Source organism: Vigna unguiculata, chromosome 1 (genome assembly GCF_037176805.1).
Source record: "Vigna unguiculata cultivar grain cowpea cultivar isolate G323 ecotype 2 chromosome 1, ASM3717680v1, whole genome shotgun sequence".
In the NCBI taxonomy this organism is placed as follows: Eukaryota; Viridiplantae; Streptophyta; class Magnoliopsida; order Fabales; family Fabaceae; genus Vigna; species Vigna unguiculata.
Window position 1 is genome coordinate 46,652,079 of NC_140792.1, and position 141,231 is coordinate 46,793,309.

The 141,231-nt window shown below is 31.2% G+C and overlaps 17 protein-coding genes and 2 non-coding genes across 30 annotated transcripts; 8 read left to right on the forward strand and 11 right to left on the reverse strand.

Moving 5' to 3' along the window:
* Window positions 1-2,995: 2,995 nt before the first annotated feature.
* BPM3 (BTB/POZ/MATH-domains containing protein) lies at window positions 2,996-9,854 on the forward strand. Its single transcript, XM_028067594.2, has 4 exons — window positions 2,996-3,676; window positions 4,558-4,903; window positions 5,755-6,031; window positions 9,362-9,854. The coding sequence occupies exons 1-4, from the start codon at window positions 3,270-3,272 to the stop codon at window positions 9,574-9,576; spliced, it is 1,245 nt and encodes a 414-aa protein (XP_027923395.1). The 5' UTR covers window positions 2,996-3,269; the 3' UTR covers window positions 9,577-9,854.
* Window positions 9,855-15,671: 5,817 nt separating this feature from the next.
* LOC114179281 (ultraviolet-B receptor UVR8-like) lies at window positions 15,672-21,622 on the forward strand. 7 transcript variants are annotated; one of them, XM_028065588.2, is made up of 12 exons: window positions 15,694-16,072; window positions 17,716-17,789; window positions 17,876-17,960; window positions 18,197-18,328; window positions 18,445-18,633; window positions 18,797-18,841; window positions 18,926-19,042; window positions 19,226-19,278; window positions 19,461-19,643; window positions 19,817-19,907; window positions 20,867-20,910; window positions 21,067-21,622. In XM_028065588.2, the coding sequence occupies exons 1-12, from the start codon at window positions 15,883-15,885 to the stop codon at window positions 21,187-21,189; spliced, it is 1,326 nt and encodes a 441-aa protein (XP_027921389.1). In that variant the 5' UTR covers window positions 15,694-15,882; the 3' UTR covers window positions 21,190-21,622. The 7 variants fall into 7 exon arrangements, with proteins under 7 accessions (XP_085531305.1, XP_027921389.1, XP_027921396.1 ...); XM_028065595.2 differs by having other exon boundaries at window positions 15,696-16,072; window positions 18,803-18,841; XM_085675179.1 differs by having other exon boundaries at window positions 15,672-16,072; window positions 18,797-19,042; window positions 20,867-20,900.
* A 2,629-nt stretch (window positions 21,623-24,251) lies between these two features.
* LOC114193588 (wall-associated receptor kinase-like 20) lies at window positions 24,252-27,674 on the forward strand. Its single transcript, XM_028083457.2, has 3 exons — window positions 24,252-25,096; window positions 25,186-25,248; window positions 26,419-27,674. The coding sequence occupies exons 1-3, from the start codon at window positions 24,316-24,318 to the stop codon at window positions 27,477-27,479; spliced, it is 1,905 nt and encodes a 634-aa protein (XP_027939258.1). The 5' UTR covers window positions 24,252-24,315; the 3' UTR covers window positions 27,480-27,674.
* Window positions 27,675-28,025: 351 nt separating this feature from the next.
* Window positions 28,026-28,839, reverse strand: LOC114193595 (blue copper protein 1a-like). Its single transcript, XM_028083469.2, has 2 exons — window positions 28,674-28,839; window positions 28,026-28,589 (listed from the first exon to the last, which is right to left on the reverse strand). The coding sequence occupies exons 1-2, from the start codon at window positions 28,837-28,839 to the stop codon at window positions 28,279-28,281; spliced, it is 477 nt and encodes a 158-aa protein (XP_027939270.1). The 3' UTR covers window positions 28,026-28,278.
* A 5,282-nt stretch (window positions 28,840-34,121) lies between these two features.
* LOC114191767 (mannose-1-phosphate guanylyltransferase 1-like) lies at window positions 34,122-38,217 on the forward strand. 2 transcript variants are annotated; one of them, XM_028081152.2, is made up of 5 exons: window positions 34,122-34,348; window positions 35,814-36,148; window positions 36,807-36,869; window positions 36,968-37,207; window positions 37,289-38,217. In XM_028081152.2, exons 2-5 carry the CDS (start codon window positions 36,038-36,040, stop codon window positions 37,958-37,960), a joined length of 1,086 nt encoding a protein of 361 aa, XP_027936953.1. In that variant the 5' UTR covers window positions 34,122-34,348; window positions 35,814-36,037; the 3' UTR covers window positions 37,961-38,217. The 2 variants fall into 2 exon arrangements, with proteins under 2 accessions (XP_027936953.1, XP_027936962.1); XM_028081161.2 differs by having other exon boundaries at window positions 34,143-34,348; window positions 35,786-36,148.
* A 900-nt stretch (window positions 38,218-39,117) lies between these two features.
* LOC114173365 (delta-1-pyrroline-5-carboxylate synthase-like) lies at window positions 39,118-45,120 on the reverse strand. The gene is made up of 20 exons (XM_028057706.2): window positions 44,956-45,120; window positions 44,745-44,816; window positions 44,534-44,637; window positions 44,310-44,412; window positions 43,964-44,125; window positions 43,197-43,474; window positions 42,563-42,713; window positions 42,294-42,458; window positions 42,133-42,210; window positions 41,770-41,859; window positions 41,340-41,426; window positions 41,135-41,221; window positions 40,936-41,032; window positions 40,728-40,831; window positions 40,562-40,637; window positions 40,258-40,408; window positions 40,058-40,126; window positions 39,778-39,844; window positions 39,617-39,687; window positions 39,118-39,390 (listed from the first exon to the last, which is right to left on the reverse strand). The coding sequence occupies exons 1-20, from the start codon at window positions 45,013-45,015 to the stop codon at window positions 39,315-39,317; spliced, it is 2,148 nt and encodes a 715-aa protein (XP_027913507.1). The 5' UTR covers window positions 45,016-45,120; the 3' UTR covers window positions 39,118-39,314.
* Window positions 45,121-48,262: 3,142 nt separating this feature from the next.
* LOC114175265 (uncharacterized) lies at window positions 48,263-52,462 on the reverse strand. The gene is made up of 6 exons (XM_028060049.1): window positions 52,212-52,462; window positions 51,059-51,098; window positions 50,866-50,949; window positions 50,005-50,170; window positions 49,025-49,298; window positions 48,263-48,862 (listed from the first exon to the last, which is right to left on the reverse strand). The coding sequence occupies exons 1-6, from the start codon at window positions 52,266-52,268 to the stop codon at window positions 48,671-48,673; spliced, it is 813 nt and encodes a 270-aa protein (XP_027915850.1). The 5' UTR covers window positions 52,269-52,462; the 3' UTR covers window positions 48,263-48,670.
* A 92-nt stretch (window positions 52,463-52,554) lies between these two features.
* TRNAV-CAC (transfer RNA valine (anticodon CAC)) lies at window positions 52,555-52,628 on the reverse strand. Its single transcript has one exon. It is a non-coding gene; the product is annotated as a tRNA-Val (tRNA).
* A 7,534-nt stretch (window positions 52,629-60,162) lies between these two features.
* Window positions 60,163-65,403, forward strand: LOC114180870 (protein DA1-related 2-like). The gene is made up of 12 exons (XM_028067190.2): window positions 60,163-60,418; window positions 60,812-60,969; window positions 62,329-62,416; window positions 62,495-62,615; window positions 62,842-62,977; window positions 63,166-63,249; window positions 63,771-63,890; window positions 64,006-64,218; window positions 64,298-64,360; window positions 64,469-64,584; window positions 64,738-64,796; window positions 64,889-65,403. Exons 1-12 carry the CDS (start codon window positions 60,370-60,372, stop codon window positions 65,215-65,217), a joined length of 1,536 nt encoding a protein of 511 aa, XP_027922991.1. The 5' UTR covers window positions 60,163-60,369; the 3' UTR covers window positions 65,218-65,403.
* Window positions 65,404-65,882: 479 nt separating this feature from the next.
* On the reverse strand, window positions 65,883-68,175 carry LOC114191162 (protein NRT1/ PTR FAMILY 5.6-like). Of its 2 annotated transcripts, XM_085665555.1 has the most exons (5): window positions 68,019-68,157; window positions 67,530-67,747; window positions 66,908-67,452; window positions 66,315-66,756; window positions 65,883-66,284 (listed from the first exon to the last, which is right to left on the reverse strand). In XM_085665555.1, the coding sequence occupies exons 1-5, from the start codon at window positions 68,155-68,157 to the stop codon at window positions 65,883-65,885; spliced, it is 1,746 nt and encodes a 581-aa protein (XP_085521681.1). The 2 variants fall into 2 exon arrangements, with proteins under 2 accessions (XP_085521681.1, XP_027936147.2); XM_028080346.2 differs by having other exon boundaries at window positions 65,883-66,756; window positions 68,019-68,175.
* Window positions 68,176-70,048: 1,873 nt separating this feature from the next.
* On the reverse strand, window positions 70,049-72,669 carry LOC146889017 (protein NRT1/ PTR FAMILY 5.6-like). The gene is made up of 4 exons (XM_085669689.1): window positions 72,442-72,669; window positions 71,959-72,176; window positions 71,244-71,791; window positions 70,049-70,992 (listed from the first exon to the last, which is right to left on the reverse strand). Exons 1-4 carry the CDS (start codon window positions 72,587-72,589, stop codon window positions 70,119-70,121), a joined length of 1,788 nt encoding a protein of 595 aa, XP_085525815.1. The 5' UTR covers window positions 72,590-72,669; the 3' UTR covers window positions 70,049-70,118.
* Window positions 72,670-77,316: 4,647 nt separating this feature from the next.
* Window positions 77,317-80,057, reverse strand: LOC146889018 (protein NRT1/ PTR FAMILY 5.6-like). Of its 2 annotated transcripts, none has more exons than XM_085675203.1 (4): window positions 79,886-80,057; window positions 79,311-79,567; window positions 78,446-78,990; window positions 77,317-78,316 (listed from the first exon to the last, which is right to left on the reverse strand). In XM_085675203.1, exons 1-4 carry the CDS (start codon window positions 80,013-80,015, stop codon window positions 77,470-77,472), a joined length of 1,779 nt encoding a protein of 592 aa, XP_085531329.1. In that variant the 5' UTR covers window positions 80,016-80,057; the 3' UTR covers window positions 77,317-77,469. The 2 variants fall into 2 exon arrangements, with proteins under 2 accessions (XP_085531329.1, XP_085531331.1); XM_085675205.1 differs by having other exon boundaries at window positions 79,311-79,528; window positions 79,886-80,052.
* A 2,027-nt stretch (window positions 80,058-82,084) lies between these two features.
* Window positions 82,085-88,216, reverse strand: LOC114164279 (protein NRT1/ PTR FAMILY 5.6-like). 2 transcript variants are annotated; one of them, XM_085675219.1, is made up of 5 exons: window positions 88,110-88,216; window positions 84,464-84,593; window positions 84,068-84,285; window positions 83,205-83,749; window positions 82,085-83,070 (listed from the first exon to the last, which is right to left on the reverse strand). In XM_085675219.1, exons 2-5 carry the CDS (start codon window positions 84,591-84,593, stop codon window positions 82,224-82,226), a joined length of 1,740 nt encoding a protein of 579 aa, XP_085531345.1. In that variant the 5' UTR covers window positions 88,110-88,216; the 3' UTR covers window positions 82,085-82,223. The 2 variants fall into 2 exon arrangements, with proteins under 2 accessions (XP_085531345.1, XP_027904690.2); XM_028048889.2 differs by lacking the exon at window positions 88,110-88,216 and having other exon boundaries at window positions 84,464-84,762.
* A 2,316-nt stretch (window positions 88,217-90,532) lies between these two features.
* On the reverse strand, window positions 90,533-91,791 carry LOC114180511 (ras-related protein Rab2BV-like). Its single transcript, XM_028066825.2, has 3 exons — window positions 91,631-91,791; window positions 91,350-91,542; window positions 90,533-91,261 (listed from the first exon to the last, which is right to left on the reverse strand). Exons 2-3 carry the CDS (start codon window positions 91,512-91,514, stop codon window positions 90,776-90,778), a joined length of 651 nt encoding a protein of 216 aa, XP_027922626.1. The 5' UTR covers window positions 91,515-91,542; window positions 91,631-91,791; the 3' UTR covers window positions 90,533-90,775.
* Window positions 91,792-104,521: 12,730 nt separating this feature from the next.
* On the forward strand, window positions 104,522-108,609 carry LOC114195241 (cucumisin-like). Its single transcript, XM_028085644.2, has 10 exons — window positions 104,522-104,711; window positions 104,801-104,889; window positions 105,707-105,801; window positions 105,901-106,144; window positions 106,233-106,749; window positions 106,873-106,970; window positions 107,112-107,330; window positions 107,402-107,513; window positions 107,606-107,819; window positions 107,913-108,609. The coding sequence occupies exons 1-10, from the start codon at window positions 104,631-104,633 to the stop codon at window positions 108,437-108,439; spliced, it is 2,196 nt and encodes a 731-aa protein (XP_027941445.1). The 5' UTR covers window positions 104,522-104,630; the 3' UTR covers window positions 108,440-108,609.
* A 19,052-nt stretch (window positions 108,610-127,661) lies between these two features.
* LOC114177837 (uncharacterized) lies at window positions 127,662-130,314 on the forward strand. Of its 2 annotated transcripts, none has more exons than XM_085675222.1 (6): window positions 127,662-128,079; window positions 128,755-128,812; window positions 128,956-129,137; window positions 129,516-129,591; window positions 129,702-129,759; window positions 129,939-130,314. In XM_085675222.1, exons 1-5 carry the CDS (start codon window positions 127,933-127,935, stop codon window positions 129,716-129,718), a joined length of 480 nt encoding a protein of 159 aa, XP_085531348.1. In that variant the 5' UTR covers window positions 127,662-127,932; the 3' UTR covers window positions 129,719-129,759; window positions 129,939-130,314. The 2 variants fall into 2 exon arrangements, with proteins under 2 accessions (XP_085531348.1, XP_027919216.1); XM_028063415.2 differs by having other exon boundaries at window positions 127,664-128,079; window positions 128,971-129,137.
* Window positions 130,315-134,542: 4,228 nt separating this feature from the next.
* Window positions 134,543-135,697, reverse strand: MEE60 (maternal effect embryo arrest 60). The gene has a single exon (XM_028082963.2). It carries the CDS (start codon window positions 135,578-135,580, stop codon window positions 135,050-135,052), a length of 531 nt encoding a protein of 176 aa, XP_027938764.2. The 5' UTR covers window positions 135,581-135,697; the 3' UTR covers window positions 134,543-135,049.
* A 453-nt stretch (window positions 135,698-136,150) lies between these two features.
* On the forward strand, window positions 136,151-136,222 carry TRNAP-AGG (transfer RNA proline (anticodon AGG)). The gene has a single exon. It is a non-coding gene; the product is annotated as a tRNA-Pro (tRNA).
* A 272-nt stretch (window positions 136,223-136,494) lies between these two features.
* ROPGEF5 (ROP guanine nucleotide exchange factor 5) lies at window positions 136,495-139,862 on the reverse strand. The gene is made up of 7 exons (XM_028082953.2): window positions 139,291-139,862; window positions 138,932-139,048; window positions 138,616-138,770; window positions 138,443-138,517; window positions 138,056-138,346; window positions 137,419-137,781; window positions 136,495-137,150 (listed from the first exon to the last, which is right to left on the reverse strand). Exons 1-7 carry the CDS (start codon window positions 139,577-139,579, stop codon window positions 136,644-136,646), a joined length of 1,797 nt encoding a protein of 598 aa, XP_027938754.2. The 5' UTR covers window positions 139,580-139,862; the 3' UTR covers window positions 136,495-136,643.
* Window positions 139,863-141,231: the final 1,369 nt, after the last annotated feature.

Sequence of the window (141,231 nt, forward strand, 5' to 3'; positions counted from 1 at the left end):
TTATTTGATATTTTTAAATAATTATCTTATTTAATTATATCATAAAATATTAAAAGATATTAACTACCAAATCTTTTTAAATATGACAAGATCTTCTAGAATCTTTTTAGATCCACAACAAACAAATATATCTTGAAGATATTGGATTATTTAGAAGATAATTTGAGGAGATTGCAAAGGGTTGATTCGGAAAATTAATACAAATATTAATTGGTGATAATTTATCATATATCTTTAAGTAATTAATTTATTTAATTATATTAGATATTGATATTATCAACCAACTATATTTGTCAAATACTCTATATCTCTCCAAATATTTTTAAATATTTATATTTATTTTATTTTAAAAGATATTTGAGAGATTTTAGCAACAGAAAAGCCCAGTCCAATTCCTATATAAAGAGACCAAGGGAGAAGTAGAAGACAAGCTGGGGACTTCGGAGTTTTGGAACCCTTAGGGGTGCCTAATTTCGTTTCCTTTCTCTCTCTTTTCTTCTCTCTATTCTTCTTTTGTATTCTATGGATTGCTAAACTTCTTGGGTTGATTCCATTGTAATTTCATTATGGATTTTGAGGTTAGAATGAATTAATTTCTTTGTTCTTTTTATTATTGTTGAGGTTTTAATTCATCTATGTCTTTTATCTTTGAATCTCATAAAAAATAATGATTTTAGATCTATATGCATATTGATCATATGAGTCAAGGGTTTTTAAATTTAATTGAGACTTTACTTTGATTTTATTTAGAAACTTTCATATGATTAAATGAGTTTTTACCAATAATTGAGACTTTACTTTGATTAAAGGTATTTACTGTAACGAAAAATAATTGAGACTTTACTTTGATTAATTAAGCTTTTTATTTGGTAAGGAGATAAAAGAATAGACATGATTAGGCATAGTAAATTTGATTGAGACTGTACTTTGGTTGAATTTACTGTGGATAATCTAAAAGTTCTCACTTTTAATTGAGACTGTACTTTGGTTAAAAGTGAGAACGCCAACAAATTAATTGAGACTTTACATTGATTAATTACTAAATCTACAACAATAGTTAATTGAGCAATAATCTTTAGATAACCGATGATGAATCTATTTTGAAAAAGCAATGGAATCAATCTATTTTCTTTACTATTGTTTTTATTTCTTTTTATCTTTTAAATTTTATTTCTATCTTTGTTTATCTTAATCCCCATATTTTTATTATTTTATTTGACTAACTCTTTTGTATAGAATTTATAAGAACTAATTTGTTAAAAATCAATTCCGTGTTCGTTGGAAGACGACTTTGGGTTACTTTACCCTTACTATTTTGTTGACTACTTTCTTAACAATACTGAAGTTGTTATAGATAAGTAGTATTAATTTGATCGCTTGACGACAGCGTTATCAGTTATATTAAAATGTAACTTGTTATTTAAAATAAAAAAATCAAAATAAAAAAATTGTATTGAAGTAAGATGAAATGAATAAAAATTAAGTTCAAATAAATTGTGAAAAAAATATTAATTTAAATCAATTATTATTATTATGGAATGTGAATTATTATTTAAAATGAAAAAATGTAATTTAAAAAATTCTATTAACTTTTAAAGTATAAATACATAGTTTGGACAGTGAAAAAACAAAACAAAGGATTGTTTTTGTAATTAAATATAGGGTAACATGATTTACTTGTTTAATCTCTTTACTTATGAGAGATTCAAGAAAATTCACTAAACTAAAATATATCTATAAAAATTATTTTAAAAGAGTTAATCCAAACAAGTTCCAGACAAAAATGATCGATATATTAGATACAGTGCAAAAATATGTTGAGATATCTCAATTTCTTAACAATAACAATAGAAATCATGTATATTTTGCCATACAATTTATTCTGTAAACTTTATTAAGTGAAAAGAAGATGCCACACAAGTGAGACAATGTCACACTCGATGCATATTTTTCCAATTAATATTTATTTAAATAAACTATGCCTATTCAACTTAGTTTTATACAATTATTAATTTTTTTATTACATATACAATAGGCTGAATAGAATTTGAATTTGGATTTAATATTTTTTGTATTTATATATATATATATATATATATATATATATATATATATCAGATGTGTAATATTCTTAACATTTTTTAAATATTTAATTTTGAATTTAAAATTATTTTTGATAAAAGATTGATATCAATTCGATTTATAATTATCAAAACACTCTTTTGAAAGTTACAATGATATCTAATTATTTATATTTAAGTCGAAGATATATAGTAAATTAAACATGCGTTATGATCTGGAATGTAAAAACAAATTATAAGCACAATATCTTTGGATAAAATTTGCAGATAAAAAATATAAAAAATGAATATCATAAATAAATATTAGTATATTTTATATTAATGAAATAGATATGAGTATCATAATATCTATATTCGTAAATATTCGTATATGTAACACTTTAATTTAAATAAATAAAAATTAAAAAATGACTAAAACATCATCACATTGATCTTAAATTGTTTATATTTTATCAATTAATCTTAAAAAATATTTATTTATTTATAAATTATCATTCAACACAGTTTAAATGTGTTATTTGTCATTTATTTAAAATTTATAAATATTATACATTATATTTTTATTTAAATTTCTTATTAAAATATATAATTAAATATTAAATTTTTTTTATAAATATTCGTAAATAATAAAAAATGCTAGTACATGCGTAATAAATTCCAGTACATAAATACGGATACATATATTTAACAGATAAGGTACAAGAAAAATACTACTATGGATATCTACCCGCTCGTTAAAATTCTTTATTTATTTATGATGGAACAAAATGATTCTGACGATATTTTTCCCTCCCAATATATTTAGTAATTTTCAAAGAAATGGGTGTGTGGCAAGGGGTAGGGGTGTGAAAAGGAAAGTGGGATAGCGTGTTATAAAGAGTTAGCGGTGGCTGGCAGTAGTAGAATCATATAAAGACGATATCGGGGCTTCCTTTGGTTATGTTCTGGATTTTTGTTACCTTACATCTCTCTTACCTCATTTAATTATTTTCTCTTTCTTCTCTAAAACCTCAAACCGCAACACAGCACATAGCTTTCGTATTTGTAACGTAACTCTTCGCTCCTCTCCATCTCTCTCGTTCCCTAATTCCGCCATCACTGTGCCCAATTCCATTTTTCCTCGCCCCAATTCGGGGAATTAGGGTTTCGCCCCACTCATCGATGCGCCACCGTCGCTAGGGTTTTGCGATGGCGGAATTGGAGGAGGACCGGATGGGGGATTTCAAGCCCTTCTCGGAGGGCTCTTCGTGCTCGCGTTCGATCAGCGAAACTGTGAATGGCTCGCACCAATTCACGATAAAGGGGTACTCTCTCGCAAAGGGGATGGGTGCTGGGAAGTACATCATGAGCGACACATTTAGCGTCGGTGGTTACGATTGGGCAATTTACTTCTATCCTGATGGGAAGAACCCCGAGGACAATTCCATGTACGTATCGGTGTTCATAGCTCTCGCAAGCGACGGAACTGACGTTAGGGCTCTGTTCAAGTTGACGCTGGTCGATCAGAGTGAGAAGGGGAACGATAAGGTTCATAGCCATTTCGATAGGCCTCTTGATGGTGGACCGTACACCTTGAAGTATAGAGGCAGCATGTGGTTGGTATCATCAATTCACTCCCTCAATTTTGAACTTGGGATAATGGTTGGCTGTGGGGAATGGTGATATATAGAGACTTTGGGGTTTAGGGTTTTGAATCGAGTGACGTTGGCATGTCAAATGATGAGAGTTTAGTAGCATTATAACTTGCTTGTTTTATGTGTGTATACGTTTAATAGTAATTTCGATAGTCATCTATTTAAATTTTAATAAATGGTTATAAATGCACTTAGAGTCTAAAGTGCACTGCTACTTTGTAGATAGGACAAATTTAGTACCTTAATTTGTTTACGTGTTCTCAATTTTTGGAGCTCGAATCATGTGCCTGCATTGTTTTTTTTGTCATTCTAGTTCCTGAAAGGAGTAAATTGAAGCAGAGTAGGAGTGATTTTATATGAACAAAATGCATGACTACATCGATGGTGCATTGTAAATCCAGGGATTGAGTTACTTATTTTTTAGACCTAAATATAGTTTTGTTTGTGATATGATTTTCAAGCTTTTTCACCAGTGGACAGAAGGTTTTTATCTCTAATTTTGTAGGTTCCTGCTGTTAACATTTTGATCACATTCTCAGGAGTGGTCCTTACATGATGAAGCATGATGGCAGTTTATAATACCTTCAATTTGTTCAGCATTGGCCCCTTTTTTTTTGTTATTGTATTCTGTTTAGTTAGGGTTTTGGAGTTTAAATTTTGTGCTATCATACCAGATGTTTTTGAGAATATTGTCTGAAAGGAGAAATGCATTTAAAATCAGTTAACGTAATTTTAGTTACCTATATTTGACTTTCTTAATTTTTTTGGGATGGTGGATAGAATGTTATTGTGTATGGTTTTTGGAGTTTCCTGCAATTAAAACGTTTCTGTGCTCATTTCAGGGGTTACAAGCGTTTCTTCAGAAGAACTCTACTGGAAACTTCAGAGTATCTAAAAGATGATTGCCTCGTCATGCATTGCACTGTTGGTGTTGTCAAAACTCGTTTTGAGGGATCTAAACAGGGTGTTATTGTGCCACATTCAGACATGGGCCAAAACTTTAAGGACTTGCTAGACTCAGAGGTTGGTTGCGACATTGTTTTCAAGGTTAAAAGCGAAAGCTTCAAAGCTCATAAGTTAGTACTTGCGGCACGATCTCCTGTGTTTAGAGCACAGTTTTTTGGACTTGTTGGGGATCCTAGCTTAGAGGAAGTAGTGGTAGAGGATATTGAGCCTTTTATCTTCAAGGTAGTTTTCAATTTCAATTAATTACTATTTGTAATATCTGTAGAGTGAAATACATTTGTGAATATGACCAGCAAACTTGAATTAATTTGTTTGTCGATATTTTCATAGTTTGTTGGTTATTTGTGTTTGTTTTGTTTGTAAAGTAGTTTGATGGAACTTGTTGTATCTTTGTGGTGGAACAAAATAAATTGTTGAATAGATAACTTTGATTTTGTCTTTTACATTGCAATCTCTTAGAGCACTTTTGAGATCAATGAAATCGTGTTAATTGTTTGCAAAATAAGCTGTGTCCAAGATAATAAGTACGATTTGTTAAGTTTTGGTTTTTTTGTAAATAATTTGTTTTCTTGCATCTGAAATTTTGTAGTTTAATATTATTTTCGAACTGTTTTTTTCCTCCTTAGCTTTATGGTTCTCTTTTTCTTGTGTTAAAGGATTTTTTGTCGTTTCTAAACAAAGTTAATTATCTTTAAATCACTTTTCAACGAACTTAGACATACATGAATTTTGACTAGAATGAATTATAACAATAACTGACTATTTTAATAATCAAACTTTTGTAGTTGTCCTAAACACATCCCAAGTTGGGAGAATGTTGTATGTGAAAATATGTCCAGTTTGCATGTGTAGTTTGTTCAGTAATGATAGCTAATTATGTCAATTACGATCTCATTTTTTTTAGTAGTTACAGAGTTGTGGTTCTTTTTTGAGATATGTTATTTCCTTCTGGCAGCCTGTCTTCTTCATGTTATATGCTACCTGTCATTTTCTAACTGAAGTTATTATTCTTTCACATTAGTTTGTTGAGCAAATTGATTAAATGGTAATTCTTAACTTGTTTTTTTCTTCAGGCAATGCTTCTCTTCATTTATTCTGACAAACTTCCTGACATCTATGAAGTAATGGACTCGATGAATGTCTGCTCATATGCTGTCATGGTGCAGCATCTCCTGGCTGCTGCTGATCTCTATAATCTTGATCGGCTCAAACTGCTTTGTGAATCAAAATTGTGTGAAGAAATCAATACTGACAATGTAGCCACAACACTTGCCCTGGCAGAGCAACACCACTGTCCTCAGCTGAAGGCAATCTGTTTAAAATTTATTGCAAATCCAGCAAATTTGGGAGGTATGTATCATTTTGGAATATGAATGTTAAAATACATGGTTTCTTTTCAACTTAATATTCTTTTGGCAATTAGTGTATTATGTATTAAATTCTGGATGTTTACTGACACTTAAATACATGTTACTGCATCTTTGTGTCTTGAAGTAGATAAGGATAGGTGTTTGAATATGCTATGAGGTCAAATTTTGTTATTAGCAATGTGAATCTGTTAGAATTTTATTCGATACCGGTTTGTCTATGTTCTGTTTGGGTTTCTTGGTTTCAAGATACTACCTTGTGGAAACAATCATTGTGCTATTTTTCTTTTTAAATTTTTTTCTATACATTTCTTCTAATTGGATACCATCAATAGTTAAATGAACATTAAACACATACACTTAATTATATGGAACTTGCATTGAACTTAGAAGTGCTTGACATCATGGACATCTTTCTGAGGCTTCTGGTTTGTCCATGTTAATCTCAAGAGTAAGCACAACAAAGTATGTGTTTCTTACTGGAAACAGTCAGGGGTTGAGAATAACTTACACGATAGTGTGGCTTTGCAATTTAGCAGAGTGACCCCTGTGGGGGACAATTCAGTGTTGCCGCTGTAGTGGCCCGAATAGATGTTATGGCGGCAGGATTAATGCTACTTTTTTGTTTTTTCTTTCTTAAAGTGTGTCGCCTGTTCCCTCACTTGGTACTTCTCTCTCTCTCTCATCTCCTAAAGACATTTCTTCTGGGCATCTCTGGTGGTGTGTTTGTCTTCTGTGGCTGCTGTGATAAATGAACTAGGGTTTTTTCTTTCTAAAGACAGAGGATTGTCAGGCCTGATTCTAAACTGGGCCCTTTTATCCAAACATTCCTATAATTGGGGAAAGGGTTCTTTTACAGTTTTTTAATTATATGCGTTTGTTAACATTACTCTTGTTAACATTACTCCGTAATGTTTAAGAATATTTAAATCATATAAAAAACCATTAATACTCAATTGAGGATTATAGAATAGAGATAAATATGCAACTTATAATACATAAATATGTAGAAAAAATGTAATTAATTAATATAATGATGATAACTTATACATACATACAGGTCTGATCCTCTATTTAGATCGTATGTACACTTAACCCTTAATGATGTCATCAACCTGGTCCCCAAAAAGGGGTTGAACCAGGATTCCAGGTCTTCTACTACGGATGTGTGTGTTCTTGATCACTTGTTGTGGATTAAATGTGGTTTTGCACTGCATTTTTTCTGAAAGAGAAAAAGTCGAATATTTGAGTGCAAATGACACTAGGGGATTTAGATTTAATAACAACTTTGTACCATGACATCTCATTTTGTAGCTGGTTTATAATTTTTTAATCATATGTTAATGTAGAATATATATCTAATAATTTATACTGGTTCATGCTGTTCAACCACTGATCCACTGGATCAGCCAAGTCCCATCAATGGAGTGCCTTGTCCAGGTCAATTACCGGACGACTTTTGATAATATTGAGTGTTGTGGTGGAGCATAGTGGCCCCTGGCCGGATATGGGCATCCACAGAAACAGTGGCACACATACTGCACACACACTTATGATTCAGGCCCACTGAGTCTTCTCTGCTTGTTGTACTTTCTCATGTTTCCAAGGCCTATTTAGTCAGGAAAAAGTAAAATAGAAAAATATAGGGGTTTTGATGGATATTTTTTATCTGGTATATTATTAAAGTGGTAATTTTTTGTAATCTCGTTGTAGTAGTTTTATTATCTTGCACATACTTGTGATTCCAGAAACTATTGCAAATGAGCTTCTTGGGATAATATCGAAGGGAAATAAGGATGTTTGTTAGTTATAGGGGAATCACTGAAGCATTGAGAAGCCACGATTTGTTAAGGAATATCATATTTTATCTGTATGAAAACGGCTTCTGTGCATGTGCAAGGGTAAGGCTGCATGTAGTGACCCTCATTAGTTTTTATTTTTAGAACTGCATTTGTTTTGGATAGCAGATATCATTAACACTTTGATGTGGCTTGTGTTATAGGGGGGATGTTTTTTAGTGGGTTATGGTTTATGTTGTGTCCTTCTAATACTCTGTTTGGTAATTGTGAATTCCTTCTTTCCCGATTCGTAATATAGACAGTAAAAGCTATCTATAACTTATCTTATTCCTTCTTTTCTGTAAGCTTCGTTTTAAATTTTATTTTTATTTCTGTTAATATTTTAGTAGATTTCTTTCCACTGCTCCATTGTCATGTTATATCTGTTTAAGATAGAGGAAAAGAAAGATATGAATGTAAGGGAACAGTAGAAGTAAACCTGGGTAGTTACGTTAAAAAGGGATATGATCTTCTGTGTATGCCCTCACCCATGTGTGCAGCATGGACATGAAATACAACATTTTTAGCTGTACCGTTCATGAAACGTTTTATCCCTTTAATATTCTAAAAGAAATTTCCTTAACCTTTGGTGCTCTCTTGTACTCTGTAGTTTGTAAAGTCATTCTGTTTATTTGTTACCCCGTTATTTTTTTTTTTCACATTTGTTTACATTTTACACTTAATTTAAATTTGTAACCCCCCTCCTCTCTCTGTCTACTCACATGGACAATTTTATTTTGACCCTGTCACTTTTTTAAATAATTGTAATTTTGTTTTATAATTTAAATTTGACGTGTTTGATCATTGTTGTTAGCTGTTTCTTTTTTTTTACCTCGTATCTTATGACTAATCGGATGTCCTTACATTTTTCTTCTTTGCTATCTGTTAATTGATGTTAGGATAAATGGAACTGGTAGTGTGTCCATTTTCCAGATTTTGTAATTTTGTTTATTGAATCGATTTCAAGTATTTGGTTTGTGAAATGAATTGCCATAGTGTGATTCAATTCTTTGTACTTATGAAAATAATGCCCCGCTCCTGAGCTTTTCATTTTTCGTTTCCAGATGAATCATTTTCAGAAGGTAATCCCTATTTCTAATGCATGAAATAATCAAGTTTTTGTACAAAATTGGTGGATTTTGAAAATCTGTTTCGATTCAATCTTTGAATTTCCATTACTTAATTATTCATTGATGGGGCAATTTGAGGTTTCTGCCATTCTGTGTTTGCCGATCTTTACAGAGCTCGCAAAAATTTTGAACACCAATCCGCATGTTTTATGTCTCTGGGTTTCTACTCGGAATAAATGTTTATTGGCGTTGTTTTCAAAAACTCAATACTTTCCAGGATTTTGTTACCTATCGCTTAAATTTGGCTCACTTTATATACTTTTTGCGAGTGTTAATGGCTTTTGGAGCCTCTAGAAATTTGAAGCTTTGAACACTGAGTGATGTATATGATTACACCTTGTGCAGCTGTGATGCAGTCGGAAGCTTTTGTGCATTTGAAAGAGAGCTGCCCGGCAATGTTGTTGGAACTGCTGGAGACATTTGCCTCAGTGGACGATAACTCAAGCCTGACATTGAGCAGAAAGAGAAGTGGCAGTAGCATATATGGTCAAGATTTGGCAGACGGGGCAGCTGCTGAATCGGTTAATCCAAGTGGCAGGCGATTAAGGAGGCGAACATAAGCATAGTTTACAATCTGAATCTGCAAACCATTAAAGTGTGATATAGATAACCCTAGTCATGGAACTCCCTGTCAATATAAGTGATTCACCATTTTGAATTCAACTGATCCCTGAGATTTATATGTCAAGTTTTCTGGCCTTCCGTCCTTGTCTCATGGGGCTATTTTGAACGTCATTTTCTGTGGTAGTTTGACATTAGAACAGTTCTAATGTAGGGTATATCGTGCTTGATGACTTTAATAAGAAGTAAATAGCTGATATATTTGTTTGTTTTATCACACGATGCCTTGGAAGAAAACATTTCCTTTTTGAGCGAAAAAATAGATGAATGACAGAAGCTGTTTCTCTTGGAATGCCAGGATGAGTGAAGGTCTTTCCTGTCATATCTAAAATTCAGACTCAGATCTATCTCGTCTGAGAAACAATAAAAATAACTGATATGTTTAAGCAGTATAGAGAAACAAATGTGTACTTGTGGATGATAACGTTAGATATGTAAAGATGATGATTATTAACAACACTTTTTATTACACAATTTATTTTGTTGTTATAAAATGTCAGGGGAGGGATGTTATTTGAATATGAAGAACGAAGAGTCTATTGTAAGGGTTTTCTATATTAATTATTTATGATATTTTAAACTACAAGTATTCCTTGTTCCTGCACCACTAGCGTTGCCTTCAGTAATTGACGGAATGGAGAGGGGAATTAGGCTTCGTCCATTTGATAAATTTTATGTTTCTCGTTTACAATACCCAAGAGGGTGTTACTTTCCGCAACCTATCTATTTTCTTCCTGTACACCCATCAAAGTTTGCTGAAAATTTAAAGAAAATTTCACCCATTTAATTTAAAAAATTAGACATTTATTTCCTTACATTTTTAATAAAACAGTAATTATATTTTTCTTTAATTTAAAAACATTCTACATCCACTTGAGAAATCATGGTTAATAGAGTTGACTTTGGAGCATGCTATTGCATATGGAGTCCTAAGCAGGGGTGGATCATCATGGGTGCAGGGGCTTGGCCCCCCCAAAATTTTGAAACTTTTTTTACAATTAATATTCTGATTTTTTTATTATAAATATTAGGTATTTTGATTTTATTTTGTTATAAATATTAAATTAAATATTTTATTTCTTTTATAAACATAATAATTAATACTAATAAATAATAAAATATAAAATCAAATATAATAAATAATAAAGATTAAAAAGATTTATCAAAGATATTTTTAATTATTTGTTTTCATTATAGATTGTGTTTTTTATAAATTGTTTTCATATTTCATTTTCATTTGTTTTCTTTTATTTCTGAAAAGAAAAAAATCTATTATTTTTTCTCTTATTTCTCCTTTATTCTCTTCCCTTCTCAAGGAAGAAAAGAAGAAAGTAATTCTTTCGTCTTACTTGATAGTGAAATATTAATTCAATAATTTATTTAATGAGCTTATTTTATATGTCTATATCTTAAATTTCTTACAAATTGTTCCCATCTTCCATTCTTACCTATTTTCTTTTCTTTCGGAAGAGAAAAAAATCAATTATTTTTGCTTTTATCTCCCAACTGTTCTCTTCCATTCGAAGAAATAAAGAAGAAGGTAATTCTCTTTTGTCTCACTTGATAGTGAAATATTAGTTTAATAATTTATTTAAGGAGTCTCTTTTATATTAATTTTTTATTTTATCAACATAGAAGAAAAAATGATTGTACTGTGTTTTTTTATAATTGAATTTTAAGTGTGGTTTGATTATCATCGAATTTTCTTTTGGTATTTATGTCTCTCAATTTTTTATTAGATTATGATAAATCATTTTTTAGTATTTTTTTTAAAATAGGTATATTGATGAAGAATAAAGGAATAGATTATTTAAATAGGTATATTGATAAATTATTTTTGGTATCTATGTCTCTCAATTTTCTTCGTATACTTCATTTTTTATTATATTAGTGACAATAATAAAATGTATAAATTTTGGATATATTATTTGGACACTCCAACAATATTGGTCAAGATTCGTCACTGATCCTAAGAATTTGTACTACTGAATCTCAATTAGGTGCAACTTTTAGTGCTTACAGCATTCTTTTTTTCAAACTTCTGATTTGGCGACAAACATTTGTGCTCATATTTTAGCCAGTTAAAACAAATTTGAATGTTAGTACCTAAATAATTTATTACATCCTATTCCAATTGAAAATAATATTTATAAATAAAAAAATATACTTCGTGTTTTAAATCGAATGAGATTCATCACATTTACATTTTTAATGAAAATATTACTTAGCTAAAAATTGTGAAGAATAAAAAAACATTTTTTAAAATATAGAAAAATATTTTTTTAAAAAAATAATTTATTGAAAAATTATATGTATCTCTCTTGAGATTTTTTTAAATGATGTTTATGTATTTTTTTTTTACTTTTAAAACAATAATTGATATATCTTATATTGTTAATAAAATAACTTTCATAGTCTTTTTTTTTATTTTAAAATATATTTATACTCGTATTAGAATCATAAAACACAAAATATAAAATACCAGGAACATAGAACAAATGTTCTGTCAATTCAATTCGTTATTCATAAAACCAAGTTTAAAATACTTCATTCTCACAAAGAGAAAAAAAATAATGTTTAGCAACTTTTCGTCACCACACGATCAAAACACTCACCACATCCAATGATTGTCAATACAAACATCGAACGGCTCTAGGTGCTCCGCATTTCACGCCTTATGTAACATTTGTCTTCGACTCTATCGAACTGAATGGACGATCCAAAATCACTCGCCCATCACGTTATCCTTGGCCCACCCGCACTCAATTATAGCCTTTCTTCCCAACCTCGGAACACAGACCGTACGATGGATTCACAGCCACGCGATCATGGGCCCATCAGCAATTGGGCCCAACTTTAAACCGTTAATGGCACGGTGTTTTCTAGTAGAGGTGGCTTGTTAACACCCACGTGTTGAATTTTTCAAAGGGGGGTGTGAGATGTGTTAGTGCCACAAAATATTGAGTGGCAAAGATGTGTATGTATGATGATTAGGGCCACGTGTCTTGATGTGTTTGAAATGGGCCGGGCCTAAAGGGATCCAATTGTTGCTTTCATTCCACCCATTAAAAGCCCTGTGGCTTTATGTGAGGTTACACATTCAACGTGTTTCTTTTCTTGTCCTATTACCATCACTTTGCACTTTGGAGATGGATCATTCACATTTCTTCTTCATGTAATGCTCAGGTGGGTCTGCCCTATTGGATGTTGACTCAACTACACATTTTCTATCTGGAAAATATTTATTTCAATAAAAAAACAACTGCTTGACAACACAACATAACCGTAAAATGGTTAAAGAAAAGTTATTTTTTAAGGAAAAAAAGTGAAAAGAAGAATAAATAATGGGTTAAATATTTTTTTGTGTTTAAACTTGAATGTGAAATTGAAATTTGTTTATATATTAAACTTTGATATATTTTGATTTCAAACTTTAAACATAAATAGATATAGTCATTTTAATCCAAGTGCATTCAATTCTTTTACGTGTCAATGACGTGTTTTAGGGTGACATATGAGTGGTTTACACCATTTTAACACATTTCAAAGTCATGTTGGAACACCATTTAACAAACTTAAAAATATTAATGTCATTGAGTTAAAAAGACCATATTTATTTATTTTTAAAATTTGATGATCAAAATATATTAAAATTTGCAAGAGAGAATAATTTCAATTTTACAATCCAATTTTGCAGACGAAAAATATATTTCACCAAATAATAAATAATAGTGTCAAATAAGTGTTACAAGATTTTCATATCAAAATATAGTTGTCCTTTATATTTTATTTTCCTTATAACAATGGTAAGATTATTTAGATTTGTATTTTGTTTACATTTTTTTGGTAAAGCAATGTTATTTAACTTTAAACCACTTTTACAAACAATTTAACTTATTTAATTTTAATTTTATGGACTTTTTTAATGCCAAAGTAGATTTAAGTATTACATGCAAATTTTGTTTACAATTTTTTTTAATGTTACTTAACTCCATATAATTTTGCTAAAATGAGTGTCTAACTTAATTTTGCAAGCATTGTAATTAACTCAATATATTAATTTTTGAAATATTCCCTTTCAAAAATACTTTTAAATAATGTTGTGTGTATAAACAATATCACGTAATTTATTTTAGTAATACTTTTTATTCAATAAGATACCATTTTATGAAGTTGGATCTATCATGTTAAAAGCCTTGTTTAGCAGTTGTGATTAGTGATTAATTAAAAATTAATGAAAAAACGTTTGATAGTGACATAAATGGTGACGTGAAGTAAATCTTACTTGTGTTTGGATGATGCATTAAAGGCAACGAATCTCGTGTGTCTTTTTTAATTTTTGTAAAAAATAAAATACAATTTTTGCATTACCTAACCACATGATAAGGTTTCACCTTATTCATGTACATCCGTATTACGTAGTAAACTAAAATGTTTGGCATTCCAAAAATTTCAAAAGAGAGTTTGAAACCCTATCCAACATAGGAAGCTATATAAATATGATCAATATTATTTAAAAAAATGTTTGGAAGAAAAAAATAATTAAAAATATGTTTTATAGGATCATATTATAAATAATTTTATTACTCTTTACTTTATTTTTTTTAAGTAAATTTTAAAATTAATCAAATTTTAGGTCCAACAGAGTGTTTTCACCGTTGGTGTTCTTTCCGATTTCTACGCATTTCACCGCTCTACCGGAAACTTCCTCTGCCCCCTACCATATTTCAGCTTGATAGTTTCCATGGTCTATTCAGGATTGAGTCCTGTGATTTGACAGCAAACTTAAAAAGCCACCTATATATGCTTTACACTCAATCATTATGGATAACGCTTCCATTCTTTGTCTTACTGCAGTTGTTGGTACATAATTAACCAACCCAATTTATAAAATAAAATTTACATTCATTTATATATTATGAAATTATTTAATGAAACGTGAAATTTTCAACAATTTTCTGAAAAATATGGAAATAAAAAAAAAAGTGATCGAACAAAATTTGGATACGTAAAAGCCCAAATTTTCAAAATGAAATTTGTGGGAGAAGTGGTATTCATCTACCAAGAACCCACGTACTAATCAAAGTACGACACTTATTTTATGATTTTCAACTGTCAATTTCGCAACTCAACATAAATGATAAATACAAGAGCGACGAGACTCTTTGGTCAAGAAACACTTGTTCGTGAAGTTGAAACACAGACACATTATCAGTTTTCTTTCTCTATTAATATCTTATTTAAACATATGTTTAGGTTTACGCAATTAAAACAACAAAGACAACAACACCTGCCTCACTGTTCAATCACATGACACTGTCTTTTAAATGAAATAATAATATCAGTTGTGAAGTATTTTTCTTAAGTATGCTTTCATCAAACGATTTAAATATTTCGCATTCAATTGTATATAATCGCTGGAGCTAAATACTTACAACACCTAGTAGAGTTAGGTTGGTGTTCTGTAATTTAAGTTTAATAGTGGCAGAAAAATAATGGCAAGAAAATTTTTAGAATAATGGAAGAATCCATTGAAATGTGAAAGCCGGAAGAGCTACCAAAAGTATGGATAAAGATAATTTAATTCTTATTTTTTATCTACTTTTAATATTTTTTTAATTATTAATAGATTATTTATTTTGATTCTTTTAAATAACGAGTTAAAAGTGAGATAAAAAAAAAGTTAAAATATTATTTTTTAATTTTGTGCCACGTGACCATCACCTCACGTCACATCACAGTTCGCACACTTCTTCAATTCCGTTGAGGGCCCAGCGCTGACGTGTCCCACAGAGAAGTCGAAACGTGGCAGAGCACAATGATTGGTGTTAGAAGGGACGACCACGTGGCGAGAGGAGAGAGCGGCCACGGTAGATGGGAGCGCAGAGGGGCCCGCGGGGGTTAGCAGAGGGCTGAGACCTTCCAGAAAGTTCGGCCAAAAATATTGGCCAGAAACGAAGGGAAAACGTAGCGGCCAGAAACGCGCCACGTGTCAGTGGAACCACACGAGCGTCCGATGTGGCAACCCCGTTACTCCGAAAATGATACGGCCCCTTTTATGCACCAGCAGTGAAAAAGATTGGGGCACTTTCCGCAAACGTTGAGAAAAATATAAACGGAAACGCCTAAAAACAGGGGAGAGGTTTTTTTTTTCTAAATAAACAGATTAAAATAAAGTTTTTTGCTTGGTTAAAATTGTTGCATTGGGTATTCCATTTTGTCCAGTGTTTGTGGTGGGAATCGCCATGAATGGCGAGGGGAGTGAAGCAATGCAAGTGGAGAAGGAGATGTTGGTGTACATGTGGGGTTACCTCCCCGGAGCTCTGCCGCAGAGGACGCCGCTGCTGACGCCGGTCCTCGTTAGGGTTCCGCCGTCAGGTTACTCCTGGAGTGATGTTTGCGGCGGCGGTTGTGGATTTGCCATGGCTATCTCTGGTACCTATCTTTATTTTTTCTTGCTAGTTATTTTTCTTTTTGAATTGGAGATTGAGGAGGCAAGCTTCTCTCTTTTTTTTTGGTACATGTATAAGGAGTTGCTTCACCGTTATATCCGTGTTTTTTCTTTTTATTTTAATGGAGTCAGAATCAAAATTTAGTGGAGTCGGTTCAGTAAGCTGAGCTAACACTCTGATGTTGTTCTCATCGATGTTCTTTGTGTGTGTGCGCTTTTGCTGCCGCAAAATTCTTTCCATTTATTTTAAAGTAAGGCGAAATTGATATTTTGGTAGAGTTAATTTTGCACCATAACAACTTGTGCATAGATTTTACTCTGGAACTTGCGCTGCTGTGGGAAGAATTGATTCCAGTGTTTTTGCCGAATATGGCACTTGGTTTTTTGTTTGATTGAATTTTTGCGTTTGGAACTTTTGCTGTTATTTGCTATTCTTAGTCTTTTATGGCTAATATTTTGCTAGGGTTCATGGGATTTTTCGTCCTGGTAGAATTGACAATCTTTTGTTTTGCCTCTGACTTTTAAGGCGTCTCACCTTTTGCCGATGCACTTTATTAATATCTAAACTTTTATCTCGCAGTCTGTAAGATATGCTAAACTTTCGTCACCCAAAAGATAGACCGACGAGGGAAGTTTGAGTATTTACAGAATGCAGGCATGATTGGGGTTTTAAAATTTAGGAGTACATATTAAAGACTGTTAATTTTACAATACAAAAAACACCATTAAGCCTATTTTGTTATGGAGCTCGAATCATAGAAGAAACCCACCTCTTTCTGTCCAACTTGTATGGTAAAATGTAAAATCTATGATGGTGTATTCAAACTCAAACTTATTTTCAAATTTCTATTACAATTATAGAAATAAGGAACATATCTTTATATAATAAAAAATATTTATGTTATACATGTATTATTAGAAATATTTTTATTTATTCTATTATCATATCTTCCTATAATGTGAATTTTTTGAAATTTTTAATGTCTTTAAATGAATCTGGGTTAAATGTCTTTTTTAATGATGATGATTAAGAAAGGAAAAAAAGGAATTAGATCCTTTTTGCACTTTAGATAAATGGGTTGGATTCATATTTTGTATTAGGTAGCAATATATTCAGATTATATATTTGACTAATCTTGTTTATAGATAATTTTGAATATATAAATTTTAATTGTCAATTTAAATAATTCAAGTGATGTTCAACACAAACACACACACACACATATATATATATATATATATACACACACACACTACACACACACTACATTTTAAAGATTATATTTGCGCTACACAGGGTACCAAGCAGTCTGTCAGGCTTTCAGTACTACTGTCTTGGGCTGGTTTTACTTATTTTCATCAATCACTCCCTTGGAACTTCTTGTTGTCTGTTTTCTAATATGGAGGCATTCATGTTTAATGTTTTCAATACGACTGTATGAGTGTAGTTTTTTTTTTTTTTTTTAAATGGTGTTGCATTGGTACTTAAGGTCAACGTTGTTCTTTCTTGATTTATTCTTTTTTGAAGGAAGTGCTTATGTTTCTGCCTTCTATCACTTCAGGCTCCCCTTTTACATTTTATTAACATAAAGGATTCATAATGTCTGATACTTTGTTCCTTAATCAGAGCCCGGAAAGCTCATAACATGGGGTTCATCAGATGATTTAGGCCAAAGCTATGTTACATCAGGCAAACATGGGGTAATGCGTAACCATATAGAGTGACAATGTTCTCTTTCTCTCGTTTCTTTTTCACTCGACTGACATTTTATAGTTTCTTTATAAAGGAAACACCAGAGCCTTTCCCTCTTCCAACTGAAGTGACTATTGTAAAAGCTGCATCTGGATGGGCGCATTGTGTTGCAGTCACTGGTAAGAATCACTTACTCATCTTCCTTGCCAAGGAAGGAACACTATACAATGTGATTAAAATGAGAAGGGATAAACTAATGTTGAATTGGAAGGTTTGTCCTTTTGGATAAATTATCCAATACTTGCAAATTTCCGCATGTAATTAATCCAAAACGGATCCAAGATATTGTCTGTCCATAAAACTTGTTTTTCTTACTTCTATCATCCTACATACCTGGTTTGCTGGTCCTATGCAGACTGTGGAGAAGTTTATACATGGGGATGGAGGGAATGTGTTCCCTCTGGGAAGGTGTTTGGTGAATCATCAACTGGGGTGAAACCTGAAAAGGATGTACCGGCAAGGCAAAGTTCATTCTTGACGGAGCAAAGTATGTTTGCCCCTTTATGATTATCGAAAAGGTGTACTTAGCCTTTATCTGTCTAAGTGATGTAGAATGTTTTGCTACAGTAAGTCCTCATTCTCAAGGTTCAAAGTCTACTGCAGGAACTGCTTCTAGTACCAGTGGAGAAGAAAGTACAAAAAGAAGAAGAGTTTCTTCATCAAAGCAAACAGCTGAAACCTCTTCTTCCAGTGATGAAAATCTGACAGCGTTGCCATGTCTTGTCACACTAAACCCAGGCATAAGGATAGCAAGTGTTGCTGCTGGTGGTCGCCATACCTTAGCATTGTCAGGTATTGACTTTATTGAAGGACTATTTGTTAACCAAGGCCAAAAGTCTTGTGTATGTCTTTTTGTATATAATGTGATAATCATTTGGTTATAGAATTTTTTTGTGTGCTATGGAAGATCTGTTATGCAGTCTAAAACATTTTATTGATTATAATTCTCTGGAAGTTTCAGATATAGGACAGGTGTGGGGTTGGGGCTATGGAGGTGAAGGTCAGCTTGGTTTGGGTTCTAGAATACGAATGGTGTCCTCTCCTCATCTAGTTCCTTGTATTAATACCTCTTCTTATGGTAAAGATATGTCGTTGTCACTGGCTCGAGGAAGCATGAGTTCAGATGGACAAAATTTCAGAGTACCAGGAAGTTATATAAAGGCAATTGCCTGCGGAGGTCGACACAGTGCAGTAATAACAGGTAAATGTGTACAAGTCTATTTGGTATCTCAAGTGAAAGTAAAGTTATTTACTAATTTTCAAGATAGAAAATAAAACACAACTTCCATAATTGCTTATTATTTCTTAATTCTTTGCTACCAGTTACGTGAATTTTACTAGTCATATATGCTGATGTCCCAATATCTTCCTGTTCAACTTACAGATGCTGGAGCTGTGCTTACATTTGGTTGGGGACTTTATGGACAGGTAATTAAGGTGAACTTGGAACGTCTTTGGTCTTTTTCTCCACCCAAATTTCTTATCCTATTTGCCAGTGTAAATTTTATCAGTGTTAATTGTAAATAAATTCCTCTGGGGTGATCTAATCTGTGCTAGCTTGCTTGGGATTCATGCTAATGCTTGTTATACTAAGTTAATGGAATCTTGTTTTGGAAAAGTGTGGGCAAGGAAGTACAGATGATGAACTGAGTCCGACCTGTGTATCTTCCTTATTGGGTATTCGAACAGAGGGGGTTGCTGCAGGACTGTGGCATACTGTGTGTACATCTGCTGATGGTGATGTATATGCATTTGGTGGAAACCAGTTTGGGCAGCTGGGAACTGGCTCTGACCAAGCTGAGGTATACCCTTGCCATCCCATTGAAACACAATAATGTGATTGTAATACACCAGTGCATAATGGCTATCAATGTCATTATTGCTGTCACCTTAAGCTGCATAATGCATGTCATGCCCTTGGTTTGTTGTATTGAGTCGTTCGGCGATATTAATTTTAATTTTGAATTCCTAACAGACTATACCAAGGCTCCTGGATTGTCCGAGCTTGGAAAATGTCAACGTTAAGAGGATATCTTGTGGGGCGCGCCACTCTGCTCTAGTAACAGGTATACTATAACACAACTGCAAATGGAATTTTCATAACCATGTAAGCAAAGGTATTCTTCTAAGGGTCTTCTTAGATAAAATTTTCCATAGCAATTATAGTAGAGCAAAATAAGAAGGAAAAAGTAAAATGTGCCTTTTCGTAAGTTAAAGTTACTCTATACATAATTTAAAGATAAGAATTTTAAAAAGTGATATGAATTTCTCTAGAATTACTTTATATACAAGTTAATACAGAAAATCATTTATATTTTCTTACTTCATTTTTAGACATACTTGTGAAGACGTTTTCCTTAACAGATCCTAAGACTGAAGTCACATTAATGCATATCTAAACATTGCTAGACTGGACACCCTGTTTCTTTTCTCGTCTTCATCTCTTTTCTTAGATAGAATGTTGAAGGTGCGAATGTTCAAATATGGACGACAGTTAGCCCTTAATATGATCCTTTTTCTTTCATAATTTATTCTTTAGTGTCTCTGACAGAAAGGTTTTGAGATTGGTTATTTATCCTTTAGTTGCATTGCCTTTTGCCAATACAACTGACTGGAATGGAGCGACAGAAAATATTGAAACAGTACTTCTTCTTTTTTCATTAAAAATGTGAGAAGCTGATGCTACTATGAAATGGTGTTAATGAGCGAAATGTTTTTCGGGTTGATTGACTGCAAAGTTGTTAAATGTGGTTTCTGTTATTTAGTAAGCTTACCAGATGAATATATTTCTACAATAATGTAACAATAAAGTTCTAAATTCAGTCCGTGCATTACTGTTTCTGCTTTCATAATAGTCATACACGTTCTTCATTTTGGCTGGACTCTTACGAGGCTACTTACATGTCATGTTGAGCACACTGACGCTGTATCTTGATTATATTCGAAGATAGAAAAATCAGGTGGAAACATGCATGTCTATTATTAAGAGATTCTTATTAGCTCTCTTTTGTTTTGTTTCTTCAAGATACGGGAAAAGTCTTCTGCTGGGGATGGAACAAGTATGGACAGGTGCTTATATTGCACTATCAGTTTCACGCGACTCCTTTCAATTTCACATTTAAACAATCAATATCATTTCTATCAGACCAGACCACATTCGTCCGATGAGTGGTTCTTGTCTAATAAATTATTTACATTCTAAGTTTTAATTTCTGAATGTGGCAGTTGGGCCTTGGGGACGTGATTGACCGTAACATTCCTTCCGAAGTCACCCTCGAAGGTTGCGTAGCTAAAAACGTTGCATGCGGCTGGTGGCATACTCTTCTTCTGGCCGAGTCCCCCATTTGATGTCATGTCATGTCATGTCAATGCTCATGAGTCATGACCCAATTTTGTTAGCTAGCTGTTCTTTGTTTTGTAACATCAAGAAGCCATATGCATATGTGTATGTACATATAGTAGTGGTATACACATATGACATATGTATGCATTCTTTCATGGTGTGATTCATCATATCATGACTGCCTATCCAATACTGATTTCTGGTTTGGGAAGGAAAATATTGGTTCCTTTTCATCTATGTAACAATTAATCTTCATAGTGTATATTTTCTTTTAATTGTATAAATTAACCACTGTAATTACATACCGTAGAAGCTAGCACTCCATGCACTTGTAGGCGCTACGAGGTGGTTCTCTAGATTGTGTTTATATTATATATGTATACACACACACAAACTTTTTATTGGCTAAATGTATGGACAAATATGCTTTTTTATTAAGTTCAGAATAAGTAACATTTTGATTTATCGGGATGTTCACGTATGACGCAATTTCTGTATATACATTTGACCAGTTTGGCTCTATGAACTTTGAAAAACGAGAGATAACTACAGATTTGAATTTTGAAGTAGTTCTTAAAAATTATATAAAAATGTTTCGTGATAGAGTTGAAGATATGAAATACATTTATTGTGTCAACAATAGTAAGAGATGTTATGTGTAGTCACAATCCTTACACTATTCACGGAGTCAAAGTCAAATAACAGAACCTGCTTTCTGCGGATTTTAGGCATGGCTATACCTGTCATCTAAGGAACATAGTCTCTTGTGACGGCATAGGGACAGTCCCGTGAATGAAGAAACACAAATTTTGTTCTTAAGAACTTGTTAGGTACCAAGCACGTAATTCGCTAATGTAGTTGCTGTTGCTGTTAAAGGGTTGACCAAACGAAAATCACTACCATGTGTAATTCATAAAACTTAGATTGCCATCTTTTCTTTAAACAATATTAGAATTTCATATCAATAATATAATATATTACGTTAATATCGCCATATATTTGACATAAACCATTAATACCTAATTACAGAACTGATACATTTAGTATTGCAATTAAATTTTATCCTAATGTAATATCGATTGACATGACATTACTAGATATATAGATAGCAACTTCAACGTTTTTGTTTGAATGAACACGTTTGATAGTAATTCTATAGAGTAACACAACATTAAAGAAGACATTGAAGAACACTTTTTGTTATGGCTATTGTTCACTTGCTATCTAGATATTTTTTATTCATGAATCATTTGTTATACTTAATTTACATTAAAAAATTACTTAAAACAAATTGATATTTATTTAAAATTATGTTAAGCTAAATTTTATTAACAAAATCAATAACTGAAGCATGAAAATAAAAATTATAATTGTATAATAGTTTTGGCAATAATTCTAAATGAAACTAATTTTATTCCAGTTTTGGTTTTTTAAATTAAGAAAAAAGATGGGCTGGTTTAAAATAAAAATATTTTAAATAGTTTATTTGGTAATTTAGTTTAGTTTGAATTTTTTTAGAGTCCCTATTAATGCCGATGGGTGGAAAGGTGTTGACATTATCATTATTATTGTTATTACTATTTATTTATTATTATTATTTTCTTTCTAAATTCATTATTATTTCATTTTATTGGTTAGTCAAGCAATGTTCTAGATGATTGGTGAGCGAGCGGTGAGATGCGAAGCTTCAATGATTCTATGTTGTTATCTTCATCTTCTTCCAGTGGAATGGACATTGTTGTCAACCCTACCTACATCTTTTCTAACTTTTCTCTTCAACTTTCATTATTATACACATCATATGAATACCCCATAATTAGAACACGACTACAAAAAAAAATAGTTTATAACAGTTAACCACAATAGTTGAACCAACAACAACCTTGCATCATATAAACACAAATTATAGGATTATTATTGAGAAAACAATTAAAAATATGTAAAGTAATGTTTTATAAGGAAATCAGATAACTTTTATCATTAATACTATTATCTCCCCCTTTCTTTTCTTTTATAAAATCTTACAATCCTTTTAAATTAAAAATTCTGAGATTATGTATACATATATATTCTCTCACATATTTTATATAGAAAATAATTCCTTTCTAACATGAATTTTTGTAAGGCTTTGTTGAATTCGACGCATTTCTTAAAAAAAAAGAAACAGACCATAATACAATTCAAAATTAAAAATAAAAATGTCTTTGGTCAAGAAAGCAAACATAGAATAACACGTAACACCCAATAAACTATAAACTCTACAGTCTGTGCAAGTAAACTACAATGACAAAAATAGTAGTAAATGATGGATACAGTTGATAGCATTATTGGAAAAAAAAAAATCAATCATAAACACAAAAGTCAACTTCATGAAATATCTTCTCTTTTGTTTTCTCCTACAATCTTCACTAAATTATCAATTTAGATTTTCAAAGTGTACTATGTTGGGGTAGTCTTTAAAATTTTAAAAAAATATTTCAAATTTCAAATTTTGTATTAAAATTCTTAAATTTAACGCTTTATTATTACTTTGGTCCCAAAAACATACGTTAATGTTGTTGTTCAAAATTTGAATTACAAAATTTAAATAATTATACTTTTAAGGACTAATATAAATATACATTTTTAAATATTAGTGCATAAAGCAATCTATATTGCTGTATTGAGAATTGGGTTTGTTTGTTTGGTTCTAACTAAAAGCATGTAATTCTAAAATATCAAAGTATTCCAGTATTGATTTTTTTAAATTTAATCTAAATAATTTTAAAATAAGTAAAAATACATATATTAAAGTACTTCACTTGAAGTGTTCTTATTAATTTTTATAAACATATGTTATGTCATTTATTAATTCATAGTTTTTAAAAGTAATATATTCTTTTATTGCTTAAATTGGTATGTAACGTTCAAAATAGAAATTAATAGTTACCAGTCTGATCAGAATTACTATTAAAACATTCATTAAATACAAATGAGTATACCAAAATTCTTGAAGTATACTTATGACGTTGAATTGAAATATTAAATACAAAACAATATTAAATAAAATATATATTTAAGAAAATTTACGAGTTAACATAACATATTTAAGAAGGAAGAAGAAGAAGCTGCTGAAACAGCTTCTGCCACCAATGGAGTTCATCAACAGAAACTTCCTTTTGGCAATTCTGCTGCTGATGCTATCACGCGCTCCGCACGTGTCCCCCGCAACACCGTGTCCCGCGTGCGGCAACACCACGGTGCCATTTCCCCTCAGCACCACCTCGACATGCGGCGATCCGCTGTACAAAATCCGGTGCAGCTCCGGCACACTCATCTTCGACACGCTGAACAACTCGTACCCGATTGAGTCCATCGACGCGAAAGCGCAGCGCCTTGTGATCCGGCCCGCGGCGCTCGTGCAGAACACGTGCGTCTCCACCGATAAGGTGCATCAGGGGATCCAGCTCAACAGCACCCTCCCCTTCAACATCACCAGTTCCAACACCATCGTCTACCTTAACTGTACCCTCACGCTCCTCCAGTCCCCCCTCAACTGCTCCGCCGCCAGCGCCTGCAACGCCTACATCAAAGCCACCGCCTCCGCCTCCGCCTGCCAGAGCGGGCCCCTCTGCTGCACCTATCGCACCGGCGGCTCCAGCAACTCCTATATGATTCGCGTAAGAGACTCTGGTTGCAGCGCCTACTCCAGCTTCGTTAACCTCAACACGGCTCAACCTGTGAGCCGCTGGCCCGAACCGGGTTTGGAGATTCAGTGGCTCTCGCCCAGAGAAACCGTTTGTGCATCCCAGGAGGATTGCGACTCTGCCACGTCGACTTGTGGGCCCGACGCCTCCTCTACGAGCGGGATCAGGAGGTGCTTCTGTCACGATGGGCTCGTGTGGAACCCCATCAAAGGGGTGTGCGCTAAAAGTGAGTTGTACACGATTATACCCCTTCTCTGCTTTTTTAATCTTCTTAAGTTGACTAAGTTTGGAATTCGGGTTTGACTTTTTATGCAGAAATTACATGCCAGAACCCAGACGGTTGTGGGGACTCAACTAACAAAAAGATCATAATAGCAGGTATAGGTTTCGCCTTTTTTGTTTTTGTTTTTTTAATTTCTCTTTTTTATTTTACAAAAAAGTTAACTTGTTTTTTAGAATATGAACCAGTTTAATAGACATAATGCATGCTTAGGTTAAAGTTTATTGACGTATCATGTATGGTTGGTGAATTACTAGTCGAGTTTGGATTAAAACGATGGTATTATTTCATAATCAAATAATGAGCTTGTAATAAGCGTAATTTGAAGAAAAACTAAAACATATCGCAGTGAGTTTACTGAGAAAATGTCATTTAAAAGAGGCCAAACGGTAAACCTAACAAATCACAACCGGATGTCGTCAGTATAAAAGAAGTTATATTATCAATTGTGTGGAATTCTTCTTCAATATAATTTAAGATAACTTTTTTATGTGAAATCTAATAAATTTACCCTATTGTGATTAGAAGATAATGTATGACCTTTTTAATTAACATCAACACATGTATCATTAATCTAACTTCTGGAATTTTTTCTTTTTTGGAAAAATCTAACATTTTTAACGTCAATAATAATATATATTTGGATGACAATCGAAAACTTAATTGCGAGAGGATTCTAAAAAATTTTGTCTGAGTATGGTATTCTTTAGTAATAAATAAGCCTTCTTGGTTTGCTATTTGTTAGAGGTGATTGTGTTTTTACATCTCTTCTTCATTGTCTAGACTAATTGTAACACGGATTTGTTAAAAAAAGTCAGGGATGTTTCGTGCGTATAATTGGCTGTGCACTACATATAGGTGAACCAATAATTCATATACAACGAAATTGTTGAAAAAGTGCATTAATGACGGCATGTGAATTTAGTCTTTGTCAATAATGAAGGTCGACTAATATAAATTGCATAGATAACAGTTGGAAGTTAAATACAGGTCAAAGAATCTACCTACCCGTGCATTGTGAGTTAATAGAAGAAATAAAATTTTAATTTGCATTGCATGTAAAGAACTAAATAAATGTCTACCGGTACATTTTTGTGTGAATTTAGTGCTGATAAATTGCTGGTATATTGCATCCATCGAGGAAAAGAAAAATATCTTATCAATGTCCTTGATGAGTGAAAATTCGATGGCGATTCTGAACACTGGTTTCTGTGGCCTCTTTCGTATGATGCACTATTTATTAACAATTTGATGGTAACAATGTGCAGGTTCAGTATGCGGTGCTGGGGCTGCAATCATCCTTGCCATAATAATCTTTCTATTCTACAAACGCCACAAGCGCATCAAAGAAGCACAAGCCCGGCTTGCCAAAGAGCGCGAAGGAATTCTGAATGCCAGTAATGGGGGAAGAGCGGCTAAACTTTTCAGTGGCAAAGAGATAAAGAAAGCCACAAACGACTTCTCCAATGACCGGCTTCTTGGTGTTGGGGGCTATGGTGAAGTTTACAAGGGCTTTCTTCAAGATGGTACTGCTGTGGCTGTCAAATGTGCCAAGCTTGGCAACCCCAAAGGCACTGATCAAGTCCTTAATGAGGTTCGCATATTATGCCAAGTTAACCACCGAAACCTTGTTGGTCTACTTGGTTGCTGCGTGGAACTGGAGCAGCCTATTTTGGTTTATGAGTTCATAGAAAATGGTACCGTTCTTGATCACTTGCAAGGTCAAATTCCCAAGGGCCGTGGTTTGCTTAGTTGGCCTCATCGCCTTGAAATTGCACGTCAGACTGCTGTGGGTCTTGCTTACCTTCACTTCATGGCTGTGCCTCCTATCTACCACAGAGATGTCAAGTCTAGCAACATTCTGCTAGATATCAATCTGAATGCCAAGGTTTCAGATTTTGGGTTGTCTAGGTTGGCCCAGACAGATATGAGTCATATCTCCACTTGTGCTCAGGGGACCCTTGGGTACCTCGATCCTGAGTATTATAGAAACTTCCAATTGACTGAGAAGAGTGATGTTTACAGTTTTGGAGTGGTGCTTCTTGAGCTTTTGACAGCTCAGAAAGCAATAGATTTTAACAGGGCACCAGATGATGTGAACTTGGCAATTTATGTTCATAGAATGATGGAGGAGGAACAGCTGATGGATGTCATTGATCCAGTGTTGAAGAATGTAGCCACCACTATAGAGCTAGAGACTATGAAGGCAGTGGCATTTCTGGCATTGGGCTGCTTGGAGGAAAAGAGACAGAATCGACCTTCAATGAAAGAGGTAGCAGAGGAGATTGAGTATATCATCAGTATTGCCTCAGCAAAGGTAGTGGAGTAGTTTATTTTGATGTTAGTGATGTTGTCGAGTTGTCTGATGTTTTTTGATTTGGAAACTCATGCCTGTGTTTGTTGTTGCTATATACTAAATTTTGAGTTCTAGACTTCAGGCTCTTGTTTTGCAGATGTATCATATCATATCTATGTAAATTTATTATTACCTTTGCCGAATGAAAAGTTCCGATGTAAAACACAATTGCAAAAGCTGTTTTAAATCCTCGTCCTGCTAAGCTGAAGCATAAAATATTCAAGGTTTTGAAATTGGATTGATTTTATAGGTTTCAACACAAGCCATTACCAAATGTCTGAGAAATAATCCAAGTTTATTAGCCTAATAGCTTCAGTTAGCTAGTAATCATTGAATTGAAAAGACAAGCACTTGTACGTTATGTCTTGGGGACATATTCGAAGAACCTCGTCGCCTTCCACCTTTCTCTTTTAGGCAAGAATAATGAGAGTTTGCCTCTCTCTAGTTTCCTTTCTTGAACAGAAATTCAATCAGTAAAAGGAAAGTAAGTTGATAAAATCCTAGTGACAGCGAAGATGGATACAACTATAGTAAAAATTACAAGAGTAATGTTAAGAAATAGGAATATTAGAGAAGAATGGAATGGAATGCAAATTTGCAATTTTATTTGAATGGTAGCTGGATTGAGCTAGCGAGCGAGCACATTCACAAACTTCCATTTTGAACATCAAAATAGAAACAATAATTTATTCTGAGGACTAATACCACTCCCTCAAAAGCTTATGAAAAACAATGTCACAGTCTCTAAGCATAGGTTAAGCCAAGAGTGAATTTAATGAAATATGGTTAATATCTTCTTAGACACCCATCCACCAAAACCAAGCCCATCCTCAGAAGGTGAAGGTGCAGGAACAGGTGGTAAGGTTGGAGGCAGTGCTTGGGGTTGAACTGTAATAACAAGCTTTTGGCCAGCATTGCAGTGACCTCCAACACCACATATGTACCATTTTCTCCCAGGAATTGCCAATACAATACGGTCACTTCCAGTAGTCAATGCTTCACTTGGTGGAGGAACCGTGCAGCTCTGGAATGCAGTTCCATTCACTTTGAACACATTGTGTTCTCCAACAGCATACTTGAATACTACAAATTATGAAATGAATACAGCATTAGTATGAAGCACTTGATTGTATTGTAATATAAAATAATTTGATGAGTTGAACATACCAAGTACGTCCCCAACTCGGAAAGTTTTATCAGCAGCCCAAGAAGAGTAATCAAAGCCTAGTGTCCATCCATGATCATCACCAACTACAATCTCCTTGGCCACAGCAATGGATGGGAGGAAGATGGTGGCAATGAGCACAAGTATGCTGAGTGATGAAAGTGCCATACTTGCCAACTCAACTTCTCTTTTATGTATCAGTATTTTGTAAATAAATCTTAAGAAGTGTGCAGGTTAGAAGTGATATATATAGAATTCTTAAGAAGATAGTTCCAATACTGCGATTCTATGTTGGAGACTGCAGACACAGACGGCTCAGGACGGCATGCCGAAAACAGAATAAACTTCATCTGCAAAGTGTCTTGTGTGTTGAAGGAGAATATAGCAAAAGAGTAAGTAAAAAATGTCGTATTCTGTATACGAAATAACTGATAAAAGGGATTCATCTAATCAATGTTTAAAGATTTTGACAGCACTGTGGTGTAAGGTTCATTTCACTTGTTAGTTTGCTTCTAACATAATCCTCATCATCATCAATAAAAATACATGCAACAATCTCTTTTATCATCCTCCCTTTCATATTTTCCAATATAGCTAATAATTATGTTTTCATTCAAACCCATTTTCTTGATTCAAAAATATTAACTATTTATCATATTAAAAAAGTAACAGAGTACTTTTACTGTGGTAGTATTTTTAATTCAAAAAATTATATTTTTGTTTACGATGGGAACAATTTTGTCAAAAAATAGTTAAAAGACAGTTTTGGAAAATATTATTTCCTAAGAATGTTAATTGTTAGAAAATTAAAAAAAAAATTCTCAATTTTCTATATGTAAAAATATTTCTGATACCAAAAGCTTTATTAGTGGATCCTTCAGTCCAGTGACATTTATATCTTATGTATTCGTAAAGGAATTTTTTTTATCTATTTTTTTTTAATTTTATTTTTTAAATAATGTTTTTAAATTAAAATAATTATTTTATCAAAATTACTTTTTAGGCGATTATTTTCTTTTTCATTTTGTTTTTTTTAATTATTTAAATTAAAAAATTACGTATAAAATAAATAAAAATGATTTACAATAGAATTAACATTAATATAAAAAATATTTATATATATATAATTTTATAATAATAATAATAATGATGATTTTATTATTTTTATTATATAAAAAACATTTTTGGCCCAATTACCCCTATTAAATGTTAATAGAGTCCGATTACAATTTAAACCTACAAAAGCTAGCTTACATAGAATCGTGGTATTGAAGCATGATTCTACCCTCTAGATGAGTTGACGTTAGGTAAAGTTGTAAATAAATAGTACATATTTTTATTTTTCTATAAGTACTAAAATAAATGCCTGGAGATGCATTGATTAATTATACGATTATATACGAGAGGATATACATATACGAAATAGAATATTTTTAATATATTTATAATAAATATTGTGTAAAGCTTGATATAAAACATCAAATAATTTAAATTAATAAAAGAAGTTGTAGATATAATTATGAGGTAAATTTTAAGATAAAATTATCGAATGAAAAAGTTATTAATGGTATAACTTTCAGTTCCTTTTGCATGTATATTCAACGATGTGTATTGAAGATTAAATGTGATATGGGAAAGAGAACTACAAAGGGGATGTTTGTACGAAGGAAGGTATTAAATGAAAATTTTTACTGTAAGAGATAAGAAATACATATCTGTAACAAATGAATCTTTTCATTGCTGGAAAGGAAAAATATAAACATTAACTATTAAATTATATTTAAATGGTAAAAAAAAACTTAATATATACAACTTTTTAAATGGTTATGTTATGCCATCGCTAATTAACTTTAATTTAATTATTTACAAATTATTGCGTAGTCTAGAAGCGTGCAAACAAAAGGTTATTTTTTAAATATTACATGCTTATACAATATTATGATAAATCTATACAGAGAGGCTGTAGAACAGTGAAACGGATTTAAAAAATTGATCACTTTTCAACACTAATTAACGTTTAGGTTCGACGAATTTCTCATTTTTTATTGTCATAGAAATTAATGGGTATATAGTATTTTGGTTTTCGTCATTTGTTGCTAATTTTCATAATAGGATGAGTATATACATAGTTGTATTGTTTCCGACTCAATACTTGTTTTATTTTTATCTCAAATTCGTTCTATCTCTTCCTCTTACTTATTTTATCTTTGTTTAGTTACTTACCTTAATACTTATCTCGTCTTCATTCTTGTCCATGTTTAATTTATTAAAGTATTTATTATTTATTAAAAATGAATTTGAGATCATGAAACCCGTCTTATCCCTCGCCATTTTCATCCCTATTACATAATATATATATATATATATATATATATATATAAACTTAATTAAATAACAATTTTTGATGACATCAAAAAATAATAATTAGAGTAAATGATGCAACAAGCATGCTAACTTGTAAAACGGTGAAAGAAAAAAAGACATGTTAAGGTAAACAGGATTGACAAGAGAAATCAAACAGAAAGCAATGAAATATTGAGAGAAACTCGAACAAGACATACACAAGATGTCTGTGATCAAAGCGAAGAAAGACATGAAAAAAATATTTGAAATAGATACCAAGATCAGCTCGAGAAAGAGATTATATACAATAACTGTTATAAAATTTCAAACATGCTAACAAACGCCCTGAAAAAAATACGACATCAATATTGATTGTAGCAATTTGAATCACCATTCTCATTAATTTTCTTTAACAATTTTCGTGTTTCATCCTTGATAATTTAGTTTCTTGAAATTTATATCTCAGAAAAATCTTCAACTTCATTCTCCACGTTGTTTTGACTTTTCAATTCTTCCATCAATCTAATCGAAAAATATCAAATTTACATCCAAATTATGGAGAAACAACAATGTAAATAATAGTTGCCCATAATATTTTTTGGTTATTTGGTAACACTCGTATATTATTATCAAATTAGGAGGGGTTTGATGTTACAATTCCATAATTTCATTTAACAGTTTCCTCCAATCCAAGATTAATCATGAGATATTATGACGTTCCACAGACTTTTTCTTCTGGTACAAACTTCTAATTCTAGTGAGAAGGATACCTATCACTTATAACAAAAGTAAGAAGTAATTGTTCCTTTGAAAACATGCATGTCAAAAAAAGCACATCAGTCATGGAAAATAATATATATACAGGGATTGAATTGTACCATTCCAACCTACTTTCACATTATATACATTTTATATATATATATATATATATATATATATATATATATATATATATATATATATATATATATATATATATATAAAACAATAAAGGAGATTTCTCTTTTTTGTCCACATCTCATAATACCCGTTTTATCCTTAGTTATTTTAAAAATTAATTATTTTATAAATAATTTATTTTTAATCATTTTTTTCGAAATCTCTTTTGTCTTAAATCATTATTTAAATTTTATTTTTATATATTTTTTCTTAACAACTATTTTAAAAATTATATATTTGTTATTAATCTTAAATTTTTTGAAAATTAAAAAATGCGAATACACATACGCGACAGCGCCTGTGTGTTTGCTAGTATAAATAAAGAAAATTTTCTCTTTTGTGTCCGCATCTCATAATTCCAACTTTACCCTTTACAATATAATTATTTGTTAAATTTTTAAAAATTAACGGTTATTTTTACAAATTTTTATAAAAATATTTACTTATCTCCTTCTTATTTTTTCTACTATTCATCAATAATTATTTTCTCATATTTTCTCCATAAGTTTTATTTTATTTTTGATAAATATAATTTTATTTTGTTTATTAACTTAATAACATTACAATATCATTCATTACTGATATAATATCATACATATTAAAAAAATGCGTACACAGGCGTGATATATATATATATATATATATATATATATATATATATATATATATATATATATATATATATTATTTTACAAAACATTGAAAAGTAAACTGGAGAACAATTTATGTCCAAATATTTGTCTTAATTATTACTTAAGTGATATTTTATATTTCTACAAATTCTGTGACTTGCTTGCTATTCTGCAAAAGGAAAAGAAGTCAACGCGTAGTTTGTTCTATTACACTCTGGTGACTTTGACTGCAATTTAAAGAAAACAAAAGAAACTTGCTTAGCTGATCACCATTTTTTTTTTTATTTTCACAAATCATTATTACAATGGAAATAGTCTAAACCCACAAATTCAGCTCCAGTTATTACTATAAAAACTTTTTTTTATATTATCATTATATATATATATATATATATTAATTTCTTTTATAATAGACATTCTAAAAATTACAATAACATTGGTTTTTATTTTTTCAAGCAAGTTTATTTTTTAATGATAAAAATTAATATTTATTAAACTCTGAAAATTTCTAAATGGTTCAGCGAATGTTTAATTATTAAAGCTAGCTTCTGCTTTTAGGGATATCGGGATTTCTGAGGGATGAATGTGCACAAAGAGCCTTACCAAGAATGCTTGCCACCTTTTAGGGATCTTTCAGTTGAAGCAAAATTGAAGGCTTTTATTCAATTTTTCAAAAAAATGTTCAACGTCGTAGCGTTTATTAAAGAGAAGTACTTATCAAACCAGGGTAAAAATAGGCATCTATTTCATTTTAGAAATGTAACTGAAGTTAAAAGTGAAAATAAATAGTGTATTGATTAAAATAGTTGAAAAAAAAATATATAGAAAAAGCAGTCACTAAATGTGATATATTCCCTGAACTATAAATTGTATAGGTATCGACAAATCTATCCTCTGAACAAAGACTTTAAATAACTACATTAATTTGTTCATAGTCGAACACCAAAATGGTTTGGTTTTTGTGTTACTTATAATTGCCATTGCCAAATAAAAGTCGAAAACAATTTGGGATAAAATGGTAACTGGTTTTGCATTTATCTAAACAAGAAAAAGAACGAACAGAGAAAACAAGGTAAACATTCTATTATAGGAAAATGTTAGGATTGACAAATAAACTAACTATTATGGTTAAAAAAGATAAAATATAATTTTTATTTTTCTAAAATTAATGTTTTTCTTTTCTATTCTTTAAAAAATATATTATGTTTTGTTTTATAGGTGTTATCCAACCATTCATGAAAAAAAAAAGGTGTATTTTAGAAAGACAGGAAATTAATATAAAGAAACATATCTTAAATTTAAAAGATATTAAAAAAAAGTTAAATGCATGATAATGACTTCTTAATTTCCTAGTATCTTTCTATATATTGATTAATGTCATCAATCATAATACTATAATTGTGAATAGAATAATAAAGAGTTAAGGAAGAAAATCAAATGCGGAAAACTACGGAAGCCGAAGCCACCGACGCTTTTCCCAAACAAGGCCTAAGGTTCCTTAAGAGACTGAAAAGGAAGTCCAATTAATTATTAATCAATTAATTAATTGTAATAAGGAGAAAAGAAACAGAAAAAGCGTGCGTGGTTATAGCAGTGTAAGGTTGGCGCGTATATAAGTGAGGACGATGACGAGCGGTGACCAACGCCATTGTAACAGCTCACGTAAGGGTTGTTCTTCGAGACCCACTCTGACTCGCCGGGTTGACTCGTTCGAGTTTGAGGGTTTCTGATTCGCCCCCAGACGGATCTCAATTTTCCCTCAGGTCAATTCTGTTCTCTTCGTCTTTTGTTTTTTATTTTATTTATATATTTATTACTGTTTGCTTTCTGCATGAATGGTGGTGAGGTCAATGTTTTATCTGGCAATAATCTGCATTTGTTCTGATTCCGAATTGATGGTTTTTTTTTTTTTTTTTTTTTTAAATTCGTGTTTACTCTGTTTTGTTCTTTAATCACGCGGTGTTTGTGTGGTTGCATTGTACTTTAGTCTCATCATGTGTTGAAATTGATGAAAACAATTGTGTAGTATCAGATCTGGTGCTGTTGTTAAGTATTCGGCAATTGGAATTCTCTTTTCATGGTGCCTTTCCTGCTTTGCTTCAACTACTGAAATTTCTGATACCTTGCATGACATAGGAGTAAATTGTATATGCAATGCATAATCGGGCTAGTCTCATTTGGCTTGGGTTCAATAGATCTAGAACATTCACATGGTGCATGCTTATTTGTAGAAGCTAGCTTCTACAAGATAAAGACCAACAAAAAAGATTCAGCTAGATAAATAACTTCCTTGTATTTTCTCCAAAACATGTTCTTTTTGAGAAATTTATTCCTGAAAATAATATAAAGAAGGGAGCCTTATCTCGTCAGTAATGTCAGTAAACTCAAATCTCTAATGCTATCTATTGCATTTCAGCATTTCAGCTGACTCAATCTCTTGTTTGATTTGTAAATATTGAGAGTGTGTAGGACAAAGAGAAAGTGTGAAAGGAACTAATTTTGACAACACAAGTCAAGTTTGATTCTCCTTAAATCCAATATCAATCATTTATATATAGTGAAGATTAACTCCTCGCATGAAAGTAGTCTCAATATTATACACACCATTTTATGCATTTGTTTTCTCTAGCTCAATTCTTAACAGATCAAGCAATGTAGCAAAAGGTAATTGTTGAGAATTAATAATATATCACTGTTTTACATGTATCTTTCTTCAGTAACCAAACTTGTGTTCCTGTCTGTGGCATATTTGTCTATCTCGTGTGGAATTAGTGCAATGCACTTTACATTGAGGGCTTCCTAAGTGGAGATATTTTTATCATTGAAAGTTATGCAGAAAATCTTCCTATGAAATACGGATACAGTCTCACCCTGAAATTATCAGCAAAATGCAAATGTTTGCCGTGTACTGCAATTCTGAGAGATAGCACAGTTTATAGATAAACCTTGTCTAGATTGAACCTTATTTTTTTCCTTCATTGAAAGCTAGTAACATTGTATAGCTGGGTTTCATTTCATATCGGGCTAAACCTTATGCTTCATTTTACTTTCCTTTCTATATCTATGATGTAATGACACACATAATTTGATATTGTTTTTGCTTCTTTTGGAATTTGGACGAGTGTAAAGTTTTCAGGGTTTTATGTTTAAGCTTTTTCTGACAAGCTGTTCTTTCTTTCATTTTTTTTTTGTCATTTCAGTTACCATCTTTTGCTGCATTTGTCTCAGGTTCCTTTGATCACCTGTCACCTCAAGCACAAATTCTTTGCCAGCTGTTTAAATTTTACAAGCGTCCGTGAAGAGTTCCATGCAAATTCCTTCCTGGCACGAAGATTTATAATAGAGCAGAGTGAAAATTGTTTTACACATCTGGGTTTGTGTTCTCAGTTATTCACTTTTGATCTGCTTCTAAATTTATAATTTGCTGGAAAAACAAAGGACATCATATCACAATGAAGGCACTGATTTTGGTTGGAGGTTTTGGAACGAGGTTGAGGCCATTGACACTCAGTGTTCCCAAGCCTCTTGTTGATTTTGCTAACAAGCCCATGATTCTGCATCAGGTAAAGCATTTTGAAGTCTTTTTCTTGAACAAGTATGGACCCTTCATGAGTAAATTAGGGATAGGCCTTGTCATTTGATCTATTGACTCTTACACTAAAGAATTGTTCATACCATATTATTTTATCCAACAACTCACTATGAATCTAGCTGAATTCTGTCAATACTATGTTTTTTTCTGAGTTCTGTAGTACTCGTTCGATAAGAGAACAAACCCGTTTGTCATTCAAATCTGAATCTTACTATTAAAACTAGAAAAAATAATTGATTTTTTATTTATCAATTTAGTGTATCAACGTACATAGACTAAAATTTAAAAGTTTTGATTGTTCTCAGTAGCTGTTCCCCACATCAATAATCTGTTTTTTGGTACATAGTGTGGCTGTTTACACTTTTTGTTGATTATATCTTCATCCACCTTTACTCAAGAAGTGAATAAAGTTGTTTTTGCCTTCTTGCTAGTGTAGGTATTTTGAATTTCATTAATCTTTATTGTCTTGTCTCCTTGTGTTTGTTCTCCTTACCATCTTATTACTGTGTATGCCCTGGTGCATACCTGACTACGGGTGTGTATGTGTGTCTACCCTTTTCATATATATCTCGTAATATACTTAGTATACTACCCTACTAATTTATCTTCTAATTGTACTTGTTTTGCAGATAGAGGCTCTCAAGGCCATCGGAGTCAATGAAGTGGTACTAGCTATCAATTACCAACCAGAGGTCAGGATTTCATATCTCCTCACCATGCTATGCTGTTTTCTTAATGAGATCAATGTAAATAAAGCTTTAGTTGACGTTGGGAAAACTTCCACTTGCAGGTTATGTTGAATTTCTTGAAGGAATTTGAGGCAAAACTTGGCATCAAAATCACTTGTTCTCAAGAAACTGAACCACTGGGTACTGCAGGTCCCTTGGCTCTTGCGAGGGATAAGCTGGTAGGTGACTCTGGAGAGCCATTTTTTGTTCTCAACAGTGATGTTATCAGTGAGTATCCACTTAAAGATATGATTGCATTCCACAAAGCCCATGGAGGAGAGGCTTCCATAATGGTGACAAAGGTAACTGAGTTGGGACGATTTATATATAGTGCAGATTATATACATGAGATACAGATTTGAGCTTTCAGATTTTATTTTTAGGTTGATGAGCCGTCAAAATACGGTGTGGTTGTAATGAACGAGACTACTGGACAGGTTGAGAAATTTGTAGAGAAACCAAAGTTGTTTGTTGGAAACAAAATCAATGCTGGAATATACCTATTGAACCCCTCAGTTTTGGATCGAATTCAACTGAGACCCACTTCTATCGAGAAAGAGGTGTTTCCAAACATCGCAGCAGCGAAAAAGCTATATGCAATGGTCCTGCCAGGGTTTTGGATGGACATTGGACAACCAAGGGACTATATTTCTGGCCTGACACTTTACCTAGACTCGCTGAGGAAAAACTCTCCTTCTAAACTGGCCAGTGGTCCACATATTGTGGGAAATGTCATTGTGCACGAAACTGCTGATATTGGTGAGGGATGTCTCATTGGACCTGATGTTGCAATCGGTCCTGGCTGTGTCGTTGAGTCAGGTGTCAGGCTTTCACGCTGCACAGTTATGCGAGGAGTTCGGATTAAAAAACACTCTTGCATATCTAGCAGCATCATTGGATGGCATTCCACCGTAGGGCAATGGGCCCGTGTGGAGAATATGACTATCCTTGGAGAAGACGTCCATGTTTGTGATGAAGTTTACAGCAATGGTGGTGTAGTTTTACCTCACAAGGAGATCAAGTCAAACATCCTGAAGCCAGAGATAGTCATGTAAGCTTGCTGTCTTAAATTCATAGCATGTGATTAGGAAGTTTTAAGTTCTTGTTTCCGAAAATGTGTTTTTATTCGTTTTATTTGTTTTTCTTTATCCGCATCCCAATCCATTTTTCTCTTTGCTACATATTGTACAAGTCAGTTTCGTGTTTAGAATGAGTGATGCCATAATTTACAATGTTGTAAGGTGTGTCTTTGTAAAGGTATAAAGTTGGTCGACTGTTCCTAGTTTATGGAATCTGAGGTGTTACACTTTTATCTTTCGTTTCCAAGATTTCCTTTTAATTATTTGAGATAAAGTTGGGTCTATGTCATGAAACGGAAAGACTAGTATACTTTTTCGTAGTCCTAGGTACATTAACACATTACGGGCGCCACTTTGTACATATGTTCGTATATATATTACGAAAATGATTTTTTAACAAAGTTACTTTTTACAAAACGTTAAAGTAGCAGCACTCATATATTTCAAATAATTGAAAAGTGAAGAAAAAAGTTTGGTGAATAGTTTGCCAACAAACTTTTTGTCAAAATATCAAAATCCTATTTATAAAGAAGTCGGACAATAAAAAATTTACAAAAAATATATCATACATATAAATTTATTTTATTTTATGCAAAATTTTAGTTAATTTTTTAATTCTTTTAGATGTGTCAGTGAAGAAGTATTTTTTTTGGTACAGCAATGAATTAAAAGACAAATACCAAAAGCCTAAATATCCGTAAAGGGTATTTCATAGATTTTCTTTGCAGAGATTTGCTTCGAAAGATGGTATTGAATATTTACTGAAAGAAATATTACAATACGCCTACTTAGCCAAAATAATTTCACGTCTTTTTGCATTCTCTGTACTCATAATTGAAATTGTATTGTGATATTTAACATTAATATTATAGATTTATGAATAAAGAGGTATGACGGTTCACCATTGAAAATTTATATATTATAAAATGATTGTGCACATTAGCGATTTTAAGTAGATTATGAAAAGTGGCATTATTTTCATCACTCAGTTTAATTTATTGAAGACCAAGTTGGTTGCATTGTTATTCCCATGTAAGTAACAAGAGGGGAAAACAATCTAAAACTCAGAAAAATGCTTGATTTTAATTTACTTGATAAGAACTCTCAACATAAAAAAGAGCTTAGTTTGATGGAAAAAAAAAAAAAAAAAAAAAAACTCTCTTGTATAACATCATGAACAGAAAAATCAAAATCAGCAACAGATAACGTAAACACCTTTCCCCTCTAATTAATTGTACAATTTTACTCCACATAGAGAAAACAAAGCACATCCTAGTGATCTTCCTTTTCTCCCCTCCCTCCATGAACTTTTATCTATAAAAATCAAGAATCAAATAGCAAGGTCTTTGTGGGTGTAGCTAATTGCTTTGTCACCATCCACTATCTGTCCACTTCCTTTGAGAATCCTGAACATAAGCAAATGAATGGTTGTAGTATCAGGTATTACCCTTATAAGCCTATTGGTATGTTACTTATTTGTATGTGGCAAATCTAAATCTAATCACATAAATCTTTTCCACCTGGAGTTGTTCAATTCAAATTGAACATGTCAACTAAATGAGATGGCTAGTTATACACAAAAAGGTTTGTATTGTTTCAATTATAATGAGTTAATGACCATCAAGCTCATACCATCTGGTTGTTAACAATCCATCAACTCCTACTGGACCCCGAGCATGAATCCTGCTAGTGCTTATTCCAACCTATAAAAATCCATTACATGAGTTAGGAACTAAATCAACAACCTTGGCATTAGATATTGATTTTGAAGAGAATATTTAGAATAACAAAACCTCTGCTCCTAGACCAAATCGTGCTCCATCACTGAATCTTGTACTAGCATTGTGAAAAACAGCAGCACTGCCAATATAGCAAACATGATTTACAAACTGCCATTGAAAATATGCTGAAGACTCAAGAGTTTAATTGCTTACAAGAACAGGGATTCTTGTGTTTATTAATATATAATTTAGTCATAAAAGGAAATTAAATTACACAAGATAATGAAATGCTGTATAGTAGAAAATGCGATGAGTAACTCATAAAAAGACATTATTATATTTTAAAAATTGCCTGTCAACTTGGCGTAGAAACACATCGGCTACTTCATGATCTTCTGTAACAATGGAATCAGTGTGTGCACTGCAATGAAAGAGAAATGTGATAAATTTCAATCCAAGTCCATAGAGATCTAATTTGAAATGAGGCAGAGAGAGATGGATGAAAGGGAAATATGCTTCCAACACATTATCTACAAATAAAGAGAACCGTGCCTTCCATAAAGATTTATATGATCAATAGCTGCATAAACATCATCCACGATTTCAACTGTGCATGTCAACGAATTGTACTCATGATGTAACGTACGAGCCAGAGGAATATTTAACAAAGGACTTGCCTTCGGTCCTCCAAACAATGTAACACCTACATAAATTTTAAACCATTTCAGCATTCCAGAAACCTTACAAGCTACTTTTTACAGTCCATTTAACTTCAAGAAACTGTTCTTCAATTTTGGAAAAGACATCATAGTCAGACATTCACCAATCTGATAGAAATGTTAGCCATAAATCATACCTTCTGTCCGTAGGTCGACAATAATATTATTTAGCCAACCTTTCGCTACCAAGTCCTTGTGAACAAGTAGTGTTTCCTAAAAATTTAAATTTGAACAGTGAGTAGAAAAAGTAACTGGAAAACAAGGCTTGTGCTTTCATCGATTACATAGAATAATAGAAATTACCATGGCATTGCAGCCTGCTGGATAATCTATTTTTGCATCCAGTACAATCCTCTTTGCCATCTCCAAATCAGCAGATTTATCAACATAGACATGACAAATTCCATCTGTTTGGCAAAAATGTGGTTTTATTACAGTAAATTCATTTGACAAAAGGATTTATCATATTATTTCAAGCACTTTGCTTGCATGTTGAGCAGAAGGGTCTTACCAGCATGACCCAGAACAGGAATTTTAGTGGAGCTCTTGATCTGAGAGACAAGTTGGTTGCTGCCTCTTGGAATCACCAGATCAATTACATCATCCAACTGAAAGAAAAGCAGAATGGGGACTCTAGCTTTTGTTTAAGGAACCAATTATCAAAGCGAGCAAGTTTATAAATCAGAAATTAACATCTACTTTGTGCTTACCTTAAGTAACTCTGGAATTTCTGCTCTTGATGTCACAAGTCCAATAAGTTTTGCGCCGACAGAATCTGGAATGGCTTCAGTAATGACCTGAAGTTCCAGCAATGAAAAAATTACACAGAAAATATTTATTAATGAGACTGAAAAAATCAAATATATAAGTTAAAAGAAAACGGTTCAGAAATTGTCATTTATTTTGAAACTAAACTTTGTGCAAAATTGCATTTGATCTCTTAGCCTCCTTGCCTCCTTTCAAGAGAAGCCCATTCCCACTTCGGATTGCCAAAGAAGCTATCTGTTAAGATTACATGAGGCTACTGGCTTAGAATGCAGATAAACAATATAAAATCAAAAGATAGTCAAATTAGGCTTTTCGTTTCTTGAACTGCAATTTAGACATTTTTTAATCCAAAAGAAATTCCATCCTTTCATGTGATACGAAAAGAAAAATTCATATTATTTTAACGGTCTGATCACAGCTTAGTAGGTAATATAAGCTGTCCAAGCATGTCATGTACAGACAGAAAATTGAAAAAGAAATGTAAATAAAGGCAGGGAAAGGTAAAATTTAGGAATTGACACAATATTAGCCAGGTATCAACAGAAGGTTCAAAAGAAAATTGAAAATGTTGGTTTACCTGCACTAGTGCATCAGGGCGAGACTCAAAAACAATTAAAAGAACACCTAAAGGTGATGATGTTTTCTCCAAAATCAGCCCTTCTGCGAGCTAGATAAAATGTAAGCCGTCAGAAATATTATAGATCAGTAACTATTATTAACAATCAAGTGTGCATGAAAACTTTTAATCCGTATACTTTATGACTGAACGGAGATTGCATCCACACACAAGAGTTCAGACAGCTTTCTTATACAAATTTGTATATAACATAAATCATTTCATTCTTCTCTACTGGCATAATGTAAAACTACTATGATCCATACATAAATTAATATATATATATATATATATATATTATAGTTATGACAAACTTTTTGTTACCTCAGTTCGTTTTAGCACTCGACCAATGGGATCTTCCATGTTTGCAATAATTCGAATGTTGTTTGCAAGGGTTGCAAGCTGTGAGTCATAGTCATTTATCATCACAAATTTTATAGTCTGTTAAAATTGAAATAGTATCAACTATACGTTAACTGCCTTGCCTTCTCCTTCTTTAAAACCAGCCTAGCCACCAAGGATTTTTCACGTCCTTCTTCTTGTGCAGCAGCAACATCAGCTTCATTTTCAACCCTGATGTCTTCTTGATGTGCTTCCAAAGCATCAGCTATTTTTAGCAAAATTTGTTTCCTCTCTTCTGAAGACATGGCCTGTAATGTAACATATGGAGATCACAATGCTAAAGTAGGAATGGTATACTGACAGTGACAACTTAGTATCCACAATCCTGTAAGTGCTTAGGTATAAAAGAAACCTGAAGCCTTCTGGAACAGTCCCTAGCTGCAACTGCCATCTCCCGAGCATTAACCTCTTTTATTGGGGCCCATTTATGAGCATCTTTATGGAAGAGGGTTCCAATAAGTTGCCCTTGGAGAACTTTAAGGATATTTTCTGCTGCATAACCACTGAAAAGAGACGTGAATGTAGCAGAAACAAGAAAAAGCCCACGTACACAGATGGGAATCGGATAGAGTTGGTACCATACATAATGGATTTCATAGTGTTCTTGCAATTATATTGTTTGTTTAATAGATCAAAAATTGAAAAGGGTGACAAAATTTAGTGATCTTAGATGACTCTCCCATAGATTTACTGACTAAATATGTGGTCAACATATACTCATCCAATTACAAAAAAGCAGAGAGAACATATGAACAGGTAGCTGTGTACAAAATTAAATCAATGACAGTGTTTGTATTTCCATTTCTCAAAGTTGTCACATGTCATGTCTAAATAAAAAGTTTCTAATTGAAAATGGAGACACTGAAAAATGCTTTAAATAAAATCTAAAGAGGATACACAAATATGCAGTAAATAGAATTGGTATCAAAAATTCAAAAACAAGTTTCAGTTTAAATTATTGTCGGTAGCATGGTATAATAGAGCACCTGGTAATGATAACAGGAATGCCAGCTTCAGCTGCATGAATAGAAGCCTTTACTTTGGCAGTCATACCACCTCTTCCCACTCTAGACTTGTCTCCAAAAGTAATTTCATTTTGATGTTTCTCTTTAATGTATGTGTGAATAAGCTTTGAACGTGGGTCACTTGGAGGACCACTATAAAGACCCTCTACGTCACTCAACAGAATTAGAAGATCAGCTTTTAATTCCAGTGCCAATAGAGCTGATAAACTGTCATTATCCCAAAATATGCCAGAAGAATCCTGCACAAAAATTATTTGGTGACACTTTAGTATTCTCTAATTTATTCTCTTACCTGACCTTTTTTTTTGGAAAAAATCAAACATTAAAACACCCTTTATATAATATAAAGAATAGAAGGGTTTCAACAAATGCTAGGAATACTTCACAGACAGAAAAAGATCATATTCAATGTTAAACAAGCACGAAAGCCTCCTTAAATACGTTGAGTTGGCTGATGGACAAATTACTAAATTAAAATTCACTTAAGAAAACATCTTATACAGATTCAATATTTAAGTTTAACAGATAAAGTTCAGAAAAATCATCTGAAGAAAACAAATATAACTCTCAACTTTACTTCAGGCTAGCATAACCATTTATCATAACATCAAGAAATAAAATAATAATAATGACACCATTTTTTCATAAAGGTACATAGCTTGAACAATCAGCTCCAAGATTAAGAACAGCTGTGATAACAAATCAGACAAGTAGAATAACAAACAAACCTCATATGGAGCTTTCCTAGTACTAACTGCATCATTCTCGTTGAATATGGGAATAACTTTTAATCCTAACAATGATTTCACAGTTTCGCTGAGTTGCTTTCTGAAATCTTTGTCTCGAAAATCATTGTCTGTCACAAGAAGCTGGGCAGATGTCACATCTAGCTGCAGGAGAGGAAGAGAGGAATTTACGCATCAATATCAATGTCAGTTATCCTAAAATAAGATATGAATTGAATATATATATGTCATCAAGGGTAAACAAAACAAAAAATCTAAACAACACATTTGGAATGCAAGTAGGCATAAGACGATAGTTCAGTAATGAACATCAATTAACAACAATTACCTGACTAAACAAAGCATCATAAAGAGCCATAAGGCTGTTCTGTCCAACAGCAGCACAAGCCTTGCCATCAAGTTCAATTTGCGGCTTCTGAAGGTCCGCGAAGCTGTAAAATGTGTCCCACGAAAGACCAAAGTAAATTACAATTTCATCAACTTTCAAGGATACACCATACATGTGCACCCTCTGATAGCAAATAAACAGAACAAATGTTAGAACTTTATTACCTGCTGTTAATTAATTTTCTGTATCTAAGCCTTTGGCGACCAAGGCCAACAGCTCCTGATGACACCAAAATAATCTCATAACCAAGAGAGTTCAGCTCCTTAATCTGCAATGTATTCTCAAAAGGGTCACACATGCCAAACTCAAAATCCAATCTTTATTCCTTGAACAAACAAAAAACTTAACACAAAATATACATATATTCAAAGCAACCTGCTCACAGAGTGCCCCTAATTTTCCAACCGCTAACCTTCCATCTTGGCGAGTAACCACAGCAGTTCCAACCTTCAAAACCATACAAAACAACCTTAGCCATTTTCATCATCCTATGGTCCAAGCAATGCACACAGAACAAACCATTTGATGCACAACACACAAATGAAACAACAAAAGGATAATATAGTTTTTGGAGAGAAAAGAGAACCTTGATGATGATGCGCTTAACATCTTTGAGAAAATGTCTACAAGGATCTGCGTTCTCCATATTCTGACCAGCAAACTATAGTTCTTGTTCAGTGCGGTTGGCGGAGAAGAAAGAGAGTCTGCCCGTGAACAGTATTTAATCTTAAAGTCACGTGTTGATAAAAAGGTTAAAACTTTACACTGCCCTGTCACCACAGATATTCATATTTTCTTTTATTTCTTTTAAATTACATCCTAGATGGTTGGATAAATCATTCCTCAATCGTTGGTCTACATTTATATTTAAAGTTGTCTAAATTTTCTTTTTCTATTATTTTCCCATAAAAAATTACAAGTTTTACCCATTAGAACTTTAAACAGGAGATCAAAAATTTTAAGCAGTTTTAAAAACGAAGCAAGAATTTTTTGACAGAGGAAGTAAAATAAAGAAACAAAAAGAATCTTGACTTTTGAAAGTTTTTTTTTTTTAACTTTATTGTTTCTGTTATAAACATATCTGATTTGTCGTTGTTAAGACATCAATGTTTCTTTCACACGTTTTTAAACTATGAACAGCAAACAACTTCCAAACACAACATAAGCAATCTGAAAGTTTTGGTTGAAAAGAATGTGTACATTTAACAAGAAATTATGAGAGTACAACTTTTCAATAAAAATTAATAAAATATTTATTATTACCTCTAAAAACCGAAGAATAAAACCAAAACCGAAGTAGTATAATTAATGTTCCCAATGCCTCACATTAAGGGCATCTTCATCTTATTGCTATTTATATAATTTTTTTGTAAGGAAAATGTTGAAATTTGCAGAAAATTGGAAGTTACTGTAAATCATCTTAAATTAAAGTCCACGCGGTTGGATGTTCTTGAGCCAACTGTCATATATGTTGCTATTAACATTTTTTATTTTAAATTCCTAAGCACACTCAATATAAAAAGTTGAATGCTAACAATTAATTAAAATCCGTGATAATATATTATGAAGTTACTTATTACATTAAATAGTATATAAACTACTTACCTTAATATATTTGTTTTCCGATTAAAACTAAAGATGCAATGTCAACTCTTTTAATTTTCTGTGTAAAAACTAAAGAAAAAGTACTAGTTGACATTTCGTGACCCAATACAATTCAACAATTTTTAAAGAAGTGTTCATAAATTTTAAACCAAATATTCTCTTCGACCTCTCATCAATTTTGAAATTTTTAGTTTAAAAGTAGGATTAGAAGTTAGTGTTGTTAGTAATTAAAAAAGATATAGTTGTTTTATATTATTTATTCATATACAGTATATAAAGTTTATATAATATACTTGTGATAGAAAAAAAAAATCATCTACACTACCTTACAACAGATAGATAAAGAACTTTAATAACTTTAGATAAAAGTTGAATATATTAAAATTACACATTACTCTGGCTTCAAAATTTTTGTAAGAGATCCATTTCTTTTATTTTATAATAAAATTAACATTGTCAGAGGTAGATTTTTTCCTCTTAACAAAACAAGTTCATTGAATGTGTAACGATATTTAAATATAAAAAAAAAAGCGAAGACAATCGTTTTTTAAAATTTAAAATAAAATATACAGTTTTAAAATTAAGGAATATATATATTAAAATGGAAAAGAAAAATAATCTCATAAGAGGATCTCATGTTTCTGTCAAAAAGTACAGCCAAAATAGACTACTCTTTATTGTGGTCTTCAACATCGCATGCACGTCCATTGTCCAATGCAAAAATGTGAAAATTTCGAATAATTTTATTTTAATGTATTTTAATTCAACTTTTTGTTTACAGCTTTAATAGAAATTTATTCTATTATCATGTTTTTACATAAATAATACATGGATTAGAATTAAATATAGGTTAATATTGTTAATCTAGTAAAGTTTGGAGATAACTCACAATTAAAATCAAACAAAAGAGTTCGTGGTTATAAGGATAGTATTTATAAATGAAAATAATATTTAAATTTCTTTAATCGTTTTCTCTTTCTGTTAAGGATAGTATTTATAAATGAAAAGAATATTTAAATTTCTTAAATCGTTTTCTCTTCTACAAATATACATCTTAAACTTTAATTTTATTTCAATGATTCAAAAACTTTATCCCATTTGCAGATACACCTCTTAAACTTTTTATTTATTTTAACTAGTACTTAAATTTGACTTTTTCAAATGGAAAAAAAAAAAAAATCTTCAAGTAAACTAGTTGGGAGAATATTGGACCCACGACGACATCGTTTGGTTGAAGTAGATTTAAGATCCGTGTTCTGTGTTGTGGTTGGTCCCAGCTCCCAATTCCTAATCCACTTACATTCTTTAATTGGTATTTTAATACACCACAATTATTAATCTACCACATTAATAATCATTATTAATGTACCATTTCCGCAGCACCTACGACTAGGATACCAACCAATTGGACCAACATGGGAAGTAAATACCAATTCATTATTTTTTATTTTTTTTATACTCACTCGTATATTTATGTATATCAATGGATATTTTAAACAAAAATGAAAATTTAAACATAAACTCAAATAAATTATATTCTTAAAAAAAATTCAAATAAAGTTACATCCTAAAATATAAACTGGTTTTTTCTATTGTTATGTATTTAGGAAAACCAATTGTACGATAGATATGTTGCAGAACTTAAGGTTCCAGATTTTATTCTCTTTGGATCAGAAAAGTGACTATCCTTATCTTTGAAATCCACTTGACGAGGGACGAGTTGGGTCACTTCTATGTTTTATTTGAGTACAGTTGAAGAATTGTTTCCGAAATAGTTTTTAAGGAAATAAAAAAAATAAAAGGTAACCTATATTAAAGGTAATTTACAAAAGTTCTCAAATATAACTTATCTACATTATAATTTTAACTTGAATGAATTTATATTAATCAATAAGAAACTTTATTTCATATTATTTTATTTATATTCCACATAGAAAACTTCCCGGCGAAAATTGTGAAAAGAGAATCTATCACAGAAATAAATAAAATGATTAAGATTTAAAAAATTTAAAGAAACTAGTATCTCTAAAAAAATAACTTTAATTTCATGAAATCGAAATAAAAATACAGAAATAAAAGAGTTAAATAAATATTTAATCTCTGGACTTTACGCAAAATTTATTTTCGCAGTACATGATTAACATAAATGTCACGTATTAATTTGTTAAATTTACAAAAATATAACTAAGAACCAAGTTCCCCAGCTAGATTCTTTTCAGCTGGAGTCTCATTTTCACATCCTATTCATATAAAACAATCTGACAACTGAACCTAAAGTGCTTATAAAATTATACAAGCTGCAGATCATATTGAATTGCTTTTTAGTCATAACATCACGAATCTGTACATCCTCGATTCTAATTACGATATGTAACAGTAAGACACATCATTTTCAGTTTCACTAAAGTGTTGAAATGAGATTTGGTAATTACAAAATAAAAAATAAAAAAATGAAAGGAGCTCAAATCCGATAATTACAAAAAACATGAAAGGAGCTCAGATGTTGAGGGCAACCAAATCACAACCTTGTAACTCTACTCGCAATCATCAATAAACCAAAATTACAAAAACCATATCTGTAGCAGATAATTCTACCCAATGTTTTAAACACAGTTAGCCAGTAGTGTGGGTCGGTGTAGAGTGGGTAACAATGACAGTGATTTTGGTTTTATTCTTCATTACTGCAATGCTTAAAGTTATCCAAAGAAACGAACCTTGATGAAGACAGCCAAAGCTATTTGCAAGAAAAATGCAGCAACTACAGCCACTGAAACATCATTTCCTTCTATAAAAGACCTTAGGTTCAAGGCAACAAAGCTAGCTGAAGCAACGCCTGTAAGGATTATTATAATCCAACGAAGAATTCCAACTGGAACAAGCAATAAAAACTGAAAAAAATCACGAGAAGTGTTAGATATGTTGGAGACTGTGTTGCTAGTATTCCTCATCTCATGTTCTATGAATTGTTGCGAAATGAAACTACACAATATTGTAATGAGCATACTAACATTGATAAAATAATATACCATACTTGGAAAATCAAAACTTACAGAGGACATAATAAAAATGGTGAGCGAATACCCCCACATGCACCAGAACCGAATAAGGTTAGCATTTGAACCCATATACTGAAGGAAAAAGTAGTATGCCAACGGGACCACTATAACATAACCATAGATAGACCATGCAGCTGTATTTACGAAGCTGACATCAAAGCTCCAAGAAGTAGTGTTGTCCACATGTTTCTGTGTAAGGTATGTGGCAATATTTCCAAGTAAGGCAAGTACAAAAACCAATGTTGTTGAGATCCATATAAGCCCGTATCTGTAATAAAGTAAAAGTAATTATTAGAAAATCAATACAAACCATCGTATAGGCTTAATTAATAATTTTAAACCAAAAAGGAAAAAAAAGGGCATGCAAATATTGCCTAGCTCCATCATATCTGCCTTCATGTTCTCCCAACATATTTGAAGAACCAAAATTTCATTAATTTTTTCCCCAAAATTGCAGGATCAATATATATATATATATATATATATATATATATATATAATATTGAATAGAAGAATTATTTCAATATCTGCTTCCATTAAGAGGGGGAAAATTTGCAAGAAGCAAGCAATATTAGACAGTTATGCACTTCAACTTTTGAGCTAGGATGCTGAAAAATTATCCGGTAAAAGTCCTGATGTCATCACTTGACACATTCCATGCACCCTAAGCGTACATAAAAAAACAAGTTATGCATCATCTATTTCGCTCACACTGCTTTAATTTTCTGAAATTCTGGTTAAGAAGTGAACAATTTAAATGGGTGAACAGGAAAAATGCACCAAAATGGAGACAAAAAAAGGTGGCAGAAGCAAAAATTCCATTTTTTTCTCCTACAAATTTTACTGAGACAGTTCAGTTGTCCACTATAGGTTTTCACTTTTTCTCCAAGAGTCACAAATCCACATTTAATACAATGGGTTCTCTATTTTGATTATTGAAAATAAAGAAAAATGGGATTAAAAGAATAACTCACAAATCAGGATTGGCATCTATCTTGCTAAAAAAATCTCCGCTAACTGGATTCAAGGAACTCATCAATCTGTTTACAACGATATCCGTGTCAACATTGAAATACTGCGTGTAGGATGAAACACTAAAGATTCCCAGCCAGTAGCTTGTTGGTTGTTGCCCAAATGCTCCTACGAAGACGAACAATTAAGAGATCAATGAATGACATTAGTATACCATCAATTCACCATAAAATTTAAAATGAAACAAAAGCAATTTTTCCTGCATTAGATTGTTGAATTTAGAGGGTGAGATTGAGAGCAAGAGAGAAAAGAACCATTTAGAGATGATTTAGAGAATAGGAAAGTTTTAGAATTCTTGTCCAATTTAGTGTATAAGTTATACATATCATCCATATAGAGAGAGAGACTCTGGGGTATATTTGCTAGAATTACAGTAAGTAATGCGACCTCCTAGACACTGTTGCCCATGAAATTGTTTTTACCATGTGATAGTATGGTAGCATGATATAGCAACGACACTTTTAACACAGACTACAAAATCAAATATCAGCCAGCACAATGAATCATCCCTCGGTCAAAACATGCAACTGAAACCAAATGTGTGCTTCAAGAAAACAAAAATCATATTTGGAACAATGATAATATTCAATTATTAGTTAAAATCATAAACAAAATATTATTTGAAAGCTCTAGTTCAATTGGTTCACAGAGCTCATTGTCTGAAATAGCTAAAACTAAACAAACTAAAAAGACTCTCCGCAATAAGTTACAACCCTATCACCAAAGTATTCTGAAGATGTGCCAAATCCAAAATGTGAAGCGTATAAAGTATACATACTTCACCTAAAAGTTTGATGATATACCAGTTGGAGTTCCAGCAGTTTGATATCCCTGTCCTTTGTCAACCCCATTGGTAAGGGGGAATGTTTGCATGCTTGCATAAGGGCCTGCAAGAAATGTCACAGACCACCTATTTAAGCTACTGAAACTTTTAACAACAGAGAGAATATCACACATCTCAACATAGGAAAAAAAGCCAATCCTACAATTTCATACCGTTACGAGCTGTGCGACTCTTTTCATCGGCTATGACAGCCTGAACAGCAATACAGAAGAACAAGAACCATAATCAATATCATAGATTGGCTATTAACTATCAAACAAAAATACTAGTATTATTGCCACATAAGGTTTTGTTGAGTGTCAACGTGTTTCAGTTCGGGCCTTACATCTTCTCTTTTCTTAGCTTCTGTTTAGTTTTTATGGTTTTTTCTATTTTTTAAACGCTTATGATAAAAACCAACTGGTATAGAAATAGGTAGTGAATTATATTCACTGGGACTGGTACTGCAATACCAGATTACATAGAACACCGAAACAGAACAACACCATGAACAAATCCAGTGGAAATCCAAAATAGTAATCCATGGTATCCAGATCTTCGTCAGAGGCCGAATACAGGGCTCTAACTGCTCTCAGAATCGAAGTCTACATTCCTACTGCCATATACTGTAGCAACCAATTTGCTAGACACATTGCCTCGAACCTAAGCTTGAACGTACGAACCATATTGAAATGGACTGCTACGTTATGAGAGAAAAACTCCAAATTAAGCTCTTCCCCCAGCTGCTGATATGTTTACTAAACCTCTTGAACATGGAGCCTTCAAAATTTGCTATTTCCAAGCTCGGATTAATAGATATATACTCAGAGCCTGTGGGGGAAGTTGAGTGTCAACATGTTTCAGTTCGTGTCTTACATCTTCTCTTTTCTTAGCTTCTGTTTAGTTTTTACGGGTTTTTCTGTTTTTCAAAGGCTTGTTCTGATCTTTTTATAAGAGACAGATGTACATTCTTGGAGTCACGTGTCATCGATACAATTCTTCATTTATCAGTCATCTTGTGCATGTTTGTTTCTTTTGCTTACACGTTTTCTGTTTATGCATGTATCTTGATCTGGTTTAATCCTTTACCTTCTTCATTTTTTCGTTAGCACCGTTTACAGTGTGTACATCATGATCCCAGAAACCCAATAGGTGTTAGTTTTAATTAAGTTATTATCAGCATCATTTAAGAATTTCCAGAATACTTGCCTTATAATCTGAACCACAAGTAAACAATAAACAAACAAGCAAGTAATTATAGTTTTGTTCCCAGTTTAGTAAGAAATCAAACAGAGAAAAAAAAAAAAAGAGTGAGCGGAGACTCACGGGAACAGAACCGAGCAAATGGCTGGTGTTGCTTATGGTGTAAGATTCGCACTCCATCGAACGAAAGCTCAAAATTCTGGTCAGAGAGACATTACGAATTGCAATGCTTCCGAGTTAACGGGAAATCCCTAGATTGCAGAACCTTTGATTATGCTACTTACATCACTGGAATGGTTTTGGTCAATTGATTACTTCGCCTAAAGAAAACTAAAATGTTGGGCCCCAAAAATGTCATGAGGCCCAGTAGTGATGAACATATAGAAAAAAACCATCTGAACCCGGGTTTGAACTGAGGACTATGGTGTGTAAGACTAAAGTGCTACTAATGATAATATAAAAAAAATGTCTGAGCCCGGGTTCGAACCGGGGACCTCTAGTGTGTGAGACTAGCGTGATAACCAACTACACCACCCAGACAAGTTTCAATTTCTGATTTTACAGACACATATATTTTAAATTATTTCTTTAAAGTTTCTCTTACTCATGAACACTCTTATGAAAAATCGCAGAACCCAGCGGAGTGGGTAAAACATTTACGACTATTTCAGATAGAATGGCACGCATAATTTTTTAATTTTCCATTTAAATATATTTATTAATAAAAGAAATTCATTTAAACAATGACAGTGTAAAATTTATTTCATTTCAACTATAAATTATTTTATTGCAAGTATTCATGATAACTTTTAATTAGTTTATTATACGTAAATACTAAACTCGTGTAATATGAATTCTTCACTTTTGTTTTTGGCCCCGTACCAAAGTGGGCATGAAATTATCATTGTTAAAACTTTACAAATGCCTTCATGCTATTAAAGTAGTTTTGCATAATTTTTTTTCTACTTTTATTATTATTAACATGAGTATCGACCAAAATATAAAGGTTCAGTTTTATTCTTTTTGGGTAAATGTAGACTCAATTTCTCTAAAAGCCACTAAAATCCTACTTAATAAGTGAAATTGTGATATTCTTATGAAAATGCCTAACTCTTGGAAACTATAGTTGACATTTGACAGGACACAACATGTTAAGATTTACTCTTGCAACAATATTTCTTCTGTACATGTTAATATACTATTCATATCTTACCTAATAATTTTTGGACCACTTCATTTTATCACTTGAAAAACCAGAAGAACAAAAGTATGTTTTGGATTCTATTCTTTTTCTTTTTCAAAATTTTATTTTATCATTTTCAAACTTTATAAATCTAGTTGTCTAACTTTTTTTAAAATATATCATTTTAATATTTTTTGTAACGACTTGTTATCTTCACGAAGTTAATAAAAAACTAGCATTTTCTGTATTAAGATTATGGTACAATAATTTTAATATCTTCACCAAGTTAATTTTAATATTTTTTGTGACAGTAGTTTTGGAAGAAGAAAATAAAAAGGGTTCAATCTAGCATTTTCTGTATTAAGATTATGGTATAATCTAAGAGAAGAGGAATATTCGTACAATAGAGAGAATACAAATCCAAACAAGGGAAAAAAATGATAGATTAACCTTTATTCATGTCTCTTCACCAAAGTTGAAAGAGCAATGAAAAAATTCAGAAAATTTTACTGATATATACCAATGTAATTGGATATACAAGGATGACATTATTATTGATAATCCTTGGTCAACAGCTTTTGAAGCAAGTGTAACAACACTCATAATGGATCCAAATATTGGAATACTAAATTTAACATAAATAAACTATATATATATATATATATAATATAGTAATCATCCGTATATGGTTCGAATTTTCAATTGTCATCAGATACCTCATGCAAAAGAAAAAAAGATAGAATTACATAGATTATCGTGTATTGAGCATGTCTATTCATTTAATTATGCTAACGAAATAAAGTTGCAAACTAATTTTATGAATTTTTGTTGTAAAAAATAAGTTATAGGTAAACTAAATGAGTTAAATCAAACTTTTTAACAAATTGAAGTTAATTTTCAGCTAGACTCATTTATTAAATGAGTATAATAAATAAATATATTTTTTCATAAATTAAATTAAGAATTGGTCAAATATTTGTACTTGTATAGGAGAGAGTGTGAACTTCACTCATTAAAATATAATTATAAAGCTAAAAAACGTTTAATCCGTAAACTATCTTTAAGTTTGAATCCTTATTAAGAGTTCAGTGCCTTCATAAAAACTAATAATGTATTTTAAAACAAAATCATGTTTAAATTTGAAAATAACATTGTTTAACTTCCTACATCTTCCTAAGCTACTTTTGTTAATTTTTTAAATGTCGGTTAAGGTTGTGACATTAATTATTCTGAAAAATAAATCTGCTTTATTAAAGTTATTATCTGTTTTTTCATTGATTTTTTATGCTATTTTTTCTTTTTACTTTTTTCTTTTTTACTTTTAAATATATAATTAAAAAATGTTAATGAATACTGCATTGAACTTTAAATTTATAAATAATAACTTTGGTTGCGAGCACGTGATGATTTAACCTTGCTTTCAAGGTTCAAACTCTGAACCTCACGTCAGGCATATTATAAAATGAAAATATTTTTTTCACAGTAATCACTTACCAGTACATAAAGCTTAAAGCTTCAATGTCTCTGTAGTTATGTTTCAGAAAGTTTATATTCATCTAATTTAATAAGCTCAAACACACTTAAAGACAACATAATCCAGATGAAACATGTGCTTCAGCTTATTCTGAGAACATCATGAAGTGTTTTTTTTTTTCATATGATTGGTTATTATGTGTATGCTGGGCTGAAATAAAATATCTAAAAAAATTTATTAAAATAAGTTTTAATCTGAGTACGATATTAGGTTAGAAATAGACTTTAAATTTAATTGAATTTCACAAAATAATTTATAAAATGAGGTTTATATATTATAAAATTAATTTATTTCTAATTGAAATTTTCAATAAAAAGAGTTAATCTAAGAATTGTGCCACATCAAGAAAAACATCTAGGTTAATTTTCTTTTTCTTTTTATTAAAAATAAAAAAGTTATTGAAACAGGAAAACATCCTCATGCGAAGACTAATTAGCGAAAAATTAACTAAATTTTTCATGTATTTTCATAATCACTAGTCCAGTTATAGTTACACAACTAATTAATTAAGTCGATTTGTGCTGGTAATAATATTTAATTAGTCATAACTTTATCGCCATCAGATAAATGTTACCGAAACTAAAAGTTACCATTGCCCAATTGTTTGGCAAACAGATCCAGCTATATACAACAAATAAAGAAAGAAGAGAGCATGGTTGGAAGATGCTTTTCTCAGTACTTTTTACTTTTAAAACTCCTGGTTTTCAGTGTCTCTTCTATTAATTTACAATCATCGTCACCTTTCTAATTGGTGAGAACGCTTTTTCAGCTTTCTTTAGATTTTCTTTCATGTTTTTTCAGTTTAATTATCTCATACAATTACTATGACTTTAAGATATTAAAATGGTTTTATTTTTCAGGCAAATGTTATATTATACAAAGATTTTTTGTGAAAAATCTGAAAAATATACAGAATACCACTAAAATTTGCATATTCCAATTCGAGAGTATGTATTTCAACTTTAATTTACAATTGTACTAATTTAATCAGTATATTATATAGATTTAAGTAAAGTGTTGTGATGTTAGAAAAAATGGAATGACATGTTTCTCCATCATAATCAAAATGATAATTGATTTTTTATATTATCATAATAAGATTAATCATAATGGATATTTTTTAATAATTATGTAATGTTTAGATGTGCTATAATTGACATATTTATTCCAATTTAAGTTAACAAATATTAATTATATCAAAACAATAGGCTAACTTAAACATTTGAAGGTATATAATAAGTCTACTAAGTGACAGAGTTTAATAATGTCAAAAAAGGCTTAAACCAAAATAAATAAATAAATAAATAAATAAATATATATATATATATATATATATTAAATTTTAATATATTTTGAATATTTGACCTACTTCAAAAGTTGTACACATTTATTTAACATCCAAAAGATCCATCTATGTGTATCTTCGTGAAGATGTGCATTTACATGTGTTATCCTTTTTTAAATATAAATAAAGCTACAATGTTTTGTTATCCATCATTTCCTTGGAAGAAATGTATTTGGGGATGAAAACTTTTGTAATTTTTTCAAATTCAACAACTTGTTGATGAATATGCACAGTTATCAGAAAAATAATTACAAATTTATTAGCGGTACAAATTTAAGAATAACATCGTTTGGTTCAATTAGTTTACATCAAATTCATACTTTGAAAACTTTAATGACTTATATTTAAATTAAAATTTATGCATTACAACTATGAATTTGTCAAAAACTATTTTTCTTTTCTTTTTTTTTCCTTAAACCACTCTAAATTTCCAAATAAGTTTAACACGGTGACTTACAAATCCATCCCAAATCCATTAAATCTCAATTTCAATTAAACCTTTATTTTAATTTTAAAAATAAGTTTAAGTTGTCATTTCTCTTTCTTGATGATTTTTTTTTTGTCTAAACAAAACAAATATGTATTGAGATAATAATTTGTCTGAATATACCCATAAAAAGTGATGTTCACTTAAAAAATATTGAAATCAAACGTAAACACAATCTTCTCATCTTGTGAGAATACAAAACATTCATAGGAACTTAGAAAATGCTAAGAGGAGAGTTTATAAAACACCAAAAACTTATTCTAAAAAAATTTGATCGTTAAGAAATTATCATTATTGTATCACCACCTCACTAGTATTATTTAATCATAAAAGTAATGAGAATCAATCTGAGAAAAGTAATAGAGAAGACAACAAAATATAATATTTTATTTTAAAAAATTTTGAATTTTGTAAATGAATCACTTGATAGTTAAAATTTTAATTTATGTACTCAATATAAATTAATTTTAACGTTTATATATTTTAAAATAATCTGTACTAAAAAAAATAGAAACTCAAAAACATTTCTACACACTAAAATAATAATTTTATATGATAACCTCGCTGGGTTCACATATGTTAACATAACTTTTATCTAATAAATAAAAGTCAAACTGTCATTTATTATTATAAATATACATTTTATACAAGTTAAATTTTTTGATTATACAACTTAATATACTTTTTTTCAAAAGGAAATACTAATTCATCTAGAATGCGCACTAAACTTAAAATGGTTAATTACAAACTCATTATATAAATAGTATATAATAAACTAACATTTAAGTATGAGATAAATTCATTGAGAAGTAAAATGGGTTGAATAATAATATAGAGTGTATTATATGGGTTAGTCAACTTAGTTATCAGTGACCGGTCGACTATGTTAGTGAAATTTAGTTGTGAAAACTACTTTAAAGAAGGTTTCAGGAGATGTTATCAAATACTCGATAACATCTTACTCAATTTTTTAGTTGCTGTCAACTTGACTGAAAGCTACAATTTAGGCCGCATGATTACACTGAATGGACCTTCTCAATTGTTGTTAATTGAACTGTCAACAAAATTTGATCGTGGTCTTTTATTAGAATTCGAGTGGGTGTTTCATGAAAACCAACTAATTACCTAATTAATGTAAACATATAAGTAATCACAATTAAGAATGATTGAATTGTGATTAGGTTGACCCTAATCATCAATCCATGGGAAAAACCATGGTCAAATATATGGTTGTTACTTTTATCTCGTATTTATTATAATATTTATAATTTTAACCGTTCAATTTTGGATTGACTTTAATATTAGATAATCTTTAACATGTATATCCAAATCGATTGACAAACAAGAACATCGAACAAAAAGCAAAATGTGAAATTCAAGAATTTTGAAATTTTAAGTGAACGTTCAACTCCCTACACTCGAAACAATAAATAAAAAATTATTTTTTTAGGTTGAGTTTGATTTTTATTTTATACATTTTTTTTTCACGTGAATAAAACAAAATGTACAATAATAAGTTACAATATTACAACGACAACATGCATCTGTGTTGTGTGTGAACTGAGAGAGCATGATGCTTGTCATGTCAATTACAAGATATACAGAAGAAAAGGATTTGTTTTTATATAAGGAATAATATTTAGGATAACCATTTTTATTCGCAGCTTTAGGAATGGAATTTCGAAAAGATCGAACGCAGTTGTCAACTCGCTATAACTATTTATAGATATTAATCTCCTAACCTCCATTATTCTAATATTGTTCTTCAAGCAACCACTGTTCATTTACAAATTTGTTACTTTATATATAGTGAATAATTCACACAAGGCCACTATTTTCTCCATTCTCATACTTTTGTTTCATTTCGACAATAAACTTTTATCTTGAATTGTGAAGAAACACAAATTAGTCATCTTAAATCATATTGACTTTATATATATTCATTGGTTTTGACTATGACCTTAAGGAAATATTATATTAATATAGCTACACTTTGATTGTTCAGCCAAATAATTGTATTCTATGAAATATATATATATATATATATATATATATATATATATATATCCAAAATAAGATGACATAAAAAAAATATTATACTTATTCTAAACTATCACTTGTAGAATCAATTGTTTCTATATTAAAACACAATCTGATCATAATTTTAATTAAAAACTAAAGGGTAAATTAACTACTTAATTAATTATATAAACTGTATGTAACAAATACAGTTATAAAATAATAATAATAAAAAAATAATAAAAAAAGATGTACACTGAAATAATTACAAAATTGTCAAAAAAAAATCTTTATTAATAGTTATAGATTATTTTTAATAATTTTATAATTTTACTAGTAATTAATTGTGAAATAAGAAAATAATATCATTTAATATAAAATATTTTTGAATTTGATATTTCTTTATTTTTTTTATTTTTCTAAAATTTAAAATTTGTTTCAAATTTTTTTTGTTAAATGATTTTTTTTTCATATTTATAATAAATATTTAATATTTAATCATTCTAAAATATGAAAAAACTTTTTAGATGAATAATATTTAATTAAGAATGTAGACTTGTTTAAAAATATTACATACTAACATGTAATATAAATCCTAACAAACAAATGTTATTTGAGATAATTACTACTAGTTAAAATTAAGGGTTAAATATGTTTTTGTCCATCAAATTTTAGTAAATTTTAGAATTAGTTACTCTTCGAAATTTTATATTAATTTAGTCATTCATTTTTTGAAATACGTAAATTTAGTCATTTTTACCAAATTTTGTTAAATTTATTTGACATACGCATTTTATCATAATATTTGAGTTAACATTAAAACGAAAATGTGTCAAAGAGTGTAAATAATTCAAATATTATCATGAAATACGCTTAAAACGTCAGATAAACTTAACAAAATTTGGTTAAAATAATTAAATTCACGCATTTTTAGAATCAATGACTAAATTGATCAAAATTTTTGAAGATAGACTAATTTCAAATTTCCTTAAAATTTGACGAGAAAAACATATTTAACCCTAAAATTAATATATAAATAGAACATTTAACCAAATTCCCTTGTACTAAAACTAATTTTAACCTGAAAAAAGAAGTTTGATGCAAGGCAAAGTGAGAATCGATCGGTGATGAGCAATGTGGCATTATTCCTCTCCCATATATCTTCAACAGCTATGAGCTAGCTCAGGAAAAGACCCTACAAATAAACAGTTGACCATTTGGGAACAAAAGAACAATGAAACTCTGTTTCGATTCAACTCACTCACTGTGTCTGTCTCTGTCACAACTCTTACCCGCCAAAATGCTCCCAACAAAAGGTCATAAAGAGAAAAACTTTGATCTTCAACTCAACGGTGCATGAGTGCAAGAGCAAGTGCAAACACTTTCTCTTTCTCTCTCTCCAGATATATTCCAGTTTGATTCTCAACAAACAATCCACCGTTACTTAATAATATTCTCCCATTCTTCAAGAACATATCTTTCTGCAATTGTCTACTTTCTCTTCATTGCTTTCCAAGCCAAGAATCTCTCTCTCTGCCACTTCCTCATAGATTCCTCTCCCTCTTTTTCAGCCACTATTAACGATCTCTAATCAACCTTCTTTTCCAACTCTTCTCCCCTTTCTCCTATCTTTCTCCTTTTCATCTTTTCTTTTGCCTCTTCTTCTTCTTCTTCCTCTTCTTCTCATCCAACCACAAAAATCTATACATACCCATGCCTCCTTCCTCAGATATCAACCATCTTTCTCACCCTTGTATATACGGTACTTTCTTTTCTTTCTTTCTTCTTCTTCTTCTTCTCCTGAAAAAACAAAAACAAAAAGCTACAGCTTCTTCTGCATAACACTTGCCATCATGACGTGGAGAACAAAACAGATTTTTGCAAACTTCTGAATAGCCACGCGAAACTCTTTTTTGAACTTTGAAGTTTATTTTTTGGTTGATGTTCATTTTACTAAATGGGTATGGATGGTTGTTCTTGTTCTAAAAAAAGAATTCATTTTTTTACTTTGCGTATGAGTCCAGGAGTTATGTAAAGTGTGTAATAAGATATAATCGAGTCGATGGAACCAATTCGATTTGTACTATAATTGAGTGGTTCTGAATTCTAACCGAAACTTCTTTTTTGTCGTTGTTGCAATCTTGATGGGAAGCAGGAGACTTTGTTTCTTCGTACTCAGAGAGAAAGTCTGGTTTTATGAAATGGTTTGGCAAGATTTTCAAACTTGGGTCCAATAGAGGAAGGGCTGGTGGTCGTCATCTACAGCAACCTGAAGAGGAAAACATGGCTTGGCCAGCTCCATCTAGATCATGGGTAAACAAAAAACATTCATGTTCTGTTTTTTCTTCTCTTTGTTATTCTGTTTTTTTTTCAAGAATATCTATATCAATTGTTTTTACTTGTTTGTTCCTGTCGCTCATACAAGCATGATTATTGCTTTGCTCAAAATAAAATAAAATAAGCTACTTCTAGGCCGAATCAAGATGAATTAATTGTCACCATTCATGTTTTTTTGACAGAGGACTACTTCCAAGGATTAGTTTTTGACTTTCCAATTGAGAATGGTTTCACCCAAAATATTCATAACTCAATTGTTTCATCTTAGTCCTGATTTGTAAACTGACATCCATTCCTTTTTGGTACAAAACAACAATGATGTCAGGAATCAAAGTGATGATTTTGCAAAGTCAAGACCTGCAACTTTTTACCTTTACAATTTTAGGAACTAAATGGGGTTTCACTCATCATAAGTACTAGAAAGATGACGTCTTTTGTCTTGTTTTTCTTGATTAGACATCTTCCTGTTCTTAAGAAGTTGAATCGACTCTCGTTACTTGGGGTTACAGCTTAAAGCACATCGTGACTTTTGCACTTTTTTCTTTCAATGCTTTTCGTTAACCATTGTTGACTTTTATCTTATTTGTGCATTACACAACATGAGTTGATCTGCATCTTCTTATGATAAGTAATGCAGCATTGCTTTTAACATTAACCTTGAATTGCTTTCAATTTAAATTATTTTGTTTTTAAATATTTTATTTAAATAAAACAATATCAATTTATTAAATTTTAATTTCCTTTTATCATTAAAAAATATTTAATAATTTAGAATATGGTGTAACCATTTTTTTAATCAATGTCAGTTGAGATTATTTTTCAACACAACATTATTTTAGCCAAAATTAGCCAAAGTTACTTTCATTAACATTAATATAAGAAAACTCTGGTTCACAAATAACTCTGATTTTCATTTTCATAAAAAGAAAACCATGATTCACTTTGTCTAAAAACAATTTAAAGTTTACAACATCTTCCCTGAAGTCAAGTTTAGAAGTTGATGACTTGACCATGTTTCAATCGAGAAAAGTGAAACAAAAAGAATGTGTAAAAGATACTTCAATGTAAAAATTATTTCAAAATTTTACTATTTTCTAAATAATATTTAAAACATTATAACATTAAATAACTAAATTAAACAACAATAAATATTTTAAAGTTCTTTTATAAAAGTAATTATCTTCTCAAGGCCTTGTTTGGAATGTTTAAGACGAGGGTTCATGAGTCATGCATGACTCGAGATGCTATGAGTTATTTTGGTTCTTCTATTAAACATGTGTTGAATAGCGTGATTACGGAAGTAGTGTTGAATAATATTCTTGATGTTGTTATTAGGATGACCGCGCTAGATCTCGGAAAGAGAAAGAAGATTTGGACCATGCAATTGCACTTTCTTTAGGCGAAAATTTTAAGAGACCAACCGGTAGGTGCTAAAATTTGAAAAATGCACTTTTTCTCTGGCTATCGAGATCTAATTATTTTTTTTTTTGTTGATGATAAGGGTATAGGTGGCGAACAGGAGCAAGAATCGATGAAGATTATGCAAAGGCTCTTCAGGATCGCATGTTCTCTTCTGCTCATCCACCATATGCCCCTGTACCCGCTTATCCCCATGGATATGGGTAATTTTTCTCTCTCTCGTAACTCATACTTGTTGGCCACACGTCAAGGGTTCCCAAAAATAGCTCGACTGTTGAAAATTTTTTGTTGGACTCCCCTAGTCAAAATTACTTAATATTTCTCTTGCTGTGTGTGTTGTTAGCATAAATTTGAACAAATTTATTGATTTTGATTTCATTATTGTGATTCTAGCACATTACGAATTTATTGATAACTGGTATTGTGCAGTATCGCATCGCATAGCAGAATATGTGGAGGGTGCAACCAAGAGATTTATGGCGATTGTTTAGGAGTCGGTCACAGCTATTTTCATCCAGACTGCTTTCGGTGTCACTCTTGTCGTTACCCCATTACTGAGCGTGAGGTAGTTTGATTCTCTTCGGATTAAGAAGAATCTGATATCATCTATACATATATTACAGTACTTATCTTCAATATTTTCCCACAACAAATTCATGTTGTTTACTCTTTACAATTTTTGCCTATGAAAGTATTATTTTTAACTCTTTTCTTTTATTTGTATCTTACTTCCTTTTTTTCTGTTGATCCAAGTTTTCTTTGTCAGGGAAGTATCCGTATCACAAGTCCTGTTTCAAGGAATTGACCCACCCTAGATGCGAAGTTTGCTATCAATTTGTAAGATTAGCCTGCTAGTGTCTTTGCTTATTTATTCCCATTGTTCTGCTTTTGTTACTCCTAGTTTTCTTCGATAGGCTCATTAAATTTCAGCCAATTTCATATACATTGTAAGGACAGTTACACTAGTTAGTTTATAATGAAGGGACCAATTAAATACTACAATTAGTCTCTTTTCTTGATGATGAAAATAGTACAATTAGTCTACTTGTGACATTTGAAATAATTTTAAGGTACAGCATCATTAATTTTTCTATATCTTATTCATTATGAATATGGAGAAGATTGTGGAAATTACGTTATGGAATAATGTTGTGGAAATTCTGTTTTACTTTTTTTTTTCTTACATTAATTAATCATATGATATGTCATAAATTCTTTCTATTAATAAATTTGATTATTTATCAGAGGACTAACCGTGTAAAAAGATCATATCCTCTGTGTCTGTTACTATTGATTTGTTATCTTCAGGGTTATCGAAAAACAATATTAATGATTGTGGTATTTTATTTCACTTTCAGATACCAATAAATGCTGCTGGTTTGATTGAGTATAGGTGCCACCCCTATTGGAACCAAAAGTATTGCCCATCTCATGAGTATGATAATACAGCTCGGTGCTGTAGTTGTGAAAGACTAGAGGTACTAACATATATAGTTATAACTTTTTTCAAAAACATGGAAATAATATTGTTTTTTTCATAAGCTTCTCCTTTTCTGATCTTTTAATTCTTTTTGAATTATCTTTTTCGTGAAGTCTCGGAATGAAAGATACTGCAGATTAGAAGATGGAAGGATTTTGTGCTTTGAGTGCATGGAATCTGCTATAAGCGACACTGGTGAATGTCAGCCTCTTTATCATGCAATCAGAGACTATTACGAAGGAATGAACATGAAAATAGATCAACAAATCCCAATGCTTCTTGTTGAGAGACAAGCACTTAATGATGCCATTGTTGGAGAGAAGAATGTAATGCATCGTCCACTATTTCATCTTTCAGCTTTAGAATTTATTCAATTCCTCTAAACTCTTTATTGGCTTTTACCAGGGTTTCCATCACCTGCCAGAAACTAGGGGCTTGTGCCTTTCAGAAGAGCAAACTGTCACAAGCGTATATTATTTACTTTTTTTTTTCTTGTTTAACGAAGCCTTCATGAACCAACTTAAAAATTATCTGTCTGGTATTTCAATTCCTTTATGATATGTTGTGTTGTTTCAGGTGCAAAGACGGCCAAGAATCGGAGGTCATAGATTGATAGGGATGAGATCTCAACCTCAAAAGCTGCTTAGAAAATGTGAAGTTACAGCTATTCTTGTTCTCTATGGCCTTCCAAGGTAAGTAGCATTTAAATACTATCAAGTCCTTATAAATATAATTTAGTACCAAGCCCCTCAAGGGCCAAAAATAGACCATGTGAATGTGATTGGATGAGCCAAAAGAGGCCCAAAAGGACAAAAATATTTTATGAAATATTTTACTGGTTGCAGGTTACTCACAGGTGCTATACTTGCCCATGAGTTGATGCATGCTTGGTTACGCCTTAAAGGTGATAATGCTGTTCTTATCTTTGTATTGAACTGCACAGTATTTTGCCTGATTTCTTATCTCCCTTCATTTTGCCTTGAACTAATTAAGCAGGTTACCATAACCTTAGTCCTGAAGTAGAGGAAGGTATTTGTCAGGTCCTCTCCTACATGTGGCTTGAGGCAGAGGTGATGTCATGTGCTAGAACCATGCCATCAACATCATCAGCTTCTTCCTCCTCCTCCTTCTCCTCCCACTCATCAAAGAAAGGTGCAAAATCTCACGTTGAACATAAATTGGGTGAGTTTTTCATGAACCAGATTGCCAATGATTCTTCCCCAGCTTATGGTGGTGGCTTTAGAGCGGCCAATGAGGCTGTGAATAAATATGGTTTACGTTGCACTCTGGAGCATATTCGTTTGACTGGTAATTTCCCAGTGTGATAAGAACCCGTTCTCGTAGGAGTTTGGAACTAGAGTTTGATGTTGTAATATTGGTTCACATATGAGAGACAAGGTTGGACATCATTCTTCCTGTTATTTCATACCCCAGGGGGAATGTCGTGTCTCTGTGTAAGGATATATCCATGTCCAAGCCCAATAATATTATGCATGCCTTGTTTTAATTTATTTCGTATTATTTGGGAGGATTTTTACTGGCATTAATCATATTAACAATTACAGATGTCTTTTACAGAAATATACAGTCTCTAAAATATAATTATATTACTACAAAAAACTCTCAACAAGTTAAATCTTAACTTAGAATATGTTTAATCTCAACAATTTTTTTTCATAATTTATTTTTAAAATTATACTTTTTTTAAATGGTTACGTACCATAAAACATTTTTTTTTAACTTAATACATACGATTGTGCCTAACATACCATAATATTTATTGTACTTAAAATATTATAAAGCATATCATCATATATATATATATATATATATATATATATATATATATATATAATATATATACACACAACAATATGCTGCAACGCAAATTGAACAATAAACCAAAGTTCAGATAAATATAATTAAGGGAATACCATATTACATAATCCTATTGGATTAAGCAGAAAATAGAGCATCTGGGTGGCTCTTATCACGCCATTATCTCCACCCCATCACTGTTACCATCAATTTCCACAGTTTTCCTATGCACAGTCTTATAAATATACCTTTTTGCCAAAATTATAAAGAGACACAAATTTAGAGCATTTATGATGGCCAGCAGCCAATAAAACATATCAAGACGGCTTGAATTTATATCCTTCGCAATCCAACTTTTGCCATTCTTGCCCGTTACCTTGTCCACAATTGTTATCAGAAAGCTGCTTAAGAAGTATCCTACTCCTAGTACACTCAGATATAAAGCTATTCCCAAGCTTCTCATTGAGTCAGGAACTTGGTCATAGAAATACTCTTGCAGACCAACTAATGAAAGTGTTTCTCCTCCAATTCCAATGATCAAGTATTGGGGTACCAACCACAACTCACTCATAGTCTCACGCTTTGTTCCTCCTTCTGTCACAACTTCATGTCCAACCATTCTTAGTCTCTTTGTTTCTACCAAGGCAGCAACAACCATGAGTATGACTAACAATGTTAAGCCTATTCCAATCCTCCTAAGGATGCTGATGCCTCTTTCGTTACCTGTGAGTTTCCTTAGAAGTGGAACAATAATCTTATCATATGTTGGGACAGATATTATAGTGCCAATAGCGTTAACAGACACCATGGAAGCTGGTGGGATTTTGAAATTGTGACCTATATTTAAGTTCATAGCAGCTGCTTGTTTGACAAACAGTGTCTGGCTCTGAGCTATGCATACACCAATTATTAATGAAGTTAGCCATATGGGAACAACATTCAGAATAAGCTTTGTCTCCTCCACTCTTGTCACTGTTGCTAATCTCCATGGATTGTCTTTCTCCTCTGTATACTTCTCTTCAACTATGGCAGCTTTGTCAAGAAACCTATTCATTCATTTAATTCATTAGTATTAGTATTAATCAGCATTAGTAGGTGCAATAAACTCTATAACCTATTTACAAAGTCTGAAATAAAAACTTTTAACCAAAAGGGTCATGCTCTATATATCTAATAAGGTGCATGTTTGATCCATACCTAAGTCTGCTGGTATGGCTTAAAAGTCTTCCTTGGGAGTTCTCTGACTTTGGGATTTCATGCAATAAAGCAGGATTTTGAGGACAAAACAAATTCCTTTTCCTTATGGCTGCAATTAGGACCCGAAGAATTTGCATTAAAGGGTTTCCTTCTGTTCTTCTGTACCTATAAAAAGGCATCCCCATATAGAAAACAATGACAGTGAAAGCCATAGAAATAGTGAGAATGAGATAAGCAACTCCCCAGCTAACAAAGTCCTGAACATAGACAACCACTGTTCCCCCAAACAGCATTGCAAAGCACAGTGTAAAACACCACCAGTTGAACAAAGACATCTTCTTCTTTCGTTCTTCAAGGTGATCGTCATCAAATTGATCAGCACCAAAGCTTTGTAAGCACGGTTTGAATCCTCCAGTACCCAAGGCGACGCAGTAAAGGGCAAGGAAGAAAACCACTTCATGAGCTTTCCTTGTTCGATCACATATCTCATTGTTGCATGGTTTTAGACTTGGAATGAACTGAGACAAAGTCAGAAGGCTTAATCCCTGGCTTGACAGACACAACAACAAATGAGTTACGTCAAAAAGAACTCGTTCGTTGCATGTAACAAATAAAAATGTACCTTGAGGTATACGAGGGAAGAAAAGATAATCATATGAAATCGACCTGTGTAGGTATCAGCAACAAACCCCCCAATTAGAGGCATCAAAGTTGTTGCTCCTACCCAGTAGTTTACGTTCTTGGTCGCTGTTTTTAGGTCTTCATGCATCACTTTGGTCAAGTACATGATAAGATTGCTGGATATCCCAAAGTGGCATATTCTTTCACTAAATTCAATTGCTGTCTCAAATAAGCATGTTTATCACATATTTGAGCTAATTAAGGTCGTAATAAAAATATTTATCACAATTTTTTGTATTGTTAAGTTTCAGCTTTTATGTTAATGCAAAAGGAGAGCTCAATATAAAAGAAAAACTGAATTGAAAAGACTAATTTATTGGGTGAAAAAGCTTAAATCTTTAACTCTAAATTTCACTGAAGGTGAAAATTCTAACAACCTTGAAAAAATGATGAAAAATATACAGACGTAATAGTGAAGTAACTCTCTTACTGAGTACAAAAAGAGCAGCTTTCCATGAACCGGTGGAAGCACGCAGAGGAATTCTGTTCTTATAATCCACAGATGCATCATGCACCCATTTCTCTTCTTCACTTTTATCTCTCTTTCTCTTCTCAATCTCCTGCTCCATTAACTTTGTTTTCAAATCAATCAAAACTCATTAAGAGGCAAATTTATTTCTGTCAGTTGTCTTTTTGTTTCTAAACAATCGTATATCGAAACATAACGTTTTCTTTAAAGTCATTTTAAATAACAAAATTATAAAATTAATTTTTTTTTGAACACTAGTCCACACACATACAAAATTTATATATATATATATATATATATATATATATATATATATGTTGGAGTAACCTTTGATTTCAATCAACGGCCTTATTTATACGTACACTCCCAGATTATATATTCCATGGCTTTGTAAATTATAAGGGGCCAAAATGAGTAAGAAGTAGCTTTGGAGTAGTGCAGTTATTCTTACAAGTTCAGTTCCATATACATAGCCACTTTTGCACCGTTGAATTAAAATATCGTAGTTTGATTTACAAGAATTTACCATTTTCTTCTTCCAAAGTGAAATAAAATCATTTTAATATATGTACAGCACATTTGTTAATCTTCACAGTGATGGGTTATGTTTCATATGAACCTAACAAGTGGTATCAGGACCGATGGTTAAAATCGGTTCAGACGAGTGCAGTATGGTCCTTGTATCGAAAGTCAAGTCTTCTTGTCAAGGGTTCCAGGTAAGCGTGTCCTATTAAGAAAAACGGCAGTACAGACAAGGCAGAAAAGAAGTACTTGTGGTTGAGAATGCTTTTGTTGGAGGGGGAGTGTATCAATGTGGTTGAAGGGACTCACCCTTGAGAAAGAGATGGTTAGGAATCCAAGTGTGAGTTTAAGTCTCACATTGGATAGATAGAAATGAGAAAGTAGAACACTATATGAGGATAAAGACCCATAAACCCATTGCCTTAAGGGTTTGGGTTGAGAGTGATATCAATGTTTTATGTGGTTGGGTTCAGGTCTCATTAGTGCTGTGTCTCCCAGTAACACCCCTCTTTAAACCTAACAGGATTTGACATCACTTTTATCCCAAAACCTTAATATAATAGTGGTATGAGCACTTTTAGTATAGAATCTGATATATTGAAACACAACCCTCAAGTAAGAAATTAGATATCTTACATGTAGAGTTATCAACAAATTTTTCACAAACAATTTCTTTGTAGTCAAAATTTATTTTAAACTACAAAATCACCATGTTGTATTAGTACTCTTTGTCTTCAATTCACTCAGCCTCGTCTTCTTAGAACATGGAGTAAAATTTTTGAAGTGCTTGTGTCCCCAATCCGCCCTAATCCATTCAGGGTCAGCTTCCTGCGCTAAGCGGATTCCTTCGCTGAGCGAATCCCTGCTATGCTGATGCCTTTGCTTAATAGATTTTTTCTGTTTTGAACTTCTGCTGCATACATGCAAAACAAGAAACCCATCAATTCCAAGTTACTTCTCTTAATACGAGTATTTGCGGTATTGAACAATTGTCTCTTTTACAAGAACTAATTTTGTTCATCTATATCGTTACATATAACTAGTTGCTTGCTTGGTTTATCGGACCACCACTCGTCTGGATCTTTGTTATGTTGTTCACACTCTACCACAATTTTATGTAAAGTTCCAAAGAAGAACTGAAATGTTGTCGCATGAGTTCTATTTTTGAGAGAGTTGGTTACATATTCGATTGAAATCCTTAAAATTTGTAATATATATGTTTATTAAACTTGTATTTACTTGTAAGTTCATTATGCTGTATACATTATATGTCCATCATGCATGCACATAGGTCTCTAGGAGAATGGGCTGTGATAATGCAAGAGGAGTATGAGACTACCATCATTACTTGTGCAAAACCAAACTATATATCTGAGCTCAAGATTGTTGATACGGCACAGGAACAGGGGCATCAAACATAACGCCAAAACCGGCAGATATAATCTGAATTTCAGTAAATATAAGGGAAACAACATATTACATAGTATTTGATTATGAAGAAAATGTAAAAAAAAGGTACACCCGAGTCGCTAACATGCATCATGGCTGTGTTTCCACTCCATCAGTATTAGAACCATCAATTTCCGTAGCTTTCTTGTGTACAGTCTTATAAGTGTACCTCATTGCTAAAATTACAAAGAGAAACAAATTTAGGATATTTAATCCAACCACCAACCAATAAAGTTTATCTAGACGGCTTGAATTCACATCCTCTGCGATCCAACTTTTTCCAGTCTTGCCCGTGACATAGTCGACGATTATTAAAAGAAAGCTGCTCAAGAAGAATCCTACTCCAATCCCACTAAGATACAAAGCCATTCCTATGCTTCTCATTGAGTCAGGAACTTGGTCATAGAAATACTCTTGCAAGCCAGTTAGACAAAATGAATTTCCAATACCAAGCATAATGAATTGGGGTATCATCCACATCAAACTCATAGTCTCGGGCTTAGTTCCTTCTTCTGTTACCACTTCATTTCCAACCATTCTTAGTCTCTTTGTTTCTACCATGGCCGCAACAGCCATGAGTATGATTAACAGTGTTAAGCCTACGCCAATCCTCCTAAGGATGCTGATGCCTCTTTCATTACCAGTCACTTTTCTTAGAATTGGAACTATGATTCTATCATATATTGGGACAAATGCCATGGTGCCAAAGCCTGCAAGGGACAACATGGATGCTGGTGGGATTTCGAAGCTATTACTTATCTTTAAGTTCAGAGCGGCTGTTTGTTTGACAAAGAGTGTTGACCCATATGCTATACATACTCCAACTAATAATGAAGTTAGCCATATGGGAACAACATTCAGAATAAGCTTTGTCTCCTCCACTCTTGTCACTGTCGCTAATCTCCAAGGATTCTCTTTCTCATCTCTATACTTCTCTTCCACTATTGCAGCCTTGTCAAGAAACCTATTCATTCATTCATTCAATCAATTGATTAGTATTCATTCTATACTGAATTTTAGTTGACAGCTTCAAGTATATAACTTATTGTCAATCACAAAAAGCTTACCACCATGTTAATGACTTTATTGACACTATTTTGTTAACATTTTAGCCCAGGTTTTAATCTTTAGTTCTATAAAAAGGAAACTTTATTTCATAGAATTAAATTATAACATAATGGTTCATAATGATACATATCTAACAAGTTAATGTACCTGAGACTGCTTGTATGACTGAGAAGCCTTCCTTGGGAATTCTCTGAGTCTGGTACTTCAAACAATAAAGCAGGATTTGAAGGAGAAGAGAGATTCCTTTTCCTTATGGCAGCAATTAGGACTTGTAGAATTGGCAAGAAAGGGTTTTGTTTTGGCGTCATTTTGTACCTGTAGAAAGGCATCCCCATATAAAAAGCAATGATAGTTAGAGCCGTAAAAATTGTGAGGGCGAGACAAGCAACTCCCCAGCTGACAAAGTCCTCAACATAAACAATGACTGTTGTTCCCAGCAGCAATGCAAAGCTGAATGTAAAGGTCCACCAGTTGAAGAAAGACATCTTCTCCTTTCGTTCTTGAAGGTGGTCATCATCAAATTGATCAGCTCCAAAGCTTTGTGAACACGGTCTGAATCCCCCAGAACCCAAGGCCAAACTGTATAGAGCAAGGTAGAAAACCACTTCATGAACCTTACTTCTCTCATCAGATATCTCATTGTTCAATGGTTTTAGACTTGGGACGAACTGAGACATGGTGAGCATGATTAATCCCTGGCTTTACACAACAAGTAATGAGGTTTCTTTTCCATGGCAACAATGTCTTCTGCGCATGCAGAGCTATATATTATGTAATTTGTATGCTGGGTGAAATGTGTAAAATCATATGTGCAGTAGAGAAAGTGAGAAAAGGAAAGATGAATATATATATATATATATACCTTGAGGTATAAAAGGGAACAAAAGAGGGCCATACGAAATCTACCGGTGTAGGCATCACCAACATAGCCACCAATTAGAGGCAACAATGTTGTTGCTCCTTTCCAGTAGTTTACATTATTGGTTGCTGTTTTGAGATCTTGATGTATCACTCTAGTTAAGTACATTATGAGATTAGCGGATAAACCAAAATAGCTTATCCTTTCACTCATTGAAATGGCTGCTCCAAATTCAAATAAAATCCCCAAGTTATGCTCATATTAAACACATTTATCTCATAATTTTATTACTGCTGATAACTGCTTTTTAAATTTGACCATTTAAATTCTGTGTGTACTGATAATATAAATTTTTCATGAGTGAATTGATGCAATGAAATGGAATTTTTTTCTCTATTTGCAACCATGAAATGAAATCATCATGATCTGAGTTTGTGTAAATTATCCAGAACAAAAGTGAAGTTAAGTAAAGAGGTAGTATCTTACCAAGGACAAAAAGAGAAGCTTTCCGTACACCAGTGGCAGCACGGAGTGGAACTCTGCCCTTATAATCAACACAATCATCAAGCACCCATTTCTGTTTATCTTTTTCTTCACTCTTACGTCCATTTCGCTTCTCCATTTCCTGCACCATGTTTACAATTTGAAGGTGTTTGATAAAATGATTGATCTCTTCACCTTTTGATAGAATGGGTGGATGAAATCTACTGTTGGTGTGGCCTATTTAACGGCATTTGAAATGCAAATAGCAATGACAATTGCTACTTCACTAATTCAACTGCATTATTAACTGGTTGGAATACAGCCTGCAAGTGAAAGATAATAATGATTAGTTATGGTTAATTACTTAACTTCTCACTGAGCAATTTATGTGTTAATTAATGATTTCAATACTTCAGTTCACCCAAATCAATCTCATAATGCTGATTCTTTCATCCCCGCACTATATAAACAATACAAGCAACCATTATATAAGACAAAAAATAATAGTAAGCAAATAAATTAAGCAAATAACTCCTCATGACGCACAATAAGTTGTATACGTTAGAGACTTTTAAAAAAAGATTATATGCTTTGGAGTAACTTTTTATTTCAATCAACAGCTGTGCATACACTCCCTTGTTATTGTAAATGGCCAGGATGACTAAATCATGTAACCAATTTGGAGTTGCTTCACATTATATATTTGTATATAGAGAGAGTGTTTTTTACTATGTTGAATTAAAATATTATGGATTGATTTACTATGTATTCCTATGTTGTTCTTCTACCAAATTGAAATCATATTCTCTTTTCATAAATTTTAAAGAACATATATTATAGGACCTATCTTGAAACACATAACCCTTCAGTCCAAATCAGAGGCCATACATATATAAATATGTGATGCTAAGAAAAACTTCACTAAACAAGAACCTGAAAAAATATATGGTCATGATTAAAAAAATGGCTCATACAAAACTCCTATTTCTCCATCCCTTTAATGATCGGATTCAGCTGTTTTAAAGTGATAAGAGTGTACTTCAAAACAAAATCCAATGATAATCATTATTAAAATTACTATTAGTTTTTTATCTTTTTAAAATATGTACGAGATTTATGGCAATTTTTACCGACTCTAGCCACTACACTCCAAGCTCCTTTTGGTGGATGTAAATTTCACTATAAGATTTTCATTCCACAAAGTAAAATTTCATTTTTATATTTATTGAGTATGAAATTTTTTTCTTATCTTTATCTACCTTGGAAAACAACTATACCTCTATCACTTTTTTAATCTTTTAAATATTAATTAAATAATTTTTCCAAGATATATTAAAGAAAATACGATGTTATGTGTTATAAGTATTTATTATAAAAATGATACGCATTTTTTTCTTTAATGTTAAATATAAAAAAATAATAATTATATAAATATAAATATAAAAGTATAAACTAACAATGGAATAAAAGTTAAAAAAACTAAAAAAAAAACAAAAATGATCAAATATGTATAGGCTATAATTTAAGCGAGTCAAAGTCCTGCATCAGTTAAATGCTATATAAGAGAAAATACTCAAACTCAGTATCTTAAAATTATGGACTAAAAATGGTATCAAATATGTTATGTGTTTTAAACCAGAGTCACTTATATATAATATCTTTCTAGTGACATCCCTATATCAAAAATAAAACACTCATAAGTAAATATTAGAGCTTATGGTTTGTCATGGAGACCACTTAGACCACTATGACAACAACAACATCATAATCACAACAAACTGGTATAAGTAGGGGTGACAATTAGGGTCTGCCCCGCAGGCCCGTGAAAAAAACGTGAGGCGGGCCATGACAGTGAGCCCGTAAGCTCGCATAGGCCCACGATCCACAAGCCCTCATAAAATTAAAAAAAAACCTTGCACTTGTGTATATTAATTATTTCTTTTATGGACTCTTGTATTAATGTTTCAAATTCTTGTATAACTGGAAAAGACAAGTATTATGTAATTTTTAATGTGCTAAAATTTAAAGAATATATTGTGTATGTCATAGTATGAATATGATGAAAATGTTGAATTATCAATTTATCATCTAATTTCCCAAAGTCTTTACTTAATTTTGTAAACTTCTTAAAATTTCTCAATTTTTAAACATTGAAAATTTTATCATAAAAATAATAAAAAAAAAACGGGCCGGTTCGCGAACCCGCATACCAAGTGGTATGCAGGACGAACAAGTGTTTTCGATCCACATAAAATATGCGGACAGAACGGGTCAGCTCGTGTTGTGCGGGCCAGACCGGTCCACATTGCCACCCTTAGTTATAAGTTGATTGCTTTGACATACACTTAATAGAAAAGATATCATACGAAAAGAATTTACTTTTAAGAGAACATTGTTAGAAATAATAAAAGTAAATCAAAGTCCTACAGTTACATATTGGATTTTGTGTTACAGTTACATATTGACAAATGAAATAGGTTGATGAAATCTATGTGAGTGGCGTACAGTTTTGAAAAGTAAAAAAGCAAACCATTGCTGCTTGGTTCTACGTATTATTATTATTATTATAATAATAATAATAATAATTATTATTATTATTATTATTCATGGAATAGAATAATGATGGAATAGAACATATTTGTTTTGTGAGCTTTTAAATTGTCTATATACTCCACAAGCTATAATTCTTCTTCTACAAGTTTGTTGGAGTCAATGTATCTGAGGTGCATGCTGCTACGTACAATTCTTTATTTGACTTGAGAGTATATTCACTTTTGTGACAGATTCTTTAGGAAGGAAGGATAGGAAGAAGAGTATAAAGATTCTCCTTGAAGTTTTAGAAGAGCATAAGTTCCCTCGCGTGTCGGTTTATATATATTATAAACTTTAGGTCATATATATAAAAGTAATATCACATAATTGTTTGCAAAGTGCCAAAAAAAACACCACATTAATAATTTTGTATTTGAATTTTAGAAATGAAAAAATTAATTAAAAATAAAGGCATCTTTAAAAATGACCAGTTAGACTTTTCCATAGTCCTCGATAAATTCTTGTAAATTGTTGTTAATTCAGTTTTCATTAAGTAAAAATTATTGTTTAGAAACATGACATTTTATTTCAATGTCGATAAAAATTTACTCTTTTTGTAATTCATACATTTAACAAACTAATATATTTTCAGTCGATCATTGATAAGTAAAGTTATAAATTTTGTAGTTTTGAATTAAGGCTAACTAAAAACATATACTTTTATTTTTTTAAAATACAAGGAGCTAAAATGAATATTTATTTAAAACTAAAATAAAATTCATTTTTTTTTGTTTTTGAAAAATATATTTTAAGAAAATTTAAAATAATGAGACTTGATTATTTTAATATTAAATTATTAAATTATAAATATAGATTTTATAAACGAGTTTTATTATTTATAAATACATCATCTCTCTCAAATCCTCCCATTCTTTTCTAGGAGTATTGGAAACTGCTAGAACGATCTTTGTGGCGAGCTCTTCATTTTTGTTCGATCAATTTCTCCAATTAAGTAAGTTGGTCTTCTGTTCATTTTTCTCGTTCAATTATCCTTATACATACATGTGAGCGATTTTTGCTTGCATGTGGCTTCTATGTCTTCCTTGTGAATTTATGCTGATCAGTGGTTCCAATGATGTGTCTTGATCATGTCTCTCAGGAACAGTTCTTAGTTAGGAAAAAGGGAAATCAAGGCTCTCCAAACTTTTTTGTGCATTAGTTTATCCTTTTCTCTGTGTTTTGTCTCGTTTTGTATGCTTGTTTGAGATAATTACCTAATTGGTGTGAGTAGATGGAGAAGTTATAATTAGACTTGTTCAGGATGATGCACTTGTCTAGCTAATATGTAGAATTCTTATATACATACCTTCGTTTTTTATAAAACTTCAGTTTCTTTGAACTATTATGTATAAATTTGTATTTCAGTTTGGATGACTTACATATTAGTACTCTATGCTTATGATTATCAATTTGAAATTTTAGTAATTATGCTATTATATGGGATGTTAAAAGAAGTAACTACATTTAATTTTATAAAAGCAATATTCATTCAAATAATTTATTATACAGCAAATAATAAAACGCCCGTCTCTACAGAAGTGAAAAGCTGGGAAGAGATAAGTAGTAAGTAAGTATGTTTCATGCTCAATTACTCTTATGTCTAAAATTTTATCTCAAACAAATATAGTCTAAAAGTTTTTAGAATATTGTCAATGGATTAAAATGACATCTAATTTGATTTTTAAAGCAATTACTATTAAAGTGAATAATTTGTAATTAGAATTTAGATTAAAAATAATAATAATAACTTAAGATTGAAAGTATATGACAAGTTATTCCAGCTTATAATAAATCTCTTAACAACCATAAATGGTTGTTGTTCCTGAAATACAAAGCAGAAGCAAAGCTAAAAGTGAAGTCTTGAAAAGAAAAATTGTCATAATGAAAGTGGGCCTATGATGTTATCATCTCCACCGCGATGACGACTCTCATTATCAGTGTACCTGTTTCCCAAGAAGATAAAGGCACACAAATCCAAACCTCTGGAATTTGTATCCCTTCAAGAACATTAAGATGCATAAGAAGTCTAGCTCTAATCCTGACATAATAGACCAAAGTTAGTGTCAATTTTATATACATTTGGCTTATGTCTTATTTGTAATAAATCTCTCGGAAAATCACCTATTAATCACATGTACACATAGAATCCACTGTTTCTTTGATTATTGAGTCTGGTGACAGTTATGCTAGTTTTCTAGGAAGAAATTCCCGTTTAGTTGTTTTTGGGTCATCATAGATTTTGCATTCATCGCTTAGTTAACTCCAATAGCCCAATTCTTTACACAGTTAAGAAATTTGAGAATATATCATCTAATACCTTGGGTAATCTGATACAATAACTTAACAAATTCAAATCCCAGAAAATATGATCGGAAACAAATACATTAAAGATTTGGTTCAGCTGAAGATGGTAGCGAGAGTTGAACCTTAGCACTCTCATCAACCCACCATCTCCACCTCATCAATCTTATGACAGTCTTTGTCCATGCCTCTCCTCTCTATTGTCTTGTAAGTGTACCTTTTTGTGACCAACATGAACAAACACAAAACCAAAGCGTTTATGACACCCAACATCCAATAAAACTTATCTAGACGACTTGAATTTATGTCCTTCCCTATCCAACTTTCACCATTCTTCCCCGTCACATGATCCACCACGATTATTAGAAAACTGCTTAAGAAGAATCCAACTCCAAGCACACTCAGATACAAAGCCATTCCTAAGCTTCTCATGGAATCAGGAACTTCCTCATAGAAGTACTCTTGCAAACCAACTATGGAAAATGAATCTCCAAGCCCAAGGATTAAGTATTGGGGTATCAACCACAACACGCTCATAGTTTGGTGGCTAGCAGCCATTCTTAGTCTCTTTGCTTCGACTAAGGCAGCAACAACCATCAGCACCACACATAATGTCATGCCGATGCTGATCCTCTTAAGGATGTTGATGCCTCTTTCATTACCAGTCACTTTCCGAAGAATTCGAACAACAATCCTATCATATATTGGGACAGCAATTAAGATAGCAATTGCTGAAAAAGAGCCCATGGAAGCTGCTGGGATTTTGAACTTCTCAGTTATCTTTAGGTTCGTAGCAGCTGCTTGTTTCACAAACAATGTTGTGCCTTGAGCCACGCATATTCCAACTGTTAATGATGTTAGCCATATGGGAACTAAATTTAGAACAAGTTTTGTTTCTTCGACTCTTGTCACTGTCACTAATCTCCATGGACTCTCCTTCCGCCCGGCATGTTTATCTTCAATTATTGCAGCTTTGTCAAGAAACCTATTCATTGAATTGATTTGGGTTAATTTCCATGAATAAACTTAGTAGCCATGTACACTATCTACTCCTTAGTTTCTAACAACGAAAAACATTAATATGAATCTGACAAGGTCCGTGACTGATAAATACCTGAGCCTGCTGGTGTGTTTTAGAAGCCTTCCGTGGGACCTCTCTGACTCTGGGACCTCATACAATAAAGCAGGATTTGAAGGGCAAGATAAATTTCTCTTCCTCACTGCAGCAATTAAGACTTGCAAAATTGGTGTAAAAGGGTTTCCTTCTGTCCTTCTGTACCTGTAAAATGATTTTCCCACACAAAAAGCTATGATAGTGATAGCCATAATAATAGTAATGGCTAGGCAAGCTACTCCCCAGCTGACAAAGTCTTGAACATAAACAACCACTGTTGCACCAAGCAGCAACGCAAAGCACAGTGCAAAGTTCCACCAGTTGAAGAAAGACATCTTTTTCTTCCTTTCTTCCAAGTGATCATCATCAAATTGATCAGCTCCAAAGCTTTCTAAGCATGGTTTGTATCCTCCTGTGCCCAAGGAGATACAGTAAAGGGAAAGGAAGAAAACCACTTCGTGAATCTTCCTTGGTTGTTGGCATATCTTAGTGTTGCAAGCCTTTATACTTGGGATGAATTGAGACATCGTCAACAGGCTTAATCCCTGCTTCACACATCAAGAAATGAGCTTCATTTTTCATCACAACTCACTATCAAATTGATATAGGCTGTGTAAAAGTGTAAGTTACGAAATATAATAAAATATGCAATGTGATGGTTAGAAGAATTCAACTCCATCTTAATCTCATAAATTTTATGAGATGAAGATTCTAATTCATTTAGTTGTAATAGCTCTTGTTAAAAAAACTATTTGTTTAGTTCCGATGACATATTCCAAACTATGTTTTAAATTTCACTGAATCTCATAAAAATCGATTATATAATAAGTTTTCCACTTATCTATATAATATAATTTGAATTTACCATGAGGTATACAAAAGCGGAGAACAGAACCATAACAAATCGACCGGTGTAAGCATCAGCGATAAATCCCCCAACCAGAGGCATTAGGGTTGTGGTTCCTGCCCAGTAGTTTACATTCTTGGCTGCTGTTTTGAGGTCTTCATGCATCACTTTTGTAAGGTACGAGATGAGATTGTTGGCTATTCCAAAGTAACTCAATCTTTCACTGAATTCAATTGCTATTCCAGATTGAAACAGAATCACCAAGTCATGACGTGCTAATATAAGGCAAACACAAATATATTAAACATTTTTATAGTAGCTTGCTTCTTTTTCGACTACCAAGAAACCCGTAAAAGAGGAAAGTTCTCTAAAACTGTTTTGAAAATCATTCGGCTGTTACAGTAACTGTAACAGAGTGTGCTAACACTCTTCTTGCTGAAAACTTGTTACTAACTTCTAGGACATGCCACTTGTTTTTTAAAAGCTTGAATACCTGCTGTTAGTTTATGATGAAAATAAAGCTATAAAATGAAGACAAAGAAATGTTGAAATGATTACACAAAAACTTAAACTGATGTGAAGAAGGTTGTTACCGAGGACAAAGAAGGAGGCTTTCCAGACACCAGTGGAAGCACGGAGAGGAACTCTGCCTTTATAGTCGACAGATGCATCATGCACCCATTTTTCTTCACTTTCCTTTCCCTTCTCCATTTCTTGCTTCATCTTTAAAAATGGAAAGTGTAAAGTAAAAGATCCTTCCTGAGATGGATGTTATATAGACAAAGGTAAAAGGGAAGCATATGGTTGGTAGAGAGTACAGTACATTTAAATGCATGTAGTAAAGAGATTAGATATTTAGCAGGTTCTGTATTAATGGTGGTAATAAAACTGAGTACAAAGTCAATGTGGAATAGAACTATAACAGGACACAAATATGGCTTCCGAGGATAACACAACAGCTTGGCTTCTCTTAATTTTTCCCTTCTCAGCATACCAGGAGTGTGTAAAAGTTATGTTGAAAGCGATGAACTGAAAAAAAAAGAGTCATATATTAATTTCTATACATTTATTATTGCAATTTGTTATTAATATCCTTTAATATATAACATGTTAGATTATCATAGGAATCTAATTCAATTTGGGTTGGGATTACATGTATGTTCACTATAATCACTCGACATGTAGTCCTATATACGTTTATTTTATTTAATCTAGTCTTAACTCTCTTTTTTCGAGATGATGCAATATTTTTTCTTTTCTAAACTAAGATTATATTTTTTTATAACTATTATACATATATTTATATTAAAGTTAAATTTTTTAATTACTTTTAAACCGATTCTAACTATATTATTGAATTGCATTGGATTGGATTTTTATCTTATAAAAGAATAGGAAAAAATAATATAATATTTCTAAATACTTATTATTTTTTTATTTTTGTAAATGAAACTTAAAATTTATTTAATAAATACAATAACATGTATATGATAAATAATAAATACCATCTGATTTAAATAATAAACAACAAGCACATCATATGTCTTTAACATGGTAAATACCAGTGGCCTAAGGACACTCGTTAAGGAATAATAAATGTATTTTAGTATCATCATTTTTATAGTAAAGCTAAAATAATTAAATACAGTAATTAAAATAATAATATAAATGCACATAATAAATTTTAGGTTTAAATATCTTTTTGATTTCGTAATGTTTGTTGCGAATGGTCCTCAGCTTGACAAAATGTTTAAAATGGTCCTCATTTTGATCGAAGGTTTAAAATGGTCCTGTGTACAAGTATAGTGCTCAGTTAATGATTGAAACGACGTTACAGAAAACGACCAAATAAACATCAAAGTTATCATGTGATTTTCAACACCGAGTTTCGTTGACGTATAGAAGGGATAATATGGAAAAAAGAAATTTTAGGTCATCTTTAGTATATAAATTTTAACTTTATTTATTCAGTTTTTATTTTTATTTTTATTTGATATTCTTTTCATTTTCCCTCTAAATTTTGAGATTATGTGTCATTTTTTTCTGATAAAAAATGATAATATGTAAGACGACATAGTTTAAAACAACCCAAATATACCACATCATGTCTTTGAATAAATTATCTTTATTCTATATCTCAAATTTTCTCCTTTTCTATCTAGTTACATTTGAATAACTTATATTTATCTTAAATCTCAAAAAAAAAAAAAATTATCTAGTTACACATGTAGGTTGTTTTGCCTGAATGTGATATATGAACTTATATTTATCTTAAATCTCTACTAGTTTATGTATTATGATGCGTTTGTGAACTAGATATCATCGAAACAAGTTAAATGATATTTTTGTGATCAAAATCTACGGGAGTAAAATTTATATGCATATAATAGAGTAAAATTTACTCTATTTATCACAAAGCATGTTTGAATCATGATATCCTCAATTTTTTGAGTGAGTCCAATCTTGCATTAAAGTAAAATATTTTATTTTTACAAGTTTCAATCTTAAATATTTAGACCAGAGTTAATGTCCCTATGTAAATCACATGTGCACACAACCCCACTGTTTCTTTGATCGTTGAGTCTCGTGAAAGATTTTCTAGGCAACTATTTGAGTTCAGATTTCAATTGGTGTTGTAATTCTTCCTTGATATAGCTAACATTTTTTCAATGCCCCCGAATGGACTGCAGAAGAAATGTTAAGAAGGAAGTTAAGTCTAACTCTAATAGTCGAATTCCAACAAATTCTAATAATTTGTGAGATAAAGTTTGTATTTTCTATACAATAAAGACTTCCAACAAACTCCAATAGAAGAATTCTTTACACGGCTAAGAAATTTAAGAGACTATATCATGCAATACTGCGACAATAGCTAAACAAATTCAAACCCAGTAAACATAATTGGAAACAATACAATAAAGATTTGGTTCCTCAACCCACCATCTCCACCTCATCACTCCTATTACACTCCTTGTCCATGGGTCTGTTCTGTACAGTCTTGTAAGTGTACCTTCTTGTGACCAACATGAACAAACACCAAACCAAAGCGTTTATGACAGCCAAAGTCCAATAAAACCTATCTAGACGACTTGAATTTATGTCCTTCCCTATCCAACTTTCACCATTCTTCCCCGTCACATTGTCCACTATTGTTATCAGAAAACTGCTTAAGAAGAATCCTACTCCAAGCACACTGAGAAACAGAGCCATTCCTAAGCTTCTCATGGAGTCAGGAACTTCCTCATAGAAGTACTCTTGCAAACCAACCAGGGAAAATGAATCTCCAAGCCCAAGGATCAAGTATTGGGGTATCAACCACAACACACTCATAGTATGGTGGCTACCAGCCATTCTTAGTCTCTTTGCTTCTACTAAGGCAGCAACAACCATCACAATCACAGATGATGCCATGCCGATGCTGATCCTCTTAAGGATGCTCATACCTCTTTCATTACCGGTCACTTTCCGAAGAATTGGAACAATAATCCTATCATATATTGGGACAGCAATTAAGGTACCAACCGCGGAAACAGAGCCCATGGAAGCTGCTGGGATTTTGAACTTCTCACTTATCTTTAGGTTCGTTGCAGCTGCTTGTTTCACAAACAATGTTGTGCCTTGAGCCAGACATACTCCAACTGTTAATGATGTTAGCCATATGGGAACTAAATTTAGAACCAGTTTTGTTTCTTCTACTCTTGTCACTGTCACTAATCTCCATGGACTCTCCTTCCGCCCGGCATGTTTATCTTCAATTATTGCAGCTTTGTCAAGAAACCTATTAATTGAATTGATTTGCGTTAATTTCCATGAATAAATTTAGTAGACTAGACATATACACTATCTACTCCTTAATTTCTAACAACGAAAAGTATTAATATGAATCTGAATAAGACCATGTGTGATAAACACCTGAGCCTGCTGGTGTGTTTTAGAAGCCTTCCCTGGGACCTCTTTGACTCTGGGACCTCATACAATAAAGCAGGATTTGAAGGAAGAGACAAATTTCTTTTCCTTACTGCAGCAACTAAGACTTGTAAAATTGGTGTTAAAGGGTTTCCTTCTGTCCTTCTGTACCTGTAAAATGGTTTTCCCACGCAGAAAGCTATGACGGTGATAACCATAATAATAGTAATGGCTAAGCAAGCTACTCCCCAGCTGACAAAGTCTTGAACATAAACAACCACTGTTGCACTGAGTAGCAATGCAAAGCACAGTGAAAAGTACCACCAGTTGAAGAAAGACATCTTCTTCTTCCTTTCTTCCAAGTTATCATCATCAAATTGGTCAGCTCCAAAGCTTTCCAAGCATGGTTTGTATCCTCCTGTGCCCACGGAGATACAGTAAAGGGAAAGGAAGAAAACCACTTCATGAATCTTCCTTGGTTGTTGGCATATCCTACTGTTGCAAGCCTTTATACTTGGGATGAATTGAGACATCGTCAAAAGGCTTAATCCCTGGTTCACACATCAAGAACTGAGATTATTATAAAAGTACAAGTTACAGAGTATAATAAAATGTTATGTGCTGGTAAGAAGAATTCAACTTTAACTTAATATAACAAATTTTATTTATACGATGATGTTTCTAATTCATTTAGTTGTAGTAGTTTTTGTTGAAACAACTTTTTTTTAGTTCTGATGTCATATTTAAAAATATGTTTTAAATTTAATTAAATTTCATAAAAATCAATTATGTAATGAGTTTTATACCATTTATATAATACAGTACTTGATGCTAGTTTTACCCGTACATTAGGAGAAAAGGAGATTTACCATGAGGTACACAAAAGCGGAGAACAGAACCATATAAAATCGACCAGTGTAAGCATCAGCAATAAATCCCCCAACCAGAGGCATCAGGGTTGTTGTTCCTGACCAGTAGTTTACATTCTTGGCTGCTGTTTTGAGGTCTTCATGCATCACTTTTGTAAGGTACGAGATGAGATTATTGGCTATTCCAAAGTAGCTCAATCTTTCACTAAATTCAATTGCTGTTCCAAATTGAAACAGAATCACCAAGTTATAAGGGAAACACAAATATTAAACATTTTTATTGTAGCTTGCTTCTTGTCGACTACCAAGAACCCGTAAAATGGAGGTATAAAATGAAGAAAAAGCAGTGTTGAAATGATTACAGAAAACATAAACTGATATGAAGAAGGTTGTTACCGAGGACAAAGAAGGAGGCTTTCCATACACCAGTGGAGGCACGGAGAGGAACTCTGCCTTTATAGTCGACAGATGCATCATGCACCCATTTTTCTTCACTTTCCTTTCCCTTCTCCATTTCTTGCTCCATCTTTAGAAATGAAAAGTGCAATGTAAAAGATCCTCCATGAGATGAATGTTATATAGACAAAAGTAAAAGGTAAGCATATGGACATTTGAATGCATGCAGTAAAGAGAATAGTTATTTAACAGGTTCTGTATTAATGGACTTCTCAAAAGGACAGCATCCCAGGAGTCACAACTGTGAAAAGGTTATGTTGAGAGGAATGAACTGAAAAAAACTCATTATATATTAGTTACTATAGATTTATCCTTACCAATTTGTTATTAATATCCATTAAATATAACATATAAATAAATTCTTAACTAAGATGTGAATTTCTCTAGATTAATCTTATCTTTACTTCATATGGAGTTCTAACACTTTCTCAAGCGTGAAATTAGACATTAATAAACAAGTAAATGCATTATTTTATTATAGTAAACTAATTCAATTTGGTAAGGAATCATGTACGTTCTAGTACATATTTTATAATTTCATATTTTATATTTTTATTTTCTTATCTTTAATTTAATAATTTTAATTAAATTTAAAAATATTTTTTGCTAAATACACATATAAAGTATTTGAACCATTTTTACTCTAAAACCTCAAGACAACAGTGTTATGAGTTTTTATTCTTATATACTGTTTAATTTTGTGTATTTTATTCAATATGAGACTTTGACTCACACTTAGACTATTTCCCACAAATTTAAGGAAAGGAAAAAGATATAACAACTAATTCAGGATATGTTTTTATTTGATGTGGAATTTTTAACACTTTCTCACACTAAGATATATATATTTTATGTGTGAGATTAAATATTAATAGACGATCCAATAACAGTTCGATAGTAAGTAAAACAAACAAACATCAAATTTTGATTTAACTCTTGATAGAATTAGTATTTCTGATAAGCACTTGGTTCATATCGTAAAATTATTATGACAATTCTTTTATATAATTTAACATATGAATGTTTTTATTGTCTAGAAATGTTTTATTATGTTTTGTAGTAAGCATCAAAGCTATAATAATTTCTAACACCGAGTTTTGTTGACATGCAGAAGGGATAATATAGAAAAATAAAATAAAATTTTAAGTCATCTTTAGTATATAAATTATAACTATTTATATAAAAATTTAATTACTTTTTATTATTTGATATTCTTTTTATTTTCTCTCTAAACTTTGAGATGATGTGTCATTCTTTTTCTAATAAAAATGATAATATATAAGTGAAGAAAGTTTAGGACAATATGACCTATCACATCATCTTTGAATAAATTATCTTTATCTTAGATCTCAAATTATAAGTACTAGGTAGATAAATTTATGGTATTAGTACATTTTGAATTGTATGATTAGATACATGTTATATGCAATTGTATATTACATTTGGTGATCTATGTTGTATGCATATCAGATGATATATTGTTTAATATTAAACACGAAACCTATCATGTAAAACAATATTTCAATTCATTGATGATTTGATATATAAATGAAGATATGGAAAGTTAAAAAAAAAATGTATTACGATTTTGTATGACATATGCAAATAATTAAGTAATTACAATGACATAAAAAAAAAAAAAAACTAAGGCTGACTTTTAACAATAATGTTTTCAATGACTTGGAGTGTATTTGTTGAACATATATTTAATAAATCCTCTAAAAGATATTGAGCGTGAAAAACTACATTGAATCATTAAGAAATCAAGGAAAAATAAATTATTTATATAATTTTTAACAAAAGTGATTTAAAGAAAAATTATTGTATTAGTGTAAGAATATGAGAAGTTTACTATAAGATGTGATTTTTATTTATTGAGTTATTATATATTTATGCAAATATGAAATCGAATTTGTTACACTTATATATTTATAGGTATGAAATAACGGAAATAATTCCCCTAATATACCCATTTAAAAATGATGAATAATATACAATATTTTTTCCATTGTATTACTATTTTGATAAAATTGTATTCAAGATTGAAGATCAGTGCATTCTACATATAATAGCATACAGAGAATCAAAGTTGCGAAGATTTATTTTTTTCTTTCTAGTGTTTTTGAAAATTTTTAAATATATTGTTTTGAGTTATAGAACATTTGTAGTTATAATTTAAGGGATATTTATAAATATATCTATATAGAGAAAGTAATAATACTAATAAAAATACGAAAACATTTTATATTATCTCCACTTTTACCCTATATATTTGTTTACTATGGTTAAATAAGGAATAGCAATAGTATTAAAATTGATAATATATATACTGTTTTCAGTAAATTTATACAGATAATATTAATAATTTGGTACCGTTAAATATAAATTAGTTTGCTTTTTTTATCAACAAAATAATATATGAATAAGTATTTGAAGTGGTCTAAAAAAGGAGATTATTACAGCTAATAATTTAACATACATCTCCAAGGTTCTCACTTGCGTATAATCTCCCTTCAAAATAGTGTGAAGTAGTACTAATAAATATCAAACATGTATTTCTTTCAATGTTGTTATGAGATTATAAGATTGGAAGGTAATATTCTGATGTTTAATTAGTTTGCTTTGATAATGTCTTTGGTAATAATATTAATTTATTATAATATATTCATCAATATAATGTATAATAATATTAGTATACGTTGCTAATTTAATTTTAATAATGTAAATAATGTTAGAAGTTTTATATCGACTAGATATAAATCCAATTCACAATATATAAGTGGATGTAATCATCTACAAGTTGATTGTGTGAAGTTAAGTTAGACTTAAAACTTACAAAACCATCTCACAATATAAGGGATAGGGTTGAGGTGCGTGTAATATAATATATGAGTTACCATGTTATTCATACCACGTAATTCAATTATTGTACCGTACTTGAACAAATTTAACAAAATAAAATTTAAACTTATAGTGAATAAACATACAGTAAATAAATGTATAAATTTTATTTTAAATTTATGATGTTTAATTTAAATTATGATAAATATTATATTTATTAGTTACTTTTTTAAAAATATTAAAGTTTGCTTTTAAAAAATTTGATATATTAAATAAAACATAAAGATAAAACTATCAAACCTTAATTATTACATATAAACTATCGTAAGTAGCATGTTTTTTTTCTCAAACTTATTCATCTCCATTATTACTATAATTGTTGTTATAATTACGGTAAGTATCACAATCATTATATAATCATGTTGTCTTTATTATAACAAAGACTATGATTGTTCTTATAAATTATTTTGATCATGCATGAGAGACCAATCCGTAATATCCTTCACTATCGTATTTCATTCCATTATCATTTATTGTCAGCTTAAAGCCTAAGAAATAACAAAACATATATATGATCACTTTGATGTAGTTTTTTTTGAAGGTCATGGCCTCAAGGAAGAATAATAATAATAAGATTTTTTAGAAAAAAAAAGTAGTCAAGAGCTCATATAAAAAGAAAAAGAAAAATCAAATTAACAAAAGGATGCAAAAATTGCCAAATTGATAGAGTGAAAACATTTCTTACCTTCCTTGAGAGGATTTTTTTTTTTTTTATGGGGAGAGAAGTGTGTTTTTGTGCTCAAAAGTAAACAAACACTATGTTTTTGGCTTCTTCTTCTTTGAGTAACAAATAATCGAATTTTGCTTTTATAGTCAGCACTTCCTTTTGCGTTTCTTCCATGTGTATTCTCTTAACCGTGGAATTAGGAGAATAAAAAAAGATTATGCTATAAAAAATTAGCCAATGTGGTTCACACTAAATAATATTCGATTAAAATTAGTAATTAATTATAATAACTTTCTTATCAGAACATTGGACAAGTCCAATTCAACCATGTTGGATATGATTAACTAGAGAATCTAATTAACAAATTGTTTTCTTGGCTTTTTTGAAGGGTTTGCGTTATCGTGCATCCTATACCTTTGCATTTGAATATTCGTAAATAAAGTGTTTTAGATTTATATTATTGAACCATATCTATGAGAATGGATTGTATTCTTGCAAATGTGGGTTATCATTAATGCTAATTGTATTTTTTTAGTAGTAATTTCATGGTCCTAGGCAAAAGGAGCAGGTATCAATCGTGATACTTTATTAGGAAAAACAACGTTTTAGCTACCATTATTATTATTCTTTACTTTTAAGATCCGTGGCATATATTCCAACAACACAGAAAAATACTGCTAATAGATATTCCACAACTAACGATGATAATATCTATATAGGAATAGTAATTTCAAGTTAAAAAAATGTTTATCTAAACCAACGGAGAAAAAAATATTTGTTTGATGACTTCAGTTTTTTTTTTTCCTAATAACCTTTTTTTTACTTCATACAAAAAACATTTTTTTTTATTTTCATTTCTTGAATAAAAATAATTTAATTTTCATCTTTACTATAAGTTTAATTCCTATCACATAGAACAATATATATGACTGATAACTTGTAGATATGTCCCGCATTAATTGAACATTATTGAACTTCCATTTCTCAACCAATTGGTACTGTGTCCATTAAGACTTGACACTGGCCAATTGCTTTCTACACCCCATGTTTTCCAAAAATATAATAATGTCTAATAAATCTGGATTGAAAAAAATGATTGGAGTATGTTTGACCTTAATATTTTCTATTGATTCGACATTTTGGATTAAATTAGAATAATTGAGTCACTCATTAAATTGATTCAGGTCTTAGACATCCTAATTTGAATAAGCTTAAATTCTATCAAAGAACTTCAGAATGTTTGTTTTTTCTTAAAAATATTATTCATAGCGAGAAATAAATTATTCTGAATGCCGAGTTTACTTTCAGGCTTAGATTTTGAGTTTACTTTTTCTCTCAAGAATAGACCCTCCGTATATATCAAATCAAACATTTTTTAATTGTATGTAAATAAAAAAAGTAGCGACATTTTTACATATCAATCAAATGAAATTATTGTCCACCTCATATATATATATATATATATATATATATATATATATATATTAGAGCTGTCAAAATGGGTTGAAATCCGCGAGTCAATCCGGTTTATTACGGGTTCGGACCGGGTTGGGTTGAAATTTTTTTATAAATTTCAATACGGGTTAATTTTGACCCGGCTCATCTGAGTTGAATCCGTGATGAGCTGGATTGGCTCACCAACTCGCAAATAAAAGGGTCACACAAGTGTTTTTTATTTTTTTTATTAAGTTGGGTTTTACATTTGGGTCATGTTAGGTTGTTTTTTATCCAACACATAAATAATTTGTATTTTTTTTATTTTGGTTTGTATTTCGATTGTATTAAAGGTTATTTAAATTTTAATTAGAATTACAATTTAGTTTTGACTGAAAAAAAAAGTAAAAAAAATAATATTTTTTTTAATTAAGTGAACCCGTGAGCCAACCCGTTTCACCCGCTAACCCGTGGTGGGCCGAGTCGGGTTCGAATTTTTTTGGCTCGCTAAAAAGTGAGCCGGATTAGGTTGGCTCACTAAATCATCAACCCGTGATGGATCGAGTCGGGTCGGACTAAATTACCCGTTTTGACAACTCTAATATATATATATATATATATATATATATGTATGTATATTTTAATTGAATGGTAATCAAGGACATAAAGTATTATAATGAGAAGCATTCAAACAATGCTAGATATTTTTAATAATTAAGAACACAAGTATTAAATAACTTGTGTTTTTAAAATCACAAACATTCTTCAATAAAACCTTTTTACTTTGTTGCTTTTGTTCATAAAATTGTTTTTTTTTTCTCTAATTCAATGCTCAGTAGTTGGTAATTAAGTGCAGAAGCAATGAATCAGAAAATAAAAGATTTTCAAGCAAAATTATATGTACAGATATGCAAAGGAATAAGATGCAAGAGAAGAGACTAATGCGAAACTATAGTTAGAGTTGCTTAACGGCTACTACTAATAAACTATGCATTAAGACCACCAAACACCGAAATCTGAATGCATGTATTTAAGAATGAGGACTACAAAATTTTAAAACTTGTCATATCTATTCATTTTTCTGTTGTATTTTTCGAAGGCTAGAGACCAGCCTCTCATGACTTCCAAAAAAAAAACTAAAACATCCAGAAAATGTAGCAGAAGGTAACACTATTAGACATGTCCTCTACGATTTCAAATACAAAAAAAAAAAAAAAAATAGTCCCTTGTTCCTGGTGTTTTCTACAAGTTTAATTGGAACAACAAGATTTCTTCTCGACACTAGCAGACATATTTGAGACATTAATGGTAGTCCCATGAGGAATGTTAGCAGTGGAAGCTGCTTCCTGTGCAGCGAGTGCCTTTTTACTTATAATTTGGTAAATATCAAACAAAATGGTTTGAAAAGCTTTCTCAACATTGAAGGCCTCCAATGCCGAAGTCTCTAGGAATGACAAACCCTCTCTCTCAGCCAGACTTTGAGCATCATCGGTAGAGACTGCTCTGAGATGGTTGAGGTCAGACTTGTTTCCAGCCATCATAATAACGATGTTGGAATCTGCATGGTCCCTCAGTTCACGAAGCCACCTTTGTACATTCTCAAATGTTTGTCTCTTCGTTATGTCATACACTAACAAGGCACCTACTGCTCCTCTGTAGTATGCACTCGTGATTGCCCGATACCTCTCTTGACCAGCCGTGTCCCATATTTGTGCCTTCACAGTCTTCCCCTCCACCTGTGTATGTATATGTCAAAAACACAAACATGTTGTGAGCAATGCTTTACAATAGTTCATGTTTTTTCGAAATCTGAGGAAAAAGAACCTGTAATGTTCTGGTTGCGAATTCAACCCCAATGGTAGACTTAGACTCCAAGCAAAACTCGTTCCGGGTAAACCTGGAAAGGATATTGGATTTTCCGACACCAGAGTCTCCAATGAGTACGATCTTGAAGAGATAGTCGTATTCATGGTCCACTTTGTATGCCATGCTTCCAACACTCGACACCACCCAAGACCTGACCCATTGCAAAATTCGTTCCCATAATCACATAATCATACATAACCATAAGCGGAAAAAGAATGGAAGAGACGAAGGGTACTAACCATAAGAAGAAGGTGAAAGCAAAGTGGGGTGACGATGATGGAGAAATGCAGGGATTGAAGATGCAAAGATTGGAGAGAAGGAGGGAGAGAAAGAAAGAGAGAGAGAAAGAGAGGGAGAGAAGAAAATGTATTTTGAAAGGTCAACAACGAGTGGGCGCAAACAGAATAAACCGACGACATGCAAGCCACTTTGAACGGTCATTCGTTCGTGTGGAGTAAATCACGCCAACCTCGCTACACTTTTACTTTCCATTTCCATTTTTTAATCATGTGCACACAAAACTTTCAACAGACATCTTCTTTTCAGTGTCTCTCTTATTTTACACAACCAAACACCCTTTTTTTTTCTTGCTTTGTCTATTCATAATTTATGCACTAAATATGTTGTTAATCTAAATATAATTGGGTTTCAAATTTTTTGGTTAAATTATACTTTTGTTTCTATTTTCGTAGCAAAATATCAATTTGGTCCCTCAATTTTTTTTATTACAATTTAGTCTCTATTTTTTAAAATTTGATGTAATCAAATCCTTTTCGTTAGTAGTGTAGTAACAATGTTAAATGGGGTGTCACGTGTCAGTTCCTGAATTTTTTGAATTATTTATTTATTTTTTAAAAATTTTTTAAAAAATTAAAACTTTGCCACGTGCCAAGCTGACGTTGTGCCATGTGATAGTGATAGTGTCACGTATTACTATTATACCAGGTGTCATTTGTTTATTCTCAATTTGGTCCCAATATTTTAATTTTTGTCTCAATTTTGTTCTAATTTTTGTAAAAGTTTTGCAATTTTGTCCCTTTCCAAATTGAAACCAAATTTAATTTCTATACAAATGTGTACAAATATTTCTATCAAAATTGATATTTCAAGTAAATGCTTATGATAGTAAATGAACCATAAACTCATGTAAGGTTTGAAGATTCATTATCTTAAAATTTTAGATTCAAAATAGTATCAATCTTTTATGTGGGTTGGGTGTAAGGTCTAGTTTTCTGCCCTAATGTTTTAAGGGCTGCCTTTAAGCTATTGGGCCTAAAGGCTGGCCCAAAGGATAAAACCACCTCAAAGCCTGCCCTAATTCACTCATTCTACACTTTTAGAATCTGCTTCCTTGGTGCTTAGAGTCGCAGCCGTCACTCCGTTAGGGTTTCAACGTTTAACCAGATTCAAGCCTAGCTCAACCTCGTCCTACTCACGTAAGTATTCCCCAACGCATAGCTTCCAATCTCTGGTCTTATTGTGTAGCCAATGTTAATGTTTCTGTAACATACCCACTGCTATTCTTTTTCCAGCTCCATAATCCTTTCCTAGAGCTGTGGTGTTCCTCTATTCGGCATCAAGGTCTTGTGCTAGATTATTCCCAGGTAAGGGAAGTTAGAACCCTCTGGTTGTGTGATGCGTTTTCTGTGGTTGTGTGTTTGTATCGTGATTGGTTGAGATTGCATGTTGTTGTGAACGTATGAGATGGCTGGAAATATTATTTGGGTGCGAACGTATAGCTGATGCAGGTTGAACAGTGGTGTGGTCTGTTAATCCCGCCCAAGCGACTTGGTCTTGCCTAGGTGACACTTGCAGAGAACCAACCCTAGCTTGCACTCGAGCTCTCGCTCAGGCGGAGGGTCTTAGTTTTGAGCGAGGTGTTATCTCGCTCAGGCGAGAGACACTCGCCTAACACTCGCCTAAGCGAGCTTGTGTGGGAGTTCGAGGATGGGTCGTTGCAGTTGCAGCCCAGGCGAGGGGCCTCACTTTTGGGCGAGGGGTGGGCTCGCTCAGGCGAGGGAGGACTCGCCTAAGCGAGTACGCGAGAAACACCCATTCGCCTCTGTCGCGAATCTCGCCTAAGCGAGGGCCTGTCGCTTAAGCGAGAGGACTCCTCTCACCTGAGCGAGGGCCTCTGGCCTAAGCGAGGGTTGGGCGAGAGGATGTGTGGGTACTGTTTAGAATTCTTGTTTGGGGTATTAAGTACATGTTTGGTTGTATTGCTATGTTAAAATATGAATTGAATGAGTATACATGAAATGAGAGGGCGTATGACTTATGATTTATGAGCTTTAACCTGATGTGAGTATGATATATGCATGAGATGATTCATGGAATTGAAATGATGAGTTTGGTATTGGTTCGACATGAGACATGAAAGGGTTGGTATCAATGTGGCATGATAATGATATGAGACGGAGTTCCATATTCATGGTTTGAGAATAATGAGTTGGTATGGTTTGGCTGAGAATACGAAAGAGGTGAATTATGAGAAAATGTATGTGATGTATATGTATATATGTGTATGCACATTGAATTCGTTTGATTGATTAAGAATGTTGGTCCGTGTCAGTGCGTAATTCCTTGGGATCTCTAGGTGAGATTCTCAGGGTCATGCTTCAGTGGTCGGGACGTAATCCCATGGCCCCTGTTAGTGGGTGTCCATGGTGGTGCCCCATCTGTATAACTAGGTAAGGATTCAAGGTAAGGTTGCATCCTGACACTCTAAGGAGTCAGTTAGTCTCACCTAGAGCGGACTGACTCCTGTGGTGAGAGTAGCAGGAGGCTTGAAATTCATTAAGGGCTAACTTTGTGGTGAGAGAAATTGATTCATTGAAACACTTGTAACACATAGCTCGGGGGTGAGCAGAGGTATCCACCACAAGTGCAAACATCCGCTGAATCCGACTAGGTTATATGTATCCGGATGAGTCGAGTCTTAGTGTATTGGTTGGAAGGTCTTAACATGCATGTGTGATGTGTGTATAATGGACTGTGAATATGTATATGATTACTTTGGCTAAATGGTTTTGGCTCTAGCTTACCCTTGCTTGTTTGATTGTGTTGTATGTTGTTCTTCTACTTTTGCGATGATCATCAATTTATTGATGGGAGCAGATGCGAGAGGTACTCGAGGTCAACAGGGAAGGGATTGGTTCTGCTGCATAGTCTACTTAGGTTGGACTTCATGTTTTTTTGGGCTTTTCTTTAGGGCTATTGCCCATGTACTACTTTGTTCTTTAGTACTCTATTTACTATTGTGAAGTCCTTGGATTTCGTTTGTATCCGACATCGTGGTGTGCCTTGGTTTCTCCTAGCATCCTCTAGATATTGTCAGGAGTAATGTTTATACTCCAGGGCTTGTCACTAAATTTCTATATGTGTAGCATTTCATTTAAATTAAAGTTATTATTTAAATGGGGTGTTACATTGGGCTTAAGTCAATTTTTCTCTCATAAATCCATGAACTTTGTGTGAATTAATCTAAATCTCACATTAATTAAAAATAAGAAGATTGCTCATAAATCTATTAAGTTTTTGGTTCAAATTGATGTTAAGATTGAATTCAAGTTTCATTTGTATTGTGTTTCCAGTAAATTCTTCATTTAAAATACCTGTATATTTTTTTTTCTTTTTTTTCTTAAAAGAAAAGTGTGTGTGATAAACAAACAGAATCTATGAATATATATTTGCAGAGTTTTTAATATGAAAAATGTGTATAGTATTTTTAAAGTAAACATTAAGACAAGTATATATACAAATATATAAATAATACAAATCAGGTATTTATATCCCAAGTTAGTAGACTACATATGAAAACTACTGAAACTTATGTGCCATTTAGAATTCATCTCACAGGACATTTGTCTACCACAAGATGTTAGTTAGTGATGTAGTAGTAAAGGAAAGTTTTTTTCCACCCCATGTAGGATATTTATCTATTAAAAAAGAAAGTTAAGGCATTCATAAAAGTAAAACACAATTTATACCATGAAGGTAAATACCAAGTCCAATTTATAGCAAATTTAAGGGAAGGAAAAAGATACAACAACCAATTCATGTTTAATCTATTTTAAGTATTTCTAATTGGTAAAAACATGGTGCAAGATACAAAATATATATTCTACATTTTTTTTTCTTTAGTTTTTTAAAAACATTGTTTTCAAAATAGCTTTCAAATAGCGTAAAGTTACCTTTAAATCCGACACAACCATAAAATATACCTATTAAATCCTAAATAAAAAGTGAGTATTTTTTCATAATAAACTGAATCAAACACATAATAAATTTATCATGTTGCTTGTTGAATGGGATTATATATAAAGTCTTTTATGCAAGTATAATCCATTGTCTTATATCGTAATTGATTTATCCTTGCTTACGTGCACAACAAACATCACAAAACACACAAATTCCACATTTATTATTACCAACAATCAGCACCATACTTATGATACCAACAATAAATTCTCCTGATATTAAAATTTACGATGTTTATTAAATTGTATCTTTAAGTGACATTTTCATTTCAATGCTTCTTTATTTTTATCACAAAAAAAAAAAAATATATATATATATATATATATATATATATATATATATATGAAATTATGTACAATATTTTTCCAAATAGATTGTCCCATGATATATGATAATACCATACATTTACAATTCAAATACTCATTTCCTATATATTCCAAACTTAATAATGATGTTCATTATTCATAATAGATTAACTATACAAATTATCTTCCTACATGATGTGCTTACTTCAATGTCTAGTGTCATGTGTTATGTCCATCAAGTACTTATGTTAAATAAGGTTTTATCAATACCATTTAACTGAACATGACTTTGAAAATTTGAATTTCTTGCACGGATTTTTTGCACTTAAAACTTCTTTGGAGTGATGTTCTCTCTTATTGTGTATTTAATTGGTTTTAGTTCTCAAAGATTTTGACCAGATTTTTCTCCTGGATAATGAAATGCATTTATTTGAGTTAAATATGTTTTTGGTCCTCAAATTTCACTAAAAATTAGAATTAGTCATTCTTTGAAAATTTAGCCTAATTTAGTTCTCAAACTTTAGAAATGCGTACATTTAGTTATTTTAATCAAATTTTGTTAAGTTTATCTGACATTTCAAACGCATTTCATGATAGTATTTGAATTGTTTACACCGTTAGACACATTTTGCTTAAATGGTAACTCAAATATTATCATAAAACGCATTTAAAATGTCAAATAAATTTAACAAAATTTGGAGGACTAAATCTACATTTTTCTAAAGTTTGAGAACTAAATTAGGCTAAAATTTCGAATGATGACTAATTCTAATTTTCACTTAAAATTAAGGAACCAAAAACATATTTAACCCTTTATTTTATTTAATATCTTTAAAAAAATTATTAATATATAATTTAAAATAGAGTGACCTAAATGTATAAACAAAATTTAAAATAATATTATAAACCATATTTAAATGGTTGTATTTCTATGATTTTACATTTGTAAAAGTATTGCCTATGATTAATATAGCTTAGGCAATAGTTTTACAATTTGTGCTTAAATATTTTTTGTTGCTTGTTTAAAACATACGATCACAATTTTATAATTTTATAAGTGACTTAAAACAATAAACCACAGTGTAAAGAAAGTTGTTTTATTAAAATGGTTAAGTGTCGTCTATTATTATATTTTAAGTAATGGTTTTTAAATTTTGTGACCTAAACAAAAGAGTCATTGCGTAGCATAGCCGTAGGCTACCTTCATGACCATGAATTCGTTGCTTAAAACTTAAAGAGCACTTTTAAGGTTAATTAGACCACAATTTTTCATTATTGTTTAAAATATTTTTATTGTAGTGATATTAATGAATTATAAACAATAAATTTTAAAATAATTGTTGTTGAAGGCAAGTGACAAAATAAAAGCATATAAGTTGGGTTTTACAAAAATTGAATATAATTTTTTTATATTAGCATATTTTAAAAGCAAAACTAACTATAGTGCTGATTTATTTAAAAGTTTATTTATAATAAATATTTTAAACAAAAATCAATTCATCCTCGATAAGTTAATAATATGAATAGATAATTTGGTTAACATATTTAATATTTTAATAGTTATATAATTTTTAATATAATAATAATATTATTTACAAAAAAAAAATATGATCTGTTTATATGAAATATTGTTATATATGTTTAAAATAAATGTTTAACATAAATAAAGTTTTGTGAAAGTAACTTGGTTCAGTTTATTTAAGAAAAAACTCTGACCGAACGAAAAATAATTTTTTTTATTACCAAATTTTGATAATTTTTTTTTATAATTTTAATTGTTATTTTTTAAATAGTTTTTTATTTTTTTAATTCTTAATATTTTAAAATTACTTAAAAATATCACTTAATGTCATAAGAAAAAGTTGTCAAAAATTAGTAGTTAAAATATGGAGTGATATATTCTGACCTAACTTGATATAAATTAGCAGCAATTTTTGTCCTCTCTAAACCAATATTTTGGCAAGTTGGGAATCAGAGCGCATATTTGCATGGATCATACGCATGAGTGTATATAAATATAATAAACATAATTGAGAGATGTAAATGATTGAATCTGCTGTCAGATGACAAAACTGAATTATTTGACAAGAAATTTCCACCCAATTTCCTCTGTCTTTTTCTCCACTTAAATATAAATAGAAACATAAAAAGTGGTTTAGTTCATTTTTAAAATATTCCTATTAGAAATACCATAGTTAACCATTAACTATTTGACCAACGAAAGTTGGACCAGTAACAGGGAACCACTTCATGTTATGAGTACTAATTAGAACTGAAAAACCTAACGTTTATCAGATATAATTAATTTGTGCATAATTTAAAATTATTTAAATTACCCTCAAAATACATCTTATCTTAAAGTGTGTGAATCTTGTGGGGAGAAATTAATTAGATGTAAAATAAAATAAGAACTCAAATATCACCATTTACTGACACAAGAAGATATGTGAGAAACCAAGCTGCAACAACTAATTTTGTGGTCTTCTGCTAAGTTGTTCCAGAAAAGAGTCAATTTGTTGATTATTGTGTAATGATTATGAAAATGGACCCGCAAACTACAATAAATATGAACCAGAATGTGAAGGTGGATAAGGAAACGTACATCGGTTACGTTCCAATCCAAAAACAGTTGTGTGATTAAATGATTTTAAATCGACTAGAAGAAATTTGACTAATATGAAAAGAATAAAATTCAAAAATTTGATGTTTTAAATATAAATTTCTCTCGTGTTTTATTGATAAATCTTTTCAAAATATCTATTAACCGAACTATATTTCCGACATAATAAAATATAATAGTTTAATTTTATTTAGATGTGGAATCTGATGTTGATTTCAACCCCACTTGGTTTGCTTGCTAGCTGTACCTGGCATGTGACATGAGTCCAAAAGAAATTTTTTTCTTTACTGTTATCATTTGTTGTTGCATGTTCCCAATCATGTAACTCAGAGATTCCAAACATGCAAACCCTCTTTGATTTATTGGAAACCATAAAAATTATTGTTTGATCGCTTCTATATTAGGTATCAAAATGCATCAATTTCCGTTGACCCACGCAAAAAATTACAAAACAAATATCACTAAACATTTTGTTACCTAAATATAATTGGAGAATCTCGTTCATCATTTGAAATTATTTAACTATATAATTATATCATGAAGTTCAAACCAGCAATGTCTTTCCGAAACTGAAACAAAATATCACTTTATGAGTGAAAAAAAAAATTACTGTGAAACGACTACTTTCTCAGAGTCTTCGGATGAACATATCATGAATGTTAGATTTTCTCCAATTTTTGTTTTTGTTGAGTTTTTCATTGAGTGACACCAAGAAAATTTAGTATAGATATTAAAACACCATCTTAAATTCAAAATTACATTCATTTTAATTTTACTTTAAAACGAGTCAATATATTTACATCTTTTTTATAATAATAAAAAATAATAAATGAAGGCTAAAAAAGAGTAGTTACTCACAACAAAAATCAATTGTTTCTCTTTATAGAATTAATTATACTCTACAAAGATCTTTACATGTTATTATCCTTTCATGTTTCACATATAACTAATGCGGAGAAAAAATAGTAAGGACTAACTTTCAGTTATTGTCTGTCATAAGAAGATTTTAAGAAGATTTTGATTTGCTTTTTAGTTTCAAAATCCTCACTTTCTACATTTTGATGGTATATAGTATATCATGTAGAAGATTGCAAATTTGATGACCCAAAAACACATAGCACATGTGAAATTTATAGCATTCTCTGTCCATCAAAGAGTAATTATCCTAATAAATTGTTGCCAATTATATGAAATTAAAGTATCAGAATTTATGCAACAATTATCAAATTGATTGACATATTTGGAAAATTTTCAACATTCCAATCTTCAATCTCTCACAGGTCGATAACTTCTCAGATATCGTCCTCTTCCGACCATAATGAGAGATTGTGCATGCAGAAGACACTTTGACGCTCAAATTAGTCAAATGCGTCATATGGTTGGTTATGTTGCAATAATAATAAACATAATTAATGTACATCATAGAACTTATTATTTATACTACTATTTATAGGCCCTTACCTGGATGAACCTAGGCCACGTGACTTAATTATCTACTAATCTTGCTAGAAAAGCAAGTAAAATTAGTAGTAGATATAGTTTTTAAAAAGATGTTGGAAATCTCACATCGACTAGAGATAAGACAATTTCATAGTATATGAGTGAGGGTGCAAACCTAAATTTATAAAGTGATTTTGTAGAGTTGAGTTTGGCTTCAAAGTTTACTTTTTAATATGGTATCAAACATGTTAGAACCTATCCTAGAAAGTTTTTTTAGACATTCTGTTTCATCTGCTATGGGACCACCTATCTCATTTCTAGTCTCACGCACGAGATATATATATATATATATATATATATATATATATATATATATATATATATATATATATATATATATCTCGGCGTGATATAAGACAATTTCATAATATATAAAAATTTCACTTTTTAATGAAAGATGGTGCTCGATTATATTATTATTATTATTAAAAAGTTAAACTACAAATAGCTTTTAAATAAACGAGTTTATCTCTCTAAAACTAATCTTAGAATCTCCTCTAGGTTTCTAATCAAACCTTTTGTATTAAGTCAAATGAAATATACACAAAATTGAAGATTAAATTAAAATAATGGATTTTAAAAATTAAATAAAATGTTGTATTAAGAAGCATAATGAATTGAAATAGCGGAAGAATATTATTTCGATTTTGAGTTGGTAGAAAAAAGAGAGTGGTGATTGACCCGTGAATTAAGGTGCACAAGTATGTAAATGTTATGACTAAGGAATTGTAGTTTGAAAGTACATGGTGCATATCTAACACAACTTTCGCTCTTTTATCATTCTCAATTAGAATCCATGGTGCCAATCTCTCCAATTTCTCAACTCATTCATTTTTTCTTTTTTGTCGTTATACATGACTTAATTAACTTATTTATTTATTTTCATTATAAAGGACTTTTTCATTATAGGGAGAGGCATGATGACATTAGGTTTTATAAGAAAGAAGTTTTACCGGAGAGATACAACACCAATAAGACCTGAGTCTAACCACATAAGATATTGACATCACTCTCAATCCAAAAACTTAAGACAATGAGTTTATGAGTCTTTGTCCTTATATATTGCTCTCTATTTCTTCATTTCTAGTCAATGTGGGACTTGACTCACTTGGATTCTTAACAATCTCTTCTCAAGAGTGAGTCCATTCAACACATTGGTACGAGAAGAAAATTCGGGGAAAAAAAGAAGAAAAAGTAGGAGTGTGTGAAGGTATAAAAAGAATTGTATCAATAAGAAGATATAATATAACCATGATTATAGTTTGACCTACTGTAAAAGATAAATAAAAAAAAACAAAGTTGACTTCATTTATAAGAGTTTATACCTCGATTCACTATAACCATGTGAAAAAACTATGATAGATATTTGTTTATAAGTTACTGTTATCTGAAAAAAAAAAATACTATCCAATTTAATGTCTAGAAGAACTGCAGTGAATTTTATTTTCAGAATGTAAAAATAACCAAGGCAATGAAAACAGATTGACATCTAATTTCTAAAATAAACAGAGAAAATAAAACTAGTTAATTAATATGTTTGGCGATATAATTTGAGAACAGAGATAACAAATAAAAAATATCAATTGAGTGCTTCTAATTTTAAAGAATCAGTCTCTTAAAATTATGGTTTGTAACGTTTTTTCATAAATATTTATAAGAAATATTTTTTTAAAATTAGAATTAATGTATATATAAGTTAATTTTTAAAATTTTTATACTATTTATAAAAGTTGTATTCTCTTAACTTTTTATAAGTTTGTTTGTAAAAGTATAATTTGTTTTTGTAGTTTTTGGGATCATGAAACCCTAAACCACAAAAAAGCTAAAATATGAGCCTAAATTTTGTCATCTCCAAGCCAATGTTTCGCCGTAAACTAATAGAAAGTGAATAAGAGGTATAAATGATTGAATATGATGTCAGCGACCTACGTATTTCTAATGAAGGAAGATGACAAAATTGAGTTAAATATATTCTTAGACAACGCATTTCTAGCCAATTTCCTCTTCGACTTTTCTCCAATTAAATAACAATCACTCATTATATCTAAGGTTCTACAATTCATTCATCAATTTGTTTTGTCATTTTTCATTTCGTCGTTACATTGATAGAAGGAATAGTCTTTTTTCAATTAGTTTAAATAGTATGTGTTCATTATGTATTTCTAATAATTTTTTCTTAAGAGATTTTTAAGTACTTTTTATGTATCTTTTAATATTTTTATGATTTTTAAATTATACGTTAATTAGTTTTTTCAATTTTAAAAGAAGCTTAAAAAATCAATAAAATAAAAATTCTTAAATATAGTTTAAAAAGTTCTTAAATAATATTTGTTTGAAGTATAATAAATAAAAATATAAAAGTAAGAGTTTTTTGAAAATTTATTAAATTTTTTATCGTCAAAATAAAACAGTATGAATTTATTAAATATAATTAGCCACACAAAAAGATATTATAGCAGCAGCTACCAAAAGTGATTTAAGAATATTTTATAAAAATAAATCTGATTGGAGATGGTAGTTAACAAAGAATATTCACTTAGTATTTGACCAAGAAGGGGAAGCAATTGGAACAATAGCAATGAACCATTTAGATGTGATGCGTGACTATGAATTACTAGAGAGAGAGAATGAACTTAGCAGTTTCCCACTGGGAACCAAGAAAATAACGTTTATAAGATATATAATTTATTTATTTGCATATATATATATATATATTAAAAACTATTTAAAATTACCCGCAAAAGTATTCAAATTAGTCATGCGATTGTTTATTTAATTACTTTTAATCTAAATAGTTAATTATATAGAAAGAATAATAGTAGTGGACTATTCATCTTCTCCAACTTTCATAGGAGAGAAAAATAAACAATCAAAAGGATTTATTATTTATGAACTAAAAATTGACTAAAAGTATTTTGGTCAATAATTAATCAATGCACTAGACTGCTAGAACAAAGTCTTATTAAACAAGATATATGGATATAAAAGAAGTGGACACCGTTTTTTAACATTAAACTTTTTTTTTTCATTTGACATTATCTCTTATTAGTATTTACTCTTTTTTTCTTCTAAAAATATAAAAATTAATTTTTAGTAAAATTATTTTACTCTTATAAAAATTATCAAATAATCGTCAAATAATATCAAAATAATTTTTTCAAAATAAGTATGTCAGAGTCGACTAAAAAAGGTATTTGTAATATATGAAAAATAACTCAGAGTACGAAAGATGTTGTGTTATATTTTTTCATATATGAGTTATGGTTATTTGAGATTGTGGTTTTATATTATATGACATTAGTTTTATACATTTGACACAATTTTTACTCCAAAACAATAGAAAACGAACCAGAATAGAACTATAGAACTACTGACACAATCACATCATGCAAAAAAATAGATATATATTAAAAAAAAAAGATTAACACCTCCCCTAACCTGAAATTTCCACTAAAATGGTTTCCCGAGCATTCCTCATTTTTTTTCTCATATGAGTTATTGAGAGATTGTGGTTCTATACATATGACTTAAGTTTTATACGTATAAGTCATTTGACACTACTTTTACTCTAAAAAATTTTAAGACAATGGTGTTATGGGTTTTTATTCTTATATAATGTTTAAATTTCTTTATTCTATCCTATGTGTAACTTTTTTCTATCCTATGTGTAACTTTTTTCATTAGACTATTTCAAACAAAAAATTAATTAGATGTAAAATAAAATAAAAATTGAAATATTTTGGATTTGCAGAAACAGAATGATACTTGAACAACAACTAATCTTGTGATGTTTTTCTGACATGTTGGAAAATGGTAAACCAATGTCCCGAAACGAGTGAATTTGTTGATTAGAGTTTGATGATGAAATACAGAGTGCAGGCATTTGATGATTTAATAGCCTCTTTCATGTATGTATAGAACGCAGTGAGCACGTCTCAGTCTAACAACATTCACGGATGTTTGTAATTAAAACTTTTCTCCAGACAATAAAATGGAACATTTCAATTTAATTAGACGTGGAAATGCCTGTGTGTCTGATGTTGATTTCCCCTGCTAGCTGTAGTTGGCATGTGACATGAGACCAAAAGAAATGCTTTTCTTAACTGTCATCAATTGTAGTTGATGTTCCACAACAAAGAAACGGTTTTCCTTAACATGATTTATGTTTTAAGCGTGAAGTGTAGAGTAGAGTAGATGGAAGTAATGAATAAGTTAAGAGTGTTGTTGTTGGATAAGTGTCATCTCAATTAGCAGAAACTAGGGTGTTTGCTACCTTCCAAGAACAAGAGCCCCACGGGCCAATCTTGTATTCTTTTTTCCTCTCTGTGTTTGTTTGTAGACTTTTCTACGTTATGTTTGAACCGTTCAACTAAGGTTCAAACCTTTCATATTTTATCTCAAAACACGTCTTGCTTGATTGGTGGGACGGGAGAGAAAAGATAACTCCAAATGCTGCAAATCAATCAAGCATGGATCATACTATGTCTCTGTCAATTGGCGTCTATATAAACTGACACCGCACCAACCACTTGCCTGCACTGCAACCTTCTCACAATGGATACTTCTCTCCGTTTCTTCATACTTCTGTCTTTTGCTTTATTTCTTCAACTATGTCACTCATCATCGCCACTCAAGGCAAAACCTATCTCTCTTCATTCACCATTCTCTTTTCTGTGCTTCTTCCTATGTGTCTTATTTTTTATATAACTTTCTTCTCAATGCAGAGCTACATTGTCTACACTGGCAATTCCATGAAGGATGAGGATTCTGCGTTGGCTCTTTATTCAACCATACTACAAGAAGTTGCAGACAGGTAATAACATATATCAGAATAAAAACAATTTTAGACCCCACAATTTTTTATCATACGGTTAGCCACCAGTCAACTGAGAATTTGAGAGTAATCCCCTTCAACGTTGACGTCGTGATAGATGCACAGATTCAATGCCACAAAAGTAAACTCGTCAAATAATTTATCACTACAAAAATCATTTGTGATAAAGATTCTCTCTCTCTCTCTCTCTCACTCACTCTCTCTATAGAGTTAAATTTACTGTACATCGAAATCTTGAATAAAGAGGAAAAAGAAAACTGAGAGTTTCATGATCGGATTGTGACCCGAATTATTTCCTAAGCTACTTGGTCAATTTATTCAACAAGATTCCACGAACTGAAGGAAGCTGTATTGTTTTTGGTACACAAGAAAAAACACTTTTTTCTTATTGGGTTATATCAGTACCTGGCTGTTGTATAGTGTCTCGTGAAACGGAACCCAATATGATCATATCATTATAATGATTATATTGCTACTTTTGTAATAGCATTAGCACTCTGTCTCACTTATTGATGACAAATTCAATGAATGATTTTACTAGAATTGGTAAGCTAAAATGTAACTGCATCATACCATCATCAGCTTTGTTTGGTAGAAAATAATAGAATAAGTCTAAAGAGGAAACTACCTGTTACTTTTCCTCTTTCTTTTCTGCATTAACAGAAGGAAAGTTGAAAAGTAGCTATTTTTGGATAGTTTCATTATTTGAAGAGACAGAGTGAACCAAACATGCATCATTCATTAATTAGCTTGTTTTTCTTGCCTTCTCTCTTGATTTATATACTCACAATTTCAGCAATGGCGAGCCCAAGTCAGTGCAGCAGCACTACAAACGAAGTTTCGGTGGCTTTGTTGCTAAGCTAACGGAAGAGGAAGCCAATAGATTGGCTAGTATGCACAAAAACTATTCTATCTTCTATTCTCTTTAAATCATATCTTTCTTTTCTTCTAGGACTAAAAATTTGCTAACCAAGAATTGTCGCAATGCAGGGCATGAAAAAGTGGTAGCTGTCTTTCCCAATCAAAAGAAGCAACTCCATACAACAAGGTCATGGGATTTTATTGGCTTCCCACTAAACGTACAAAGAGAAACAACTGAGAGTGATGTCATCATTGGAGTGCTTGACTCTGGAATCTGGCCAGAATCTAAGAGCTTCAATGACGAAGGATTCGGTCCACCACCTAGTAAATGGAAGGGCACCTGCCAAAGTTCTAAAAATTTCACGTGCAACAAGTACGTAGTTAATATTGTAGTCATTCAAAATATTCAGAGGCACACAAAAAGTACACTATCATTAACACATGTTGCTATGTTGTTGTAGCAAAATCATTGGGGCTAAGATTTACAAAGCTGATGGATTCTTTTCCGATGATGACCCAAAGTCTCCATTAGACGTAGATGGTCATGGCACTCATACAGCATCAATAGCAGCAGGGAATCCAGTTAGTCAAGCAAGCATGTTAGGCCTTGCTCAGGGAACGGCAAGAGGTGGCGCCATAAAAGCGCGCATTGCTGTGTATAAAGTATGTTGGTTAGATGAAGGTTGTTCTGATGCAGACATTCTTGCTGCATTTGATGATGCAATTGCGGATGGGGTTGACATTATATCGGTTTCTCTTGGAGGTTTCAGTGATGAAAACTACTTCAGAGATGGAATTGGCATTGGAGCATTTCATGCTGTGAGAAAAGGAGTGTTGACAGTAACTTCAGCAGGGAACGGTGGTCCAAAATATGCCTCCCTTTCCAATTTTTTGCCCTGGTCAATTACTGTGGCTGCGAGTACCATAGACAGAAAGTTTGTTACCAAGGTTGGATTAGGTAACAACGTTACCTTTGAGGTAAATTACCTACTCTGTCCTAAACCATGCTTCATAGGTTGATGATACTGACTTCAAACTTTGAAGACCTATTTACTTCATATACATTGTTACATTAAGTCAACTTCTTCGTTCCATGTTTAGGGTACCTCGATAAATACATTTGACCTGAAGGGAGAATTGTATCCTATAATCTATGGAGGAGATGCACCAAGCAAAGGCTTTGATTCATCGTCATCAAGGTAACAATTCTTGATATCCGTTAAGATGTATAACATTATGGCCAAACGAATAACTATACAAGTACAAATAATCCTGCGAGTTCCAAACTACATTCTAAAATGAAATACTCTGTTGTTAATGAAAATGTTTCCAAAGTGCAGGTTTTGCTTCAGCGGTTCGTTGGACAAAAAATTAGTGGAGGGTAAAATTGTTCTGTGTGATAGCAGAAGCAAAGCGACAGGCCCTTTCGATGCCGGTTCTGTTGGGGCATTGATACAAGGTCAAAGTTTTAGAGATCTTCCTCCTTCTCTTCCATTACCAGGATCGTACCTCGAATTGAAGGATGGTGTCACTGTACTTGCCTACATTAACTCCACAAGGTATGAACTGAAGATGCCACTTGAACAAGAGTGTAGAGAGTCATACTTGTCTAATATGCATATTTTTGCAGGACTCCAACTGCAACCGTATTTAAGACTGATGTGACAGAAGATACAATAGCCCCTGTTGTCGCCTCTTTCTCTTCAAGGGGTCCAAACCCTGTTACACCTGATGTTCTCAAGGTACCTTAATTAGCTTTTCCATGGCTGACTTAAATCATTTATCTTAATTACCTGTGAAAAAATGTAATCAATTTTTCTTATACATTTTGTAGCCGGATTTAGTGGCTCCTGGAGTTTCAATTTTAGCTAGTTGGTCTCCAGTTTCCCCTCCTTCTGATGTCGAAGGCGACAATAGAACATTAAATTTCAACATCATCTCCGGAACTTCAATGGCTTGTCCACATGTTTCTGGGGCAGCCGCATATGTGAAGTCATTCCACCCAACATGGTCTCCTGCTGCTATTCGTTCAGCTCTAATGACAACAGGTAATACTAGAAATGAAATGATGATGAGACATATATATATATATATATCAACACCATACTTTCTGCTAACTCTCTTCATTGTTCATCTTGCAGCTAAACAACTTAGACCCGAGATTAACCTTTACGCAGAATTCTCATATGGGGCAGGCCAAATTGATCCTTCCAAGGCTGTGTGCCCTGGTTTAGTATATGATGCTGGTGAAATAGACTATGTAAGGTTTTTATGTGGACAAGGGTATAGTTCAAAGATTTTACAACTCATCACAGGAGATAACAGTAGCTGCTCTGAATCAAGTTCAGCAAGGGATCTAAACTATGCGTCGTTTGCACTATTTTCCCCACTCTCGAACTCCAATAAAGTAATAAGTGGGAGTTTTAACAGGACTGTTACAAATGTTGGGTCAGCAACGTCGACGTATAAAGCTAACGTGATTGGTCCTGAAGGACTGAAAATTGAAGCGAACCCGAGTGTTTTGTCATTCACTTCTCTTAACCAAAAGCTCTCATTTGTGCTCACCATTGAGGGAATAATAAAGGAACCTGTGGTATCAGGCTCTTTGACTTGGGATGATGGTAAATTCCAAGTGAGGAGCCCCATTGTTGTGTTTAACACAGCATAACGGCCTAGGTTGATAATGCATTAAATAAGTAGAAGCCGATGCATAAGGCATTTGCAGGTTTTTCATGTATAATAGTAGCAAACACCCAAAATGGCTTATCTCATCTGATTTATTATGTAATATTGAAAGCGTTCTAGTGGCAGTAATTGAATGAGAAATTCAAGTTGTTACCTGATTCTCCAGTTATCTCAACACTTAATTGTGTTATATATACAGAGAAACCAAACCCCCCTGTTAGTTGTCTACTCAATTTTAAAAGGTTTCATTATTTTTTTCGAAAAATGTTCTGTTTTTTTCATTTTCATAAACAACAGTTCTACGCTATATTGGGCCATGAATAGGCCCATAACGGATAGACAAATGGCCTATCCATCTTAAATTTAAGCAAGCGATCCAATTTTGTACGCACCTCCATCTTGTGACCAGCTGTTATTAATAATTATTAACAAATTTTATATGAATATTTTTTTTAATATTAAACGTTAAAATAAAATTATTAGTAAAAAATATTAATTATTAAATTTTTCAAAATTTTATTTTATATAATTTTAATTTAAACTTATAAAATTAAAGTTATTTTTAAAAAATATTAATTTTTAAAAATTTATGTTTTGGTGCTACTTTTTTTAATTTTTTTTTTTAAATAATTTTATTTACATTAATATTTTAGTAAATAATTTAATTTAAATTTTACTTAAAAAATAAATTTTTATCAAATTTATATTTTACATATATATTTTTATATAATTTTATTTAATTTTTTAATAAAATAAAATATAAAAATATCTACAAATAGATAGAAAAACACGTGGATATTTTTACATAAATATCTAAGAAAAACATGTGTTATCTCTATCTTTTCTCATTTCTTTACTATTTTTATTTAGATTTAAGAAGATATTGAATCGATTTGTTTTCTTATCACAACGTGATATCTTTTATTGATTTAAACAAGTTAAAAATATATCCATTTATCTATTCTGAAACGTCCTAAATAGAATTAGTGTTGACAATACGGGTTGTTCTGTACTTGGTCTGTAAAATGTGGATTGGATTGACTCTTTCTGTTTTCAAAATGCGAGCTCAAAAGTCTGGGTTGTTCCACATTGATTTTTTTTTTAATTTCTTATGATAAAGCTTACAATGTTCAACAAATTAATAAACTTTAACAAGTTCACAAAACTAAGCAAAAGCTTTTAGAGAGTTAATGATAAATTGATAATCTACATTTTCATTATATCCACATTCATACTTTGACTTTGATATGCTCGAATTATTCAAATTTTAGCACATTGAGAAATACATAATACTTGTGTTTTCTACTCATAGAGGAATTTGAAACGTTCATGCAAAAGTCAAAAAAGAAAGTAACAAACATACACAAGTTCAAATTTATTTTTTTTATGCGTACCGCAAGCAAACCTACCCCATTCTACCTTTGGGCTACGTGGACTATGGATTATGCGGACCAAACTTTTGTGAGTCAATGAGTTTAATATCTTAGAATGTCCCACATTTTTGGTGGACCTGTGAGCTGACCTGTCAAACCAAACTCACGCTGTCACTCTTAACTAGGACTCCAAAGAATAGTGTATGATTCAAGATTATAACAAAAAAAAAAGTGAGAGATGGTGAATCTTTCGTGGGATATAGACTCTTAATTCCATTTGAACTATGAAAACTATTCATTTCATCATAAAAACCCACCCTACCCTTCTTTTGGTAGTATGTGAATAATATAGGTTTTGTTAGTATCTGCTATCTTAACCAGTCATTTGAAGAGTTCTCAAGCATTTTCAAGAAGAGAGAATCCACTAGGAAGAACAGATTCTTTACCCACTTGGTTAATACCAACCTATTTTTTTTTTTCACCCTAAAACTAAAATATAGTACATTTTTTTAGTTCAAAGAAGAATTTGATTCTCTGGAAACGAATTAAATAACTTTATATTTTTTATATCATATTATTGATGTAAAATATTTATTTAAAACCTTTTTTGTCAAAAAAACTTATTTAATTATCATCAATGGGATTTATTTTAATTATAATTTTCTATTTATAAAACTTAAATCCCAGACTTTTTCAAACAAAATCTATATAATATTAACACGATCAATCACGTAATCATTTTCTCGTATTAATAACCATGTATAATTAAGTCTGCATTTAATTTTGGACGTGAAAAATTGGCATTGATAATTATGTTAACATAAATTAAATTATAAATTACATACATCTTTCAAGAATATACATATAATGGTTGACATGTTTCTATCCAATAATTACTTTCTCCACACGTTTTTCTGATTAGTCCACCCCGTTCCTTGGCCACAATCCAAAGTTTTAAAGGCCGAAATAATATTGCATGGAAAATAATTTCAAGTTGACCATAATGCTAGATTAAAAAAAGCACATGCTTAAACCACAATTGTCATACTTGAAGGTGACTATTTATCATTTTCGTAGTAATTATAACGTAAGTATTTTTGTTAAACATTTGCTGTTTTTTTATTATGAGATGCAATGTTATAAATTGAACAACTTTAATAAGAAAAGAACTGTTATAGAATCCACAAGAATCATTTTAGTTCAATTCAACATTCACGTTACATATTATTTCGGTATACTTTGCTTTCAATTCGGGAATTTAGATTTTCAAACATACATACATATATATATATATATATATATCCATCAATATTGCTTAACTATTTTTTTATTATGTCATAGTAAGTGTTTTATATTAATAGTATAAAAATCATAGTTTCTTTCCACTATAATATTTAAGTTTCTTTAGAAAAAAAAGAAGAGATATATGCTAATGAAAGATAATTTTCCTTCAAATAGTAGTTTGTAAATTAATGACATTATTTTATAGTGATAAAAGTTAGTGGAGTAAAATGAGTTTGTGGAAAGTGTAAAAAAGGGAGGTTTGTGATGAATGGAGTCAAGAAAACTTAAAATAAATGTAACAATTCACACTTAGTTATACATAATTCTGATTTCACACTCTTGATTGAACAGGGAAAACAACGACCGAAAGGAAGAAAAGATGGCGTTGTTTACGGGCCATTTATCATCTTGCGCAGGCTATAAATAAATACTAAATAGTTTAAATTATTTAAATTAAGAGAAAAAAGAAAAGAAAATGAAAGTTTAACTTCTCTTTAATTTCCACCACAATTATGAATAAACCTCTCAAAATGGGTAATCCAGCCCGACCTACCACAGGTTGATAATTTAGTGAGTCAACTCAATCCGACTTATTTTTTAACGAGTCAAAAAAATTTAAATCCGACCCGGCCCACCACGAGTTGGCGGGTTAAACGGGTTAGCTCACTGGTTCACTTAATTAAATTTTATTTTTCAGTCAAAACTAAATTGTAATTCTAATTAAAATCTAAATAAACTTTAATACAATCCAAATATAAACCAAAATAAAAAAAATACAAATTGTTTATGTGTTGGGTGAAAAAATAACTTGATCCAAATGTAAAACCCAACTTAATAAACAAAATAAAAAACACTTGTGTGATCCTTTTATTTGCGGGTTGACTCACCAACCCGGCTCACCACGGGTTCAACCTAGATGAGCTGGGTTCTAAATGAGTCGGGTCAAAAATCAACCCGTATTTGTAAAAAAATTTCAACTCAACCCAACCCAAACCCGTGGTGGGCCGGATTAACTCGCGAGTTCTAACCTATCTTGACAGCTCTAATTGTGAAATCAAATCGAATCCGAGATCCGATTAACATACTGAATTACGGATTAAAAATCTCTAATTATGTAATTTGTTTAGTCCAGTCTAAAATAAAAAATATTTATTTAACATAATTAAACTATTCTAAGTATAAAATAAAATTATATAATATATTTGTATATATATATTTGTGCTAGAATAACACAAATATATAAATAAGGCAAATTTAGCAAATATAGATTATTAATATTTTTAAAATTGATGTACGTATAATAGATTCAAGATATAATATATTTATAATTAATTTCTTTTTCAAAAATTTATTTATGCATAATACCAAATAAACTTATGCTAGACATAATACAATTAAAAGATTTTGAACTTCTTTTCCTTGAGATTGAATCTATTGCTTTTACATCTCTAACACATACAAAAATTATACACGAATTAGTAAATCATTTTTTTTATAAAAATATTTTATTTAACTATTCGATATGTTACAAAATTTAAAAATTAATTATGAAACGTAGGCTTGTGTATACTGCATAAAATTTGTGTTGCATCGTAGATACACTATTAATATTTTTTATATTTTGTTAGCTCGTGAAATATTAAAATTTCATAGAAGAGTTTGTAGGAAATTCATTTTTTTTTTAATTTTATAAAAAAAGTTAAATATGTTTTTAGTCTCTTAACTTTCACTAAAAATTTAAAAGTAGTCACTCCTTAAAACTTTGATCAAATTTAGTCCTCCAACTTATATAAATGCATGGATTTGATATTTTAAACTAGATTTTGTTAAGTTTATTTAACAGTTTCAAGTAGATATGTTTTATGATAACATTTCACTAAATCTAATTAAAAAGACTAAATTCAAACATTTATAAAATTAAGAAACTAAATTAGACCAAAGTTTCGAAGAAATACTAATTCTAATTTTTAATGAGAGTTAAGGAACTAAAACTATATTTAATCTTTATAAAAAAACAAATAAGAATCCTGCAAAATATATAAAAGTTATAGTAAGTATATATTTAATATTTATATATATATATATATATATATATATATATATAATTTAAAGTAATATATAATATTTTATATTAATTGATGATGAGTAAAAGGAAGCCATTAATATAGAAAATTGAAGAAATTGACTGATGGAAAAGAGATGCGAGAGATCCTCTCTTGAGTGTGATAAAAAAGGGTAAAAAAAAATTACAATTTATTTTTCTTTATACATAATTATGAGCTTTTTGGAGATGATAAAATTGAATGCCTTCGGTTCCCATAACCTTCTTGTTCTTTCATGTGTATAGATATTATATATATTTATCAAGTTTCTTTATATTTCTTTTGATATATGTGAGATCCTCAATTTATAAACTTTCGTAATTAAACTAGGTCTAAATTTTAGATTGACTACTTGATTAAATTATAATAAATTATTCTTGATATATATATATATATATATATATATATATATATATATATATATATATATATAAATATATATATATATATATATATATATATAATATTTGGATATTTTATGTTTGTGATATATTATTAAAATTTGAATAATTAACTTTGTTGATAGTTGTTGTTGTTTATAACATTTAAAATTGATGTTTTCAAACTGCTAAGATCTTCACTAGTATACAAAATATAAATCAAATATTTAACTTTTCCGTTCTTTATTAAATAAAGTCTAAAATATTAAAAAGTTAGAAAAAATATATAAAAATATACAAAAATAAAAATATGATACTGTCTAGAACACATAAACTATAACATTAAAAAACTATAACACATATATAATTCATTATACCTAAAAATATAATGAATTATATTATCAACATAACCAATTATGTTTAAAAGTATAATACACACTGTGCAGGTATAATTGATTATACATAAAATTATAATTAATTATATCATGAGGCATAACCGACTATATCTAAAAGCATAAGTGACTATAAGACACGTTCTTTTCAATTTGTTCATGTTATCATAATGGACACGGCATATCAATGAGAATGTGTTCATTTTACTTGTAATTGATTTGAAAAAGGTAATTATATATCAAGAACCGGATTGGTATTCGATTTATTTATTCTTTTTATTGAAAATGAGCGGAGTAAATTCTCAAATATTATTTACAGAGCAAAGGTTAAAAATCATAATTTCAGAAATGATTAATAATATAGTATTGTTCACAAGCTTTTATACACCCACCGATATGGTAGTTAAAAAGTAAATTTTCTGTAATTGAATGGTTAGGTTCTATAGTTATTCACTTTTGTGTCTTTATTCTCATTTTTTTTACCTCTCATCTCCTTCCTCGTTATAACATTTATGAGAAGTTTGTCCTTGAACGAAAAAAACAAAAAGAAAGGATAAATTCAATAAAAAGAAAGTAATAAAAAATAAAGGGAACGGAAAAGTCACAAAGTTGAATATGGGTACTACTGAAGATAGCATGGTTTCCCATTTTGACCTAGGAAGACATGACCAAAAAAAATTCCAATTTCAATCGTTTCAAATTGATGGAATGCACCCGTGTGCAAATAAATCACCTCTTTGGCTACTTTTCAGTCAAAATTATCAATCAGGTTCCACTCGGTAACCCTCGAATATTCTACTTTTTTTTTTCTGTAACATAATTTTTTAACTATTAAATTTTTGATAATTTTTTCTTATAATTTTATATATTATTTTTTAAATAGTTTTCTATTTTTTTATTTTTTCATTCTCGATATTTTAAAGCTATTTAAAAATATCAATTGTATTTTTCACTTTAGTCTTCACCCGTTTATAATTTTAAAAATTAAATGAGGTCTCTTTATTTCACTCGGTTAAAATCTTGTGATTTTTCTTTGCCCTAACCTTTTTCTTACGTGTTTTACTTTCTGCTACTATAAGAAACATGTGATAATTGTGATGAACATGAAATTTAAGACTATTTTTATCTAATCTAAAAATCTACTTACGTAAACACTAGGAGATATATGTTTTTATAATAATTATTATATATTATTTATGTAAATACGGTGACTTGGCTTATTAGCTTCAGTAAATATATTAAAAGCCTAAAATATACTTCAATAGATTTTTTTTTAAAAGCTTAATTTTTTTTAATGAACAAGAATATACCAGACCATTTAAATTATATATTGAATATAGTACATAAAAGTAGAGCGACTAGAAGAAATTATGTCTCATTCACACAAAGAAGTTACATCTTCGACGAAGTTACCTTACCTATTTCCGGCAACTTACTAAAGTATTTGCTCTATTAATAATAACATTTTGGAATTTTTTGTCTAAGTTAAAATTAGGTTAGTTGAACACATCATCTTACTGCTACTCAACCAATAGAGTTACACTCTGTTAATAGTATCATGTGAATTTAACCTCTAACAATTATGGCTAAACTTTTTGATTAATCTTATATATGCATACCATCATATACATGTTATTAGTTAAAAATTTAATATATTTTTAGTCCTAAACTTTAGCTTAAAAATCAACAACTTACAATTATATTTTATTTTCGCCCTCAAACTTTAATAAAGTATTGCTATATATTTAATAAAACGATACATATAATGTAGTATAAAGTCTTACGTGGTTGAAAAAAATATAATAAGACTCCCAGTTAAATAATTTATCGGAAAATTACACATTGAATACCGAAAACTAAAAACATATTGTGCACTAGTACAAAAAAAAAAGTCCCTCTTTTATTGGTTAATGAGATTTTTTTTATTGGTTGTATTTTTTACTTATTCAAATAATATATAAAGTGGAAATTTTTTTTATTGGTGGTGAACTCATGTAAAACTTTTACGTCCTAATCACAATCCATGTAAAAAGTTTTATGATAATTATGATAAGATAACCATATGTTGAAGATCGAATAATTTCAATGTAAAATATTGTTATAATTAATATAAGGGTTAAATATGTTTTTAATCATTTAATTTTTAGTGAAAATTAAAATTAGTTACTTTTCAAAATTTTGACTCAATTTAATCTGTCAATCTTAGAAATACGTAGATTTAGTCATTTTAATCAAATTTCGTTAAGTTGATATGATGTTTCAAACACGTTTCAGGATAGCATTTGAGTTGTTCACACTATTTGACACATTTCTGCTTCAATATTAGTCAGAAACGCGTTTCAAACATCAAATAAACTTTAAAAAAATTTAAAAATGAAAGATTAAATTGATTCAAAATTTTCAAAATGATACAATAATTTCAATTCTCACTGAAAGTTAAATGACCAAAATCATATTTAACTCTTAATGTAATTATTTGTTACAGATATAAACTGGTATTATTCTAGACCCATGAAATTGGATAGAATAATATATATAGTAGACGGTAAAACTTATAGGTGAAGCAACTTCATATTCAAGTTTAAGTTGACAAAGCTGAATGTTAGAAGTCCTATATCGACTAGAGAGACAATTTAATAGTATATAAGTGGGTGCAAATTTTACTGTACAAGCCGATTTTGTAAAATTAAATTAAACTTAAAGTCCACTCCTTAATATAATGTCAAAATTATTTTTAAAAAACATATAGTTGCACCCGCTATCTCTGACCGTGCACAATTTTTATATGAATTAATTTACGTGTTTGAAGTTTCCTTATACGTGCCATTAATCTTCAAATTACATTTGTGATACATTGGAAGTTGCAAGTGATTGAATAACGAAGCATAAAAATTCAAAGAAAGCAAAGTGAGTTGAATTTGATTGTGAATTCCCCAGCGGACCCAAGAAGACGGTAACGAAGTCTTGATATATGATGATCAAACGCGTGGATTTTGACTATCACCATACGATTCCACTGTTCTAGAAATTCTTTGTAGTTTTGTTCACTCCAATAGTCCAAAGGAATCAGAATGTGCATTCCCCCATTTTATAAAGAACGTACCCTCAATCAAGGGTTCTTTCAATCTTCTTCAACTTTTCACTCTCCTTTCGTGTCTCTTGATCGTGGCTTGTGCTGTTTTTTCTCTTTTCTGCTCTTTATAGCGTGTGGCCACCGCAGTTCAGAAAAAAAATGCTCACTCAAAATTGGTTTATGCTCTTCTTTGTTTGTCTCCTAATAATTGCTCGCAACTTATCTGTCAACCCTAATACCGTGGAAGCAACTCGGGTTCTAACCATCAATAGAAACAGAAGCCACTTTAAAGGTGAATCTATCTCTATATATGCGCACGTGTTTCTGCTCTTTTCTCTTTCTTCTTTTCTTATCTCCATTGGTTCTTGCAGAATATGTAGAATGTTTATAAACCTGAAATGAATGTTGATTATTAATGTGTGTAGGGTACACAAAACGCCAAGTTTATTCCACTCTGGGGATGGTCTGCGAATGCTGTGATGGTAAAGCTGGAGAATGTACAACCACATGGGATGATGCTTGCTCCAATCTCAAGTGCCATCCATGGAAATATTAGGAATTCAGATACACACTCATAAATAAATAAATAAAATCAATATGACTCATGAATGCACTATGATCATCATATACAGTAAAACCAGCAAAAGTTCAGGTATATGATTATGTTAATTATACCAAAATTTAATTAATAATTGTTATCATTGATATTGTATTTATATGAAGTGATTGTATGACTTTCTTCAACAATTTTAAAGTCGTAGTTATGATTGAAATGTATCATAGTTATGATATTTTCAGCATTAACTTATCCTCTATAATCATTACATAGTTTATTTAAATTTTAAATACCTTTTTCTATTAGTTTGTTTGTTAATTAAGTTAAATATAGTATTTTATTATTAAAAGTATAAAAAGTTGGTTCTCAAAATATGATTTTGCTGTACCATAAATGAAGGAGGTATAAATTATGTTTTTAATGTCACTCAAAGTTGAGAAGCTTTTATAGTTTTTTCTATCAGAGAAAATTAGTTATATTTTTATATAATTAGATAGGTATGAATGGTGTACATAATGACATATAACAAACATATTATCAGTGAAGTTAACATGAGGTTAAAGGAGCAGTGGAAAAATAATAGAGAAAACTTATATTCTTGCTACTTAATAGTCAATTCCATGAACTTAATAAATTGGAACACTAGATTATATGTAATCTTTGTTTTCCTTTAAAATTAATATTGTTCGTGAACATTTAACTAAACCTAATTAAAATAAACTAAATAAAACAATATGATTGACATGTCTGTGTGACGGTAATAAGTGTGATTTCTGCCAAATCCTTGAATTTCTTTTGTCTTAGATTGAGGCATGTGGCTTCGTCAAAATGCATACTATATAATTCATTCGCACAGTTTAAAGGTTTTCGACCATTGAAAAAAAATGCAGAAAGTAAAGAAAAAAAAAACTAAGAAACCGTGATTTTCGCAAAAACCTTCAAATTCTTTAACTTTTTTATTATCCGGCCACTCAGACTAAGACGTGTAGCTTCACAAACTATAATTCGTTCGTTCGGTTTAGCTTCGCAGTTCTGTTTCATGAGAAAAATGTTTCATGGTGTGAACGAAAATAGATGAAAAGTGATTAAGGCATATACTTAAATTATGGTTTCCCTTCCATAAGAAAAAAAAGAGGCTAAAAGTACGAATTAAAAAAGATTAAATGTACGAAAGGCCTATAAATGTAAAATTAAACTAGCAGTAACAGCTGAATTCTTAACATATTCTTTAATTTATTTCATTTTAAATTTAAGTATTTCATAATTCAGATTAGGAGTTCTTCTAAATTCATATTACACTCAATAAAATATCATGATGAATTAAAGTTTCAAGTCAATAATATAAAATCACAATAAATTCAAGAATTTAAAAATTTAAAAACTGTGTTTCTGCCATCGGACCATCGGTCAAGCAGACCAATGACAAACGACTGCAGACCATCCACTACAGGCGGATCATTAACTTGAGACGTTGATGTGACAATCTCTCCCAAATGATCTAAAGGAGCTCGCAACCGAACGGCGCCCACGTTCATTATACATTAACATGATATTTATATGATGAATTACACAAGAATCTTATACATTAATTGTAATATTTAATATCCACTAGTAACTAACTCACACTAATGTTTTCTTTAATTTTCATTACATGGATCATTATTTTTCATGTTTAATTAAAAAAAAACTAAAAATTACTCACCTTCTCATATATATCATACAAAAAGAAGATTTATGGAGTTGAATAAAATGAAATCTATATGAATAGATGAAGAAGAAATGGGGTGGAAGTCATGGACGATGTCTTTGGTGGATGGCTGCCCTAGCCTTCTCTTTTCTACACTTCTTCCCTTATTCTTTTTCGTGTTTTCTATACTCTTATACGAGATTTAATTAAATAGGAAGTGTTTCATATGTCATTCATTGATAATAAGTATTATAATTTTTCCTATAACTATTGTAAAAACTAAAGAAAAAACTATAAAAATAATCATAGTGTTTAGAAAATTAAAATAGGTGAAATATTATACTTAAGAAATTAAACATAAGTGTTAAACATAAATAACACTTATCGGTATTAATTCCTTATACGGATTTATCTCATGTCACATTAATATATTGTCTTTCATATCAAAATAATCCTTTCCCCTCTTCGGAATCATGTACCTCCCACGCCTACTCAAAACCTATTATGATGATGAAGTGGGTGCAACACGGCAATTCAAAGTAGTTTTTACTGATTAAAATAATAGGTTTAAAATAATTGTTGAAGTATAAAACATTACTGGTTGAAGGGGTAGCTAATAAATATTTAAAAAGTGAATTTTTGTGAAGATTATAATCCTTGGAGAAGGGTGTTTGAAAGAGAAGGTTGAAGGGCTTGGTGGCATATTCCAAAATTCTAACACTTCCGACAATATTTGATGTGAAAAAGTACTTTAACTTTGTTCCAGAATATATTACCCTCCATGAAATTCTGTCATGCAGGTCTTTATCCTTAGTTATCCAAAACGAACCTAAGAGAATGAAGGGAATTCTTTAAGTACACCAATGTATATATATACTCTTCTTTAAATTCTCCACTATACACCCTCTTTAAGACCATTCCTCTGTGCCCTTTACAACCTTTATTTAAACCTCTTCATTAATCATAGACTAATAACATCTTATCGTTAACTAAGGATATTAAAAACCTTCTCTAATCTTCTATATGCATGCATTTAAATGCTTCCTTTACACTCAAGATTCTGGGCTACAATATCTACTCCTCTCAACATTATTCAGAAACAAGTGGTGTGCACTACATCCCACCATTTACATTCATTCAACTTCTTAACGTACCAATTAACGTTTCTGCAGTGCCAAATTAGCCACGTGGTTCATTTCAACGCCACAAACACCACGTTAAAACATTAACTCAAATCTTATTACACATCAACACATTTTTAGGTATTTATAGGTATGTATAATTAATTAAAAATGCCTCTCAGTATATATCTAATGACTTTATTACCTATCATTGACTTAAATATTTAAGAAATTAAAAGTAAAACATTCTATTCAAAGATATTCTAGCATGTAGCGTTATTAATGAACTTTTATTGAAATGTTTAGTTTATTGATTGATTTTTTAAAAAAATTGTTCTTGGAGCAATGTTTGCCATTTTTTTTCACAAATTTATTGATTAAATACCATTTATTAATTACATTTTTTTTAAATATTTGCACGTAAATGGAAGTTAAATTATTTTTACTTTTGCTTCTTTCTGATGATGCTATTTACCATTTTTCATGTAAAATATAAGATCACATTGAAATGATATAAAGATAAAATTTATTATTTATCTCTAACTGCGTAAACAAGGTAGCATGGAATAATTCTACCCAAGTAATCAAAAGTTTTGAATTTATTTTTTCAGAATCATCACACTCAATTTTAAACCTATATCTTATATACATGCAATTCAAACTCATAATTTTATTCATACCTCCCTCCCTCTCTCACTAGACCTACCAAATAGATAGGAGTTTTGAACGTGTTAGAAACTGAGAAGAGTTTGCTACCAATTAAATTCTCTAATTTTAAATAGTTTAAACAAATGATAACGAAATTTATTATTTTGATTATATCTTAATAAATTTTAAATTTGTATTTGTTCACCTTCTTAATACTGTAGGGGAAAAATTACGCATACTTTATTTGACAAATCATAGCCTTCACGAAGAATATATCCAGTAGCTTTTTATCTCCATTTCATTATTGATGAACGACCAAAATTTGTGGGCCTGATTTGACCATTTCTATATAGAGAATGAAAAAAAAATGTTTTTTCCATGTTGAGTGTATCTACTAATTTTGTTATAATATCTGGGTAAACTTTTTCTGGAGAATCTGCATAGCATGTTGAAGAATGCCAATTTGTGTTTAGGGTATAATAAAAATATACCAGTAACATTATGATGCATATATATGATTCTCGAGTCACTCAGGCCAACATTTAATAGACAATAGAAAATCTGTAACTGCATCCAACCAGAGAAATGGTATCTCTGGCCCAAAAATCACAAAGATTCTTTGAAAGATTTGATAGAACATAACTTAACCATGGGTTGGGGGTTGTTATTCAAAAGTAGGAGAATACACGTTCTATGGAACACAAATTAACAACCGATACTAATTTGGGTTAACAATGTGCTTGACCAATAACTATCTCATAAATATATCTGGTAAGAATTTAATTCTCAGGCTGTGACAAAATAACTATGAAAAAGAGTAAATTGATAACGAAAATTAGTTTCTCTTAATAGATTTTTTTTTGAAGATATAAGATAAATTTAAATTAGATTGAATCTCATATAAAGAATTAAATTTTAATTTTAATAAAAATCTTGTAAAAAGAAATAACAAAACAGTGGCAGTAGTACACAGAATTAAATGAATTGATAAGCAGGTAAACAACTGTGGGTGGTATGTAAAAAGCCATAGAAACTGCCATCTTAAGACCTTATCCATTTATTTCTCGTTCTGCGTGATTACCACTTCACCTTTTGCTTTCAACCACAGCTGCAAAGTTATCAGAACTCAGAACTCAGAACTCAGAACCACGATGTGTCTGTTTCCAAGTTACCATTAACAAAACTCAACCACATACATAAATATTTTAACATCCATCAAATTCAAGTGTCAATTTCTACAAAATATCAGGTCAAGATGATATATCTGTTCATGAGATGTAATAATTAATAGAAGAAAATTGAGTTGAAATAAGAATAAAGAAGTTCTTTATTCTTGTGTTGGCGTTGGAATAAATGAAGGTGAACGTGCATGTGCATTGCAGACACACCGGATGGATGCAAACATGATCTGTTCCAACAGTAAAGGTACTTATATATGATTTCAGAGATAATAATGGAATTTCAATGACACAACAGAAAGGTGCATGTTACTGTGTTCGACACTGCAAACTGTGTTTCTGCTACTGTTGGGGCAACTAAGTTTCGTCAATGACAACCAGGAGAATCATACACCATTTTTCAACACTTTTTTTCAGGAACTTTCGATATTTCTGCGTCTTTTTTTACCCTAATTTACTGATGAGGTTAATTTTTACTAGTTAACATAGACGAGAAGAAACTACAAAGCTAATGCGACAGTGTTAAAGGTTGGGTTTTTGGTATTGAGTTCATTACTGCGATTAGTTATAAAACTGATATCTTTAAGAGCTTTCAATTTTTGTTTCCAGATGAACTCTGCAATCTTTGAACCTCTCAGCACCTTTTCACCCTTCTATAAACTACTCCACTAAATTCCTTATCTTCTAACCAGTAATCAAATATTCTGAATGGTTTAGGTCTTCAACATTTTTATCATCTTTTAATAAAAGAGAACAATAGGTAAAGCAGCTTCTTTTCAACACAAGTTTAGTCTTTTAATTTGTGATTCAAAAGAAACCAGACCAATTTTATCTTGTACTTTTTTGGTACTCCTTATAATATAAAAGTAAAGAGATGTCTAATTTAATTGGTTTCCACAAGTCAACAACTTAATTGTCCATGTTTTTTCTTTCATCAGCATTAAAATGAGACGATAGGATTGTCCCAACCTTTATAAGAAAATATTAATTGTCCATGTGAAAAAATATTGAGCTAATTCAACTTATTTTCACACTCTTAGGTCATTTTATGTATAAGAACATAGCTAATTAGGTTTTAATAATCAAAGAGATATACTTTTGGCTTCATAGTATAAAAGAATAAAGAAGGATGACCAAATATTAAAGAATAAAGAAGGATGACCAAATATTAAAGAACACTTGTATGATTATATAACAAAATTAGATCTTTATTTCGATTTTTAAATACAAGAGTATATCTGTTTGCATTCTTGGCGAGTACGCTCACATATTTTAATTTGTTCAAAAGGTAATTATTAGAACAAAATTAAATATAAGAGGGACCTGAAATGGGAGAAAAAAAAATGCTAAAACTTTCGTTCTAGAAGCACCTTCTAAAAGAGTTATATTCTCATCTTAAAAAATGAGAGCATAAAGAGAGAAACCAAAGCTATATTGGAAACGCAGATGAAGAATGACAAAAACGATGGATGAAGAAGAATACGAAAATGTCTATAGATTTTATTCTCATCCATAGAACTTGAAAGCATAAATAAAGAAGGAAGACGGACGGTGATACCCAAGAATGTAGATGAAGAATGATAGAACTTAGAAGAGTAGAGAAGAATAAGAAAATACATCAAAAGAAAAGGGGGAAAAATGTGATGAAAGATTAAAAACAATGTGCAAAAAATGTCTTTTTAAGTCTTTTTATGCGGAAATTTTCACATATTTATGAATTATTAATTCAAAAGTTTAAAAAAATCCCATATGTTTGAAAATAAGATTGAAAAATCCACTTTTATTCTGTAAAATAGAAATTGCTAAACTTACAAACTTCTCACTTTCTCCATATCGATTTTGTCTTGTTTTTTTAAGGATATTTTCAGATGGAGTTTTATTGGGGAGATACAATACCAATGAAACAGTTCAATCATATAAGGCACTGACACCACTCTCAACCCAAAAGCCTTAAGGTTTTGGGTTGAGAGTGGTGTCAATTCCTTATGTGGTTGTGCTCAAGTCTCATTGGTGTTTATTCTCCCCAATGATACCCATCCTTATAAACCTAACAAGTGGTATCAGAGCTGATGGTTAAAACTGGCTCAGACGAGTGCAGTATGGTCCTAGTATCGAAAGTCTTCCTAGCAAGGGTCCCAGGTAAGGGTTCCAGGTAAGCGTGTCTCATTAAGAAAAAAACAGCGGTACAGAAAATGAGTACTCGTGGTTGGGAATGCTTCCGCTAGGGAAGTGTACCAATGTGGTTGAAGGACTCACCCTTGAGGGGTAGATTGTTAGGAATCTAAGTGTGAGTCTAAGTCCCACATTGACCAAAATTGAAAAAGTAAAGCACTATATAAGAATAAAGACCCATAAACCTATCTTAACCGGTCTCATTGTACTCAACGAAATTTTAAAACATCCCAAGCATTTAAAATTTTCCTCTCTTGTACATTTATATATAGTTGTCAATTTTTTTTCAAATGTTCTTTTATCTCAATCTTTTAATATAATTTCATATATTTTTAATAAGAAATTATCCATAACTAAAAGTAATTAAATATTATAATTAACGTTTATATATGTATTATTCCAGTTCAATAGTCTCAAATTTTTAAGAAATAGACAAGAACAATTTAAATGCACTTGTTTCTCAACTCTTTACTTAAGAATTTAAACAAAAGATAATTTAAATATTTATTTTCTTTCTCTTAAGACGTTAGCATAAAATTATTATAAGAATTTAGACTTAAAAAAATGTAGAAATAGCTTCCCGTCACTTAAAAATTCAAAAAAAAGACTTTATATATATATATATATATATATATATATATAATTTTAAAACTTATTTATAAAACCATTCATTTGTATGAAATAATGCACTCAAACCCTACTTTATATGAAAACGTTGAGATGGTAAATACGTAAGTTAATATCTTAGAGATAAAGTCTATCATTGATAAAGACTAAAAATGCATGTTAAAAATATATGTGAAGACTCTAACAATATCGTAGTTATGAAAATAATATCTTTAATATATTATTTGTGTTTTAAAAATAATATTTTGCTTCAAATAACTAAAAATAAATTTAATTTATATACACTACAATATAACCTAAAAGTGAATAAATCCACATAGGGTCTTTTTACCTTTTTCTAATGAATGGTTATCGTTTGATACGTCAGTTATCCTAACTCCTAATTAAAAGATAAGAATTTATTGATGTATGCTAAATTCCTTCCACATTATTTTAAGCACTCTAGCATACCCAACTTCTGCATAAGAGGTTATGGATGTATTAAAAGTTAATTAAATATTTGAAAATGTAAATAAAATATGTAAAACTTAAAAAAAAAAATCAACTCAGACAAATATTAATATAATCTCTTACTCTTTTTACATATTTATTTTTCAATTTCAGAACAAAACAGAAATAATGACCTTAATTTGATATTTTAGAAAATAATACATTCAATTTAAAAAAAAAATAGACGAAGTTAAAAATCAAATAAAAATAATTGAATCGTTACTACGTAATATAAGGTAAAAAATACTACTAACCATTTAAAAAATTCTCAAAACTTATAAAATATATATTTTTAATTTCCGGTAACAGAATAAATCTTATTAAATCATATGTAAATTTTTTATTTATGAATTTTTTAATTAATTCCTACTTAATTAAACTTTTAATAATTGTATTTTTGGTGCTAACAAAAATTACAATAATAAAAATATATTAATTAACTAAAATTAAAACAATTTAATAAATAATATTTTTCTCATCCAACAAAGACAAGAACACTGATCAGTGTGTGACATCATAAGTTCATTACTAAAATCGATAATAGATTAATGATTTAGGTTGACGTCTATAGCAAGAGACTATGATATTTTGACAAACTTTTTTTTGACAAAGTTTGACAGAGTTCTCTTTTCAAGCCACATCAAACCTTTCTCTTCTCTTTTAAAGTCACATCAAATATTTCTTTCATCCAATGAGGTGCTGCCATGTCGTCGTTGTTAGGAATTCAAGCGTGAGTCTAAGTCCCACATTGGCTAGAAATGAGAAAGTAGAACACTATATAAAGATAAAAACTCATAAACTCATTGTCTTAAGATTTTTGGTTGAGAGTGGTGTCAATGCCTTATGTGATTGGGCTCAGGTCTCAGGGGAGTGTCAATGCCTTATGTGGTTGAACTCATGTCTCATTGGTGTTTGTTCTCTCCAGTGAAACTCGCTCGATAGACCTAACCGTCATTGTCAAAAGTTTATCAAACAAACTTTGCTAAAAAATAATTTTTTTTTGATAGCAAGACTATTTAAGAGGCAGATAGTATAAGGTATCTTTTACTTTAAAACCATTAGAAGGTTAATATAATATTTCCTTTCATCTTTACAGCTTTATGTTAACTCTAGAATATGATATAACTGTCAAATCTTAATAAGTTAACACATTATAAATGACTTAAGAAACTTCTTTCTTCTTTCATTCATAATACCTTGGCCAAAATATTTATTTATATAGAGCTTAAACTCGTTACCAAGAATTGATGATTCTTTATTGATTAATATTAATCGCACAAGAATTTAGTCATACCTAATAATCATTCAACTAACATTATAAAGTGTCACATGTCCGATATGAAATTATAATAAATAACTTGTTAATTTCCATAATAATCTTAAGTCTAAAGAAATTATATATATTTTTTCAAAAGAATTTCTAATTGATAATTCAAAGGTAATATTAATCATCAAGAAATTTCTCTTTAAGTCAGTTCAACAATCATATTTCTACATCTACATAAATCATTTATATATGTAATTTGAAAATGAGATCTTTTAATCTTTATCCGATAAAGATCACTGTACACATACTAATTTATCCAAATTAATGATATCATCTCCTCGATAATCCTACGATAAATACAATTTAAATTGAATTATATAAGAATTATTTTCATTATTAATCTGTATTACAATAACGATTCTTTAATTTCAATCACGGACCTGATCTTGTTAATTCAATAAATACGAGAATGAAATAAATAATATTAAACATAATGTTATTATTAATAACAAATGTGTTTGTGTGAGGATAGTTAAGATAGAATTATGAGAGTTAACTGTGGGAAACATGAATGAAAGTAATGGTTGGTTGATTAGAAATGAGTAGGTAAAAAAGAAGGGAAAGTCAAAGGAGGAGGAGGTAGACATATGGCAAAAGGGGTTTGGATTTGGGTATGAAGTCGATGTGGGACCAAGGTGGAAACCCATGTGTCAAAGAAAGGGAAATTGAATGAGGGGCACATGGGCGCAGCATATTTTTTGGGCTTATAAATACCCTTCTATACGTATCATCTTCTACACATCATCTGCTACCATCACGTGCTCTCCTCTCTTCTCTTCTTCAATCTTCTTTCTTTCTCTCTCTCTCTCTCTCTCTCTGCACCCTTTTCCCCATCTTCCATCGTTATCTTTTTTTTTCCGCCTTCTTCCAAACCTGCAAATCTTATCCAATCTTTTGGTCGTTAAAGGATAGATATATACTTATCAAACTAGCTAGTAGTTTTGTCCGTTGGTTGACAAAGAAAGAAACCTTTATATTATACCTCTCCAAACACATAAAGCTAGCTACCTTGCTTCCTTCGTTAATCACTATATTAGTCGTAAGTCACACTCAATCACACACCAGACATGGAGAACAACAAAAAGAAAGTCGCAGCAGGTTCTTCCTCATCATCACTCACCAACTTTGATCATCTTTTTGGTCCCAAGGACCCCTCCACCACTTCATCTTCATCCACCAGCTTCTTTGGCTCCATTTTCCCACCTCCTCCCACTGTATGCTTCTTCTTTTTCACTTTTTATTGCTCAATCTTCCTTGCATATGACATCTCCTGCGTGTTTTTCTTTTTCGTTTTTCAGATTTTCTCTTTTGCCTCTATGGCGTACTTATTGTTTCTGACAACTTAACCAACACCTCTAATGTGTTGGTATAATAACAAAACAAAAGAATTAACTTCAATGGTTTATGGCTTTATAAGCTTTTAAGTTCCTTGATTCGTTTGAGCCGGTATGTATAAATAGCACGACTTTCTACGAGGTAGTTATTGAAAGCATTATGGTCAAACTCTTCTATCTAGGTAACTAACTATAACTATAACTACATGTCTGCAAAAGAAAAAGAACAAAAAAAAAAAAAACGTCTAATAATTTTTTCTGATCTAGTTTACTCTTGAACAAAAATGGAGTATGATGGTATTTGATATGAGAAAGCTGGGAAGCAAGTTGTTGAGTATGAATTTGTAAATTCTTTTGGTCTAGGTCGCATAAAGTTTTAATAGCTTTAATGAGAACTTTAAGCGTGAATGAATATGTTCTTGTATGAGTAGTGTTGGAGTAAAGTTAATATGAGGAGGATTGATCTCTGAGCGATATGTATAGCATATACTGGTTTGAGAAAAATAATTGACATAAGATATAGAGTTAACCCTGTTACTCTTTATTGAACTTTAGGTTGGAGGAAGAGATTCAACAAAACAAGAGATGGGAGGCAAAAATTATGGAGCACCAGGTTCGTTATGAGACATATACCACTTTGACCTGAAGTACTAAATATGCCATGTTTCAGTTCATCTCAAATCTTGTCTATAGACAGGGAACATGTGGCTTTTTCAATCCAATTTTAATGTCTGGGCTTATTTAGTAAAGCTTCAGTTGGATTCGTTTCAGGCAATTACGGTTACAAAGGTGAAAACAGCGGTGTCTCCAACAAGAATGCCAGTAGCAATTATCAGAATGAGGCAGTGGAGCCCAGTAGTTACTACAGTTCATCAATCTTTTATGGTGGTCAAGAAAATTATTCCCCAAGAACCAGGACCACTGAATCCCACCACATTGTGAGTGCCTCAATTCCCATCCTTTATCATCATGGTCCATGCTGTTGATTGCCAAAGGGATCATTATTTTATATATATAATAATATTTTTTTAAGTACAACCCCCACTGTTTTTACATTTAGTTACACATATGCTTTTGCACCACATATATGCTTTATCTTTTATACATTTTCCTCAACCTTGCTTTCTTATATCATAACACAAAGTAAATCACACTTTCTCTTTTCTACCTTTCCTTTTAACCCCCAAAAGATAAGTGTAAGGATCATTGGCTACATATAAATAACATAGTGAATACTTTATAGTTGTAAGTATTTACATGCATATGTGTGTTGTATTTTTTGTTTTTTAGTTGAAGCATATTTGGCATCTTTGCAGTTTAAGAAAGATAAGGAAGACGATGATCCAAACGGTAACGATTCAAATAGTGCTTCAAGAGGGAACTGGTGGCAAGGTAGGACAATCTTGGTTCCACGTAGCAGAAGATAAGGAAATAAACAAAAATTCTAAGTTAAACAAAATTTACTGACTTTATAACACCTACATTATTTTCGGTTCCTGCAGGTTCTCTTTATTATTAACATCTGCGAATGTATGCAAAGCTTCCCATCCTGTGGACCAGGTATTTGAAATTCAAATTTAACTCCTGTTTCTTTTTCCCTTTAAGGTTCATAGTTAGTCAAATTCTACTGCTAAAACTCCATGTTTTAAGTGTATGCAAGAGAAACATTGCAACTTTATATCCAAACTATCACGTTCTGGAATGAGCTTTGAAAGATGGAGAATTTGTTGATTTTGCAGGATGATATGTATGAAGGAGACCACATACGGTGTACGCAGTGGCAGTGGTCTAATTAAGTAGGAAAATAAGACATGGTAGCGGACACTAGAACTCTTCGACGACATGTGTTGAGTCCTTTTTGTCACAGCTCGCACATATAAGTTTGTAGCACATGATAAGTCAACCATTATAGTTGTTAGTACGTAGTAAAAGCTTGAAGCCATAATTACTAGCTGTTGTGTTCTTATTTCATGCAAAAAGTTCGGTGCTGGTAACTGACTTTTGGTAGTGTTCTAGAATCATGTGATCTTGTTGCATGTACTTTAAGGTTTCCCGTTCTATCCGCTGTGTAGCATGTAGCTTTCTGTGACTTATAAATAAGAGCTGCATTTATAAGCTTGCTTTTTCTATAACATTTTTTTATAAGGATAAATTAAAATGCAAAAAAGATAAGCCACCACAGTTAATGCACCTCCAGCAATACAAAAGAAAGGTGCAGTACATCAACATGAAAATGAAAAAATAATAATAATAATAATAATAAAACTCCCAGTAATAGTAATAAGTCCACTATTAGGACAACAAATTGAAATAGCCCAACTCAATTCTAAAAGCAATTTGAGTGAACTAAATCAATGATATAATATAAGTTTGAATTTTAGTTAAAAAATTACTTTAAATTTAAGTGGAGTTGGAAAAAAAAAATACCTCTTTATTAAGTCAATTGGAATTCGAAATGAATTTTGTTTTTAATAATGAAAAAATAATAAAAAACACAATATCCAGTATAAACTGATGAAAGTTAATTTAGGTAACTGAAACTTATATACACTCATAATTGTTCGAACAATAACAACTCTACAACTGTTTTAACAAATTAAACAACACTAAATCATCCAAATTTCCTTTGAATTACTTAAATTGCTCGAATTACTGTTTAACTATCTAAATTGAATGAATTATATTAACAGGCCTTTTTATTTTATAATATATTTTTTCAAATTTCTAAATTTTGACTCACAATATAATTTGATTTAAGTATTTATCTTTTAAATGTAAATTTTTTATTTTAAAATAGTTCAATTTTTTTATGTAGATAATTTCCAGTTTGATGTAGCTCAAATATGTTAAACAACAACCATAAGTCCAGATTTATATATACAGTTTTATGCAATAATATTACATGTAAGAGACATAGAAGAAAATAATCACCGTCTAGAAATAGTTAATTTTATATTTAAATTTTTTGATACATCTAATAAGTCTCACATAATTTAGAAGTCAAGATCCAAAGTAGTCTAAATACTTCTATCTTTACTTTTTGATATGTCTTTAAAGGATAAAATCAAAGGATAAAATCGTGAAGGAATATGGACTAAAAGATCTGTATACTAAAATAATTTCTTTCTATATTTCTATCTAACCGGATAAGCAAAAATAAAACTTAATTTCTCATTTTCTCTGAACCAAAATCACGTAAAGAAAAAGCTTATTATAATTTTCCTGTTCACTTTTTGTCTTTCAGTTTTTGTACTTCCCTCAAACACAAAGTGGAAAAGCTACGTGTTATGTGAGTCCAGGATCAACCATTATTATGCCTAACACGTTCAGTGCAACATAAACAAGAGTGGTGGAACTAATCATTGTACTGATATAAGGTGGAAGAAAATTGTTTCAATATTATCGATCTGTTAATATATAATAAAGTATGCAGTATTTTAATACGAGAAAAATAATTAAAACGAACTGAACAATGTTAACTCAAAGTCTCTCATTAAAAATGAACCACTGAATCCATCCATAAGTGTTAAATGCTGAAGGAAGGTATAATAGCAAAACATAGAGTTAAATGTGTGATTATTAATTGTGAATCAGTGTACGCAGCAGATTGTTTACGCATTCAACAAAAATCTGGACAAAGCATTACCTCATATTAACATCATCTTCTTATGAAACTTCTAAACAAGAAGTCGTTATGAATTCAACCATAAACTCATTATGATTGAGCTTGGTAATCGAGAGTGGTGTAATACCTTATGTGATTGAGCTCATATCTTATTGGTATTTGTATCTCTTCAGTGAAATCTACTCTATAATTTATAGGGAGAAAGTTTTGTGGACACAAATACTTTGTATAAAGATTTTGGTATTAGATGTATTCTGCAACACTGTTATTCCCTGTGGTTTACTAAGAAGATAAATGAAGATTCAATCCTACTATCACTACAAGTACTTTTTTACTAGAGAATTACAAGAAGTGATGGTAAAGGATATCATTAAACTTCTTTAGTTTTAAAATAAATACACTTTTTTTTAGTTTTATTCTATTTTTAATAACATACTTTTTTTTATATTTTAAAATAGCGAAAGTTATCTATCTTATTTTAAGTGAAAGAATTTTTTTCATAAACCAAAAATTAAATAATTAAATTATTGTACACTAAAAATATAAAAAAAACTTATTTATTTCTAAACAATAAATTATCTATTTAAATTATAAACAATTATTTAAGAAAATATTATTTTATTATGAAATAAAAAATAGCTCTAAAATATAATTTTTATTTAAACTTTTATGAATATATCATTTTAAATAAACTAAGGGGTATGAGTTTCACCTTTTTAAAAATAGAAGTAAGATAAATTAAAAACACAACAAAAGATGTATACCCTTTAAAAAACCTAAATTAAGATCTAAACATCCTTTTATTAAAAGTATAATAAAAACGTATTGATATTTTAAAAAAAATGTATCCATAGTAAATGCAATTTTATTTAAAGATAAGTTGTATATTTTATGAAAAAAAAATAATTAATCGCTTTTAATAAAACTTCATCAGTGGATTCAACAACAAAAATCAATAACAATGAGCTGGGAGCCAAATCACACAAAAATACTTAATACCATTTTTAACTCAAAACATAAAAAATATATTTATAGATTTTTTTATTATATATTACTTAGCATAAGATTTAGATTAACATCTGTATCACTGACACGTGTTATTAACCACAACAAACATTTATAAAACACTTCCTATAGAATCCATATGTAGTCCTAGTCCATTAGTACTACATACTCTCACCATCCATCGTTTAAGTCCATATTAATTACAAGTTATAAAATCATTTTCAATCAAAATATTATTTTATAGAAAACTATTTTTTAACATGAAATTTTAAGAAGTTTCTCTTACAAAGATGATAATTTTTAAATAATTTCTATTTTTCAGTTTTCACTTTTTTATATTTTAAAACTATTTAAAAATTTTACCTTAAATTATAAAAAATTATCAAAATATTCTTGAATTTTTTTATCAATATAAAACTCCAACTATCTCTTAACTTTAAGAAGGCTAATATACGGATAAGATGGAAATTTCCCACTTTAATTTACTACAACTTATGGAAAATACGGATATATAGTTAGGTGAGATTTGAAAAACAAAACGGAATTGTTTTGCCATATGATCTAAGTCAGATTCCAAATCAATTACTGTAGATAACTAAAATTCATGAGATGGTGCCAATTGGTAAGATTTATCAAGAATGAAGAAAGATGACCGTTGAATTTGTTTCTCTCTAATATCTCGCATCGTGATTCAAAATGAAGAAGGAATATACCCTCAAAATGGCATTGTGCAATTGATAACTAATTCAAAGACTTGAGATTTCCAATTGATGTTTGTATAGTGAGCCGTAGAAACATGCGAACGAGAGATTTAACACGGTAACTTTTGAACTTCGATGAAAATCAAGAAGGAACGAAAGATAAAATAGTGACATTATTAAGAAGAAGAACAATTTCAAGACTGGTGAATTAGGGAAATACAAGCTCGCAATTTTGAGTTGTTATCATTAATATAAAAATTATTAAAAAATATATCAAAAATCACTTGTGTAATATAAATAGATGTTTTCTTAATGAATAAGGCTGCTTTTAAATACGAATAACTGGCTGATGCAAAAGCCCATATGATAAGGTGGGCCTTATTTACTGTCCAGTCCAATCCCCAAAACAAATCAATAAAAGTTGGTGAAGTCGCTTGCATGTAATAAAACAATCCTTTTGAGGCAATCCACCAGTTCAACCTTCTTAGTGCTTTCGCATGTTGTATTTCTAAGCTAAAGAGAAAAGTACATTTTATATACATTTTTTTTATTTTTAATTAAACAATCAAAAATCAAGAATGCGCTTAAAAAAACATTTAAAACTCGACAAATTCTAAAGAAATTAATAGTGCTGCTAGAGTTAATTGGAGTCCAACTGATTCAATGGAATCAATAAAAGAAATTATTCAACTTGTAGATTGATTCAAACTTAATATGAACTATTTTTTGGTTAGAACTCCTTTCAATTAAAACTCGTTGTAAATCAATAAATGTAGTGTTACATTCTATTTAAATTTATTCATACACAAATAAAATCAATAATCATAGTTTTTACTAAAATTTTATTTCATTTTCAAACTAATTTGAAGTTATTCAATTTCGGTCAGTAGCCAGATGCAAAAAACGAAAAGTAGCGGACCTTAATTCTCATACAATTCAGTGGCAACTAGGGAGAGAAACTAACATTTACTTAGATCATGAAAAAGATGAAGAACGATTCTACTAATGACTCTTCGAACCAAAGGCTCCGCTCAAATTCCAATGAAATTGTACATGGAGTTTGAAATGCAATTCAAATCCCAATATCACTATTGTTTGGGTTAACTAGAAGTGTTCACCGATGGAGATAGTAAAAGACTAATTCTTGAAATACTAAAATTCGTTTATAATGCTAAATTTTTCATCCAAAAGTTCTTCCATACTCTAACATCAAGATCTAACTTATCATCAACCATCAAACTGCTTGTATTGACAAAGATGAATATCTCAAAGCCTGATTCAGAAGAACACAACAAAAGCAACACTTCCATTCCAGAGCACATTCGTATTAATTTACACTCACTCAGGATCAATTTTCAAATCCCAGAGTGAAAATTTCGCGAATCGGAGTTTAGAACATGTCCAAAGGTCCAAAACTCAGTAGAAATCTAAACCTCCGCAATTTCAACGATGACACATAAAGTAGCCGCATCAAACATTGTAACCGCGTTAAACGTGATTGCATTCGTTCACAGAAAACCTAGCGAGTGAAAGCGTACAGAACGAGCGAGGCGTAGATGAGGAGCGCAATGGGGACGAGGATGAGAAGCGGAACGACGGCGGCGTAGGTGTGCGAGCTTCCGCAGGCAAGCGTTCCAAGCTTGATCTGCGCGACGTTGACGAGCGCAAGCATTAGAAAGGCGCAGCCAAAGACAGATCCCACGGCGGAGACGAGCATTCCGACGCGGAGGGAAGAGCGGTTGACGTGTGCGACGAGGTGTTCGACGGCGGCGGGGTAGTGGAAAGAGGTGGTGCGGGAGAGGCGAATGGCCTGCTTGAGCGCGAGTGCCACAAGGCTGGAGAAGAGAAAGGAGCTGAAGGAGTAGACGTGGAAGGCGATGAGGTTCTCGGCGATGGCGGAGGTGGGAGCGCACGCCGGATCGGAGTTGAGACTGTTCTGCGGATCGTTAGGGTTCCAAGTTAGCCCTATGAAGACAGCGAGAGTGAAAAGCGAGTTCACGTTCACTATCGCGTCTAACGCGGTGATGTGAAGACTCGTGAAGGAAGACATTCCTATTATTTTCTTCAGGCAGAAAACAGGGAAGAAAAGGAGAGAAGAAGACGAAAATTGATGGAATGGACTCTCAGCAACGAAACGCTTTCACCGACCCGTTTTCTTTAAATTCAAAGATTTATTCGTAATTCTTTTGGTCTTTTTTCGTGTTTAACAGTTTCTTTTTATTTATTTTTTAACAGGGAAGAACAATGATAAATAAATATGTTTGTGACGTTTATCTTGACCAAAATAAATACGTTGAGAACACCGTGTCCGAATTCCAAAGAACTAAAGTAGTGAGTGAGATAAAAAATAAAAATAAAAATAAAACTTTGAAATAATTGGACAAAGATTTTTAAATATTAAAATTGTGCCAATCAATAAAATCTGATAAAGTTCACATTTCGTGTTCCTTTACCATGTTATCTATTGTGATTCCAAATCTATTTTCAAAGAAAATTGCAGAAGCATCCTGACAGAGAAAAAAAAAAGCGTACACGTTTGGTGCTGTGATGTTTACATGTGGAAACCATCTAGAAATTGCTGTATTAATTTATTACTTTAGTTGCAGATCAACATCCACAAGGGCATTTGGTCTAGTGGTATGATTCTCGCTTAGGGTGCGAGAGGTCCCGAGTTCAATTCTCGGAATGCCCCAAATTTTTTAACTTTTGTTTTCCCTTTTCTTTACTTTCAAGTCTCCTTTGTCAGTGACCACTTCCTTTCTAGTTTCTAACTCCTGCATTTTAGTACTCCAAGATGGAGTGTCTCAGGTCCCATTTGTCAATTATACGAATAACCAAGCTCCATTTTCTTATGTTTGGTACATAGGAAACTTTATACATATCATTAAATGTTAATGTGATTCTCAGCATTTTTAAATTCAAAAGCCAACTGCTTCAGATCTCAATATGAATTTGAATTCTCAATACCAACAAATATATATATATATATATATTCATCATGAATGATACAAATGTAAAAGTTAAAAAATATATAATAAATGCTTCTTTCTAAAAGTCTATGCTCCACTAAACTAAGTAAACTTTGTGCCACCGAATTTCAACAATCTTGGTAATCATTTGGTTTTGTTCTTGATTGTGCATGGTTTCTTCTCACGTTGTTGTTCAGTTTTCTTGCTACTTGGGTTTGAACATTTCACCTCAGTTGAGTTGCTGCATATCTTAGTGGTCTTTGTCTCTACTCCAAGGTAATTTGACAGCACTCTCCTCACCCCAAAGCCACGACGATGAGGTTTGATGCTGTCGTTGTTATGGAGGAAAGGAGTTCTCTCCCCTCTTGCAGGACTAATGAGTGACACAGAAGCTGGTGAAAAGCCTGGTCTGCCAAATGCTGCTTTGTGCGGAGTAACAGTGCCTGAGACAGACACCGAATGTGGACGTGTAACCTTCTTCTGCTGAGAAACCACGTTAACTGTTGTAGCAGTAGTAGGAACTAATGCAAACCTCTCTGATTGTTTGGTCAAGTCATCCACATATAGCAAATCATCAATGCGAGCTACAATGTTAAATGCCATGCTCTCCAAAACTCTTGAGTAGCTCTCCAGCACGGATTTCCCGACATCCTGAAATGTCGGTGTAAAAATGTGTCAATGATATATGCAATTATGAAGGTAAGGATCTTTTGAAATGCTTCCGTGAAAATGTGTAAATCATTAAGAGTCTGATTATTTTCACTGTTTTCTTCCAAAGTTTTTAAAAAGGGAAAAAAGGCTAAAAATAAAGTGACACTTTTTTTTACTAAAGGGATACTTTTTCAAAGGGACTTAATGTATGCAATTGAGGAAGTGCAAGGAAGATGCAGATGGACTGAGAAATATGTAAGGAAGCAACCTTGTTGCACTGGATCTTGCTGGTATCAAGGGTGGTTTGACTTAGGCCTGGGAAACGCTGCTTCAGGGAAACTAGAATGTTTTCAGCTCTATCTGCTAGCAATTCTCTCTTATCTCCATCAGCCATGAAGTCCTTGACTATTTCCCATGATGATTTTGGGGTAGAACGGCTGGGCCTTGGGGATGGTAAGAACCGAGAGTGAACTCTTCGGCGCCACACATAAATTGCTGCTTCCACACGGTTTGCAATCTCTAATGCAACATGTTCAGAGGATATGTCTAAGCAATCAAGAAGGTACTCTTGGGAGAATTGATCTGATGTTATGTAACGGTAAACAAAATCCCCCAAGCAAGTTCTTCCATTCTGCAGAAACCCATATTCAAGACAAAGTCATAACTTGACAAAAAGTTAACTAAACAACATCTTATTGCAGGTACACAGAAATCATTGCTCACATTGCTTAAGTTAACGTACATCCAAAAGAAAGATGTGTGATAGTCCCTTAAGCTTATTAGTAGATAAGCAAGGTGAGTGTAAATTGTAATGGTCTAATCAATATTCTTTGTTTGCTCATTGTTCTTAATCATAGAATGACACAAGGGGCAAAAGTCTATCAATGATACAATTTAGATTAGACCTTAGGAAGAACTTCCAAATATGAGTCAGGAACTTCCATGTCAGCCAAAGCAATGTTGTTGATAGCCATGGCTGCTTTTAGTATTTGGTTTGCACATTCTCGAGAGTGATTCAACTGTTTTCTCGAGTCTTCACTGAGTCCTGCAGGGGGCACACGAGGTACGGGAAGCCACCACTTCTCTTCTTGCCGCTGTATTGTTTTGCGAAAAGAGGCTGAACCATCTGCTTCTGCGGCTACAATTCCTTGGTCTACATACCAGAACTCTGTAGAAGTGAAACTATCTAAAATTTCCTGTTGTAAAAGAAGATGAACATTACAGCCTCAAACATTTAATGAAGTCACAAAAATTTACTAGTGAGCCATGCAAGAGCGAGATTCAATACTCACGAGAAGCATGTTATCAAGTTTGCGAAGAGCTGGAAGGTTGATAAAAATATCTGTCCTAGGTCTGCAAGTCATTACCTGCACAATGCACCATATTAGAAACTTCATAATTATTAATTCCCTTTTGAATAAAAATCAGACTTCAGCATTGAGATCAAGAACCAATCCAATTTTACCTCGAGCTTACTCCCATCAGGAAATGTTTGCCAAGAAGGCATCAACTCAACAATGTAATCACTAACACTAACAAGCCACTCCACCTCTCTCTGCCACATTTCTTTCTTCTCAGAAGGTAAAGGTTCTAGTCTCCATAATTGCCCAAACACAGTTGCTACACGTTCAAATAATCCAAATTTGAATAAGTTACAAAACTCAAATTTACACCAAACGAGAAAATTCCAAATTTTGAACCACTTGACCAACAAAGACAAAACAAACAGTTTCTCAATTAAACGGATAGCCAAATGTCTGTGTGCAAGAGAGAAAGCATACCACACAGATTAGTAATGGCATTAGAGATGGCCAAAGCAGTGCAAACCCCTTTACCAGAACCTGACATATCTTCACCAAGCAACAATTTTGCAAACCTCTCCTTCATCATGTCAACTTCTGTTTTAAACAAATTAAAATAAATCTAATAATTAGCACTAATTAGAGTTATTACACAAAAATAACAAAGGGACATTAATTAATGACTTGAAAAGGAGTCTAATTATTAACTCCAACCAATTCAACTGAAAAAATAGTATCTATGAAGTAAATTTCCCGTCCACAATCCTTTTCTACTTTCCAAACACAGCCACGTCCCATCTATTATAACATTCTTTAAAAGATAAAAAAAAATAACTAACCTGACAGCTTCAAACCAATACGACTAAGCTTAGTGTTTTCCAAGTAGGATTTATGTTCGTTTTCTTTTTCACGAGAATTAGAGCGCTTGGAGAGTGTAGCCTTGAGAATGGGCCAACCCAGAGGAGCGGGTGAAGAAGAGCCTTTTGCCTTTGCTTCGTCAACGGTAACTGAAGAAGTGGATGCACAGAAACTGGTTTCCCTGGAGTCTGCAGTGGAATCCGTGAGAGAAGAGGAAACCCCATCGGTTTTGTTTCGAGAAGTTTCGTTCTTGTCGAAAAAAACATCCATCTGGGAGAGAAAGAAAGCGGTTTGAGTCGAAAAAGGGAAATGGGGCAGTTAGCAGGGAGGCAGATAAGAAGATACTGCGAACGTGGTTTGAAACATAACGGTAAGACACATGTGAGGTGGGTTTGAGGATATATGAAGGGACCGCTAAGGATGTTTCATGGAAGAAAAGACGATGCAATGATGAAGACGTGTGGCTTTTTCCGAAAAGGATTACACTCTCTGCACTGCATAGTGCACACAACACACAAACTCTCACACACACACACTCTCCCACCAACAAATTTGATTTCAAGTTTGATTTACTTACCAAAATGCCAACGTCTCTCTTCTGGCTTTCGCTCTCAGAGTTTGAAGGTAAGTTCAAAATATCAATAAAAAAATTTGAACCTGGTAGCTGTGGGAGTAAGTAAGCAGAGCCACACTACGCTACAACAACAACACGCTCAACCATCATAATTACTTTTTTGGCCTTTCACGTTTGCTCTACGATACGACCAGTAAGATTGAATGGCAGAATTTTCAAATAAAAAATAGTATCTCATTCTGTCACTTATTTCCCTTTTTAGATTTTCTCGTAGAAATAAATATATACGTAATATTTCTTCATCCCAATAAAATAACTCACATTTCCCATTTAATCAATTTTTTTCAGTTTTACTTCACAACTAATAAATATTAATTAAAAATTATCTAAAAACAGTAAGAGCGTGATTGGTAAACGATACTTAGAGTTATTTTTTTAATTTTGAAAATGTAAATAAGTATAAATAACAAATTTTCAGAAACTCGACACTTGAAAAAGAAAACACGGGAGTATACTATTTCAAAATTAATTAAGAGTTTTTTGAAAAAAAAAATTGACGCTGTTTAATATTTCTTATTTATCATACCATTATGTCTTCACGAGGAAAAAAAATGAAGATATAATTTACTTGACCAAAATCTACCTGTACGGAAATGGTAACAATATCATGTGTTTCTGAAGATTTTGTACCCTCCTATGATTACTTACTTATTTGGGGAAAATAGATAGTATTTTATTCAAATGGAATGTCTTTTTAGAGAAAAAATTTCATGGTTGAGTTAGGGTTTCATAGTGTGGGGCTTGGCGAAGTTTGTAGCACTAATTAAAGGAAAAAAAAAAATTAGAAGTATAATAAGATAATAATTTATGTGGATATGGATCGATAGTGTTGGTATTTTAAAATTTGAATAGTTTGATGGCATGCAATATTTACGAGCTTGTATTGAAAATGGCACCATAATTGGTCCCTCTTCTATATATCTTCCAACTCCTACTATCAAAGTTCTTTATGGTATTTATTGATAATCAATTTTGCTTGATTCCGTAGCACTAGAAGAAAAAAAATCCTTAATTATCTCCTTTTGCAAATATGAAAATATAAAATCAGCCACTCCACTACGAAATTTTGCCATAGATTTTTCTTTTTACAGCTACTGCACTTTGATTATATTATTTTTGTTTTTTCTATTGTAGTTTCACAGTAGAGATACAATATATATAATTAGATTCAGATCTTATTTTTAATAAATGTGAAACTTAATCTCACACTTTGATTTCTAATATCAATTTTTTAAAATCTATAAGATGTGTTACAAATATAACTTCCTATCACTTCAATTCCAAAAAT

Excerpts from the sequence above, each read along its gene's own strand:
- BPM3 (XM_028067594.2), top strand. The coding sequence starts at position 3,270 with ATGGCGGAATTGGAGGAGGACCGGATGGGGGATTTCAAGCCCTTCTCG. Across the intron at positions 4,904-5,754 it reads TTGAGCCTTTTATCTTCAAG|GCAATGCTTCTCTTCATTTA; the intron begins GTAGTTTTCAAT and ends TTTTTTCTTCAG. Across the intron at positions 6,032-9,361 it reads AAATCCAGCAAATTTGGGAG|CTGTGATGCAGTCGGAAGCT; the intron begins GTATGTATCATT and ends CACCTTGTGCAG.
- LOC114179281 (XM_028065555.2), top strand. The coding sequence starts at position 15,883 with ATGAATGGCGAGGGGAGTGAAGCAATGCAAGTGGAGAAGGAGATGTTG. Across the intron at positions 18,634-18,796 it reads CCATACCTTAGCATTGTCAG|TTTCAGATATAGGACAGGTG; the intron begins GTATTGACTTTA and ends ATTCTCTGGAAG. Across the intron at positions 19,644-19,816 it reads CTGGCTCTGACCAAGCTGAG|ACTATACCAAGGCTCCTGGA; the intron begins GTATACCCTTGC and ends AATTCCTAACAG.
- LOC114193588 (XM_028083457.2), top strand. The coding sequence starts at position 24,316 with ATGGAGTTCATCAACAGAAACTTCCTTTTGGCAATTCTGCTGCTGATG. Across the intron at positions 25,097-25,185 it reads CAAAGGGGTGTGCGCTAAAA|AAATTACATGCCAGAACCCA; the intron begins GTGAGTTGTACA and ends CTTTTTATGCAG. Across the intron at positions 25,249-26,418 it reads CAAAAAGATCATAATAGCAG|GTTCAGTATGCGGTGCTGGG; the intron begins GTATAGGTTTCG and ends AACAATGTGCAG.
- LOC114193595 (XM_028083469.2), bottom strand. The coding sequence starts at position 28,839 with ATGGCACTTTCATCACTCAGCATACTTGTGCTCATTGCCACCATCTTC. Across the intron at positions 28,590-28,673 it reads CCGAGTTGGGGACGTACTTG|TATTCAAGTATGCTGTTGGA; the intron begins GTATGTTCAACT and ends CATAATTTGTAG.
- LOC114191767 (XM_028081152.2), top strand. The coding sequence starts at position 36,038 with ATGAAGGCACTGATTTTGGTTGGAGGTTTTGGAACGAGGTTGAGGCCA. Across the intron at positions 36,149-36,806 it reads AGCCCATGATTCTGCATCAG|ATAGAGGCTCTCAAGGCCAT; the intron begins GTAAAGCATTTT and ends CTTGTTTTGCAG. Across the intron at positions 37,208-37,288 it reads CTTCCATAATGGTGACAAAG|GTTGATGAGCCGTCAAAATA; the intron begins GTAACTGAGTTG and ends TTTTATTTTTAG.
- LOC114173365 (XM_028057706.2), bottom strand. The coding sequence starts at position 45,015 with ATGGAGAACGCAGATCCTTGTAGACATTTTCTCAAAGATGTTAAGCGC. Across the intron at positions 44,817-44,955 it reads TTAAGCGCATCATCATCAAG|GTTGGAACTGCTGTGGTTAC; the intron begins GTTCTCTTTTCT and ends ATGGTTTTGAAG. Across the intron at positions 40,832-40,935 it reads TCCTGTTCTGGGTCATGCTG|ATGGAATTTGTCATGTCTAT; the intron begins GTAAGACCCTTC and ends TTTGCCAAACAG.
- LOC114175265 (XM_028060049.1), bottom strand. The coding sequence starts at position 52,268 with ATGGAGTGCGAATCTTACACCATAAGCAACACCAGCCATTTGCTCGGT. Across the intron at positions 50,950-51,058 it reads GAGTCGCACAGCTCGTAACG|GCCCTTATGCAAGCATGCAA; the intron begins GTATGAAATTGT and ends CATTTCTTGCAG. Across the intron at positions 49,299-50,004 it reads ATAGATGCCAATCCTGATTT|ATACGGGCTTATATGGATCT; the intron begins GTGAGTTATTCT and ends ACTTTATTACAG.
- LOC114180870 (XM_028067190.2), top strand. The coding sequence starts at position 60,370 with ATGCCTCCTTCCTCAGATATCAACCATCTTTCTCACCCTTGTATATAC. Across the intron at positions 62,616-62,841 it reads GCTTATCCCCATGGATATGG|TATCGCATCGCATAGCAGAA; the intron begins GTAATTTTTCTC and ends GGTATTGTGCAG. Across the intron at positions 64,361-64,468 it reads AAGAGCAAACTGTCACAAGC|GTGCAAAGACGGCCAAGAAT; the intron begins GTATATTATTTA and ends GTGTTGTTTCAG.
- LOC114191162 (XM_028080346.2), bottom strand. The coding sequence starts at position 68,157 with ATGGAGCAGGAGATTGAGAAGAGAAAGAGAGATAAAAGTGAAGAAGAG. Across the intron at positions 67,453-67,529 it reads CTTCCCTCGTATACCTCAAG|GGATTAAGCCTTCTGACTTT; the intron begins GTACATTTTTAT and ends CTGTCAAGCCAG. Across the intron at positions 66,757-66,907 it reads AGCCATACCAGCAGACTTAG|GTTTCTTGACAAAGCTGCCA; the intron begins GTATGGATCAAA and ends ATGAATGAATAG.
- LOC146889017 (XM_085669689.1), bottom strand. The coding sequence starts at position 72,589 with ATGGTGCAGGAAATGGAGAAGCGAAATGGACGTAAGAGTGAAGAAAAA. Across the intron at positions 71,792-71,958 it reads GTTCCCTTTTATACCTCAAG|GGATTAATCATGCTCACCAT; the intron begins GTATATATATAT and ends GTGTAAAGCCAG. Across the intron at positions 70,993-71,243 it reads AGTCATACAAGCAGTCTCAG|GTTTCTTGACAAGGCTGCAA; the intron begins GTACATTAACTT and ends ATGAATGAATAG.
- LOC146889018 (XM_085675203.1), bottom strand. The coding sequence starts at position 80,015 with ATGAAGCAAGAAATGGAGAAGGGAAAGGAAAGTGAAGAAAAATGGGTG. Across the intron at positions 78,991-79,310 it reads CCGCTTTTGTATACCTCATG|GGATTAAGCCTGTTGACGAT; the intron begins GTAAATTCAAAT and ends TGTGTGAAGCAG. Across the intron at positions 78,317-78,445 it reads AAACACACCAGCAGGCTCAG|GTTTCTTGACAAAGCTGCAA; the intron begins GTATTTATCAGT and ends TTCAATGAATAG.
- LOC114164279 (XM_085675219.1), bottom strand. The coding sequence starts at position 84,593 with ATGGAGCAAGAAATGGAGAAGGGAAAGGAAAGTGAAGAAAAATGGGTG. Across the intron at positions 83,750-84,067 it reads CCGCTTTTGTGTACCTCATG|GGATTAAGCCTTTTGACGAT; the intron begins GTAAATCTCCTT and ends TGTGTGAACCAG. Across the intron at positions 83,071-83,204 it reads AAACACACCAGCAGGCTCAG|GTTTCTTGACAAAGCTGCAA; the intron begins GTGTTTATCACA and ends TTCAATTAATAG.
- LOC114180511 (XM_028066825.2), bottom strand. The coding sequence starts at position 91,514 with ATGGCATACAAAGTGGACCATGAATACGACTATCTCTTCAAGATCGTA. Across the intron at positions 91,262-91,349 it reads TCGCAACCAGAACATTACAG|GTGGAGGGGAAGACTGTGAA; the intron begins GTTCTTTTTCCT and ends ATACATACACAG.
- LOC114195241 (XM_028085644.2), top strand. The coding sequence starts at position 104,631 with ATGGATACTTCTCTCCGTTTCTTCATACTTCTGTCTTTTGCTTTATTT. Across the intron at positions 106,971-107,111 it reads TTTGATTCATCGTCATCAAG|GTTTTGCTTCAGCGGTTCGT; the intron begins GTAACAATTCTT and ends TCCAAAGTGCAG. Across the intron at positions 107,820-107,912 it reads TTCAGCTCTAATGACAACAG|CTAAACAACTTAGACCCGAG; the intron begins GTAATACTAGAA and ends TTCATCTTGCAG.
- LOC114177837 (XM_085675222.1), top strand. The coding sequence starts at position 127,933 with ATGGAGAACAACAAAAAGAAAGTCGCAGCAGGTTCTTCCTCATCATCA. Across the intron at positions 128,813-128,955 it reads CAAAAATTATGGAGCACCAG|TTGGATTCGTTTCAGGCAAT; the intron begins GTTCGTTATGAG and ends GTAAAGCTTCAG. Across the intron at positions 129,138-129,515 it reads CCACTGAATCCCACCACATT|TTTAAGAAAGATAAGGAAGA; the intron begins GTGAGTGCCTCA and ends GCATCTTTGCAG.
- MEE60 (XM_028082963.2), bottom strand. The coding sequence starts at position 135,580 with ATGTCTTCCTTCACGAGTCTTCACATCACCGCGTTAGACGCGATAGTG.
- ROPGEF5 (XM_028082953.2), bottom strand. The coding sequence starts at position 139,579 with ATGGATGTTTTTTTCGACAAGAACGAAACTTCTCGAAACAAAACCGAT. Across the intron at positions 139,049-139,290 it reads TATTGGTTTGAAGCTGTCAG|AAGTTGACATGATGAAGGAG; the intron begins GTTAGTTATTTT and ends TGTTTAAAACAG. Across the intron at positions 138,518-138,615 it reads CTGATGGGAGTAAGCTCGAG|GTAATGACTTGCAGACCTAG; the intron begins GTAAAATTGGAT and ends TGCATTGTGCAG.